At 40.7% G+C, this 144179-nt stretch overlaps 1 protein-coding gene and 2 long non-coding RNA genes across 3 annotated transcripts; 2 read left to right on the top strand and 1 right to left on the bottom strand.

The window, feature by feature from the left end:
* Window positions 1-32420: 32420 nt before the first annotated feature.
* SH3BGRL2 (SH3 domain binding glutamate rich protein like 2) lies at window positions 32421-110335 on the bottom strand. Its single transcript, XM_086708398.1, has 5 exons — window positions 110228-110335; window positions 93538-94257; window positions 57341-57526; window positions 40505-40585; window positions 32421-37549 (listed from the first exon to the last, which is right to left on the bottom strand). The coding sequence occupies exons 1-5, from the start codon at window positions 110333-110335 to the stop codon at window positions 37538-37540; spliced, it is 1107 nt and encodes a 368-aa protein (XP_086564524.1). The 3' UTR covers window positions 32421-37537.
* Window positions 70514-84332, top strand: LOC147581047 (uncharacterized). Its single transcript, XR_015251342.1, has 5 exons — window positions 70514-70606; window positions 70700-70769; window positions 76397-76510; window positions 81430-81718; window positions 83399-84332. It is a non-coding gene; the product is annotated as an uncharacterized LOC147581047 (long non-coding RNA).
* Window positions 110336-116399: 6064 nt separating the features above from the next.
* Window positions 116400-126688, top strand: LOC147581045 (uncharacterized). Its single transcript, XR_015251341.1, has 3 exons — window positions 116400-116733; window positions 123486-123650; window positions 126383-126688. It is a non-coding gene; the product is annotated as an uncharacterized LOC147581045 (long non-coding RNA).
* The last annotated feature ends 17491 nt before the right edge of the window (window positions 126689-144179 follow it).

The raw sequence follows: 144179 nt of genomic DNA, 5'->3' as shown, positions 1-144179 counted from the left end.
CTTGAGGGGCAGTGGGGTCTGGTTCTGTGACACAGAGCAAGGAGGATCAGTGGAGTATTCCAATTTAGCTTGGGGCTCCTTGTCTCCTAAACTATGTAAACTGAAACACATCACACTGTGAGATATAATTTATTCCTGCCCCACTCTCCAGATCTCCATCTGGCCCATGAATGTGATTCATATTCCTTGTATTTAAATATTGTTACCCTTATTATGTGCCAACTAATACTCCTGACTTCAATTTATTGAGTGCATTCACACCTTCCCTTCTCTGTGATGCATTCTTAAGCATTCTCTCATTGACTAGCAGTGAGGGGATCATGCCCAAATCATGGCCCACTTCTCCTTTTCTTTCTCTCATGGCTATAGAAGAGGCTTCGATACAATTCTGTTTCATCCATTTTACCCTATTACAGAAATTCTTTATCTAGTGGCCAGAATATTAATATTTGCATAAAAACATATTTTTCTTCTAACAGTATGGGACAGTATGGACAGTATGGGAAAACACTCGTAAGTTCCTTTGTAATGTGCATCCCAACACAGATAAGAAGAAACCTGGCTAAGGTCTCTTCTTAAACATAATCACCGATCATTTTAAAATAAAGATTTTGTTATTATTCAGGTATGGCAAAACCAAAAGATCAGGGGAAAAGTGCCATAGAAAAAAGTTTGTATACTCACAGTTCCCAAGAGGAGGGGGCATACCATGCCATGGGGGGCCACGTAGGGAGGCACCAGATTTGGTCAGAAGGTGAAGGGGTCAAGGGGAAAATGTGGGGAGTAGCCTTTGTTGTGATTTCCATGGAAAGGAAACAGGATAAATAGCTTTAGGGTTGACAAGTTTTAAAATTATCAGGCTCTAGGGGGTGCATAGAGGGGTGTTCCTGGTTGTCTGTTATTTGACTGTGGGGTGATTAGGGCAGAGGATAGTGGCCCCGAGTGTGAGAGCCCAGTAAAAGATACGGTTGAGGGCTGTGGGCACTAAATTGGCTGGTTTGCATGTGAAGTGTTTGCTCACAGGCAAGTTGTTTGCTATATCTAGGAATTATCTCCCTCTGGGGTCAGCAAGGTCCCAAGATGTCAAACTATCAGAAAATAGACGGCATGGTTAACATGCCAACTGAGTGAGGTCAATCTGATACAGACATTAATACTTCTAGAGTATTAATTAGAGGAGTCCATTAATCCAACCCTTAATAAAGACCACAAAAGAAGTAACTGAGGGGAACCTGGGTGGTCCAGTTGGTTGAGCATCTGACTTCGGCTCAGATCATGATCTCGCAGTTTGTGAGTTCAAGCCCCACATCGGCTCGCTGCTGTCAGCCTGTCAGGGCAGAGCTCGCTTCAGATCATCTGTCTTCCTCTATCTGCCCCTCCCCTTACGTTCTTCCTGCCAAAAAAGAAGAGATGGTAATGATCATTAAAGGCATTGTTAAAAAAAAAAAGAAGTAATTGAGAATAACTTAATGAAGACCATATTAAATAAGAACTGTAAACAAATTACTGTAAATTAGCTTGGACATAGTTCTTCACTACAAACTATGAACACTATGTTCTGTGGTATTTATACTAATTTCCACTGTTATTTCACTGGGAATCCCTAGAACCCTTAGCAGCATGGCTAAAGGAAGCTTTTGGATTTGGTCTTCTCTCCTTCAGTCCTGATATCTCCTCATCTGCTGGCCCTCTCTTTTAGGATTCCTTTCAATCTGTTGGAATGGCCATTCCATTATATTTCTTATAACTAATTTCAAATTTTTTAATTCTCTTGATCTATAACCATTGGAAACTTAGATTTTAGGAAAACATGTGTTCTCCAATTGTACTTCTACACCTTTGTAGAAGGTAATCTATTAACTTTTTTTTAATTTCAAAAGTTTTTTTTGTGTGTGTGAAAAATCCCATTAACAATTTCCTACCTGAGAATCTTGCTGAAAGGCAGAGTGACAGAATCCCTCTGGTTTGTGTTCTAAGAATTTTTTTATCTAATACTTGGTCATGAAATAAATAACATTTTCTTCGATTAGCCTTCAAGTTTTACCTTTCATCTTTAGGATTAATCCCCTTGGAGTCCACCTTGTATGATCTGCTTCCCTATGATCCATGTAGACTCACTCCACCTGTGCTGAGCTGTGCTAATACGTGGAGGGTTGAGTGTGCTTTCACAGGGTGACAGGCTTTTGTTGGAACATTATTGTGTTCTCCCAAGTCAAACTCCATATTCCAATTCCATTTCTGCTATTTACCAAATGTCTGACATTCACCAAGTTAACTTAATCTCCGTAAGCCTGTTTATTCCTCCATAAAGTGAGTTCATAATAATACCTTATAAGGTTGTTGTGAGGATAAATGAAATAGTGCATATAATGCACTTACTACAACACCTGATACATCATAAATGGTCAATAATGGTTATAATTACTATCACAGATATCCTAACTTGTCTCTTCCTGGAAGCTTCCTGCATTTTAAGTAACTTCTATAAATTACTGTTCTCATTCACTGTTGATTTACTAGTTTAACTCTCAATTGTAACTTTATTTCTATGTGTCACCACTAAGTACCAACTACTGAACCTAGAATGAAAAGGCCCTTATAGGCTTTCCTAAGTTTTACCTATTTGGAAGTATTATAAATTCCTATACATCAGAATCTATAATGGACAGGGCTGCATTACAACCATGAGCCCTTTCAATTCTTTTAAACAAAAAATTAAAATTATATTTTATGACAGAATTGGTATGAAAACTATAATCCAAAAACAAATCAAACAAGTTATTATTATAACTCATCATTATTTTGTTCATGTTTTATTCTGATTTTAAAAGAAATTAAAGCTGAAACATTTTAGTTTTAAAACATTTTCATGAGCCCTAAAGGTGTTATGAACCCTAGTGTCTATTATGTGTAAAAGATGAGTCAGCCCTGATTTAACTGTGGACTCAGACCACAGTGAAAGTCAAGGAATCCCAGTGATACTGTTTCCTCAAATGCAGCTAAAGATAGGGCTACAGCTGTTTTGTTAATAGGGTTGATAAAGCTATTACTAAAACCATTCTTGTAGTGAAATATTATAGAATGACAAAGTGTCATACTGCCTTGAGACCACCTGCTTAAAGACCCATTGTTCATAAATGAAAATTAAGACTCAGTGTCCAAGTGTTCAGTTTGGATCCAGAGTTGGAGCTAGAACCCAGTTCTCCTGATTACCAGACAGTATTTTTTCTACCACACTATCCATTGCTCTTTAAGGCTTTATTTGAGCTTGGTTTTTAATTTAAGGTCATGTTTCCTAGAACCTTTCCTATAAGAATTTTTGTGTTCTGGGTTTATAATACTTATGGTAGAGAGGAATACCATTTCCTATTGCTTGTGACCTTGTTTGAAACAGTTTGGTTAGAGCCATTTCTCATCTCTGTCCTGTCTCACAATCCCTCCAGGGCACCTCTACTCCCGGGAGGTGAAATTTCTGGTCACAGCAGCCTTGGGAGAAGGCTCCTTTAGATAATCACCTCCCTGGGAACTAAAGTCTCAAAGGCCGGGGAGCAAAGTAGGGGAAAGGGGAACTAAGATTTGTCAGGTGCTTATTATAAGACAACATCCTAACTGTGTATTGTATATCTACTCTATCTTTTAATGTGGAATGTAGTTATCAATATCTTGTATCTTGAGCCCTACCAATTGCTAAGTGACTCAAACAACTAGGGAAGGCTAAATATAACTGGTCTCCTGAATATGCTGGCCCTCTTAGATTATGTCTTATTTTGAGCCATACTTTTAGAGTGAATTCCAACACTAACTCAGTCTTTGGGGCTGTAGATCCAAGCTTCTTCAAGATCTACATGTATCTGAATATTATACTCTCTGGCAGAATGTTGCAAGTGACCTCATAACTATGACTCCAGCTTTGCTATAATGCACAGGTTAATTATATCTTTGTGACCATGCCAAAAGTGTGGCTTCATTGCCCAAGGGATTGTTTATCTCTGGTGATTAAATTAAGTATCCATCTACATTTCTGAGAAATGCTCCAGCACTATTTTGAGCCTTCCTAATCTAGCTAGATTAATCCTCTTTTGTACAAACCATCAGTATTTCCATAGGATAGTTTCCATATGGATCGTTCCCATGTTAACATATTAAAACAGTATTTAGGATGAAATATTTAGCCTAAATGGAGAGGCATTAAAAACAAAGACCAGCTGTTGTGTCTATGTACTTGGTAAAAAAAAAAAAACAAAAAAAACCCAGCTGGAATCAATATAGCATTTGGACACATGGCTGAAGATGTGTTTTGTGTGAGGAATGTGCCCTTGAGGGAAATGAACCTTTGCATTTGTGTGCAACTGAAGTGGAAAATAGGGGAGAACCTTGAAAGCCAGGGACTATCTTCAGTGACATTACATGAGTGAAGAGCGAAAGCTTTAAACATTATTGATTATAAGACAGCTATGATAAAACATAGCATTTTAATTAAATCCTGCATGCTGGCAGTGAAGGCCCAGTCCCAACTATGTGCTAAATTTTAGGAACTGAGTATTAGTAGAACCTCTTAGGGTATCTAAGTGGCCTGCACATATTAGATCTGTGCTATCCAAGATGGTAGCACTAGCCATTCATGACTATTTAAATTTAAATTAATTTCAATAAAATACAGTTTCATATTCAGTTCCTGGTCTCACTAGGCACATTTCAAGAGCACAGTAGTCACATGTGATTAGATGCCACTGTATTGAATAGTGCAGATATAGAACATTTCCATTGTTGCAGAAAGTTTCTTTAGACAACACTGTAGTACACCTTCAATAAATACATGTTGAATGAATGAACGAATGAATGGCCAAAATTTGAAAGGGGAGAAAATATACTGCTCTTGTAAAAAGTTGAACCAGTCCTCTTTAAAGAAGACATTATATGGGGTGCCTAGGTGCCTCAGTCGATTAAGCATCCAGCTTGGGCTCAGGTCATGATCTCACTGTTCGTGAGTTCGAGCTCCACATCCAGCTGTCTTCTGTCAGCACTTTGGATCTTCTGTCTTCCCCTCTCCCTCCTCTTCTCCCTCCCCCTCCCATATGCAGACTCTCTCTGTCTCTCAAAAATAAGTATTTTTTATAAAGCATAAGGCTTTAAGAAAAAAGACATAGTATTTATTTGGGGATAGTGGGGAGTGATAAAGGGATAGAATGACCTTTTAAGAATTGCAATGTCCAATTCCATTGGCATAACTTAGATTTCTGTGACAAACTCCTCCTCTAAAACCTTCAGTAAAGTCTATTTTGTTCATGAAGACTTGTGTGGGTGGAGATTTTTGAGGAGCTCAGCAAAGGGGCTTTATTTCCTAGGGAGGTCAGCATGGTATATAACAGAGACCAGACATAAGGAAGAAGGAACAAGAAGTAGAGGATATCGTATGTCCATCAAGAACAGACAGGACCCTTAGGGACAGATCTGAAATTCCATAGGCCAGGAAACCAGGCTCAAGTCAATTTTACCTCTAATTAAAGTAACCTGGCTGATGATGTCTAGGTTGCACTTTAATATACTCTACCGATACTGTGTCAGGAGTTGGCAGGCCAACTCTGGCCTGCCATCTGTATTTGTAAAGCCTACCAGCTAAGAATGGTTTGTACACTTTTCAGTGATTGTTAAAAAAAAATCAAAAGAATAATACGAACACATGACACATGAAAATTGTATCTAATTCAAATTTCAGCATTCATGAAAAATTTTGTTAGAACACAGCCACCTCATTCATTTACGTATCGTCTATTGCTGATCTTGTGCTACAATGGCAGAGTTGAGTGTTTGCAACAGATACCAAATGGTCTGCAAAGCTAAAAATATTTATGCTCTGGCTTTTTATAGAAAAAGTTTGCCAATCCCTGTACTATATCATCAGTATAGTGAGAGAAGGGATCTACATATCAGATATTACAAAACATTCAGGCCAGGAATGGGTTTCACTGAAACATGGCTGCCTCATGGGGAACCATAACAAAAGAGGTTTTAGAAAATTAGGGATAATGAGAGGAGTAGAGAATTACTTAACAGGAAGAAAACCTCTACATCAAATATAAACCACTACATTTTTATTGCTGATGATAGCAGGAAATTGGGCAGATAAAAAGAAAACTGTTCGACCTAAGGCAATCAGTCATCTAACCTTTCTGAGGATCAGTTCACCATCAGGCAAGTGTCCATCTGTGATACAGAATAGTCCAGCACCAGATGGTTCAACAAATGCCTATTTAGTGCCTCCTATAGGAAGACCCTGTGCTAAAGTAAATGTGGAGTAAGGATGGGAACCCTAAATTTTGGCCCTTATTCTCCAAAAAATACATAATATCCTAGGGGAGATAAGGAAAGATATTGGATCATTGATTATAAATGTGGCAAATGAGAAATTTTGGAAATTAGTTTTAGAACCATTCAGAAAGAGATGAGCTAAAATCATCAGAAGTCAAGAAAGACATCCTAAGAAGGAAGGAAGGAATTGGGTTGGAGCTTGAAGGCTGAGGGGGAGAGGAGGGAAGAAAGGGATTTCCAGATAGGGAAATGGACAAGCCATGGCTGGGCATTAGGTGGGAGAAAGATGACCTCTTTTGATTTCTCCAAAAGAGAAGAGATCAGCTAGGCTGAAGCAGGTGAATATGTTGAGAAGCTGGAGATAAAGAGAGTAGGGAAAGGACAGGGATCTGGGAGGTTTTTGAAAGCCAGGATACGGGGTTTCCCAGATTGACAATGAGAAACACAGTGTGTTTGTATAAAGAAAAGGGGTAAGAATTTGGTATTTGTCAAAGCAACAGCACAGGAAAAAGTTATGTGAGCACAAAGAAATCAGACAAGTTGGATGACATTCCAGTAAGAAAGAGAAGAGCAGTAAGAAAAAGTATACACCTTAGACCTTACAAGATAGGAAAGATATTATCCTAACAGACACATCATCTAGAGCTTCCAAGGACAAAATATAACAAGAGTCCAAGAATAAAGTTGGAAATTGTGCAACCAGCTCTGTGAATTTAGGCACATTATGGAGTAACCAACTGCTGGCCATACAGCTAATGGCTTTATTTGCACAAAGATCTGGTGAACTTCTTTGAAAAGATCTTTGAAAAGGCAATAAGCATTGGCACAGACAACTGGCTCCTTAAAAAGTGCCCTAAACAACTGAGGAAACACAGATGTCCCTTGCTTTTCTGAACAAAGAATCAGAATAAAAAAAAGAAAGTCGTTCAAGAGGTGAGAGATTCAGAGAACATTTGCTAACGCTATAAAGCCTGAATGGGGGAAGAGAGGCATTTTTTTTTTTTTAATTTTTAAATTTTATTTATTTTTATTTTTTTATTTTATTTTTATTTTTTTATTTATATATGAAATTTATTGTCAAATTGGTTTCCATACAACACCCAGTGCTCATCCCAAAAGGTGCCCTCCTCAGTACCCATCACCCACCCTCTCCTCCCTCCCACCCCCCATCAACCTTTAGTTTGTTCTCAGTTCTCAACAGTCTCTTATGCTTTGGCTCTCTCCCACTCTAACCTCTTTTTTTTTTTTTTTTGTTCCCCTCCCCCATGGGTTCCTGTTAAGTTTCTCAGGATCCACATAAGAGTGAAACCATATGGTATCTGTCTTTCTCTGTATGGCTTATTTCACTTAGCATCACACTCTCCAGTTCCATCCACGTTGCTACAAAAGGCCATATTTCATTTTTTCTCATTGCCACGTAGTACTCCATTGTGTATATAAACCACAATTTCTTTATCCATTCATCAGTTGATGGACATTTAGGCTCTTTCCATAGTTTGGCTATTGTTGAGAGTGCTGCTATGAACATTGGGGTACAAGTGCCCCTATGCATCAGTACTCCTGTGTCCCTTGGATAAATTCCTAGCAGTGCTATTGCTGGGTCATAGGGTAGATCTATTTTTAATTTTCTGAGGAACCTCCACACTGCTTTCCAGAGCGGCTGCACCAATTTGCATTCCCACCAACAGTGCAAGAGGGTTCCCGTTTCTCCACATCCTCTCCAGCATCTATAGTCTCCTGATTTGTTCATTTTGGCCACTCTGACTGGCGTGAGGTGATACCTGAGTGTGGTTTTGATTTGTATTTCCCTGATAAGGAGCGACGCTGAACATCTTTTCATGTGCCTGTTGGCCATCCGGATGTCTTCTTTAGAGAAGTGTCTATTCATGTTTTCTGCCCATTTCTTCACTGGGTTATTTGCTTTTCGGGTGTGGAGTTTGGTGAGCTCTTTATAGATTTTGGATACTAGCCCTTTGTCCGATATGTCATTTGCAAATATCTTTTCCCATTCCGTTGGTTGCCTTTTAGTTTTGTTGGTTGTTTCCTTTGCTGTGCAGAAGGTTTTTATCTTCATAAGGTCCCAGTACTTCACTTTTGCTTTTAATTCCCTTGCCTTTGGGGATGTGTCGAGTAAGAGATTGCTACGGCTGAGGTCAGAGAGGTCTTTTCCTGCTTTCTCCTCTAAGGTTTTGATGGTTTCCTGTCTCACATTCAGGTCCTTTATCCATTTTGAGTTTATTTTTGTGAATGGTGTGAGAAAGTGGTCTAGTTTCAACCTTCTGCATGTTGCTGTCCAGTTCTCCCAGCACCATTTGTTAAAGAGACTGTCTTTTTTCCATTGGATGTTCTTTCCTGCTTTGTCAAAGATGAGTTGGCCATACGTTTGTGGGTCTAGTTCTGGGGTTTCTGTTCTATTCCATTGGTCTATGTGTCTGTTTTTGTGCCAATACCATGCTGTCTTGATGATGACAGCTTTGTAGTAGAGGCTAAAGTCTGGGATTGTGATGCCTCCTGCTTTGGTCTTCTTCTTCAAAATTACTTTGACTATTCGGGGCCTTTTGTGGTTCCATATGAATTTTAGGATTGCTTGTTCTAGTTTCGAGAAGAATGCTGGTGCAATTTTGATTGGGATTGCATTGAATGTGTAGATAGCTTTGGGTAGTATTGACATTTTGATAATATTTATTCTTCCAATCCATGAGCAGGGAATGTCTTTCCATTTCTTTAAATCTTCTTCAATTACCTTCATAAGCTTTCTATAGTTTTCAGCATACAGATCCTTTACATCTTTGGTTAGATTTATTCCTAGGTATTTTATGCTTCTTGGTGCAATTGTGAATGGGATCAGTTTCTTTATTTGTCTTTCTGTTGCTTCATTGTTAGTGTATAAGAATGCAACTGATTTCTGCACATTGATTTTGTATCCTGCAACTTTGCTGAATTCATGTATCAGTTCTAGCAGACTTTTGGTGGAGTCTATCGGATTTTCCATGTATAATATCATGTCATCTGCAAAGAGCGAAAGCTTGACTTCATCTTTGCCAATTTTGACGCCTTTGATTTCCTTTTGTTGTCTGATTGCTGATGCTAGAACTTCCAGCACTATGTTAAACAACAGCGGTGAGAGTGGGCATCCCTGTCGTGTTCCTGATCTCAGGGAAAAAGCTCTCAGTTTTTCCCCGTTGAGGATGATGTTAGCTGTGGGCTTTTCATAAATGGCTTTTATGATCTTTAAGTATGTTCCTTCTATCCCGACTTTCTCAAGAGTTTTTATTAAGAAAGGGTGCTGGATTTTGTCAAAGGCCTTTTCTGCATCGATTGACAGGATCATATGGTTCTTCTCTTTTTTTTTGTTAATGTGATGTATCACGTTGATTGATTTGCAAATGTTGAACCAGCCCTGCATCCCAGGAATGAATCCCACTTGATCATGGTGAATAATTCTTTTTATATGCCGTTGAATTCGATTTGCTAGTATCTTATTGAGAATTTTTGCATCCATATTCATCAGGGATATTGGCCTGTAGTTCTCTTTTTTTACTGGGTCTCTGTCTGGTTTAGGAATCAAAGTAATATTGGCTTCATAGAATGAGTCTGGAAGTTTTCCTTCCCTTTCTATTTCTTGGAATAGCTTGAGAAGGATAGGTATTATCTCTGCTTTAAACGTCTGGTAGAACTCCCCTGGGAAGCCATCTGGTCCTGGACTCTTATTTGTTGGGAGATTTTTGATAACCGATTCAATTTCTTCGCTGGTGATGGGTCTGTTCAAGCTTTCTATTTCCTCCTGATTGAGTTTTGGAAGAGTGTGGGTGTTCAGGAATTTGTCCATTTCTTCCAGGTTGTCCAATTTGTTGGCATATAATTTTTCATAGTATTGCCTGATAATTGTTTGTATCTCTGAGGGATTGGTTGTAATAATTCCATTTTCATTCATGATTTTATCTATTTGGGTCATCTCCCTTTTCTTTTTGAGAAGCCTGGCTAGAGGTTTGTCAATTTTGTTTATTTTTTCAAAAAACCAACTCTTGGTTTCATTGATCTGCTCTACAGTTTTTTTAGATTCTATGTTGTTTATTTCTGCTCTGATCTTTATTATTTCTCTTCTTCTGCTGGGTTTAGGCTGCCTTTGCTGTTCGGCTTCTATTTCCTTTAGGTGTGCTGTTAGATTTTGTATTTGGGATTTTTCTTGTTTCTTGAGATAGGCCTGGATTGCAATGTATTTTCCTCTCAGGACTGCCTTTGCTGCGTCCCAAAGCGTTTGGATTGTTGTATTTTCATTTTCGTTTGTTTCCATATATTTTTTAATTTCTTCTCGAATTGCCTGGTTGACCCACTCATTCGTTAGTAGGGTGTTCTTTAACCTCCATGCTTTTGGAGGTTTTCCAGACTTTTTTCTGTGGTTGATTTCAAGCTTCATAGCATTGTGGTCTGAAAGTATGCATGGTATGATTTCAATTCTTGTAAACTTATGAAGGGCTGTTTTGTGACCCAGTATATGATCTATCTTGGAGAATGTTCCATGTGCACTCGAGAAGAAAGTATATTCTGTTGCTTTGGGATGCAGAGTTCTAAATATATCTGTCAAGTCCATCTGATCCAATGTCTCATTCAGGGCCCTTGTTTCTTTATTGACCGTGTGTCTAGATGATCTATCCATTTCTGTAAGTGGGGTGTTAAAGTCCCCTGCAATTACCACATTCTTATCAATAAGGTTGCTAATGTTTATGAGTAATTGTTTTATATATTTGGGCGCTCCGGTATTCGGCGCATAGACATTTATAATTGTTAGCTCTTCCTGATGGATAGACCCTGTCACTGTTATATAATGTCCTTCTTCATCTCTTGTTACAGCCTTTAATTTAAAGTCTAGTTTGTCTGATATAAGGATGGCTACTCCAGCTTTCTTTTGGCTTCCAGTAGCATGATAAATAGTTCTCCATCCCCTCACTCTCAATCTAAAGGTGTCCTCAGGTCTAAAATGAGTCTCTTGTAGACAGCAAATAGATGGGTCTTGTTTTTTTATCCATTCTGATACCCTATGTCTTTTGGTTGGCGCATTTAATCCATTTACATTCAGTGTTATTATAGAAAGATATGGGTTTAGAGTCATTGTGATGTCTGTATGTTTTATGCTTGTAGTGATGTCTCTGGTACTTTGTCTCACAGGGTCCCCCTTAGGATCTCTTGTAGGGCTGGTTTAGTGGTGACAAATTCCTTCAGTTTTTGTTTGTTTGGGAAGACCTTTATCTCTCCTTCTATTCTAAATGAGAGACTTGCTGGATAAAGGATTCTCGGCTGCATATTTTTTCTGTCTAGCACACTGAAAATCTCGTGCCAATTCTTTCTGGCCTGCCAAGTTTCAAAAGAGAGATCAGTCACGAGTCTTATAGGTCTCCCTTTATATGTGAGGGCACGTTTACCCCTTGCTGCTTTCAGAATTTTCTCTTTATCCTTGTATTTTGCCAGTTTCACTATGATATGTCGTGCAGAAGATCGATTCAAGTTACGTCTGAAGGGAGTTCTCTGTGCCTCTTGGATTTCAATGCCTTTTTCCTTCCCCACTTCAGGGAAGTTCTCAGCTATTATTTCTTCAAGTACCCCTTCAGCACCTTTCCCTCTCTCTTCCTCCTCTGGGATACCTATTATGCGTATATTATTTCTTTTTAGTGTATCACTTAGTTCTCTAATTTTCCCCTCATACTCCTGGATTTTTTTATCTCTCTTTTTCTCAGCTTCCTCTTTTTCCATAACTTTATCTTCTAGTTCACCTATTCTCTCCTCTGCCTCTTCAATCCGAGCCGTGGTGGTTTCCATTTTGTTATGCATTTCGTTTAAAGCGTTTTTCAGCTCCTCGTGACTGTTCCTTAGTCTCTTGATCTCTGTAGCAAGAGATTCTCTGGTGTCCGCTATACTGTTTTCAAGCCCAGCGATTAATTTTATGACTATTATTCTAAATTCACTTTCTGTTATATTATTTAAATCCTTTTTGATCAGCTCATTAGCTGTTGTTATTTCCTGGAGATTCTTCTGAGGGGAATTCTTCCGCTTGGTCATTTTGGATAGTCCCTGGCGTGGTGAGGACCTGCAGGGCACTTCCCCTGTGCTGTGGTGTATAACTGGAGTTGGTGGGCGGGGCCGCAGTCAGACCTGATGTCTGCCCCCAGCCCACCACTGGGGCCACAGTCAGACTGGTGCGTGCCTTCTCTTCCCCTCTCCTAGGGGCGGGATTCACTGTGGGGTGGGGTGGCCTGTCTGGGCTACTTGCACACTGCCAGGCTTGTGATGCTGGGGATCTGGCGTCTTAGCTGGGGTGGGTAGGCAAGGTGCACAGGGGCAGGAGGGGCAGGCTTAGCTTGCTTCTCCTTAGGTGATCCACTTCAGGAGGGGCCCTGTGGCAGCAGGAGGGAGTCAGATCCGCTGCCGGAGGTTTGGCTCCGCAGAAGCGCAGAGTTGGGTGTTTGCGCGGAGCAAGCAAGTTCCCTGGCAGGAACTGGTTCTCTTTGGGATTTTGGCTGGGGGATGGGCGGGGGAGATGGCGCTGGCGAGCGCCTTTGTTCCCCACCAAACTGAGCTCTGTCGTCCGGGGGCTCAGCAGCTCTCCTTCCCTTTGTCCTCCAGCCTTCCCGCTTTCTGAGCAGAGCTGCTAACTTATGACCTCCCAGACGCTAAGTTGCGCTTGCTGTCAGAACACAGTCCGTCAGGCCCCTCCGCTTTTTGCAAGCCAGACTGGGGGCTCTGCTTGGCTGGCGAGCCGCCCCTCTGCCCCGGCTCCCTCCCGCCAGTCCGTGGAGCACGCACCGCCTCGCCGCCCTTCCTACCCTCTTCCGTGGGCCTCTCGTCTGTGCTTGGCTCCGGCGACTCCGTTCTCCTAATCCTCTGGTGGTTTTCTGGGTTATTTAGGCAGGTGTAGGTGGAATCTAAGTGATCAGCAGGACGCGCGGTGAGCCCAGCGTCCTCCTACGCCGCCATCTTCCCTCTCTCCGAAGAGAGGCATTTTGAGTAGAGCCCTGAGTAATGTTATTATCTCCTGACACAGACTTTCCAGAACTTCTCTCCAAATTCCTGGAGAGAAGGCAGTAGAAAAAGTGTAATGATCCATAGTGAATCAAATAAAATGTCTTTACTATTGGTGACACTGCTGAAAATACACCACATAGTTACCATCTTTTTTTTTCTTTTTTAATGTTTATTTCTTTTTGAGAGAGAGAGACAGAGACAGAGACAGAGCATGAGTGGAGGAGGGGCAGAGAGTGAGGGGGAAACACAGAATCCAAAGCAGGCTCCAGGCTGTGAGCTGTCAGCACAGAGCCCTATGTGGGGCTCAAACTCACTAACTATGAGATCATGACCTGAGCTGAAGTTGGATGCTTAACCAACTGAGCCACCCAGGTGCCCCCATCTTTTTTTTGTTTTTTCAAACTTCTTTCTTGACCATTTCAGTGTGGCAACAATGAGAGTGAACTAGTGGTCACAACAGTGACCTCTGCAGCTAATAGTGAGCATATCCCCCTTGATAATGCTGAGAAACAATGAACAGAGCCACCGATCTTGGAGAATACCATCATAAGGGATGCTCAGTGCACATATGAAAGTCCATGACCCCTTGTCTGTGCTGATGATAAAAGGAACCAAAGGACTTCCATTGCAGAGACTGCACTAAAATGGCTACTGGCAGTTGCTACTATCTTTATATTGCCCGTAAGTACCAAGATTTTTATAATTTTGATTGGTGACCAACCCTAAAAATCTTGACTCTTACAATAAAATAAAATTATTTTTAATAAACTGAACAATAATAATTTTGTTAGTTTTACAGGTAGCTGTAGCATTGTGTATGTTTTTTTTACTAGGAGTCACTGATTCCCAGTGGTGATGCATTGAAGAAGACTTTTACTGCCACATCAGTGAGCCCTGATCTGAGCAGATTAGATGGGCTTAGAATGAATAACTGAAAGGCAAGGTGTATCTAACCTGGAGGTTCTTGTCAACAGTGAACATAAACATACTTATTGTTTGCATGAGAATAAACTGACTGGAAAAAAATAAATAAGTAAAAACTATTGCATGATTAAGATGGCTTCTTATAGATGTGAAATTGAACATACGTCATTACCAGATTGACCTTGCACACTTGAGAAAGCGTCTTGTTAAAAAACAAAAAGTTAACAAACACTTCAAACCACTATTTCTTGGTAAACAGAATTCATTGTTTCTATGTATAAGTGAATTTAGTGTGGACGGTGAGAAGACATAGACTACATGGTTTTATATTTACACATATCCAATATATTACGGATATCCCAAACATCTAAATCTGTTGTTAGTTAAGTCACAACTACATGAGTGACAAGAATAAACAGGAATTGATGGCACTGAAATTGAAACGTGTTCCTAGACTAACTTCTGTAGAATAGAGTGGTTGCACTACTAAATAAACTAAATTCTATAAAGAATAAGGGTATAATTATCTAATTTCACATTATTTATTTCTGCCAAAGGTGAGGGAAGGTGGATGGATAAACTTAAAAATAAAATGTAACCATGCAACTGGTTTCTTGTAAAAACTCTTCCATTTTCCATAAAAAAAATAACTTCTGGATTAAATTTTTCCCACTACATTTTGATGTAATTCTTAGGCAATTAGAATTAGATTATAAAAACTCTAGGAAACTCTCCCAAAAATAAATAAAAAACAAAACTTCAAAAGAAACCACAAATTGCTAGCTCAGAAAAAATTATCTGTGCATCTTTCTGATGAAAATAAAACACATTTAAATATCCACTTTATTTAAAAGGTTATTTTAAAATCATGAAGTTCAAGGCAGTTCTTGCAGTGAATACTAATAAGTGGTGAATAGTTTTTCTAGTGCTTAATCCAACTCCATAAATTCAACAATGGTGCAATGTCAAAATAAAGGAATATTTTACTTGTCTACTGGGAGCACCACTTCCTGAACCTTAATTAGAGGGTGATGCATAAAACATTTTTTGTTAACTAATCTAACATATTTGGAGTTGAGATACTGTCCAGGGAATATACATTCAAGTGAAAAGAACTTATTTTGGGTAATGATTATTTTTGATAATTAAATGCCTCTCCCTTCTCTGCTTAAAATTGAATTACTTTGAGACAAATGCTCTTTTAAAGCAGAAAATCAGGAAAATGAAGGTAAAGACAGTAAAGTCCACTGTTTGTGGGGTGAAGATATACTTGTAGGTGGAATTTTAACCTAAAACGTATTTAATGCTCACTTTGGCCAGGAAAAACTAAAAAAGAAAAAAGGAGCACCATCTTTCCTTTCAAGTAACAAGTGTTTTGAACACATGTGGCACAATTGCCGAACACACTCTAGATCTGCATAGGACAATGTAGTGATCTGGCCAGCCAGTGTGATGGCCTTCTGCACAGCCTGGGAGCCTCCCCTTCTACGGCTCTGGGAGAGCTGAGTCTGTAAGCCCAGAAGGCGCCATCTTTGAGCATCAGTATGACAGTTATACACCCTAACATAAAGCTTTGTTCTTTTGGGGGAACAAGTTATTTTTATTTAGTTGAACTAATTGAGATTTTCTTCTACTGTTCAGGGGCTGAATCAAATATTATGGAGCCAAGAGCTCATACAAAATTAGGTTTGAAAGTAAACATTGCTTCGAGTAAGGGAAAATACCACATAAAACACAACTTTTTAAAAATTAATACCAACATTCCCAAATCCAAAAGAAAAGCATATTTCTTATCATTAAATGTGTAACACTTACCTGTAATACCTTTTCCTACATTTTTGGTTGTATGTTCTTTGATCACTTCTTTATATGAAAATTATTTTTTTATTTCAACTTTCTGTAGAAAAATTAGAAATAATTCACTCTTTATTCTGGCATCATTCTTTGAACCTTTAAAAAAAATTATAGTTTAGAAAAGCTTTTTCTAACTATACAACCCATTGTTAACGGCCTATATATTTGTAGAAAATTTCTAGCAAATTTCTTCCATATATGTGCTGTGGGATTTCAGGGCATTTCAAATTTTTTTATGCAGTGAGTGACAATCTTAAATATTATTTGAACTGATAACACTCAGTTATTTGGGTCATTTTGTCTGGAACCACCAGACTATGTCAGGACAGCCTGTATCAAAATTGCTAAGACTACATCTGATATGTCAGGATGAGTAAAATATGTAATTCATGTACAGATATCCTCACTAATCTGCTTAGGTTTGTACTTTCGAACATAGGAATTCCATTACCTTTTATTTTGTATAATTCTCATCAAAAAAATGAAAAAAAGTGTGTGTTGCTTTTATAACTATATGTGCTATTTGTTGCCTACATTCCTGACCAGAAAGAACTTTTTTGGCAAGGTATCAGTGAGAACTGAATCCTCTGTATGCCCTGTTACACAGTGATGATAGGAAAAATTTTCCACAGAGTAGCTTATGGCTCTGTATATCACAAACCTTGTTAATTTTTGATTCTGTGCCCATCTGATTCAATGGCATCTGCAGTAGGACATGTTTATAGCATGATTCCACCTCTGGTCCTGCATCATTGTGCTGTGATGCAGTGAATCAGCACAGTGGGAAGTAGGAGTGTTCTCGGGGCCCATCCCACACCAAGCCGGCTAGCAGTAACTTTCCCACACAAAGAAGTGACTGCCAACCACACAAATATTTCTCAAACTAAATGTATCCCCAATTCAGCTTCCCCTTAGCCATATTTTAGCCCCTCACCCACCTGATACGTTTGACACAAGAGAAAGAGTGACAGAGAGTATGTCAGAAGAGAAAGAGACAGCAGTCTTGGCCAGCCATATGGTTATTTTTATACAAATATATGATATGGTAGCACAGTGCTATGGCCCCTACCCATCGCCTTGAAAGAGGGGTGTGCAAATGAAAGGCCATGAAGCTTAACACTTGTGACTAAATTTGCCTCTGCAATTATTGGACGATCCAACCAGAGCCCTCTTGGTTCTCTAGAAAGAGACTTATTAGTCAGTCTCTCTTCAAGCCTGAGTGAAGTTGAGCCTAAATCTGAAGAGCTTTCTCCTAAGGTGTTCTAAGCTAACATCCACTTGAACTTCTATTCAGAGTTAGTGTGGGACCAACCCTGAAAGAGTAAACATCATTTTAGTAACCTGAAATTGAGAATGCCAACTGGGGGGAGGGCAGATAAAGTTAGAGCATTACTGTTCTTGACCAAAGTAGAAAAAGTTGTTGCACTCTATGCTTTTCTCACCAGTTATTTTAGTGTCTCTAGCCTTTCACATGACAGAGAAATAAACTTTCATGTTGTTTAAGCCACTGTAACTAGGGCTTCATCTAGTAGTTGCAGCCCAAACTATTCTTATAAGTACCACACACTAACTGATTGTGCCACTGGAGCCGTGCTAGCCCAGACTATTCTTAACGGAGACAAGGTAGTATCAGGATTACCTAGAGAGATTTCCTGAGTTATTCCTTCCTCCGTTCTGCTGTCTTCCAGTGCAGGACAATTTGCTTAATAATTTACTAATAAACAATTTATTATTTCCAGTGATTCTATGGGATGGATCGGCTCAGCTGGGAGGTTCTGTCCACACAGTGTCATTTGGGATTACAGGGGTGGCTGCATGAGCTGGGTACTCAACTGGGGCTGGAACACCCAGGAACACCCAAGATGCCTTCACTAAGTGTCCCACATCTCAGTCGAGCGCTGGCTGGGTCTCACCAGGTGTTCTGTCATTATTCAGTACTGTAGCCTAAGTTTCTTTTATATAGTATCTAGATCCCATCAGAGCAAAGCAGAAATTTCCAGGCCTCATAGAGCCTATGCCTGGAGCCAGTCCAGCCTTGTTCCCCCCACATTGTGCTAGGCACAGGAAGTCACTAGGCCAGCACAGATGTAAAGGCAGCGGAAACAGATTCTACCTCTTGACAGGACAAGTGGTCTGGAGGTAGAGGGATAGAAAATGTGTTGGTAGCCATTTTTGTAGACAGTCTACATGCAAAGAGATGGATAGAGAAGTAAGATAACTCCTAAAAGGACAAAAGAGTAGGATGGAGTAGGAACTCAGGCGTTTTCTCTTTTGGCACATAGAACGCAATGCCTCTGTCAGGTTTCAGCCAGTCTGTCTATTCAGTCACTTCACCCATTTAATCACTTGACCCCATAGAAAACTGATACTGCTGGGAAGAGGGATGCTCCATGCTTTCTTAGACTGGGAACTCAGGATGGAGCAGCCTGTGGGGGCCATGTTCTAAGATCTAGCTTTCATAGTACAAGTCCCCACACTAAAGTTTTTCAGCATATGCTGAGCTGAGCTGATTCACTGAAACAAACACATTACACACAAATACACGTACCTGTGACAATCGGATTGTTAGTTTATTAATTTGAAATTGGAAATAGCTGCTAAGTATTACAGAATATTGTGTCTTCTGATCTGTACATTTTTTCCTAGAAGTTGGACAATGTCCTTGGAAAGCCAAATCATTTCTGGAGGTTGCATTCTGATTAGAATCAGAATGGAGGAGTTAGATTATCTTAATATAGTGTCCTCTTCTATGAGGCTTGAAGGAAGTGCCTGCTAAGTGGGCAGTTGGCTAGAATGCTGGTCCCCTGGCTAAATCAAATCTGTAATCTGTTTATGCACAACCTTTGAGCTAAGAATGAAAGTGTCATAAAGAAAAACAAAGAAATACACAACAGAGACCATATGTGACCAGCAAAGCTTAAGATATTTACTATCTGGCCTTTTACAGAAAAAGCATACTGAGCCTTGATCTAGATAGTGAATTACTTGGCAGAAGGTATTCTCTATTTCTCCTAGAACAGTGTTTACAAAATGCATGTCACAGTCCAATATGGGGCTGTGAAACTAAGTTACTGGGTAGAAATCTGTATGTTGTGGGCTGAATTGTGTACTCTAAAATTCATTTGCTAAAGTCCTAACCCCCAGTACCTCACAATGTGATTGTATTTGGGGTCAGGACTTTCAAAGAGGTAATTAAGTTAGTATGAGACCAGTAGGGTTGGTCCCAACCCAATATGGTCAGGGTCCTTATAAGAGGAAATTTGGATACAGACACATACAGAGGAAAGACCGTGTGAAGACACAGGGAGAAGATAGTCATCTACAAGCCAGGAGAAAGGCCTCAGAGGAAATCAGCCCTGCTGATGCCTCCATCTGAGACTTTTAGCCTTCAGAGCTGTGAGAAAACAGATTTCTGCTGTTCTAGCCACCAAATCTGTGATACTTTGTTATGGCAGCCCTGGCAAACTAATGCACAGGAATTTTAGAAATATGCAATAGACTGAATGGAAAGTGTCAGGGAGCACTGTATATTGAAAGAGTGAATATTGTTTAATATAGTTTTATTATAATTATATGGTGTGGGGGGTTGTGGGTTGATATGTATTTCTCAATGTAGCACATGGTCAAAAAGTTTGGGAGCTACTGCCTTAGAATATAGTTAGGTACTCAGTGTGTTTGCTAAGCAATAACTTGTATCATCCTACCAGGGTCCTATTTGGGACTCACTGATATTTCTGCTCTTTGTCTTTCTTTTTCTGTGAGGACTTGTCTCTTTCTTTTCTTCTGGTATTGTGTTGTGATCACTTAGGCTATGATCTTTCATGCTGTCACATCCCCTAAGTCTACCTTAAATCACTGCTCTTCACAAGGTCTTATTGCTTCTTGATTTGTGTGGCTTCTGATCATTTTCAGAACATCTCCAAATGGCTAATTTCACTCATTATTTGGGGTATATCAGACATCTGTTTTTTTCATCTGACCAGCATGGCTATTGACAAGTGGCAGTAGGCCCCCAACTTTTCTTTTGGGGAACCATCTCTCCATACTCCACGTGGTTCTGATGGGCTGTTCTGTAGGGTGGATATGTGACCCAGACTGGCCAAGGTCTTCCCTGATATTTGACATATGGTTTTTAGTTGTAAGGATTATGGGGACCCAGAGTTGTTTCTCCTTCAGCAGGGAAGACACTCTGTGAAATGAAGCCAGACACAGACTCAAGCAGAGAGTTGGAGAGAAAGAGGCCTACCATCATGGCTGGAGTCCCAAGACCCAGCCATGCCTAACATGTTAACTTCAGTTCTTCAATCAGTATTCTGTTATCACTGCTTGACTTTAACAAGATGGGTTGGTCCTATTTGCTTCACATCCAGGTTATCCTTGGGCTATAGTTGGCTACAAGCACTGGTTACATGCGCTGATAATAAACACCAGGTTACCCAACGAGGAGCACTGGTGTGACGATAAACGTAGGTTTAAGGAAAGATGATGGAATCTGGATTCAGTACTGAGTGAATTCAATTATGTACACTATGCAAGTGGAAAGGAGACATGTAAACTGGGGAAGATGACCGTAAACAAATAGTGTTAAATGAATGAAGACCACGTATGGGAGGTCCTCCTGCACAGCTAACAACTGGACCAAACCAACTGAAACAAACCGGCACATTAAAAATCTTTCAGATTTATGATGTTTTGGTTATAGGAGGAAATTGTTGTAATAATTGAGTAAAAATAAAGACTCCTTTAATTACTCTCATTTTTAGATTTAATTACTTCTAAAAAAAAACCCCACGAAAATTATGGAAACAAAAGTGTAGCTTCAAAATCAAGTTTTAATGAGCTATTCTAGAATAGAAGGTAAAATTAGATATAGTAGTCACCCATGTGTCTGTAAGGATCTGCCATTCACCTACGTACATGTCTTCCTGTGGGCTTTGATTCCTGAATAGAACAGATCCCCAGAAGCATATATTTTTTGACAACACTAAATAAATTACCATGATAAAAAACATCTCTGTAGCTCATGGACTTTGAAACATTAAGAAAGTACAATAACTTGATGAAACCCACCCCACTTCTAGCGCACTAAAAAATTACACCTAGAGTGAAATACAGAAGAGGAATAGGGGGCCTCACGTATGGAGAGCTTCCAGAATGTTGTATAGCATACCTGGCCAGCTGAGAAGTTATTAGTGATGCAAGACAATAAACAGGCTTAACTCCATACACTTAATGAGAGAGCACAAAATTGCACACGCTTTCATTGACCACAGTTTAAAATAGTCACCCCTGTCTCCATCACTTATTTCCAACTTTCTTCTCTGTTTTCCTTCTGTAAAAATCTCCATAGAGCCTCTAACACCTCTGATCTCCATTTTCTCAATTTTATTTCTTCTTTTTGGGCTCCCTGTGCTTCAGTTGGTTTTTATAAGATTTCTGCTGAAGTATTCTCCTTTTCAAGTGGCTTGCCTGCTCCCGTAAGAGTCCTTAAAATCATACTTACTACTACAAGTCCACTTGCCCCAACTTACGATTTTTTTCTTTAGTAACTCTCTATACTCATTCACTGGTCCTATTCCATTTCTACTATCTCTCAATTTCAGCTATTTTTGCCCACATTTTTTTGGCATATAGATTACTTAAAGAGCTCACCCAAAAACTTCCAGAATGTCAGAGCCAAAGGATGTGTTTTAGTGTTTGTTTGACCTTTCTTTGAGACTATTCTCCCTCTCAGCTTTCCATATAATGTTTTCCACTGTTGTTCCTATTTCTTCGGGTGGTCATTCATTTTCTGTTCTCCAGGACTTCCTGAGCCATCTCATCCCAGCCACTGTGCTGTCCAATGGTGAATTTAATCACCTGGGTGTTTCACCACCTCAAACCCAGTGTCCAAAAGCAGCCTCATTATTTCCCCTATTTCAGTTAATTGCATCCACCAACAAAACCAGAAAATGTGGGTGTTACCCTTCGCTTCCTCTCCTCAACAGCTAATGAGGCCTCTCCATGGCCATGACCCTGGTTCTAGCCCTTATCAACCCTGAATTAACTTTCTAATTGGTCTCCGCCTCTACTCCCCAGATCACCCTTCCCCACAGCCCGTCTCACTGCCAACTCTGTGATTTTAAAATTTTTTTTTTTAAACATTTTTATTTATTTTTGAGACAGAGAGAGACAGAGCATGAATGGGGGAGGGGCAGAGAGAGAAGGAGACACAGAATCGGAAGCAGGCTCCAGGCTCTGAGCCATCAGCCCAGAGCCCGACGCGGGGCTCGAACTCACGGACCGTGAGATCGTGACCTGAGCTGAAGTCGGACGCTCAACCGACTGAGCCACCCAGGCGCCCCTCTGTGATTTTAAAAATGCAAACATGACACTTTGACATTCTTGCTTTAAATCTTTCAGTGCCTTCTAGTATCTACAGCAGTGCTTCTCCAACCTCAGTGTAGCTCTGAATCATGCAGGGGTTTGTTCAAATGGGATTTGGACTGGGGTTGGGGTGCGGCAGGCTCCGTGTATTGCTGCTGCTCCTTGGATCACACTTTGAGTAGCAAGAGTTCTACGTTCGTGTCCAAATCCCATAGCCCCTGATAGTCTGGTCCCTGTTTACCATCACACCTATAATTCCTGACATTGCCAGGAAACACCCATGATGCTGCAGTGACTCCAAACCTTCATTCCACCTTGATCCACTGACCCTCACGGTTTTCTAGCCACATTTCTCATTTCTTTTGTAGGCCAATGAAATAAGCACCAGCTGGGGATTAGTCAATATTCAAAAGATAAAAATCAAATAAAATTTCCATAATAGCAGGGAAATACATGTTTTACAAGCTCTTTAGTGTGAAATGGTTCAATAATATCACATTTGTTTCACATTTTTTAACAATTCACCTTTGGGTCTTTACCATGGTAATCTTTTTTTCTTAATGAAAATCTCACTAAAATTTTCATGAAGCCAGCTGTGAGAGAACAGAACTATATTAAGAGTCTTATGAAAAATATATTATACATCTTACTCTAGATATTGTCTTTTAATATTTTCATCAGATTATCAATTGCTTATCTTCATTCTAGCTTTATAGCTTTTTCTTTTATCATTAGTAGTGGCTAATAAAAAGGTAGATTAAAATACATTTGGCTATTTGATCAGGGTTGAACATAATTTCCTGCACCACAGACACGGGGAAGTAATGTTTGTGTGAGAGAAGATCAACCTCCTCTTTCTTAGAGCCCAGAAAAGGTATTATCGTAGGAAGAAGAATCTCTCATAATGTGGTTGAGCCATTAGGTTCAGCCTCATCTCCTGCCGCTTCCAGCAGCACAGACCGACATCTTATTAATCATGGAAACTGCTGAGCTATCTCGTTTCTGTACTTTTGCATATGCTATTTGCTTTGCTTAAAACTCCCTTTCTCACTCCCATAGCTAAGTCTCCCTTTCAGAATTAGGTCAAATGGCACCTGGATTAGGAAGCCTGAACTGATTACCTCAGCTGAGCTAGCTTCTCATTGAGTTACTTACAATAACCACTTGTTTGTCCTGCTGAAAACTCTGATTTATTTGTGCAACCCCCATCCCCACCCCATTAGAGATGGGGTCCTTATATCTCCTGTACCTGGCTGGCACGTGTTCACCTAGAAGATGCTTGTGGTAGGCAGAATAATACCCTCCTCCTCTCAAAGATGTCCACGTCCCAATCCCCTGAACCTGTGAATGCGTTGCTTTATATTGGCAAAGGGGAATTTGCAAATGAAATTAATGATCATTAAATGGAGAATTTGTTTTAGATTATTATGAGTGGGCCCAATGTAATCACATGGATCCTTTTAAGAAGGAAGAAGGGTCAGAATCAAAGGAGATGTCAAGTGAAAGCAGAGGCAAAGTGATGTAGCCCTGAGCTAAGGCATGCAGGCAGCTTCTAGAAGCTGGAAAAGGCAAGGAAATGGATTTTCGCCTAGAGCCAACAACAGAAAGGAATGCACTCCTACCAACAGCTTGATTTTAGCCTATGATAACCCATTTTGGACTTCCGACCTCCTAAACCCCAAGGTACATTTGTCCTCTTTTAAGACACTAAGTTTGGGTAATTTGCAGTAACAGCAGCAGTAGGAAACTAATACGGTGCTCCGTTAATGTTCTTTTACAGAATGCATGAATTAAAAAGTGCCTCAGGGTCTTCTTCTCTGTCCTTGCATTCTTTCCATCTGCTCTTTCTCCCTGAGAAGGCTGCAGGTAATGGTCCCTAGGAACTAACCAAGGGTCCTTTTACACCCAGGACTTGTGCTGGCCCAGCTGGGTCAGGGGCTCCCTGCTATATCACTCCACCAAAACGCAAAGTCATGCTTAATTACTTTCTACCACCTATTGGTGCAAGATCCTGTGGTTGGTGCTATGCAAAATCTTACTTGGTCTATAGCTTACTTACTTTTAAATTCACTAGAACTCTTGGACAATGAATACTGCTATAAGGTAAATTCAAACACAACACCTCTGGTTATCCGCTTCTGCCCTCCCCCAGGTCTCCCCATGCTCCCTGCCTGCCCTGAAGGTGCAGGAATGCCTACCTCCTTTGAGATAGCATGTTTCCTGACCCACTTAGGTAACTTTCCAAAATATTCCAGTTTCCCCTTCCCCAGGCCTTCATTTCCAATTTAACATATGTAAACATATGCTGAAAAAGGCTTTTTAAAAGGTAAATTTCCTTTTCACCATTATCCTCACAGGTCTTTTTTTTTTTTTTTTTTTTTTTTTACAGCCAAGTTAGTTAGCATATAGTACAACAATGATTTCAGGAGCAGATTCCAGTGATTCATCCCCTATGTATAACACCCAGCTCACAGGTCTTTGTAAACCACTATGGTGACTACTCTCACTATGGTAAAATTCAAGTCTACTCTGTAACTTGTACTCAGCTGTCAGGCCTCTAGGTGTCGCCACCACCCAAGTCCTGCTGAAAGGTTCCTGGCCCTGTATATATACATACTAAGCATGTAGTAGTTTTTCAAGATGATCTAGGGAAAAAACCCCACAAAACATGTGTGTGTGTGTGTGTGTGTGTGTGTGTGTGTGTGTGTCTGTGTGTGTGTCTGTGTGTATGTATGTATATTTCATTCTAGCTCTAGTTTTCTGTGCAGAATTCAAACTAAGAGAATAAATGATACATGTGGCTACTTTTTAATTTTATTCTTTTGCTCTATTTGCCACAGCAGCACTGGAACATGCTGGATTTTGTCTGAATCTCAGGATATTTATTACAGGTGCACCCAGTTCCATAAACACACAAAGAAATTGTTTTTCTTGTACAACATTGTTTTAATGTTTTCCCTTCCTTTAGATTTGCATACAGTTTTGGAGACTCCTGTGACTTGATTTGACTTTCAAAGTGAGTGGAAGGCAGAAAGCACATGGAAGAGTGGATGCATTTAGAGTTCTGGAAATACTCTGAAAGTTGACTAGTCACTAATACTCGGTTCTTCCCCATTCTGAAGTTTTGCAACTTATAAATGTAAATGTATGGTATTTTAAATTTGAAATAAGAATTCTGGGAAGGAGAATTTAGAAGGGTTCAGAAAGATTGAAACCCTGCCCTCCAGTACTGTTTCTTTCTGATTTTATAGTTTTTTTCCCCCATATTGCCAGAATCCAGATTTATCTGTCTTGACAGACTTTTACAGAAATTGTCCGTTCAGTTCTGTGTTTTCTTTTTTTTAAATTTTATTTATTTTTGAGAGAGACAGAATGTGAGCAGGGGAGAGGCAGAGAGAGGGGGAGACACAGAATCTGAAGCAGGCTCCAGGCTCTCAGCTGTCAGCACAGAGCCCAATGTGGGGCTCGAACCCATGGACCGCGACACCATTACATAAGCTGAAGTCAGACGGTTAACCGATTGAGCCACCCAGGGGCCCCCCACATTTCCTCCTTATGCCAGAATCACCTCCTCTGTTCATGTGCCCTTATTTGTGCCATGGGACTGCCACCACTTCTGCTATTCTATTTGTGGCTCTCTCCCTACAATTCTTGTTCCTGACTTTGTAATGATTGCAGCTTACTTTTGATGCCTGCTAGAGGTCACAGTTCATAGGCTAGGCCAAGACTTAAATCGAATCACTGGAAAGAACATTCTGTCTAAAGATACTTCTTGCCTCTTGTTTCTTTAGGCTAAGATTTAGTAGGACTAAAAATTGAGACAAATCTGCACTGAGATATATATGGATGGATGTGTATACATATAAAAAAACCACACACACACACACACACACACACAAAGAAAAGGAGAGGTTTCCAAATCTTGCATTTAATATTTATATAGGCATTTTCTGAAAGCTTTGAATCTAACCGAAGCTACCGGTTAGGCAAAGAACTTTGACTATAATGAACGTTATTGTAAGACAAGAGAACATGCTGTTTTTATCATCCACCCACTTGCTCTCCCCAAGAAAAATACTGAACAGCAGTTAGCTCATTTCAAGGGCTATATCTAGTTACTGCTAAACTGGCAGACTTCTGCCAGGCTTCTAAAAGCAATTCGTATTGATTTCTGACTTTAGGGCTAAAATTAATAAGGAGCCCAGGAAGGCCAGGGTTTTTTCTTGAACAGAGAAACAACCCAAAGGTTATGTTAGTGACTGAATTTGCTGTGCTAGTTAGGGATTTAAAAAAAAAAAAAGTATGTATATAAAAGAACATCAATCACATTGGAAAAATGGGTAGTTATAATAAAAGTGTGTTTTTGGTATGTTTTTATTGCAAGCCAGCAGTGACCCTTCCATTTGCCTATTAGAGAGATTAGAATGTTTTGTTAACTAATGCTTTTGTAAAATAATAGTCCCAAACCTCTCTGGCATATGTATTCATGAATGACAACATCGGGTTTGTGGGGTGAGTGTAATTACTTCCTAGAACTAAGACCAATGTTACTAATGATTTACAGACATTTGTAAATTCTGTACCATACAACCCAATAATTAAAAGGGTTTAGAGTCTCTCTAGTGTGGCTCCTGATCGCTGCAGAAATTCTTTCTACAGGTGGGCTTGGTGGCAATACAATGACATCAACACTGTAAGCTCCTAATATGACAGAGCCACACTGGAAGCTGCTTTTATATTCCCAGCCAAGTCCAGAACGGTGTTGGTACTCTGAATACCTATTCATTATTCTTGATTTAGTATATATGTCTCGACACACAAATCCCTCAAATACTGATGAGAAAATCAACACAGAAAACAGGGGCCAGCCAACATTCCAGCAGCAAGACTGGAGATGCAGGTAAGGAACAGTGTCCTGGACCAGCTGTCTTTTGAAGCCAATTACTTTCTCAGAAAAATTAATTTTTCTTTCACTTCCAGCTCACGTAAAAATTAATAAAGGAAGGATATCTGGCAGGATCATCTATCTCTCCATCTACCCACCCGCTTAATCACTAGCCACCATGAAATGAGTCTGGGAATGTACATAACCATTGGATTTAATTGGACCTGGCATGTACTATTTCCTAATAACCTTCTGCCTTGTCTCCCATTAGAAGTGAGATCTTTTAGGGTGAGTGAATAGGTCAGACCTTACAGAAAAGTTTTTCAATTTTCTGTTTGTCACAGGAGTAAATTAAAAGCAAAAAGAGAAAGAGCCAATAGCTAGCTATGTGCTTTAGGGGAGTACTGGGTTCTGGGTATTTATTGTTGAGGAATTAAAGAGAAATTCTACTTCGAGGCTAAGACCAATGTTCTAAACACAGATTGGTGCATATCCTCTGATAACTGGTTACATCAAGAGTCCTTTCTAGAACGTTTAAGCACATATTTCAGCTTTATGCTTTTTTCTTTAAATAATATTTCATTTTCAGCAGCTGTATAAAACTGAGAGCCACAAAGTAAGGATGACTAGAAGTCATGGTTACATCCTGAGATCTGCATCTTCCTGTAACATTTATATTTGTGACATGACAGCACCTTACTTAACAACTGAGTAGCCAACTTCCCACAATGAAGTTTTGGATACTTGACAGCAAGCCATCAGTATTGCTTGTAATGCAAATTTTCACTTAAACTGCCTAAACTTCACAAAACACTGATAATCCTTTTGCTCTTACTGAACATGGCTAATTCCAGATGGGAAGGCACTACGAGAATTCTTCTATGATACGTGCCAGGTATCAGCTTATCATGCCTTACCTCCAAATTCACCCTCCACCACATGCTAATAGTGGACAGAATTCCTTTAAGCAGGTGTCGCTCACGAGTAGGACGTGAAGCTTTCTCAGTTGGAGGGTGAGGGAGGGACACCACAGGAGGAAGGCGGCTCTCCTGTGCGGTTGCTGCATAGTGGGTCACTGGTGTGGGTCTGATAGTGCTGCCTTAACTCAAGGCACGTGGCCCCAGAGCACATGGCCCCACATCGACCCTGAGCTCTGGCCTGGCAATAACCTCCCTGCAGCCCCCTGACATGGACACGCTCCAGGTCTTCTGTCTGCAGTGGCATCTCCACTCCCTCTGCAAGCACACATGCCTCGCCATAACTCGAGGTAGCTTCCTGTTGTGTGGTGACTGTAGACTTGGGGAAACCAGTGAACCTCTGTGCCCTCTAGTGAGCTGCAAATATAACTTCTCCAAGGAGCTCTGAGGCCCAGCTTCTCTTCCGAGTTTGTCCTTCCTTGGGTATTCTCCCTAAGCCACAGGGTACGATATGCTTTCCTTGTATCTGATAGTCACTCCTTTATCACTGTTTGGTGATTCTTTATATTTAACTTACTGTTTAAATAACCATGTGGTGTTTATCTCCTGGTTGGTAACAGACTGATAAAACACATTTTACTTAGTAACTGGTAACTGTCAGCAGAAAGGACACAAGGAATAGAAGTTACTAGTGATACAATAAGAAAACTAGACTTTTCAGTTCATGGCCATGTTTTTAATTACCAAATAGACTAAACACATACTAAAATAGACTAAAACACATACTAATAAGCCATGTATTTTATTTGACTGAAAGGACAGGTTTTATATAACAAATTTATTTATACAAGTTAAAAAGGACATACACTAATTCCTCTCTCTTTTATAATTCCTCTCTCTTAATAAACCTGACCCAAATCAAATGGTATACAGTAAAAAAACACTGGGGCGTCTGGATGGCTCAGTGGGTTAAGCGTACAACTTCAGCTCAGGTCGCGATCTCACAGTTTGTGAGTTCCAGCCCAGCATCTGACTCTGCTTGTCAGTGCAGAGCCTGCTTTAGATCCTGTGTCTCCTCTCTCTGCCCCTCCCCCACTCATGCTCTCTTTCTCTCTCTCTGAAAAATAAACATTAAAAAAATAAATATAAAAATAAAAATAAATAAAAACACCAAGAAAAGCAACTTCCGAGATACTAAACAGTGAACATTTACAAAGAGTTACAAAGAGTACCACACTTTCATCATCATGCAAACGTAAACACTGAGTCTCATCAAACTCACACACTGGTCTTAATACAGGATTAGAGACAACGGATCTGGTTTTTATAACATCGTATTTGGGCTTAACTGGTGACTGGTGGTTATATCAGTGAGATACCCTCACTGAAACAGGAAAGTGCTATTCTCTCCTTTCTCAGATGTTTACCAGGCGAAAGATACAAGCTGACATACCAATTAAAACAACAACAACAAAAAAATGACTTCCTAGCACACAGAATTCTTGGGCTTTGGCTGGACAGCTTATTTGGTGACTCTTAGTTCAACACAAATCATGCAAAGGATACTCTTCCAATCAGCAAAAAATTAGTTCTAATGTAAATTAGAACTATACTGAAAATATTACCCAATAAAAGGTTATTTGCAATGAGAATGAATAAACAGTTTTCAGCAATGATGAAAACATTGGGGAAAAACAGACCTTCACCAACATTTGAAATCTATTTTCTGCTAAAATTACCCATTTTCAGGAAGACAGTCAATTCTTTAGGTAGACACCACTTCCACCCAAATTCCGCTATCACAACTTGTCATTTTGCCTGCATATCCATCTAATTCCAGTAGTACCTCTGTCCACCCTCCCTGTAGATGTTTACGTTTTGGGGTTCTAGAGGACTGAGTCCTTATGGAATCGTCTCAGAGGTACCCTGGTCCCCAAATGAGTTAATGATAGGGAACAAGTTTCCAGTTGTCATTCAGCAACCACCCACAAGTCTGGATGCTGTAGTCATTTCACCTGCCAAATATGTAACTGTTAAAATTCTGTTTGCCCAGTCACCTCATGATGAGGCTGGGAAATCTGTCAATATTCAGTTTATCATTTATGATTGCCATAGTGTAATAATAAACGCTTACTAGGCATGTAGCATAGTACAGTGAGGGAAGCTGCAGCTGGAGTCCCTCCTGGGGAGTAAAAATATTGCTGTCGTCATCACTTCTGCTACCCATACCAGTTGGCCATATCTGTGGCCAGGAGCAGATTGTTTAAGAGTGGTTTACCACTAAAGATAGGCAGGGAGAGAAAAAACGGTAAGTCTGGTCTAGGATAACAGAATCAATGCCAAATTACTGGTCTTTTTGCCCCAGCTATTGATCTCAGAGTCATCTTTGAATCTAGTTATAGGCTGTCCCAGAGCCCAGAATCTATATTTCAACCTAGTGATGTGATCAGTACATGGAATGAAATGGACTGATGATGGAGAAAAATACTATCCCAATTTAACAGACTTGGGATAATAACATCAATAAGCTAAGTCAAATTAACATGAAAAATGTTCATCTATAATGCATCTCAGACAAATTATGGAGTTATTCCATCCATCCTCAAAGGATAAATCCTACATAGGTATGGTAGTTCAAGAGAATGACAAATAATGAGCCCCAAGGCAACACACAAAGCAGCTACATGAAACACAGTTGGCATCTCTTGACTTGCAAATTCTCCTACTTAACAACTGTCACCATCAATTATTTCAATAACAAATAATACAGGTTTTCTCCAAAAATTATCTTGCTAAGAGTAGAAACAAGAAAATGGTTTCAAACCCTGGGCAAAGAAAGGCAGATCTTTTTCCTTAATACTCCCATTCTGTTTTAACATTTGGCAATGAGCCCAGAAAGAAACTTTCAAAAAGCAGATTATCCATATATTCTTATGAGCTCAAATGAGTTTTACAGATACAGACAGTTAACATTTTAGGTAAACTAGGATAAAATCCTACTGATATTCATCACTGTTTTGCAGATTATAGATGCATCTGTATGGTTCATTAAATTCCCTCTTAAGAAAAAGAAAACACACACACACACAAACCACCATGCCTTTGTTCACAGATGTGAACCAATTCAATATGAGACACCAACTTTGTAAGACAATAAACGAACAAGAGGTTGGATACACAGAGAGATGCCCCCATATTACAACACACACAGATTACTCCTCTTCACTACGAAAGTGCTTTAAGCTAGAAGGGCAAAAAAGCAAAATGAGAAAAACATTTCTCTTGGCAGAAGGATGAGAAAATTCTATTCCAAAAGATGTTCACATTTTCTTTCATTTTACAAACGAAGGAAGGAGATATTTTGCAGATTTTGTAAATTCTATTGTAAATTCAGGTAAAGAGGCTGGTACAGAACAGTACTGTCCAATAGAACTATGACGCAAGCCATACATGTAATTGAACATTTTATAGTGGCCACCTTAAGAAAAAGTGAAATTAATTTTAATATTTAATTTAACCCAAAATATCCAAAATATTATCATTTAAAAATGTAATCAATCTAAAAATATGATAGTTTACATTCTTTTTTTCATACTAAGTCTTCTAGTATGCCCAGGTCCTTAGTCTATTAAAAATGCTATCTACTGGTCAGCAGAAGCCTCAGAAGACAAGACTACATTGTAATTTCTTGTTCTTAATACCCACCAGTTTATACACACAAAAACAAGATATACAGACAACACACTGGGTTATATTCACAGGATACAGATCTATCTCATTCAGCTTAAGGATTATTTAATTATGAGTACAGGTTCGAAAACAATCTCCTGTGACTTAAATAAACCTTTCTAATGTCCTTTTAAGTATAACATCATTTTGGCCTAATGTTAAGTCTCTATATGTTGGTATACCAAGGAACTGTGCATATATAAATATGCAGTCTATATAAAGATTTCCTTTTGATAAAATCTTGTAGCAGAAAACCAAATATGACATTAATTTGCTACCAAATAACTAGAATTGATGAGCCTTAAAATAGCTTCAGAGAAAGAACCCTGCTAGAGCATAATAGTGGTTTCCAAGGTATGTCTTCTCTTGGCTAATATGTTGACAAGCTGAAAATTAGCACACAATCAGAACACACAATATATACATTTAGCTTTATTTTTTCCAAATAGAATAAAATTTCACATGCTTTTCATACTTCTGTAAATAGCTTCAGAAGATTTTTCTACTCTAAATATAGTTTCTCTTTACTTTAATAGTTAAGTAAGTGTTAACTGATAAAAGGTAAGTATAAAGAACTTTTAAAAACAATTAAAAACAGAACATAATAGGAAAAAGGGTAAGAGACATGAAGAAGGATTTCCAAATTCCTACTTAGGAATTACCATAATAAAACATGTTCAACTTATTAGTAATCAAATATGTGCAAAATGAAACCACAATGAGATACCATTTTACACTTTTCGGCTTGTCAAAAATTGGATTCTGATGATCCCAAACACTGGCAATAATCTCGAATACTGAAAATTCTAGGATACCAGTGAAAGTGTAAGTTGGTACCATGACCTTGGCAAACAATTTGGCCTTATCTATTAGAGTTGATAATGTGCTTTATTGTACGACACAGCAATTCTACTCAAGGTAATACATTCACTCTTGGGTATGTGCACCAGAAGTCATAAAAAAGAATGCTCCACTGCCTTTTTCTTTTTCAAAGAAAGATGTAGTTCAATATCCAGCAACAGGAGAAGGAAAAAACTTTGATACAGTCATACAATGAAGTAATACATAGCAGTGAAAATAAACAAGATACTTGTTACAAAATGATAATGCCCAATTGCAATGAACATACAAATGACAGAAGAATACAGTTTAATGCCATTTATTATTATTTAAAGGTATATACATGTAGGTAAAATGATAAAGGACAGAAAGGCTATGATCAACAGAGCTCAGGACAGGGGACCCACTCTCAAAACAGGGATGGGATAGGGCCAGAGAAGAGCACACAGTGCCTCAAAGGAGAGGCAATGAGCTGGTGGCAGGCACACATGGGTTTTTTTTATTACTCTTTATGTTTGTGTGTGTGTGTGTGTGTGTGTGTGTGTGTGTGTGTGTGTATTCTATTGCAGGAAACAATTTTTAAACCGGAAAGCATTCTAACAAAAAAAAATTGCACGTAATATTTCAGAAGACAAACTGTCATCTGGAGCGCCATAAACTGACCTTGACTCTATCATTCACCACTTGTAGTAACTGCTGCTCTTGCTTCTCTGTTTCTCTCCTCCTTCAGGATTGAGACAGATAGTGCCACCCAGATAGTGCCCATTACATTCCAGGGGCTCAGCAAATGCTGATTGAAAGAATGACCAAACTAACCTGACCTGCATTTCTAGAAAGACCAGGGAAACTGAAATGTGGGCTACAAGTGGGCAGTGATTACTTTGGCTTATTTGTTTTCACAATTTAGCACATTTCCTGCAAACTGACAGCCTGTTCTCTTTTATCTTCTCCTTCACCCTCCTTCTGTCTTGGTGTTTAAGGTTTGAAATAGCTCAGAGATGAGATCAGCCTCAGACTTTGCCTTCAGAATGCTTTCTTCTGCTTTCAGAGAGGGCTGTATCAGAGGGGGCCGTGCTATTTAAGGGTTGCAGCAACACTGTACTTGGTTTTTTGCACCCAATTAAGGGAACAAATCCACCAATCCAGCTTCAGTGTATGCAGGAAACCACAGTCATCTGTTGGAACCAACCAAGGGAGCAAGAGATTTAATGCCGTCCTGGGTCACTGTTGGAGATGATTCTGTGATCACCTCCCAACACAAACACACAGAGGACCACAAACATGAATGTCTCCTCGAATGGTCAGATGATCCATCTGCATTTTCCCAAGTAACCCACAGCATTCAGGTATGAGATTCACAAATGGGGGTAGAAATATAGCATCCCAACAAAACAGGAAGTCTTCAACCAAATACAGAACTAAAATTAGAAAAGGTATAAGAAATGGTAGGGAAGGGGTGCCTGGGTGGCTCAGTCGGTGGAGCGTCCAACTTTGGCTCAGGTCATGAACTCGTGGTTCATGAGTTCAAGCTCTGCATCACGTCAGGCTCTGTGCTGACAGCTCAGAGCCTGGAGCCTGCTTCTGTGTCTCCCTCTCTCTCTGCCCTTCCCCCACTCACACTCTCTCTCTCTCTTTCTCTCTCAAAAAATGAATAAACATTAAAAAAATGGTAGGGAATAAACACTCCATTTTCAGAATACATGTTTCCTGGAATTTATTCCTTTTTAATGCTGAATAGAAAATCTGAGATTTCACCAATGCCTTTAGAGACAAACACATACACATTGAAATCTAAAAACAATAATTATGCAGATCAAAGTAGGCCCTGACACTTAAGAAAAGCTGTTAAATGAAAAGCATTTCTAGAAAAAGCAAAATGCTATGTAGCAAAATCAAATTAAAATAAAAAAACAGAAAGAGGCTTTGGTACCTTTAAATAACAGAGGACAAAAATAAGTTTAGTTCATTATTAAATTCATGTAATATAAAAACATCTAGGTGTTTGAAGGAATCTATAAAACAGAAACAAATCTAAAGTGTATCAGAGCCTGAGAGACCAAAAAAAAAATCTTCCTTTTATCCTCTTTGATTTTAATAGAACACCAGAATTTGGAAGAATTTATTTTCCCAACTAAATTTTCTTTTGGTCTGCATATACCTAGCAGGATGGCACTCTGTATTTGATCTAATTTTAAAATGGCATTTTATTTTTAGCAGCACATTTCCTTTGTCCCAATAAGCCTACTACAGGAAATAAAAATTGTCTTGAAATGCCTTTGATACTACATCTATGTCTCCAATATTCCCACCTAGTTCTTTCCTAGGTTTTCAAGACTGTGAATATTCAAATCTAAAGGCAGTTAGTTAAAGAAGGGAACAAGAATCATTACATGTTTGGAATTTAGCTGGTAAAACAGTACAAGTAAAGAAACAATATTCTCTGAATACAATGTGGTCCCAGAAGGCAATATGTCATTACTCTGCAGAGCCCAAGTATTGTGGTAAATGCCATACCGTGTGCTTTTACCTCACTCATAACAAGTACAATACCAGCCAGGACTGGTCTCTCCTAGTTCTGTGCTGATTAAAAAAAAAAAAAAAAAAAAAAAAGGCGGGGTGAGCGTTAGACGACGTGTAACTGGTAGCAATTTAGCACTACTATCCATCTAGTCCGTTCAGGAGAGCCATTCTGGTCCTACTGTGACCACAGTAATTCAAAAGTTTCAAGATGAACAAACGTGAGTAGCTGTCTTAGTCTAGCAAATATCATGTTGATCCCACAACCCCAGAATTTCCCTCAATCTTACCAAGTTGGTTCTTAGCACTCACTGGGAAGAGAAGACTAATGTAAGTTAGCTCACTGTAGCATTAAACTTTGAAAATTGTTGATATCTGAAAATGAAAGTCTAGGTCTTATCAGAAGACTCATTTACTCAAACACAGTATCCAGTTGAAAAAAAAGTTTCCTGGATAGTCCCTGGGATTTAGCAAACGGAATATGACCTGGAACTTATTTAATAATGCCAACTAAACAGTAATACCCATAATTTCACAACAGCTTTCCTTGGAGAGAAAATCGTGGATCATGTATTTGTTCTAGTCAAGTAGAAATCTGTGGCATGCTTTTCTTCTGGTTGTAGTCCTGGGCTGCAAATCTCAGGCTGGGATTTCAGCTTTAGCATTCAACAAGTCCTTTAGAGTAGTCCACATTTAGTTAGTTGGAGGATGAAACAACACATGTGACAGGGCTTTCTTCTATTCTTTCAATTTCTTACATCCTGCTCAGAATCTGACCAACAAGTCCTGCATTGGGATGCTTAGAACAGCAGGATATTTTAGGCAGCCCTCTTGGAATTTATCCTATTTAAGACTGCTCATGTTTGGCAATTAAAAACTCTAAAGACTGTAAGCAGGGATAAGGATGGAGAAAAGCAGCCTCTGCCCTAACGGAGTAGACATGTTCAGCATCCACTCCAAAGGGAGTAGAGACTTTACATGCCAAGTACAATTCAGAGCTACTCTCTGACAGCCTCTTTCTCATATACACTGCTCTGAAAGCCCACTGGAAGCCATATATGGAATGAGAACATGTATCTACATTACTCTGAAAAATCTGGGACCGTACATTGGTCAGATATGTGAGCAAAGCTAGAGGTTCAATGAAAAGCAACACAGGAAAAAAATTAAACTGTACCACAATATTAGTATCTTTTAGTAAACCTCATCAAGGGTTCACAAAATATATCCAACCAAGATCTTCCTTTTCTCAAAAAAATATAATCCATTCACAAAATAGAATAAGCAGCTATTAGTTAGGGAAGCTGCATTTAAAAATATGCTATTTATGCATAAATAAGTTGCTAGAGCTGAAAATCCCTTCAGATAGGAGTCAGGTAATTTCCCTATAAATTTACTATCTAATTAATTTGTACACCTTCTAAAATATACCTTTTAAGCTGTCTTATATATTTAAATGAAATTTTTCTCTTGCAAGAGATAAAGAAGCCTATCTTTTACAAAATAGCAACTATTTTTATCCCTGTAACTTGGTCCCGATCACACATAGTTGCAGCAGTGATTTTTGGAAACATCTGTAGGAATTTGGAGGATTTATGGAAATAAGTGTCCATCACCAAAGGCGGCCAGAACATCTAACTTTTTCTATAGGTGCTATTACAAAGCACCAGAATCGTGACATTTGTGATTTTGCAGCAAATTTTTCAGCTCTTTGTCAACCAGCAAATCTTTCTTTCTGATCAAAAGATTTCTAATAGTCTGGCAAACTAATTTCGAGGATACAATCCAGGCAGCTTAAAGAGAGGCCAGTCTGAACAATACTGGCATCAAATACGGCCCAGGGCAGATCCAACATTTTCTCTCCAGTGGTCCCACCCACTTATTTTTCAGTCATTAAGGAAGCACACCTGTAACAGGTAAAATCTAGTACCTCCAGGTGAATGAGGCAGTTGCAGGCAATTCTGAAAATAACAAAAAACCCACCACAGTCCTGATTTGGTTTTAAGCAATCATGCAATCCCCCATTATACCCATGTCTTCCTAAAACACCTCTCCATGGCAAGCAAAGTTACGATGATGCATGTGGCTTTAGTCACAGTGATGCATTAGGTAAGCAGGTGTGTGCTGAGTACCAGGGGGTGCTCCAAAATGCATCTCCGTCATCTTCCACTTGTCTTCTCTAAGATTCTGTCTATTTATTAAAAAAAAGAAAGAAAAAAGTCAGTTATTGCATTGGGTTGACAAGAAAATTAACCCTGGCAATGACATTTTAAATGTCAGGAATGGCGATGTTGGAAATCATAATAATCACCCCCATGTGACTGAGGAATGCAAATCCTAGGATTCAGGATCAGCACAGATTTATGATATCCCACCGACCTCCCACATATAAAAGTGGAAAGAAGCCACATGTTTCCAGAGACTGCCGAGACTGCTCTCAGAGGCACTGTTCCACTCGTACCCAGGTGAGTGGGGCGTGCATAGGTCCTCCACTCAGGGGGCCTGCAGAGGGTGACCATAGCTGAAGAACAGCACCAGCATGGCCAAAATATGCTGCCGCCCCAACTCCCCAAGTGCCACCTCTGGCCCTCCCCCCGTGACAGCTCCATGTTTCAACCACAACACAGACACCTGGCATAAGGCGGCTTCCGAGACCTGCTCTAGGGAGCTGGGGCTGCTCAGTGCCCAGGATTTAGTAGTTATGACATATTTTGAGGATCACCCCTGAATAGCAGGGATCCCAAAGCAGAAACTTCTCCAGGCCCTGCCTTGAGTCTATTTAAACAAGAACCCTGATGGTGTTCTACCTGAAAATTATTGGTGAAATGGCTTCCTTTTCTCCTAGGTACCATCTTAAGAAGTTGTGACGTTCTTTTCCTATCATCTCTCTTCTCTGTCACTGTGTAAGAGCAATCACAGATGCTAACGGTGTTTTTATACGTTCCTTGGCAGGCTTTCTAGCCCTATTGTTTATGTACATATACTGCAGAGAGGGTAGGGAAGGAAAGGAGAAAAGAGGGCTTCTACCTTTTAGTACATTCTACCTGTGAATGCTCTGTCTAGGCCTTTGAGTGTGGATTGTGGACTGAGTGTGTACTACTATCAAGGAAAAAAAAAGGGCACCTGGGTGGCTTAAGTGTCAGACTTAGGCTCACATCATGATTTTGCAGCTCGTGAGTTCGAGCCCCACGTCGGGCTCTGTGCTGACAGCTCAGAGCCTGGAGCCTGCTTCGGATTCTGTGTCTCCCTCTCTCTCTGCCCCTCCCCTGCTCACACTCTGTCTCTGTCTCTGTCTCTCTCTGTCAAAAATAAATAAACATTAAAAAAAATTTTTTTAAATAAGTAGGAAGGGGGAAAAGGTTGAATTACTCTTAAAGATGTTTTTCTTTCTCCCCTCTGCAGATAAAGTGTGAGTTGCTATTAACCATTAAGGCCCTGAACGATTCACAAGACAGGGTGGTACAAACAATGCACCATGGACTTATACTCTACTTCCATGTGCTCCTGCTCATAGGACTGATTTGGGGGCCTGAATAGGTGGGCTGAATGGGTGGAGTTGCCCAGGGCCTTTGGAATGATCTACTGAAATCAAGTAAATGTCAATGGCATCAAGACCAAGTTTAATACTATGACCACAAGTCATGTGAAAACGCATGTTTTATAGATCATGGGCTTTCTGAGAAATTCATGAGAGAATAAATATTTTTAAAGAGTAAAAAAGTCAGCCCTCAAGTCTCCAAGGAATTTACATCTTCAGGAAAAATGAGAACAAAGATGGCAAACACACAGTATTTTTTTTAAAGGTTTTTGCATAGATAATAATGTCCACTAGATTTATGTGTCCATTAGATTACTCCCACCCCAGTTTTTTCCAGTTCTTTGAAGATAAATCTGGATTGTTTAATATCTTTGGATGAGATATGTTATAAAAATACTACAATTTTCCTAACAAGTATTCCAATGTTCCATCTTTATAAAAATAGTTTTAAGAACCTTTAAATATTACATGTGTGGGTTTTGCCACTGTTTAAAACATATGCATGGAAACCACCCACAACCATCTGTGGACTTACTAATGTAAAAACAAAGCAAGATTTCACATTGGCTCTGAACTGCAGGTGCTGGTGTATAATTTATATTATTCATGGTCTCTGCTTTCCTTCCATAGGTGTTCTAGAAAGGGTACAAATCCTGGGTAGCCTCAAAAGACCTATTACTTACAGACATCAAAGTACCCAGTAATGTACTCTCATTTCAATTCAGTGTTAAAAATAGACGTTTTAGAATTCAGTCTCACTTGAAATACAGTCAAAACCTCAACTGCTTTGTATATAAAGATTGCAAGGAAAAACACACACAAAAAGTTAACATGCTGATCTCTGGGTGACGGAATAATGGGTGATTTTTATTTTCTACTCTAGACTTGTATATTTTCCTAATCTTTCTAAATGAACCTAGGCTACTTTCATGATCAGAAAAAAACCCAGTATTTTTTAAAGGGGGGAATAATCAAAATATTATCTTATTTCATAAAGAAATACTATTTCTTATTTTGAAAGTGAATCTCTGTGCTTCACAAAGTTGTAATAATACATATAAATAACTTCTGGTCTAAACATTAGAAAAGCTTGAGCCTTTTATGTTCCATAAAAGACACAGGACATAATAAAGTAGCTTTAAAAAACATGTTGATTAGTTTAGGAACTGTAGCGTTTTTTTTTTTCAAGTTGACCATTTGTTATTACAGACCATCTCCTTTCCAGTGTAAATGAGTTAAATGTGCAGAAAACCTTAAAAATATGGCTTTGATTCTGTTGTTTCAAAAAATGTAAATCTGCACTTTGAAACAGAAAGCACTTACTCCCTTAAATTCTTCTTGGAAAAAAGGGGTATAGATTATAAATAAAATAAATTATAAACAAAAATAAACTCTAATGTACAACAACAGTTGAAAATTGGAGGAAAAAAACAAAAAACCTGGGCTTGTTTGTGCGTGTTTACACTGGGCAGTCCCTAATGTGCATTTGAGAAAGTGAAACCTACAACTTTAGGAGACTACACGTGCATTCCCCTAACACCTTCAGTCTCAACCCCTAAGGACAATTCAAGAGAGATGAATTTTAAAACAAGAGAAGATTTTACCTACCTTTGATGCCAATCGTGATTTCAGGCCTAAGAACGAATAGACTGTGTTGCTTTCCTTTGATTCAAAAAAACTGTCATAATCCTAGAAAAAAGAGGAAGAGACAACAAACAAAAGCAAATAATTATTGGTATGTGGTGCTTTTGAAAAATTCTTTATGGAAACAAAAAAAATGTACCATTGCTTCATCCAGGCCAGGGAAGAGCTACATAAATCTACTGGATTTGCTCTGCTTGAGCATAAAACTTCTCTGAGTATGATGATGAGGTAAGCATGTTGTTAATGCAAGGCCTGTGATAGGACTGAAATGTAAAACACTGACAACACAAGGGAAACCGGAACATGTTCCCTTTCTCTCATGTGCTAAACTAACATTTGTGTAAAATCACTCTAAGATTTTACTCTAGTGCATCAATAGGAAAGGCTGACTCCCAATTCCATTCTTGATATTTTGTTATCTAGGGCTTTAAAAAAAATCACTGGGTAAACACAAAGCCATAAAGGTCTCCATGTGTCAATGCAAGTGCTTCTATTCTGCTTTTGAAGTCTGCCACATTCTTTCAGACTATGTCTTCAGAGAGAATAAAAAGATCAAATAAAAACTAAAGGAAAGCAGATTCTCTATAACATTTATCTTTGCTTCAGACCTGGAATCATTTTTCTCTTTCTACTTTCACAAGAGAAGCCATCAAGAAATTCTGACCAATATGTTCATCAATTGTTTCTTTTCAAAAGTTTGCATATGTGTTATTGTATGGTTTCTGAGTTAGTGTAAAGCAGTCTTAAAATCTGTAAAAGTCCCTTTGATAACTTGACCCTAAGGATAAATATTGCAAGCAGAGCATGATCAGAATCATTTTTAGCCATCTGCTATATAACAGGTGCCTTACAATCAATACTTCATTTAATCCCACCACAGACCACCAGGTTGGAGGCTGGCTCAAAGCAAAGAAATATTGTACCCAAGTTTGATAGGCAATCTGTGAAAAAGCTGAGATTTGGGGCCAATTCTCCCTGACACTGAAATCGATGCTTTTTGTCTTCTGTGATGCTTCTTGGCCAAGAGGAAGCCAGCTATGGGGCACCCTGTATACCAGAGTCATTAAGCCCTAATGAATCCACTGCTGAGCCAAGCCAATGGCATCACAAGTCCTCCTGAAATCTGTCTAGCAATCTAAATGAGAGACCATGACTTACAGAATAAAGATCTGCTTCTTGCAAAGGATGCCTCAGTGGTGAACAATCTTTTAATTATTTCACTCTGTATAGAGGCTCTCTTGTTCAAATGCTTTAGCAGGTTGAGTCTCATGTGGTTTTGAAGGTAGCTTCATTTTCATTCATGATCATCTCAACCTCGGGCCTTACACTCGATGTTCCTTCTGAAGATCTTCAGGTGGTAGCTCCCTCTGCCATTTAGGATCTGGCCCAATACAGTTCACCTCTAAGACAGGCCTTCCTTGACATGCTAAGAAGGAGCAATCCATCTGAAGAGGGACACTCAGCAAAAACCTACTTCAAAAATGGCATTTTAAGTTGAAATCTGAAGGATATGTACAGGTGACCAAGTAAAGCACTGGAACAGGGGATTCAGGACAGGGAACAGCACTGATGAAGAGCAAAGCTGGCAGGTCTGACAGGAATAAGCACAGGTCAGACTATGTAAAACCAAGAAAAAGATTTTGAATTTTATCTTAAGTATAAAAGGAAATCACGTGTGGGTTCCAAGTAAGGGAGCAGAATGATCTAGTTTCCTTTAAGAAAATAGAGAATTTAGGGGCGCATGGGTGGCTCAGTCGGTTGAGCGTCTGACTTCAGCTCAGGTCATGATCTCACGGTTTGTGAGTTCAAGCCCCGCATTGGGGTCTGTGCTGACAGCTCAGAGCCTGAAGCCTGCTTCGGACTCTGTGTCTCCCTCTGTCTTTGCCCCCTCCCATGCTCATGCTCTGTCTCTCTCTGTCTCTCAATAATAAATAAACATTAGAAAGAAAGAAAGAAAGAAAGAAAGAAAGAAAGAAAGAAAGAAAGAAAGGGAGGGAGGGAGGGAGGGAGGGAGGAAGGATGAAAGAGAGAGAAAGAAAGAAAGGAAAGAAAGAAAGAAAGAAAGAAAGAAAGAAAGAAAGAAAGAAAGAAAGAAAGAAAGAAAGAAAGAAAGAAAAAGAAAGGAAGGAAGGAAGAAAGAAAGAAAATAGAGAATTTGGGGTGCCTGGGTGGCTCAGTTGGTTATGCATCCAACTTTGGCTCAGGCATGATCTCACAGTTCATGAGTATGAGCCCCACATTAGGCTCTGTGCTGACAGCTCAGAGCCTGGAGCCTGCTTTGGATTCTGTGTCTCCCTCTCTCTTTGCCCCTCCCCTGCTCTCACCCTGTCTCTCTCTCTCAAAAATAAATAAATATTAAAAAAAAAATTAAGAAAATAGTGATTTTAACTGTGTGGAGAATGGCTCAGACAGGCCAGCAAGAAGGAAAATGGGGAAAAGTCAGAAGAGTACTGTGGTAAATCCAGGTAAGATGGTGGCAGCCTGAACCAGACCAATGATGGTGAAGAGAGAGAGAGAGAAATGCAGACAGACTGGAGACATATTCTATATTCTGGAGGAAGAATTTTTCGTCTATGTGCTGCTGAAGCGAGTAGAAGGAGGAAGAATTGATCATACTCGACTCTGGAATTGGGGGACAGAGCTAGGGAGAATTAAGACTTGGAGCAGCTCTAAGTTTTGTAACTTGATGGGAAAGACCAGAGAAAAACCAGATGTAAGAGTAAGGTTGAAGTGGAGTTTCAAAATGTTAAGTTTGAAAAACTATATGAGACAGACAATCAAGTAAAGAAGACACCAACGGGGCAGTTGGAGGTTATGAGAGTTTCTAGTGGCTCTAGGATATTACAGATTTCATAGAATTTTACAGAAAATTTTACAATTTTTTGTAAGAAAAACCACATCACAATTAATACAGGTCTAGCAGAACTTCTGCAAAATCCTATGAACCAAAAATGTTATAAGCATTCTTTGCAACAATGGTATTTTCGAACAATTGAGTACCATTTCACTGATCAGGGTTCAAGAAATTATCCTGTTTGGTGCATCCTTTCTCTGCCTTTAACATCACTATGGCAAGCAGGTTTCTTACCTGAATATTGAATTGGATCCTCCCAACAGTTTACAAATTATCATTAAGGTAATTAACTCCTTCCAAAGACACAAATATAAGATTTGGTAATTAACTTTAAAAGCAGAAAAACTGAGGGGTGCCTGGGTAGCTCAGTCAGTTAAGCATCTATTTGTCTCAGCTCAGGTCATGATCTCTTGGTTTGTGAGTTCAAGCCCCACATTGGGCTCCATGCTGACAGTGTGGAGCCTGCCTGGGATTCCCTCTCTCTCCCTGCCCCTCTCTCTGCCCCTCCCCTGCTCACTCTGTCTCTCTCTCAAAAATAAATAAATTTTTTTTTTAAAAAATAAAATAAAAGCAGAATAATTGAAAGGAAGTAATTTTTCTTTATTTAAAAAAAATATTTTTTAACATTTATTTATTATTAAGAGACAGAGCCAGAGCATGAGCAGGGGAGGGGCAGAGAGAGGAGGAGACACAGACTCTGAAGCATAGAGCCCGACCCGGGGCTTGAACTCACAAACTGCGAGATCATGACCTGAGCTGAAGACAGACGCTTAACCGACTGAGCCACCCAGGCTCCCCGAAAGGAAGTAATTTTTAGAGTGAATGTTGGGACAGTGCCTGACACACACCAGGTTAAGCAGATGAATGAGTTGTGTTTGCTAATTAATGACTGATGTTACATGTTTTAGGTAATCTCATATGAGTAACATAATTTGAGTAAACCCTATTTCTACTCTATTATGGGTTTTTAAAAATTATGTAAATTTGTTTTCTGATATTTAAAAGTCTGATGAATCTCAAAGTGTAAAAGGTTTAATAAATTATTTTTTGTCATATTTAGGCAGAGTAGGTGATGGATAATTTAAAATCTAGTATTTTTTAATTGTTAATACCTCCTTTCAGAGACAATACATTAAACAGTATGACTGAAATAATTTAAGAGTAAAATAGTATTAGAAATTTTAAAATCATGTCCTATTAAAGCTGTAAGTTCTTATGCCCTTAGGCATTCCCCAATATAAGAGAAAGATCCACTTTCTTATCAAATCCATTTCACTTATCAGGCTTCTATTTTTAAAAAATATATTAAGACTCTGTACTGCAAAGTTAAAAGCATTGTATTTTAAAAACCCAATATAAAGTTTCTAAATAGGTTTGCTGAATTCCTTATAGTTAAAGATGCTTTCTCTAAAGTGTTTGTAAATACACCTGCAAATTACACAATCAACCTTCTATAACTATAAAATATAAAGATCAGTTAAAATCATCTTTGGAAAAGGGTACAAACATACAAAGCATATTCAAGATAAAATCGCCCAGTTTTAGAAGCTGGAACATTTTTATCACACATAAGACAAAAGATGAAAAACTCACGTTGTTTTTAGTGCTAACTGCCTATGAAAAGAGAAATTTCTGGACTATATAGGTATGTTATCAACATAACTGAGCACTGGTACTAACAGACCATCTATCTAAATGCTGCAATTTTAAGAAAAATACGGCAAGCTAAACAGCTGTTAAGAAGTGGGAGGCGGGGGGAGTTTCTGTTACCTATACTTCTGTTTGCATTCCAGGAAAAACCAATGTTAAGAGAATTTATGAGCTCATGATAAAATTTACAACAGGTAAAAATGCACAATGGTCTCATTCTTCCACAGAGCTTACTTAAGTACATTACCCGTACACCATGATTAGACTATTATGGACTAGACAAGCATTTGAGACAAAGACCTTAAAGTTCTTTGCCCTTTTAGTGTTCCCTAAGAGAACAGTGAGGAAACCCACAGCGGCCACGCTGTAAAGCTGTACTGCTTCCCACGCTTAGTCAATGACAAGTGACAGACTCATATTATTTCCACATGCCAAGGGCATATCCAAACAGGAGGCTGTGGGGAAAAAAAACAATACAAGGCCTACAAGGAAACGGCAGCAATCAGTTCTAAATGAGCGAAAGCAAATCTGGTTTACCCAAAAGAAGAAAAAAAAATTTTAATTTTTTTTTAAGACTACAAGAATTACTGCTGCTGCTGCTAAAAATGGGCAGAGGCTCATTCTTCCTAAAATTTGTTTCAAGCCTGAGGGTAGCCTCTGAGCAGAATGTCTTGATTTAGTGGGTAAGGACTATTAATGCTATGTTCTATTTTATAAAATCTTGACATAGAAGGAAAAAATAGTTGACAGTTGCAATCCTGGTACAGTATGTAAGATGTATTGTCTGAAACAGCTTCATTCAGCAATTTCTGTGCCAAACACCAAATATGGGTAAGCCCAAAGCAGAGGATTTTAAATTTCTTTTTTTTTTTTTTTAAATGTTTATTTATTTTTGAGAGAGACAGAGACAGAATGTGAGTGGGTTAGGGGCAGAGAGACAGGGAGACGCAGAAGCAGGCTCCAGGCTCTGAGCTGTCAGCACAGAGCCCAACACAGGGCTTGAACTCACGAGCTGTGAGATCATGACCTGAGCCGAAGTCAGACGCTCAACTGACTGAGCCACCCACGCGCCCCAAGGATTTTAAATTTCTAATTCATGTTTAACATTTCTTTTATTTCCTTTTTAATTTTTTTTAACGTTTATTTATTTTTGAGAGAGACAGAGTGCAAGCAGGGAAGGTACAGAAAAAGAGGGAGACACGGAATCCAAAGCAGGCTCCAGGCTCTGAGCTGTCAGCACAGAGCCTGACAAGGGGCTCAAACCCACGAACTGAGAGATCACAGCCTGAGCAGAAGTCAGACACCCAACCGACTGAGCCACCAGGTGCCCCCGATGTTTAACATTTCTGACCATACTAGTACAAGATAGCAGGGCAAGAGGATACATCTAGCCAGGCACCAACTGAAACTGGATGGGGAAAAAACTTTGTACTAAACATAGGAAAAGGAACCAGCAATAACATTTAAAAAAATACCCAGAGGAGTTAAGTGAAAAGGCTAAAATTAATTAAGAGAATCTCTTGGCTATTGACATTTATGTCATTCTCCTTTAAGCCACAGGGATTTGGTAAAGTAGATACATACCCTCCTCTATGCTCACACAACTAAACAGCTCAATAGAGATACTAATATCTTTAAAACAAAATAAATATTAAGTATGTTTATATATTTTATAATAGTTATTACGGTCACAGAGGAGAATGTGGCTGCTATAATCTTTGCATGGGGGAGAAATGAAGAAGCTGTAAGAATGCAAATTTCTCTTCATCTTTCAAGGAAACAAATGCAGTCTAATTTTTACATCAAGGAATATAGGTACAATGTGTATTCACACAGAGTGGTGGTAACTCAGAGAACTACAAAGAAGAACCTCACAAGAGAGGCTATATCTCATGGGAATCAGGGGAGGGCGCATATAAAGAAAGGGCAGAGGAAAAGTGTCTTTGCACTTTTGACCCTCTTTACTGTTGTAACACTGAGAGTATTAACATGCCCTTGGTGTCTTAATAGTTTTGTTTTCTTTTCATTAAGTCTAACTGCATACACTCAGAAAGAGAAACATTTTAACAGAGAGAAAACCGCCCATGTGGACACTATTTAAGATCTCCTATTAAACATGCAACTGGGGCAGCCTCAACCTGTCTGGATGAAGGTCTTCAATATTCACAGCACAAGCCATCGTTTTCATGAAAGACGTGTCCCAGGGATTCATCACTGTAGAATACTGCGGCAAACATCTCAGTGAGGTGAAAATGGGAGATTAAACATTTATAGACAGAAGAATAAAAACTACAGCTATACAAAAGAGATAAAACCGCAAAGAATATCTAATTAAATTGTTATGCTTCTGGGCATACAGCTGATCAGCAAGTGATAAAGAAGAATTTATATCACCCCTTTCCCCACCACCCAACCTTCTTCCTTTCCTAGTATCTGTGAGGATGTCATATAAGATTATTTACAGTAAAACATTTGAAGATTCTCCTTGATTAGATATCTTTTAGAAAGAAGGCTTTGAATAGAGATCTTCAAATTCAGATTATTTTTTTTTTTTTTTTTTTTTTACTGTTTATTTTTGAGAGAGAGAGAGACAGAGAGAGAGAGAGAAATAGCAGGGGAGGGGCAGAGAAAGAGGGGAACAGAGGATCAGAAGCAGGCTCTGCACTGACAGCACAGAGCCCCACATGGGGCTCAAACTCACGAACTGTGAGATCATGACCTTACACTTAACTGACTGAGCCACCCAGGCACCCCTCAGATTAAGTTCCTAAGAAAATTCTACCTGTGAGATAGGTGAGTTTCTAATTGAGGTGATTTTCCAAATAGATTTCATTGTAAAATTTAGAAGAAGGTTCAATAAGATTCCCTTTGAGACATTTGCCTTTGACTTTTATTAATAAAATGGAAATGCAAATGCTCAGAACTGACAAGGCGGGGCTGAACAGAACAGGTTAGCTACCTGCTCCGCTGAAAACATCTGTGCAGCCATTCACCCATTCACATGACTAATTCTGGTAAGTATGTTCTGGGTTCCTAACACTATGCAGATACTAAGATAGACATGCCTGCTGAGGTGAGCACAAGGAAGCTTGGAGACTGGCTGAGGGGAAAGACATGAAAAAAAAATTTATGACATAAAGGTCATAATAGGAATGAGGCACAGGTTTGCTGGACCTGGGGGAGGAGCAGTGATAACCAGAGCCCTAGTTAATTAGAGAAAGCTCAATAAGAAGGCCCATTTGAATTGAGTTCTGAGAGAGAAATAGGGCAGAATTAGATAGGAAATAAAAGTCACAGGATTTAGTAACCAAGTGGGTATTGAGGCAAAGAAAAGTGAGTTTGGGGTACCTTTCAGGGCCTTCCCTTAAATATCATGTAGATGATGTAGTCATTAAGCCTACATAAATAGCATTCACATTTTAAATGTTTATTTTTGAGAGAGAAAGAGACAGAGAGTGCGGGGAAGAGACAGAGAGAGAGAGAGAGAGACAGAGGATGTGAAGCGGGCTCTGTGCTAACAGCAGACAGCCCAATGGGGGCTTGAACTCACAAACTGCAAGATCATGAGCTGAGCCAAAGTTGGACGTTTAACTGACTGAGCCACCCAGGCACCCCAAAACACCCATATTTTATAAACAGAGCACAATCTCCTGTGAATAACAATGAAAATTTTAAACTTTAGCGTCTTTTTTTTTTTTTTTTTTTTCCTTTTCCTTATTAACTCCAAGCAGAGTTCTAGTAACACAAGTCACTGCCAGTCAGGCTTCCACATAGGCCAAAATTCTCACTATGTTCCACTCCATATATCCATCCTGCCAGATAATATACTTGATTTTCACAGAGATTTGGAAAACAGCTAATCCTATGTTTCTCAAATGTGACCACTAAAGAACCCCAGGAGGTGGAGGAACTATGAAGGGACTATCTAGAACAGGGGTAAACTATGGAGGGGCTTCTGTGCTGAGTGTGGTTTGACATTTTTAAATGGTTAGAAAATAAAACAAAGACCACCAAACCAAAAAAGAAGATGCGGCATAGAACTGGTGGCCTGAAAAGCCTAACGTATTTACCAGGGGGCCAATCCCTGATCTAGAATATTGGAGAATATATTTTGAGGCAGCTTCTATGAAAGCGAAATTCTTTGAAGTCTTGTTCCATCTTAAAATTCATGGAAACCCAGCATCCTGCCCCATAATATATCAGTGTTTCTTCTGCTATTAAAAAATATGCTTTTGGGAAGTGCCCGGGTGGCTCAGTACGTTAAACATCTGACTCTTGATTTCTGCTCAGGTCAATCTCATAGTTTGTGAGTTCGAGCCACTGACAGTGTAGAGCCTGCTTGGGATTCTCTCTCTCCCTCTTTCTCTCTGCACCTCCCCTGCTCATGCTCGCTCACACACTCTCTCTCTCTCTCTCTCTCTCAAAATAAATAAACATTCTTTAAAAAATATGCTTTGGCAAAGTACTCAAAATCTTCAAGCCAAATGCTGCTCTGGGCAGATAGGCAATCTTTATTCTAGAACCTTGGGCACCCCTAAGAAACTTAACTTTGGTTTTACTATCAATACATATAATAATCATCTTGTTTTGACTTTTACTAGTTTTCATTTCACCAAGTGACTTTTTCTCTACTTTGAACCCAGCTTCTGGGTTCAACAATAACCCTTCACATCTTGATAATAGTATACCCCCAAATATTTTTGCTGTTTGACTGATGACTCTAAGGGAAGAGAGAAAAGTGACTATAAGGAAAGGAAAAAGAGTAGAATAGCTTAAATGAGAATGTACTTTATAAAATAACATTCTTCAGAACAGCTTGCCAGTTGCAAACAATTATTTCAAGTGACTGGAAACAACTAAATAGTCCACAGTGAGGGAATGATTAAGTTAATTATAATTATCCAACCCAGAGAATAATATGTAACCTCTAAATATATGCTTACAATGACAGGGAAACTATTTTTTTTAGAGAACAAAGCAGGGCACAAAATGGTATATATAGTATGATCAAAAATAGGATTTTAAAAGTTTTAATCAATTTGTAAGAAAAGAGAAGTTGCATTGACCAAATGTTTGCAGTTGTATTCAAAAGGCAGTATTCATTGTCCCCCCTTCCTTATTCTCATTTTCCTAATTTTCTCTACTTCCATACTCATTTTAGTGCTAAGAAAAAAAGAAAAAACAACAATAACGTTGGATAACCAACTCAATATGAAAATCTCTTTAAATATCTCTTTCCAACAACTTCTTAGGAGACTTTTGCTGAAAGTCATTTCTTATATTTATGTGTGGAGATGTGTGTGTGTGTGTGTGTGTGTGTGTGTGTGTGCATGTGTTCAAATTCAATATATTCAGATATAGACATATATGTGTGTGTTCAAATTCAATATATTCAAATTCAAATATATTATTAAAAAATATATAATCATATGTATGAATCAGGGATTTGAAAACTGACAATTAAGGGACTTGGTTCTGCATGCTTCAAAAAGATGTCCAAACACACTTAAAATATATTATCCCAAGACAATCTTCTCAGAAGTCTTACATAACATTGCATTTGGAAACAATACAACTACATACATTTAGGTGCTCTGTGGTTCTTTTAAGCTTCCACCAATGGTAAGAAGCCACTAACACATCTCCTTGTCTCCTTTCACGGGAAAGAAAAAGATGCCACAAGGAACCACTGCTGTTCATTTAGACTTTCTGAAACTCCTTAAGAGTAATCTAACCCATCTCTAGTCTACTTTCAGGCTCCAATTAACCAAGGTAATATGAGGAAAGGCAGTCAGAGTTGGCCCACAAATCATTACTTAACCAAACTAGTCAACAGCTTTAATGTAAACGTTATTTGATTAGCAGTAGACCCAATGCTTAGGTACAAATTTAACATCTTACAAGTATCATCTAAAAGTACCAAAAGAGTAATTCAATAGTTTTAAAATATAAACAATCTTATAAGTTGCCCCAAGGAAAATGATCAAAATGGTTATTTTTCTATAAAAATATTCTTCCATTGGGGTGCCTGGGTGGCTCAATCAGTTAAGCATCCAACTCTGGATTTCGGCGCAGGTCAGGATATCACATTTCGTGCTGCAACATGGAGACTGCTTGGTATTCTGTCTCTTCTCTCTGCCCCTCCACTGTGAGTGCATATGCATTTTCACATGCTCTCTCAAAATAAACAAACATTTAAAAAAAAAAACCCTCAACAACAAAAAATCAAATAGCCTAATTAAAAAATGGGCAAAGAACCTGAATAGATATTTCTTCAAAAATGATATACAAGTGGGCAATAAGTGTATGAAATGCTCAACATCACTAATCATCAGAGAAATGCAAACCAAAATCACAATGAGGTATCACCTCACACCTAAAACATGACGAAACAAACAAAATAACAAGTATTGTTGGGGATATAGAGAAGTCAGAATCCTTGTGCACTGCTGACGGGACTGTAAAATGGCACAACCACTATGGAAAACAGTATGACGGTTCTTCAAAAAATTAAAAGTAGAACTACCATATGATGCATATATATACACGTATATATTGTGTATGTGTACACACATATATATTGGGATATAGATTGTGTATATCTACACACATATACATTGGGATTGTTGCATTTTATATACACACACACACACACACACACCTGAAAGCAGAATGTCAAGGAGTTATTTCCAAACCTATGTTCAAAGCAGTACTGTTCACAATAGCCAGGAGACAGAAGCAACCCAATTCATCAACAAATGAATGGACAAAAAAATATGGAATATACACACAATGGAAGACTTAAAAAGAATTGAAATCTTCTCACATGCTTCAATGCTATAGGAGAAATGTTTGTATCTTCCCCCAAAATTCACATGTTGAAATCTTCATGCCCAAAGGCCTTTAGGAGGTGATCAGGTCATGCGGGTGGAGCCTTCAAGGATAGGAGTAATGCCCTATAAAAGAGCTCCCTTGTCCCCTTTCACCATGGAAGGAAGTTGGCAGGAAGTTGGCAGTCTACAATCCAGAAGAGTGTCTTTGCCAGAACCCAACCCTTCTGTCACCCTGATCTTAGACTTGCAGCTTCCAGAACCATGAGAAATACATTTCTTATTTGCAAGATACCCAATCTGTATGTATAACCCAATTTTTGTTAGAGCAGCCTTAATGGGCTAAGACATACAACATGGATGAACCTTGAAGACATTATGCTAAGTGAAGTGACTAGTCACAAAAGGACAAATATTGCATGATTTCACTTCTTTTTTATTATAAAAAAAAATTTTTTTAATGTTTATTTTTGAGAAAGAGACAAAGCATGAGTGGAGGATGGTCAGAGAGAGAGGGAGACACAGAATCCAAAGCAGGCTCCAGTCTCTGAGCTGTCAGCACAGAGCCCAACGCGGGGCTTGAGGTCATGAATCTCGAGATCATGACCTGAGCCAAAGTCGGATGCTTAACCTACTGAGCCATCCTGGCACCCCTGTATGATTTCACTTCTGTGAGGTGTCTAATGTAGTCAAATTCACAGATAGAAAGCAGAATGATTGTTATCAAGGTCTGGGGGGGAGGGGACAAACAGGAGTTATTTAATGGGTATAGAGTTTCAGTTCTGCAAGATGAAAAAGTTCTGGATATCTGTTTTACAACAATGAATATATTTAACACTACTAAACTGGACACTTAAAAGTAAGACACTAAGTATTACAATATATGTTTTTCCACAATAAACGTTATTAATAAAAAATAAAATAAAAATATATTTTAAAAATCCAAAACTTTTTTTTTTTTCTGAATAGGAAGGAAGGAAAGAAATGAACGGGTAGTAAACATTTTCCTTCCGTGCAGATGTGTGTATTTCATTTCTGGTGCACTCCACACAGGCAAGTTCCACAGAGAGAGAACAAAGTTTAAACCCTAGACATGAGGACCTGAGCTTTCCAAAATCCAAATCAGACACTAAAGCCCATCAGAAAAGTCTAGGTGCTAGGATGTTTACCTTTAGGTTACCCATTTCCAGAGAAGACTCTTGCTTATGGTACGGCTACTCCCAGAAAATAGCAAGAACAACCAGTCTGTGCAATTTGGATTCCTGACCACAAACAACCGAAATGGACATTAGCAACTTAACAGGAAAAGAATTTATGGCAGTACAGTGGGAAGTTCTAAACCCACATTAAAGCTGGAGAACCAGCTTATAAGAAGAATTTCTATGTCTGGGTAGCCAAGAACACACCCAGGCCACACCCCAGGGTCGGCCCCATTAGCACACTAGCCATGGCTATCCCTGACCCCAAGACCCCTGTCCAACTGATCCTGTGTTTCTACATTATACCCTCAATGTTCAAATTCTGGGGTGGGAAGAACTGACTGGGCATGCCCACCAGCTTCCATTCAGTGGGGAATTCTTACAACAGACGGATATTCAAATACTAAAGGGCAGAGAAAAGGAAATTACCTACACTGATTACCAAGTAGCTTGGCAAATGTTTATGTCTCACATGCCTAGCTCACCCAGTTTAAAATACTACAAAGTAGTAAGTTTCCAGCCAATTCCAGGAAATAGGAGAATCTTCATGCTCACTGGATCCTGTCACTTGCAATGCGGCAGGTTTCCACGAGTTATCCAACCAGATCAGACCACTCATAAACTATCACTGGGTAAAGCAAGGTGCACAGGGGCGGGTAGGATGAATGTGACCATGGTTAGTTGCTCTCTAATGCTTTTGCTTTTGTCAAAGTCGAATTTACTTGACCGTGATAAGAGCAGACACTGTCTTCAAAACTCCTGCTAGAACAGACTATAAAGACAGAGCGTGGACTGGTGTTGCTGTCACTGTCACCATAGGACTAACATTGCTCAAGCTGAGAAGATGCCATTTATCCAGCACAGTTTAATCAATGTGTAAGCCTCTAGTCGGCTCCCAGACAGTCTATCTGAAAAAATTTCCATAGACTCTGTAGAGCAAAGATACACAGAGATTTAGAAAGTCGTAGAGAAGTGAAAGCAAGGTTAAGCAATTAACTTTACTTCACACTACAGTCTTTTATTCATTCATACATTCCTCTATCCAAAGGGCTCTCAAGACTTCTACTTTCACAATGATAGAGCAAAGATGTCTCTTCCTTTATCTTGAAAAATCAACAAGAGTTTTTTTAAAAACCAGAAACACAATTTTTAAAAAATAAAACAGGAGACATCTTATAGCTCTGAACCACAACATACACAGGAAGTGGGGAGAGAGACAGTGAGGGGCATCAGAGAGCAGAAGATGGGTCAAACCTCAGTGTTTGCAAAGCAGCATCAACAAGACACAAGCTGCAGGGCCCCAAAGACATCAGGAGCTGGAGGCATCAGCTACTGTGAGGGTGGGGTGAGTGGGCAAAGATAAGAAAACAGGGAGATGGTTTGAAAGTCTACATAAGCAGCAGTTAGATCCCAGGGTGCCTCACTCTCCCCCAAAGGAGCTAGAAGGTACACCCTTAATAAGCATGGCTTCTGGAAGCAACAAACTTAGAAACGCCAGAATGGAAGACAGTGGGGTTTCAACAGGGATATGAAGAGAAACTGTGCATGGCAGAGAGGGAGAGCCTCCAGTGTCTCACCTACAGGTCAAGAACTCCACTAGCCAGGCTGATATCCCCAAAGCAAGAGACTGAAGGGCCATTCTCTGGAAAAGCTAATCTATCATCTGAGAAAAGACCCACAGATTTTATTATCAGTATCTGCAATGAGAATGCTAACAGGCTACCCAGTCATCCCTACAGGGAAGTGGGGGAAGGGAGAAACAAGCCCACATGGGTATATAAGGACACCTGCAGCTTCTAACTTGCTTTCTAGTGCCTCACCTCTTAAACAAAAGACCAAGATCACCAGAGATCTGAGGAAAGCCTACCACACTTGAGAGAAAAGACCAAAATAAAGTGAAAACAAGGGAATTAGTAGGACAGGGACAGTACTGGTAAGAGAAGACCGCAAAGAAATCATATTTAATATCTCACTGAGCTAAGATCTGGTATTCATCTCATAAAGGTGCATTATTAAAAAGAGAAAACCAGAATGTAAGGAAGGGAAAAAAAAAGATGACATAAAAATTCAATGAAAACATTCAGAGGTAAGCTAAAGAAATCTCCCAGAAGTAGAAACAAAGAGGACAATAAAAAATATATATATATTAGAAATTCACTGTAAGAAGTCCACTATTTAAATTAATGTGTATTCCAGATAAAGAGAACAAGGAGAAAAAGCAGGGGAAATTTTTTCAAAAAAAAAATGCTACAAAAACATTTAATAATCATGTAGTTCTTGGAGAAGGACCTACTGAGCACTCAGCGCTGTGAATGAAAAATAGAAAATAAAATTTTAGGATACCCATATGATAAGAGATTAAAAATCTGCATAGAAGAAACTGGCAAAAACATACAAATGATCAAGAAAAATGTCACCAGACTTCTCAACTGCAGCACTAGAAACGAGATGATAATGATGCAAAACCACCAGAATTCTTTCCAACCTAAAATTCTGTAATGAGCCAAATTACCACTCATCTACAAGACCACAATAAAGGAATTCTCACACCTGCGAAGGCTGAGGAAAATAAAGCTGTGAGATTTTTGTTTTAAGCCTTCTAGCCCTATTTGACTCACAGTTCTGCGTTGTTCTGAACTGTACAGTTCACACACATTCTCAACTATGCCTCATTTTGGTTTGCAGGTACAAGAGTACATTTTCTGGGCCTTGTAATCATGAATGGGATACACCCTCAGTTACCACATACTTCCCCTAATAAAATACGAGATCACAATACTAAAAAATTCCATAAAAATAGTAATCTTTATTCTTATATAATGTACTTAAAAAGTATTTTATAGCCACAAATATCATGTGAAGTAAAATAGATATTATCATCCTTTGCTTCAAGATGAGAAAACTGAGGGACTCCTGGGTGGCTCAGTCAGTTGAGCATCCAACTCTTAATTTTGGCTCAGGTCATGATCTCACGGTTCGTGGGATCGAGCCCCACGTCAGCCTCTGCGCTGACAGCATGGATTCTCTCTCTCCCTCTTTCTCTGCCCCCACACCTACTCAGTCTCTCTCTCTCAAATTAAAATTTCAAAAAAAAAAAAAAAAGATGAGAAAATTGATTCTTTAAGAGAAAAATGACTTTTCAAAGGTGTCAAAGCCAACATAAAGCACTAGAACTCAAATCTAAGTCTAGTGCCATGTTTGGGATTCTCCTCTGACATGAATGTAGGAACTCTGTGCACAATCTTTATCTCCTTCTCTCTTATGTACATGGGAATGGTTTCATCTCAAGGTATGATAAGCACGATTGTCCCTTTTCTCCACTCTTCTACAACCCAGCTATTTATTTCACCGTAAGCACCTCAGCACTGTTGGCCCTTCCCCTTCTCCAAGCCATCCTTAAAGAACTGGAGTACAGGTCCCAAAGTAAATACTTACATATATACTGAGAGTATAACAAAAGGCAAACCTTACCTACTCATTAGAAAGAAATTTCTCAACTTTTTTTCTTAACCCAGTGAGAAGGAAAAGAGATAATCAGACAAAAGTGACTTCATCTTCTCATATGCTACATACAGGAAAAAGGCACCTAATAATGTATTTTTGATGTCCATAATGATCCATCTGGCTCATTATCATAAAAAAAAAAAGAAACTCTGGTTTATAATCAGTTATTAACAGTTTTTTATACCATAGAGGGATAAAGATTCAAGGATAATTATCCCGTCCACTCTGCTCCCAAAATGTATTAATCAAGAAATATGCTTCGAGGGGCACCTGGGTGGCTCAGTCAGTTAAGCGTGCGACTCTTGATTTTGGCTCAAGTCATGATCTCACGGTTCATGAGTTCGAGCCCTGAATATGGCTCTGCATTGACAGTGCAAAGCCTGCTTGGGATCCTCTCTCTCCCCCTCTCTCTTTGCCCCTTCCCTGCCACTCTGTCTCTCTCTTTCAAAAATAAACCTAAAAAATCTACATGCTTTAAAATTTAGAGCACAATAAACACACACACACACACACACACACACACCCCTTCCCTTCTCACCACTTTACCACTTTCCCCAAACAGACAGGAACACTAAGACATGTATGTATTCACATTCACACACAGTCTGCAACCTTGGACTCATATACCCTTCTATTAGACTGTGGGCCTGAATGGCCCAGGGTGAAGAAGGCACAGTCCTCACTGAGAAAACCCAACTTCACTCTGGTTAACTGTGTTTTCAATCAAGCAAAGAAATAGTGTGGTAACAATCCAGCTACTTACTCCACAGTATCGGTCACCATTAAATATCTGAGGTGGCAGAGGATTGCCCTGAGCAGGCTTCTTTTCTGGGGGGATGTTTTTGTACATCCATTGTCTTTGTTCTTCTGACATTGTGATATCCACCTCCTCAAATTCTATCTTGTTGGCTTCCAGAAATCTAACCACATCCTGCTGTTTCTTCTTTATCTAAGGAGAGAAGACAGACAAATGAGAAATGCTTATCTGAAACAATATGCAGATATTTCCAAATTGAACTAGACTTGATTTCTCATGGTCAGAGGTCACCAATGCAAAACCAAGAGGCAATTTTCACAGGCACCAGGCACCGTCCACTCACTGGGTATCCAGCAGAAGTCTAGACAAGTCCTGACACGATGATTTCTTCACCTAGACTCCCCAGAACACTGGGGCACAGCCCTGATCACCTGGAAGGATCAGATTATGCATGAGGTGAGGGACTTCGTTCTCAGAGGGACACAACCACTGCCCCTCCCAGTTACAGAAGCTGACATTTACAGTCATGAAAACTCCCTCTGCAGAAACCATTTGAAAACCAGGGAGAGCCCATATGAGATGTCGACATTTCACTGATTCCCGGGAGCAGCAACATTTCTATTCCCCTCAGCAGTCTCTTTCAGGTATTCCACAGCGGTAGCCACTGTCATGAAAGCATCCTTTCATCAATTCAAAAGAGAAAAATGTTCTCCACTTCTAAGGTGAGAGTAAACAACAAGCATCAGCTGACTTTGAACTCTGTATTCCTTAACTCTCTTTGTTCCTCTCACCTTCATGTTTCCTTCTTCAGTCACTAGGGGTCAGGTGTGCTCCTGAAGAGCTGCAAACACATCTGTAGGTTTTCAAAATCTTATCGGTTTTATTTCAGGGTACGTATTAAATAATTCAGATGGGGCAACAATATTCAATATCTTAAACACAGCATGTAAAACAGGAGACCACACGCCTGCTTTTTCTAAATGATTCTAGGAAATGTACACAGAGACTTAACACAACCTAAGTGGTGAAGTAAATTTTATAAGGGCCAAAGAAAAGAATCATTTTGAGAGGGCAAGCCGCCAGAAAGACCTCTCATCTAGAAAATGAAATGCTTGAAGAACAAACTTTCACATACTGATTGCCTCCACCAATTTCCTCCAACTTCCTCTCAAAAGCCTCAATGACATGTGCTTCTGAGATGGAAATTTGTTGTAGGTCATGAGCAAAGAGATTCTGATCACTGGGTTGAAGTCTATGAATGAGTAACAAGATTGTACAGTTAGCATGGACAGAAATACAAAGCTAGCAAAATAGAGTATCTTTACCCTCGATGATATGAGAAAACAAGAGACCTAGTGTATGGTTATAAATCAAAATGGATACATTATCTTGTTTCTTGAACCAAGCTATTTCTCATTTCTGAAAAAGTTAACTTTTTTCCCCTGATACACAATTTTCAGAAATGTAGTTATGTTATTTCGAAACTTTGGCTTGCAGAAAAAGTATTATCCATACTACTTAGTTTCCCCTTACAACCCTACAAGGCAGATAAACAAGGTTGATGCTGACGTCAAAACTGGTCACCTATTTTGATGGAGGTCTTAGTACGTATTCTTGTCAAGATAATCATGTCATTCTCCTATTTAAAATCCTTCTTTAATGAGTCCCCATTGCCCTTGGAAGAATACATACATTTCTTAGCATAGCACAATGTCCTTCATGATCCACCTCCTTTGATTATAAGAGCAAATGTATTTGCATTTTTAAAAGTCTAGAAATTGTAAAACAAGCAAACTGTCAACATTTAATTAGAGGAAAGGGTCAAAAATTAATTAGAGGAACGGGTTTGGATTTAATGTCCATAGGTAGAGCTTTACATATCCAACATATTTCAAATGTTCATGAGTGATCAAAAGTGAACCTGACACAGTCAAACCTTAGTTTTCCATATGATGTATGTACACATAATATCCACCCCACCTCCACGTCTACCTCGAAAGGTGAATACCCTAAAACTCACATACTCTTAATACTAGGCTATATCAAAGACACACAGTTTCTCTACATCCTAGCCCCCTAGCCCTACACATACACACACACACACACACACACACACACACACACACACACACACACACACACAGCATTTATTGCTTAACTATAATCCCCTACTGCTCATTGGTCATTCCTTTCATACGATCACACTCGATAAAAAGAGCTGGGTCTTGCCCCTTTCATTCAAGAATGTACCCTGTGTACTGTCGTGTCATTACAAATTTTTCAAGGGCACTTAGGTGGCTCAGTCAGTTAAGCCTCCAACTCTTGATTTCAGCTCATGTCATGTCTCACGGTTCCTGGGATTGAGCCCCTGAGCACACTCTCTCTCCCTCTTTCTACCCCTCCCCAGCTCACATACACACTCACTCTCACTCACTCTGTCAAAATGAACATTGTTTTTTTTCAAAAGCATGAATTTTTATATCTGCCTAGCAACCTATCATGTAGATGTTTTCAGTCAACTACTATTCAATTATTGGTATTTAGCATATTTGTAACTTTCAGCACCAGAAATATCACGTAGTGAACATCTTTACTTAAAAATCTTTGACAGTATCTCTCAATACTATTTTAGGACAAAACCCTATGAATGAAACTCAGATCAAAGGGCAGAGACGTTTTTCAGGCTCCTGGTGGACCCATGCTAACCTGCTTTTCAACAAGTCCTTGTCAATATGTTCCCATTAGCAATGTATGAAAGTGTCCATGTCTCAACACCCCTCCCTCCTTACAGCCAATATCTGAAAGATGTATCACAGAATATTAAAATCCAAACAATGGGAGGTGACAGATGTGTTAATTAAACTAACTGTGGTAATCATTTCACAATATATACAAATATCGAATCATTATGTTATATACCTTATACTTATAGAGTATTATATGTCAATTATATCTCCAAAAAATTGAGGTGGTGGAAAACAAATTGGTTGCTGTTAAAAAAAAAAAATTCAAGGGGCTCCTGTGCGGCTCAGTCAGTGGAGCGTCGTCGTGCTCTTGATTTCAGCTGAGGGCAGGATCGCAGGGTCACGGGATTGAGCCCCATGTCGGGCTCTGCACTGCACATGGAGCCTCCTTAGGATTCTCTCTCTCTCTCTCTCTCTCTCTCTCTCTCTGCCCCTCCCTGACTCATACATGGGCTCCTGCACTCTCTCTCTCTAAAGTAAAAAAAAAAAAAAAAAAAAAAAATGCATCATTACACACTAACACTGCTCAAGAAGCAAAGGACAGTTACTAACAAAGGTGAGAATTGACAGCAGCATATGGAGTAAAATGTAAATAATTGTATCTCTGTTTTAAAAGAGGAAAGCAGGGGAGGCACCACGAGGTTTGGGCTTCAAAGAGATCACTTCAATACTATGCAACTTAAAAAGAAAGAAGGAGGAGTTCTGTACATACTCTTAACACTGCTATGAAAAGATCTCCAAGACAGATTAGTAAGTGAAAACACAAGGAACAGAACTGTGCATAGACTAGGAACATTTTTTAAAAATAGAGAAAATAAAAGAACACATTTGTACTTAACGTTAAAATAAGCTCTAGAAGGTTATATAAAAAACCAACAGAAATAGTTGTCTGGGAGCTAGGAAAGTAGGGACTGGGGGGGACGGAGGAAAAATGGGAGCAAAAGTCTTAGCTCTCTACGTGTGTAAACTAAACTTTTTTGCACAGTGTGAATATGTTAGTATCCAAAAGATTAAATACAAGAAAATTATGTAGCAAAAGAGAGCTTCACATAGAAGGGAACAGGAGTATGTAGCCATAGAGATGTAGTATTTTATATAAATTGGGTTTTCCAACAGGAGATGGAAGCCCCACAACTCAGAGCACGTTGTTACTCGTGGGCCTTCATGTTTACTCACACTTCTTCTAAGAAAGGCCAGATGATGAAAAATCTTTTTTTTTTTTTTTAAAAAGAGCTAAGGCCACACCACAGAAAACTAACCAATACTACAGCAAATCACTCAAATAAACAAAGGACAAAATTTAACCCAGGGAAGGAAGTTTTCAAGTGGATATCTGTGGCATTAGCATGAGGAAGGAAGAAAAGTCATGAACAGATACCACGAGCTATTTTGAGATCTGCAGAGGCGAACGTGGCCTGGAACTGTGGGAGCCCAGGCGTCCGTGGCAGGGGGACAGGCCACCTCAGGTGGCAGGGACTTGGGTGAAGAGATGGGACTGCTGGGTGGGACCCCAGGTAATAGGCTTCCCATGTGGCAACAGGAAGCTGCCAGGGATGCTGCATGTGCTGGCATAAACCCAGAGTTCAAGTAGCAATAACATATACCATCATTTCCTTGACTCCAAGGGCTTTTCCTCCCCACATTTCAAGTATCCTGAAACAAAATGTACCTTAAATCAATATCAAAAGCCATCTGAGGAGCAAATGGGAAAGAAGTTAATTGTGGGACAACAGTAGCTGCCTTCACCCATGTCAATTTAGCTATGAGTGCAAGGTACCTATAACTCAGGGGGTGTTTGTTGTTGTTTCTTTCTTTTTCTTTTTTTTTTTTAACACACTTAGAAGCCATGGAAGATAATGCTAGGTTTTTACCCAGTAGCCAATTTCCCTTTCTTTTTTTTTTTTTTTTTAACGTTTTTATTTATTTTTTGAGAGACAGAGACAGAGCACGAGTGTGGGAGGGGCAAGGAAAGAGGGAGACACAGAATCTGAAGCAGGCTCCAGGCCCTGAGCTGTCAGCACAGAGCCCAACGCGGGGCTCGAACCCACAAACTGTGAGATCGTGACCTGAGCAGAAGTAGGCGCTTAACCAACTGAGCCACCCAGGCGCCCCAATCTCCCTTTCGTTCTTAATAATAGAAGGCTGGTATTGTTTAGGAAAGCAATGTGCTCTGCTACAAAAACTTGTTTTACCCAGACTCCTCTGCAGCCAGGGGTCATGACACAGAATGAGACAGAAGGCAGATGTTCTCGGGAAGGCTCTACTTGATGAATAAAACCACAAAGCCCAATTTGTCCTCTCTCCTCTTGCAGAAATGCAGAAGTAGTGCCTGGAGGTGCAGAAACCATTGTACAAATGTGAAAACAAACGCCATATGCTAAGGATGGTCAAGCAGAAAGACAGGAGCTTGGGTCCTTGATATTTTATAGCTGCCACACCAGTCTTGCGCAGCCCACTCTAAATCTTTCTGTATTAGACAAATAAACATTTAATTGCTTAAGCCACTCGATCAAAGTTTTTCTATAGCCTGCACTCAAACACAATGCTACCTGAAGAAATTCTTAACTGCTACTTAAAATGTCTTCAGAAATACTATAGTATGATGGATTGAAAATAAAAGCTATTACTGCCTAGCAGAGCCTAGAAATAAATGCTGTAAGACATAAATTTAAGTGAAATGAATATTTGTCACTGAATAAACATGAATTTTCATTATTTTCTTCATAAAACAACCACAGGAAAAAAAAGAAAAAAGAAAAGAAGTCGTTGGACCCAAAACAGGACGATATCTACAAAAGCATTAGAGTTAGATTTTATTATGTTATTCACACACACACACACCATTACACATCATCCAAAGCAACTAAAGGGAACAAGTGCTTCAAAATCTCTTAGGCTAGATCATGGGAAGGCAAACTATGGCCCACAGGCTAAATCTAGCTCACAACAGGTTTTGTATGGACCATGGCCCCAAATGGGATACTTTTAAATGTGGCTGAAAAGAAAATAAAAATAATAGTATCACATGACATGTAAAAAATACATTAAATGCAAATTTCAGTGTCCACAGATAAAGCTGTATCGGAAGATAGCCACATCCACTCATTTCCATACTAACTGTGGCTGCTTTGGCCCTGACAATGACAGGGTTGAGTGCTGCAACAGAGGCCTCATGGTTCCCAAAGCCTAAAGAAAAAGTCTGTCCTTTACAAAGTGTGCCAACCCTGGGCTAGACCACAGATCTCCATTTCCGGCTCAAAGTTCAATTCCTCAGTGAGGCCTTCCCCAACAACCAGATTTTACATTTTTACCAGTGGCACTCCATACACACACCCCCTCTCCAACTCCCTACTTCCCTTCAAGGCTTCATTTTTCACCATAGCACTTAGTATCTGATATACTAGTGGTGTTTTCAGTGTTTTCTTTCTTTTCAGTATTTCCTTCTCTACCTGCCCTAATAGAATATAAATTCCATAGGGTGAGGGATGTTGTCTGCTGTTTTGTTCATTGCTGTACCTCCAGGGCCTAGGATGGTGTCTAGCATATAGCAAACACTCACCAAACAGTTGTTAATACACAGGAACTTCACACATGGAAGGGCTGGCGTGACAGGAAGGCTTCATCCTGACTCAGCAATGTTGGTTCTCTCATCGTTTACCTTACATATCACCTCCTTGGAGAGTCCTCTCCAACCACCTTAGCTGAAGTTTTATTGTCTAAATCTATTACAATTTTATTTACTTATCTGTGTACTTGATTTTATGCTCATCTCTCTCCCCACAATGTCACTTCTGTAAGCAAGAGACTGGCAACGCAAGAGGCGTTCAGTAAATATTAACTGAATGGATGATTAAAGAATTATCACCCCAGCCCCGACATCAAAGATTTCCAGGTGATGTTCAAGAGATCAAACTGAGTTGGTAATTTAATTTAGGAACAAATGTAACTGAAGTTTAGCCAAAAAGGAATGTAGATCAAATGCCAGTATTTCTCAATTAATGCTAAAGCTGTATGATTTTAAAAAGCAGTGTCTCTAGGACGCTACATGTAACTGTAAATTGCCTAAATAATTCAGAACAATCTGTAGACCCTGAATGTGAAAAAAGCTTTCCTTTAACATTGACAATGATATTGAAGAAGAAAGCTGTATGTGACTATACGTTTAAATAAATGCTGTTGTCAGTTCATTTCAAAAATTGCAAGTGCATAATGTAGTGTTTTGTTTGGCCCAAATGTTTTAATTAAACTGCTGATATATTTGCAAATTGACGGCAATTGCGAACTAAGCAAATAGGTCAGTGTTTCCCTGACTCTGCTTCCAACTGCCACGATAGGATTCTATCACCCCCACCCACTTCCCCCAGTATCTCCAGCAGCTCTGTAGCAAGCTTCGAGGCAGCCATCTTGGTCCAGCTGCTTCAATAAATGGTCTGAATGTGTTCCCCTCAAAATTTATATGTTGAAACCTGACCTCCAAGATGATAGTATTACAAGGTGGGGGCTATGGAAGGTGATTAGTTTACTAGGACAGGACCCTCATGAATGGGGTTAGTGTCCTTATAAAAGAGACCCGAGAACATCCCTGCCACTTTCTGCCACTGAGGACACAGCAAGGAATCCCGCAGTCTGCAACCAGAAGAGGGCTTTCACCAGAACCCAACTGTGCTGGCAACCTGATCTTGGACTTCCAGCCTTCAGAACTATAAGAAATAAATTTATGTTGCTTGTAAGCTACCCAATCAATTTTGTTACAGCAGCCCAAACAAAGACAATGAACCTTTACCCTTTCCACTCCAAATCCTGCGCCTGCTGAGGACCCCAAAGCCTGCATCCACGCCTTGGTAACCTACCCCCACAGGCGCCTGGGTGATAAACTGTCTGGGCTGGTGCTGCTGAATTGGCTGACCTGGCATGAACACTCAGTGACCCGTGAAAATCTTAGTGAAGATGTTTGTAGCTCTTTCACTGGCAACCTCCTGGCTCCAGGAATCCCTAGGGACTGGATCTGCGGCCAGGCTAAGTAAATTACATTGTACTTCAGTTACATTTACCCCTACTCTGTGGCACTTTTAAGTAAACTTGCACTCCTTCACTCTCTCTTCTTGTCGGATTAGTTCTTTCCCAGACGGCTGACAATTTATGTAATTAAGTAGCCCTTCCAGAAGAATCCTTCCATGTGCTTCTAGGCATGCCTGGTCATGTTTGAATTCTGGGGTATACACAGCTGTTGCTGCACCTTGGGACCTTGAGAGTCACTAGCAAATAACGAGAAATAATCAATTTGAATAAGATAGTTGTTTTTTTAATTGAGATTTAATGTGCACAATTGTGGGAAATCAAGTTTAAAGACAACTAATTGTGGGAAAAAGTTTAAAGACAACTGAAGTACAGGCGGATGACAGCAAGGAAAACTGGAGGCGAGAGGGGAGTGTGTATTTTTGAGTTAGACTGTCTGGGTTTTAATCCTGGCCCTATCTGTTGGGTAGCCTTGGAGAAATTACAAAGCTTCTCTCAGCATTAGTTGCCAAATCTGTGAAATGGACCCAGTATCTTTTTGCATAGGTTCATTGGGAGGATCAGATACAAAAAGAGCTAAGCAATCGCAGGCACTTGCTCAATTGTTCCATTCATTCAAACACACGAGCTTTTCTTTCGTGGCCCTAGATGGGGCCCTCTGCCAAAAACATGAAATGACTTCTGGGTACTTTCAAAGGTTTTAGGTATTCAATGTAACAGTTCTTTATTTCACTTACTTTCACACTTCAAATACACATTTTTCTTTTTTCTGACTTACAGCAGATGTAGGACTCATTAGGACCTTTTATGTATCTCACATGGAAAAAGTCGAAGGCAGAGGAAGAAAACCAAAAAGTAAAAATTTTCTTAGAACAACACAACTTACAATGGAGAGACTGGACTAAGGGGAAGTAGAGGGAGGGCTCTAAGACAACCCCTTTCCACTACGGAGGGAGAAAAGGACTGATGACCTTTCCCTTGTAAGAAGACCCTTGCTACTTCTAGCAATTAAGCAGAGTATCTCAAAGATACATAATTTCATGGCAAATTCTTTAACAGTTCACTGTTGGACTCACTAGGCATTCTACTGTCATAAAGAGGATGCAAATGGCAGAAAGTATTATGGCAGACACTGGACCAGTTACCCCTTTTCTGTGAAGGCCAAAGTTCCAGAGGGAGACACAGAATCTGAAACAGGCTCCAAACTCTGAGCTGTCAGCACAGAGCCCGACGCGGGGCTCGAACTCATGGACCGCGAGATCATGACCTGAGCCGAAGTTGGACGCTCAACCGACTGAGCCACCCAGGCGCCCCCCAGCCACTCTTGTAGCTGGGCAGCTCTGTGACCCAGATCTAGCCCCTGAGGTGTGAGCCAAAGTCTGCTGGGTAAAGCTTCTGGTCAAGGTTTTGCTCTCCTGCTCAAGCATATGGATTCAGGTGCTAGGCCCTTTGTCCCTGCCCTTCCACCTCCTTTCTGCTTGGAACCTCAGTGTGAGGGCTAGAGACGTGCTGGCAGCTTTTCCGCCATGAGCCAGTAAGCATCAGGAAAAGGCCAAGAGAATGCTAGCATCAGGAAAAGGCCAAGGGAATGCTAGAAACACAAGCCCTGAACAAATCAGCCTCCAGAATTACAAAGAGAGAAAACTTCCGTTCTTTTGAGATCTCATTGGCCATGTTCTCCCTTACCTGCAGGTGAACACATTCCTAACGAGAACGCTCACCGCTAAGGTTTCATTGTTGGGGAGTAGGGCAGGGTGTAGAATAAACCCCAATAAGCCATCTGCTAACCGTCAACATTCTAACACTGTTTAACTAAACAGGAAGTTACACATAAAGTACTGTGTGTCTGGTGTCTATTGCAGTTTATCTTACTAGAAAGCAAATACCAGGTTACCAAGCCAAAGATAGCAGTGTGAGAGGCTGTCTAGCAAGAGATTGAAACCGGAGTTTTAAGGAATCAGAGTGTCAGAAAGAGATGGATTATGCAACACAGGACAATTTTTGAAACAACCAGTATTATATGTTGTATTTTAAGGCAATAAAATTTTAATGATGGAAAAACTTGTGCTTTTTCACCTATGTACCATTAGCACAATCCATGCTACTCAACAGGCACTCAGTGTGTTTATATTAAACACAGAAACATTACTGAGTTTGAATAAATACCTTTAACATATTTGCTTTTGAATCAGTCAACATTTTCCGTGCTGTTTTCTTAACCAATTTGCATTAGTTTCTTTTTCCTGTTTTTGTAAGTCATCTTTGCAATGTATTTTTTTATTAAAAAAAAAAACCCACCATAATCTCATCATCCTGAAGTAATTATTTCTTATAGTACCTTCCAAGGACACAACAGTTAGAAATATACTTCATAGGGGCGCCTGGGTGGCTCAGTCGGTTGAGCGTCCAACTTCGGCTCAGGTCGTGATCTCACAGCTCATGAGTTCGAGCCCCATGTGGGGCCCTGTGCTGACAGCTCAGAGCCTGGAGCCTGCTTCGGATTCTGTGTCTCCCTCTCTCTCTGCCCCTCCTGCACTCATGCTCTCTTTCTCTCTCAAAACTAAACATTAAAAAAAAAAAAAAGAAATATACTTTATATAGTTGCCATAATAACATACACATTTGCGGTAGGATGTTTCAGTTTTATTACAAATATTTTGTTTTTATAATCTCCATAGTTATCTTATTGCGTGCATACATTCTATTAAGTACTTTAATGTTTAGAACATTATCCTACCATTGGAAATTTAAGTGTGTTCCAAGGATTTTTTTTTTAATTAAAGAAGAAAACTTGGGGCACCTGGGTGGCTCTGTCAGTTACACATCTGACTCTTAGTTTCAGATCAGGTCACAATCTCATGGTTCATGGGTTCAAGCCCTGCATCAGCACAGAGCCTGCTGGGGATCCTCTCTCCCTCTCTCTTTCTGCCCCTCCCCTGTTTGTGCTCTCTCTCTCTCTCTCAAAATAAATAAATAAACTTAAAAAAAATTAACAACTTTTGCATGACCGATGAATGGAATCAGAAAAATGATTACCGCTGTTCTTTAATTATAATGGTGCTCGTTCTCCATCTGCATCTATGTATTTTTGGGTAGTTACCTTTTCAACAATGACAACCGTTACAGCAGACCTGCAAATTGTAGTATTGATTGTTAGCTCACATTGTTCTCAGTAACAAAAACTGTTTCTGATGGGAGAAAAATAATTTTTTATCATTAAAAAATAAAATTAAGGGGCGCCTGGGTGGCGCAGTCGGTTAAGCGACCGACTTCAGCCAGGTCGCGATCTCACGGTCCGTGAGTTCGAGCCCCGCGTCGGGCTCTGGGCTGATGGCTCAGAGCCTGGAGCCTGTTTCCGATTCTGTGTCTCCCTCTCTCTCTGCCCCTCCCCCGTTCATCCTCTGTCTCTCTCTGTCCCAAAAATAAATAAATGTTGAAAAAAAAAAAATTAAAAAAAAAAATAAATAAAATAAAATTAATAATATTGCTTGAACTGTGCCCATGATATTTATTGCTATTTTGTGGACACTTTATGATTTACATCTTTTATTGGCATAGGAGCATATACACAGCATGCATTTAAAATACACACACATGGGGATATGTACTCAAAGAATTTTTAAATTTTTTTTAATGTTTACTTTTGAGAGGGAGAGAGCAAGAGCGAGCAAGCACAAGTGGGGGAGGGACAGAGAAACACACAGATTCCGAAGCAGGCTCCAGGCTCTGAGCTGTCAGCACACAGCCCAACGTGGGTCTTGAACTCACGAACCCTAAGATCGTGACCTGAGCCAAAGTCAGACATTCAACTGACTGAGCCACGTAGGTGCCCCTCAAAGAATTTTTAAGTTATTATTGGGGTATGTGATCAAAAACCTTTACGGACTACTTCACTTAAAAAAAACCGTTGGCGGGGGAGGTGCCTGGGTGGCTCAGTCGGTTAAGCGTCTGACTCTTGAAAGTTACCAGACTGATAAAGAAATTGTAAAAATCTAACCTGAGCTTCACTGTAAATATGGCAGCACACTATACTGCTAATATATTTTCTATGGGTTAACATAAATAAGACATGGTGCTAAATCTAGACTCAGAAAAGACAGGAATATAAGCATCTACAATTGAATCAGGCGAGGGAGAGAAATCTTAACATCTGGGCAATATCCTTTATAATCTGTTTTTTCTTCATACTAGTCCTTTTGCCCTTGAAGACATCACATACTTCCATGACTTCAAATCTCACCTGTAAGACTTAGAAATATATATCTAAACTATATCTAAAACTTGCATTTCAAAATTGGCATCTTTCACAAGGGTCAATCCCCCAGTTCCAGAGCCTTTCTGGAAATGTATGCTTAAATGTCCCACCATCACCTCAAACTTGATGGCGAAAACAGAACAAAAACAATGTTGTCACAAAGTCAACCCACCAATCCACCCTTTTCCCTGAACTTTCCGGTTTCTATCAACAAAACAACACTTTGTTGATGACTCATCCTGACAGAAGAACTGCCTATACAAGTCCACAACTTAACGTCATTACAAAAATAACCTACCTAAATGAAAACCACACACTCTGTTATTAGACGAGATGAAGGGAGCCTCTCTTGTGCTCAGTTGGGTAGCACTAAAAATGGGACAGTGTAAAGAATAAAGAAGGTGGGTGGTAAGTACGGCCAAAGCAAGCTTGGCTCTGAGGTCTGTGAGGGGCCCTGGTCCATCTGGGACTTTGCTCATGATGCTTAGAACACTGTGATAAAGATGCCAAGGGCAGTGGCCTGATCCTCATTTGGGCCACTTAGTTCTGAGTCATGAGCTAGTCCTGGACAGACAGAAATGGATGGATCGGTATCACCTTGGACAAGTTCCTTATTCTATCAAAGCCTTAGTTTCCTCATCTGTGAAATGCAGATCATAATTCATCTCAGAGGATAGCGATGAAAATTAAATGGCATAATGCTCACAGAGTTGTACACGGCCCACTGAAAGAACTCAGTACATGTTTTAGTTATTATTATAACTTTTATTCTAGGGCCACAAACCTCATTCTCTATTCTGTTCTTTAGCAAGTATATTCTGCTAGTCAACTGGGGATACCTGGACCCAGTACAACTCCACAGCCACCTGGCTTCTCTTTCTCCATTCGTTCTTTGATTCACTTGTGTTCATTCTGCAGGGATATTTTGAAGGTCTAGGAGGTGTCAGGCCTGTACCAGGCCTGCCTCTGCCTTACTTCAGCTCATTTACAAGTGAGCTGTGAGTTACAGGAAGTCAATATCCAAACTATAAAACTTGATTCAAATGGATGATCCACTCTTTAGGATTGTACATTTTAGTAAAAATGGGTTTCCCTTTAAATATGAACATGCTTTCTCACCAGTAGAACATGCTCTTTGAGGGTTTATTTTCCACACAGGTTCATGTTCATGCACATGCTCCCATCCTTGCCTGGGCAGCAGGCTACAGCGGACTGAGAGGGATGAGCACAGAGGAGACCCTTGCACAGGGGCTTGTGGTGAGCAGAACAGAGTTCCACAAATAGATGCTATTCACTGTTGTGTGCTCACAAGAGTAACCTTTTTGATTTTCCCATCTCTGTTGCATACAGGAACTGAGAGGAGGAATGGGAAAGTTAAAATGACAAAGTGGAACAGGGAGAACAGGAGATTTCAGCCAAGGTAAGAATTGACAGATGTCCCCACACTATACTCTCAGACTTAAAGTCAGTACCGGTGTATTTGTTTTTAAACTGGTGGTCAATGTCAATTTAAACACCTTTTTATTGTGAGTCATAGTTGTCTCTCTTTTGGAATCACAGATTAAGATCAAGAAGTTTATGTGTAATTAAATCCAATCACTTCATTTAGTTCCCTAACTGAAACTTAGGAAGGGTGTCAGAGTGCATGGTCTACTGTCCTTGAGTTGAAATAATTCAGAACAGATGAGAGAGAGGTTGCCACTGCCCTGCCACTGGCAGAACAATTGTTTCCACGAACTTGGCTCTAACCACCATTAACGAAAACGTCACCCGTACGTATTTCCTGATTGGAAACAAATATTTTCAGAATAGCTTAGTCAACTCCTTTCACATTCCGGATCATGGGCTGGTGAGACATTATTTGCTTCTAATTCTTGGCATAATTTTAAAAGATAGCTGAGTAGGACAATACTAGGACTGAATTAAAATTTAAAAGATAAGTCTGTAAAATCTGCCACCTTAAGCTTAGTCGTTTCATTTTTCAAAACCATGCTTACATGTTTAATCCCACACGATTACTTGTTCATGTTAAGAAACTAAACCAGTATCTTTCCCAGCCCCCCTCCCTCTCTATGACTGCTCCATCAGGAGCTCCAACAGCCAGACCTTCCTCCAGTTTCCTACTAACCATGAAGTCATCACCTCCCTTCTTTCCTTCAGCTGCTAAGTCTTTCAAATTCTCCTCCTCCTCCTATCTTTCCTATTTCTCCCCATTTCTAAAGGGCCTATTCTGCTGCTGGCCAGACAGTAAAATTCTGGGAGTCTCCCAGAAATTTACTGTCCTACCCACTCCTACCCTTCTAAAGGCAGACAAGAGTGTTCTTCTCAAGCACATATCACTATCTTTTCAGAACTTTAGAATTCCTCATTGGCTCTTGATAAACACTGTAGAAAGACAGCTACACAGCGTCACACTCTTAGATCTCCAGGCCTCTCACCTTCAGAATCCTGGAATCTTGAAGTATACTGGATCACACATGATGCCTTCCAGCCAGAGAACCTCAGCTCACACCCTAGACCCTTTGAGAACTGAATACAGCCTGTAATCTCTTCTCTTACCATCTCTTTTCCCTAAATTAGGCAAGTTTACCTTGTTTGGCAAGACTTCTACACACATCTGAGTCCAAACACCTTGCTTACATCTTTATTTTCTATCTTCTCAGACATTTTATACTTTTTGTAGAGCTACACACACATTAACACATACTGATGTCACTTACGGTATTAGCTGTGTGTAGCACATCTCCCAAGAGAATTATCCACATAGCATATACTCAAATATCATCTGATATGTTGTCTCTGGGGCTTGTGGGAAAGAACAGATTCTAAGGGGAGGACTGGGTGCTTAAGATTTACTCACATTTCAGAAAACCAGAAAATTCAGAAGATCTTAGTGATGGTACCACTACCCACTTACCTGCCCAACACAGAAACCTGGACTTCATCTTTGATTCTCCCTGATGATGCAATTAATCAAGTCATGGCCTTTCTTCTTTCAAATTTTTTCTTGAACCCATCCACGCTTCTCCATTTTCACTCCTACTAGCTCATACCAAGTCATCGTCTCTCATCTACAGCTTCCTGTGTCTTCTCGTAGCCAGATTTCCTTAGCCAAACCGCTTTTCGCAAAGAAGCTAGTATTTTTATTAAAGTATAAACCTAATGGTTTCATATCTCTGTTTAAATTTTTTTTTTCAACATTTATTTATTTTTGGGACAGAGAGAGACAGAGCATGAACGGGGGAGGGGCAGAGAGAGAGGGAGACACAGAATCGGAAACAGGGTCCAGGCTCCGAGCCATCAGCCCAGAGCCTGACGCGGGGCTCGAACTCACGGACCGCGAGATCGTGACTTGGCTGAAGTCGGACACTCAACCGACTGCGCCACCCAGGCGCCCCTCATATCTCTGTTTAAAAACCTCTCAGGAACTTCCCATTAACCTTGAGATGAAAGGAAACTTCCATGCCCAGGCCCACAAGGCCCACCTCTCTGGCCTCATGCCCCTCCTCCCTCCCCCTGCAGCAATGGCTCTCGACCCATAGGTACATCTAGATCACCTGGAGCGCTTGTCAAAACAGATTGTGGGGGTTCCTGGGTGGATCAGTCGGTTAAGCGTCCAACTTCGGCTCAGGTCATGATCTCGCGGTTTGTGGGTTTGAGCCCTACACTGGGCTCTCTGTCTGTGTGACAGTTCAAAGCCTGGAGCCTGCTTCGGATTCTGCATCTCCCTCTCTTTCTCTACCCCTCCCTGTCTCATGCTGTCTTTGTCTGTCTGTCAAAAATAAATACACATTAAAAAAATTAGAAAAAAAAAAACTTGTATTACTTAGCAAGGTGAGGCCATAATAAAACATTATCAAATGGAATGAAAGATGTGGTTGGTTTGATTTTATTGTTTTTACATTCTCTATCAAGATTACATGTTTAGTTCCTTAAAGAAAAAAGTCAGTCAAGTATAAAATATGAATTCAGAATGCCACTATTTTATAAGACTATGAAAATTACACACAATTGCTCATACACGTGCCTCCTATTAATTAGAGGATACTACATAGAAGAGCTAGTCTAGCAAAACTTGCTATAATAGTCAAAATCCTCTGTAGTAAGGAGGAAATCCTGCTGAGGACAGTATTTTCCACAGGCAAGAATCACCAGCCTTCAGCCAAAAGCCATGCTGTTATCGATGGCCAGAGATACTACTCCATACACACTGTGTTGTTGTTTTTTTTAATGTTTTTATTTATTTTTGAGAGAGAGAGAGAGCGTGCACACACAAGTAGGGGAGGGGCAGAGAAAGAGGGAGACACAGAATCAGAAGCAGGCTCCAGGCTCTGAGCTGTCAGCACAGAGCCTAATGTGGGGCTCGAACTCATAAACCACGAGATCATGACCTAAAGTCAGAAGCTTAACCGACTGAGCCACCCAGGTGCGCCCACACTGTGTTTTTGGATATGTTATTCTTGTTTCCACATCAGTTAATCCTCAATTGTGTAGAAAGTGATCCTAAGAGATGATCGAGAAACTACTGCCACTTAGGTTTGAAAAGCAATTTGGGGGACACCAGATCGTTTTCACAATTACATTTTATACGGCATCATATAATTAGTCCACATTTCCTTTGTAGGCACAAACTCATACCTCTATGAGAAAGTCTGGATGCTCTTACCTACATTCTGTGCACCTGTCCTATGTTGGGTTGACCATGTCATCAGCTCAATCCTCCCTCTTTGGGCTACCGAGGAAAGCTATGTGCCATTTCTGCTAAAAACTCCAACCATCTAGCTTCAGCCACACATTTGATTCAGTTTCAGTCCCACACAACTGCCACTGGGAGCTCTTATAGCTTTCTCAGATCTCCACAGGCATGCACCTTTCCCACAGATGACCCTAAGTCCTGCATCAGGTAAGATGAAGTCTTAAAGAGTACTTCCAAATTGTGGTGTTTCCACCTCAAATTTCTCTGTATCTTCACCCATATAATTCTCCATTCCATCTTGACTCAAGAGAGTAAGTGGTGAAATTAACAAAGGAGAATAAGAGAGAAAGAGAATCTTGGGGGGTGGGGGAGAAACAGAGAGGGAGCGCGCCATCCACAGAGAGCCAGAAAAAAGAAAAACCAAAGTCTCCTTAAAAGGTAAAAGAGTCTTTGTTAACTCACAGATGTTTATGAGACCTTGTGGAGACCTTGCAATGTGCTAGGCTGCCCTAGTAACTAAAGGAATATAGGTGACAAAACCAGGTCTCTAATTTGCTGCAGTGCATAGTCTAATGGGGGAGGGGGGGTGGAGGAAGATAGGGCTTGCTAATAACTAACTTTCATACGAAACTGGCAGTCATGGAGGGGTGCCTAAAGAGCCAGGGCAGTACTACATGGGAAATGAAGGGGGCAAGGCCATGAAGCTCAGGGATACGTATGCACAGAACAAAAGCCCAGTATCAGAAATCTAAAAAGGAGGAATATACGGGGCGCCTGGGTGGCTCAGTCGATTCAGCGTCCAACTTCAGCTCAGGTCATGATCTCACAGTTCGTGAGTTGGAGCCCTGCGTCCGGCTCTGTGCTGACAGCTCAGAGCCTGGAGCCTGTGTCGGACTCTCTGTCTCCCTCTCTCTCTCTGCCCCTCCCCCACTTGTTCACGCACGCGTGTTCTCTCTCAGATAAACATTAAAAAACAAATTTAAAAAGACTTAAAAAATAAAATAAATAATAAACAATAAAAAGAAGGACTATAAATTAAATGGCTCCTAGGATGATAGGGGGAAGGAGCCTCCAGGTGGGTATTCTATGGGAAGGTAGAGAGAAAGGAAATGGAAGGCAAAAGATGGGGGCAACAAGGGGACAGAGGTAGGAGCAAATAAGCTACTTTCTCCTGGAATTAGAGACTGTGGTTTTCTGGATAATTGAAAGCTCATCCCTTCAAACACAAATTTATTTTGACTTTATTTTAAACTATTTTTAGTTTAGAAATCTTTCTAAAAGGCACCACATGGGTTCCTGCATTGTTTAGCAGAATACATCAAAGCAAAACATGCCAAACCTGATTTAATCTGTTCTGGATGAAGAATCATCATTATAATCCATTTTTCGTACTTTGATGTGGTGCACTGACATTCTCAGGGCCCACTTATGTGTAAAAGTCTGTTATTTTACTCTATACCAACTAGAGCCTGCAACTGTGCTTCTGGAATTCTCCAGTTCTGCCTCCAGGAGGCAGCTGTCACTTCTCAGAGCTTCCCTTGGTGACTCCTCAATGGAGCTGAGAACACTGCTGTGGCCTCTGTCACTCAGTTGTCTGAGGTGAGGCTCTGAAGGGCAGACCCCTGGGGCCACAGCCCAGCCCCAGCCCCAGAGTATTTGGAAGAGGCCCCTCTGCTTCCTGCCAGGGCTCCAGCTTCATTCCACATGGGAGTTCTAGAATTCTGATACGTGCATAAGGGAAGTAATACTATAATAAAATTATCTCTAATAACATCGATTCTTCATGCCACTATTTAAGAAGCAGTGAAATACAGGTATCCCCAGTTTTTGAAAGTTCACACTATGCCACTTCACTTCTTTTTTTTTTCAACGTTTATTTATTTTTGGGACAGAGAGAGACAGAGCATGAACGGGGGAGGGTCAGAGAGAGAGGGAGACACAGAATCGGAAACAGGCTCCAGGCTCTGAGCCATCAGCCCAGAGCCTGACGCGGGGCTCGAACTCACGGACTGCGAGATCGTGACCTGGCTGAAGTCGGACGCTTAACCGACTGCGCCACCCAGGCGCCCTTTTTTTTTTTTTTTTTTTTTTAATTTTTTTTTTCAACGTTTATTTATTTTTGGGACAGAGAGAGACAGAGCATGAACGGGGGAGGGTCAGAGAGAGAGGGAGACACAGAATCGGAAACAGGCTCCAGGCTCTGAGCCATCAGCCCAGAGCCTATGCCACTTCACTTCTATGAAAGACCTACATTAGTACCTCTTTTCACTAACTGAAAGGAATCCAAAGGCGATTTTCACCTTTATGAAAAAGGCAAACAGCGAAAACAGCATTCAGCAGTTGTTTTGCAGGAAGCCTTTACAGAAGCAGAAGGCACCCCAGCAGCGAGACCAGCACCCCCAAGCTCCTTCCCCGGAACTACATACACTCAGCAGCTCAGCATCAGGCCGCCACAGCTTTGAACCGTGAGCATCTGTGCTTTAATCTCTATTTATTTTGTGCATCTGTTAGCAAGATGTGTCATAAGGTATCAAAAAAGCCTAAGAGAGGTTACTTTTTAGGGTTTGGGAACACTCAAAACTTTTTTCACATAACTTAATGGTAATTAATTAATTGCTTCTTCGCTGTATGCCATTTCAGCTTATGAAAAGTTTCATAGGAATGCTCTACTTTGGGAGAGCCGGAGAAACCTATAAATCCTGTCCCTCACAGCCTTTTGTTTTCCAAAGCAGACTTCCAAGTACATGTTCCATACCAATCCCACTCCCACATGGTCCTGAACTCTTGATAAGCTTGATATTTGATGCAGAAGCTACAGAAACAATATTTCTTTTTCATTCATTCAATAAATGCTACATGCCAAGTTTTCTAATAGGAAACCATTGAGGTATAAAAAGATGAACAGAACAGCCCTGACCTCCAAGAACTTAGAACTTGTAGTTCAAAGAACCTGGGTACAAGATAATTCTAACCGAGGGTGGAAACGTGTTGAGGCCCCAGGACAGCAGTTCCACAGGCTGCACCGTGGAGGGCTGCTTCTACAGCCAAACTGGAGGGAGGAGAAAGGGAGGCCAGGGGAAGACTTCACCGGGAAATGGGAGGGCTTCAAAGAAAGGAGGGGGATCTGGTCACAATGCAGGGTGAGCACAGGCAGAGCAAATGTTATGAAAAAAGGCACAGAAGGCAGAAGGTAAAAAAGCCTAGTGTATTTATATAGTAGTCAAAGGAACAGAGAGAGAAAATGCTGCAAAGGTAGGTGAGAATCACATCACAGAGGGCCCAAAACGCCAGGCCAAAAAGCTAAGTCTTGAAGCTGTAAGCTGAAAGGAGCCAAGAAGATTTTTAGAAGCTCTCTGCACCTAACACACAGACTTAATCTTGTTAAAAGGATGAAGCCTATTTCTCCCCTTTAATGGAAAAGGAATTCAAAAAGTGAATTATTAATCATCTCACCCCTGTTAATTATTTCTTAAAACCAAGCTTGCTAATAAAACAGTTCTGTGGAATTAAGTACAGTGCTTCTGTCTGTCTTGATCTCACACTATAGGAAATACATACAGGTGGAAAAGGAGTCGTCTAGTCTAAAACAAAGGGCAGCACAGATATACAAATCAAATTCACTCTTTTGACAAAAAAGAACAGAGAGGGTAACATCTATTCCAGTTCACAAGCTTATACAAAATATTTTAGGGGAAAAAAACTTAATTTTCCACTTTATTTATTTAAGTGAAATTTTATTTTAGTGAATAAAAATAAATGAATTTTATTTCTTTTTATTTAAGTGAAATTTTCTAGAATCTTAAAAACAGCCACCTTCCCAACTCAAAAGAGGATGCTATTTTTCTGCCTAGCACTGATATGACTTTCTTTGTCCTCATCCAAATAAATAGACATGCCCTTGAGACTTACCTACAAGATAGATAATTTCAGCATTATATTCCATATGACTCTGTGTTGCCTCTGTTTTCCATGTTCATCTTATCTCCCCAGTCAGATTAGTTGTTATCTGGGATGGGAAAGGACCATGCCATATACTCATTCTGCATCCTGAATATGATCAAACACTGTGCAATATAAGGTACTCATAAATATATGGGAACTGATTAACCAAATTAATTTCTAAAATATATATCCTTAAAGGCTCAATTCCGTATTATTCATATTGGTTCATATGTGGAATACAAGAAAAAAATTAAAAATTCAAAGCTAGAAGAGCTCTTCAACAGAAGGATCTAAACCAGTTCTTAATAAGTATCAACATTAGTTATTAGAGAGATGCAAATCAAAACCACACTGAGATAACACCACACACCCACTAAAATGGTTATAATAAAAAATGCAGACAATAACAAGTGTCGGTGAGGATGCAGAGAAACTGGAACCCTCATACATTGCTAGTAGGAATACAAGATGAATAGCCACTTGGGAAAACAGCTTTGCAATTCCTCACAAGGTTAAACTTAGAGTTACCATATGAACCACCGATTCTTCTCCTAGGTATATGTCCAACAGAATTAAAAACATGATTACACAAATGTTCACAGCAGCATTATTCATAATAGGACAAAAGTGGAAACAACCCAAATGTCCATCAACGGATGAATGAATGAACAAAATGTGGCATATTCAGACAATGGAATATTATTCAGCCATAAAAGGAAATGAAGTATTGATACATAGTATGACATACATGGACTTTGAAAACATTAAGTGAAAGAAGCTAGGCATAAAAGGCAACATATTGTGAGATTCCATTTATATGAAATGTCCATAATAAGAAAATCCACAGAGACAGAAAGGAGATTAGCAGCTGCCAGGGGCTGGGGGAAGGAAGGAATGGAGTGACTGCTAATGGTCATGGGTTTCCTTCTGGGGTGAGGAAAGGTTCTGGAATTAGACAGTGGTGATAACATAGGAAATATACTAAAACCCACTGAAACGTAGACTTGAAAAGGGTGAATTTTATGGTATGTGATTATATCTCTTTTTTTTTTTTAATTTTTTTTTCAACGTTTATTTATTTTTTGGGACAGAGAGAGACAGAGCATGAATGGGGGAGGGGCAGAGAGAGAGGGAGACACAGAATCAGAAACAGGGTCCAGGCTCCGAGCCATCAGCCCAGAGCCTGACGCGGGGCTCGAACTCACGGACCGTGAGATCGTGACCTGGCTGAAGTCGGACGCTTAACCGACTGCGCCACCCAGGTGCCCCAAATTATATCTCAATTAAAAACAACAATAACAGCCTGATGAGAAACCTGAAGCTCAGAGAAGCTAAGTTTCTTGTCTAAAAACACAAAGCTGATTAAATGGCATCACTGGGGCGGAGGGGGGGTAAAAAAAAAAAAAGAAAAAAAAAAAAAAAGAAGCCTGGCTGGCTCAGTCGGTAGAGCATGTGATTCTTGACCTCGGGGTTGTGAGTTCAAGCTCCATGTTGGACACAGAGCTTACAAAAACAAAAAAACAAAAAACAAAAACACACACAACTATATCAAACAAACAAACAAACGTGCCATCACCAGAACCAGATTCAGTCTCCCAACTCCCAGTGCAGTATTCTAGGTCCATGTTGCACTGTTCTAGAAATATTAGGACAAGCAGTGGAGACTTGAACAAGTAATTTAATGGCTCATACCACATCAGAAGAGAACGATGAATGAAATGACCTCTTCAGTTCCTCCTAGTTTTAAAGCAATGTGAGTCTTCTCTTTGTAACCATTTCCTCTCTGCTACTATAGATTAGAGCAGAGGTTCTCAACCAGGTATGATTTTGCCCCCAGGAGATATTTGGGAATACATGGAGACATTTTTCATTGTCACAACTGCAGATAGAGGATACTCCTAGCACCCAGCGGGTAGAGACCAGGCATGCTGTTCTGTGTCTGCAAGGCACAGGATGACCCCACAATAAAGAATTACCTAGACCTAAATGTCAACAGGGACACTGGTGATAAAACCTGGCATAGGGTGTGACCAACTTCATTTTTAAGCTTTTCCAGGAAGTTCTGTCCTAGAGTTTAATGACTTCAAGCAGCAGTTCTGAGATTAGAGTGACTGAGAGGTCATCACCAAGTACAGACAGGAGGAAATAGACACTTTTTACTTCCTGGAATAATTAGGTTACATAGAGTCAAACATTCAAATGCCACAGTAGTCAGGTAGTCAACATAAAGGAATAGAGTCAACAAGCACCAAATAACCATTTAGGACTATTATTTCCTTTTTTCCAAAAAGAAAAAAAAAAAGAAAGCAAAAACAAAAACCTTTCACTGACTTCCATTCTTCATGAAACAAATAACCCTCTCAGTATAATCTTGTGGTTTCCCACTTTTGATAAACATACATGCCAAAAAATACTTCCTACTACAGGCAAAAGAACAGCACAAGCTCAATAACAAATGGCTCAGAGTTGGGAGGAGAGGGAGAATGGTAGGGGGTGTGGAGAACCCCAAGGCCACGTCATGATGAAGGGGCAACTCTGATGGATCCATGCCATGATGGAGTGAGGCAATGGGTGAAGAAATCTTCAGATGTCTCAAGAAGAGTAGGAATTCTAGATTGTGTATGTGGAAGAAAGACATCACCCAGTATTTAAAATCTTTGGCTCAAAACCACTTTAAAATACTGTGTTAACTCAAAAAAGAAGGGGTTCTAGCCTCTGCAACTAGACTGTGACCTCTAGCCTACACTAACCCTAATAAACAATGTCAGTTTCAGGTCTTCCTACAGATGTGTTCCATCTAACTCAGAACCTATTGTCTAACTATAACAATAATCTTTTTCCTTAATTAAATCTTAATAGCTTATTCAGAGTTGAAGACTCACAAAAGACCAGAGAATTACTATAGACTTAAATGTAAATGAAATCCATAATATTATTAACGGCTGCCTTGTCATTAAGCTCCGACAACTTTACAAGTGGGGATACTGAGATCCAGAGAAGTTAAAAGACCTGCTAAGCCACCTTGCCACTTAGGAGCCATTATCTGAACCCAGGTCTTTCTACTTATAAAATTCACATTCTTACCACTTATCATCTTGCTTGTATCACACAAATTTCTTCTACCAACTATGCTTATGAGGTTCCCTCAGTAAACTGCATGTACAGAATCTGATCTTAGAAAGAGGGATGGCTGATAATAAGCAAAGCACAAAGATTAGAATTATTAAACTGGGCAGATGAGGTGTATGAATGTACTCCCACTCCCGTGGGCCCCTCCTGCCTTCCCATGCATGGTGACTGCATCCCCACAGGCCCTCCTTCCCTCCCCTATAACCACCAACAGCCCTGCCTTTGGCCTCCTGCTTTCTACCCACTCTTTGCCTTGAACTCCGACCGTAGGCTGCAATATACTGATAAACTCTTTCCACCCAATTATTTACAGGGAAGAAAACAAGGAATGATCAGCCTGTGGAGAAAATGTCTCCCAAGAACCGAGAATCCCAAGCAGAAAGAATGAGAGCACACACTTGCACCACCACCATTTGTTCCAGTACATCTCATGTTGCCCAAAAGGTCCCAAGAAATTAAATATCTCTGCCCTCGACCCCATCCCGGCCAACCTTTCCTTCTCCCACATCAGCCCATTACCTTCCCACCCATCCTGCTCCCTCCAGCTCAACACATCAAGTCAGCTCAACTCAATCACACAAAGCAAGAGAACTGCATTTGAGGTAAATCATGCAGTTGGTTTCAGGACATTCAGTGAAATATTCAACTGTGTCTTCGGAGCACTGTCTGTTCCAATTTCTCTTTAACCTCTGACTCCTTCCTCTGGGACATGACCATTAGGAAAATGGATGGCACAAATCTAGTGTCTGGACTTTCTGGATTCTATGACAAGGCAAGTTATTTGAAATTTCTGAGCTTCAGTTTCCTATTCTACTAGAGAGAGTGAAGGGGGCTAGGGGATGAATATGAATGGCTACCAATGCCAAGTTACTTTGAGGAATACAAATTAACAAACATAAAGCCTTGAGTACTTCCTGCACATGGTGTGAATGGTAGTTGTTGTTCTTGTTACTATTAAAATTATTATGGGGGTGCCTGGGTGGCTCAGTCGATTGAGAGTCTGACATCGGCTCAGGTCATGATCTCACGGCTTGTGAGTTCGAGCTCCGTGTTGAGCTCTGTGCTGAACAGCTCAGACCCTGGAGCCTGCTTCGGATTCTGGTGTTTCCCTCTCTCTCTACCCCTCCCCCGCTCATGCTCTGTCTCTCTCTCTTTCTCAAAAATAAACATTCAAAAAAAATTTTTAATTATGAAATATTAGCTTTCCATTCCAACCATATTCCTTATATCTTTTTTTTTTAATATTTATTTATTTTTGAGAGAGACAAGAGACAGAGCTTGAGTGGGGGAGGGGCAGAGAGAGAGGGAGACACAGAATCCGAAGCAGGTTCCAGGCTCCAAGCTGTCTGCACAGAGCCCAATGTGGGGCTCGAACCCATGGACAGTGAGATCATGATCTGAGCCGAAGTCAGACGCCCAACTGACTGAGCCACCCAGGCGCCCCTATATTCCTTATAGCTTTTATCAGTCTCTGCAGAAGCAAAGCCATTGCTTTCACGTGCCGAGGACACTATGGCTACATTTACCTGCTCAACAGCTGAGTGGGTACCCCTGGAACTGCTCCTTAGCAGTCCTGCCCTTTCTCCTTTCTTTAGCTTGAGCTTCCGCACTGTTATCCTAGCCTGTTTCTGGGTGTCCAAGGCACAGGTTCTCAGTGGCCTCCAAGCAAGCGCTTTTCTTGTGGGTAATGTGGGATAAAAGTACTGGACAAAAACTCTTATGACAGGGAGGGGTTCAAATCTGGATTCACTGAACCAAAAGATCCTAGGCATGTTAATCGCCCTCAATATTCTCAGCTGAAAAATGGGTATAGGAAACACAGTTTGTAGGGCCATTATAAGGATTAAATAACCTGTAGGAAAAATCCTACCACATTCTGGGCACAGGTAAACACTAACTTGTTCACCTGACCTTCCAGTGCTCCAAGGCTCAGCAAGGTGGACAGGCATATCTGAGGGTCCACCTATCCAGTGTCTTTCTCCCTTTCTGTCTCCACCAACTGTTCTCACAAACCCCCCCCCCTCGCCACCTCTTTTACCGCCACCTACCTGCCCATCTGCCACAGAGGGAAGCTCCCCACAAACATTTCACTAGCATCAAGATTCAGTGTTCAGTTTCACAGTCATGATAATCACTGTCTTCACTTACTTTTATTAAACAGAGAGATCCTGGCCCTTCTCTACCACCCTCCCCCTAGATTTGGGGTGAGATGTTTGCAGAGAATATTATCTATCCATCAATTCAACTTGGTGTCTCATATTTCTTTTCCCTTTTACTCACAGACTCAAAACACTCTCCATTCAGTTATGCATGGAAGAGCCGAAGATAGCACTGGCAAATACGTGGCATAAGCCCTGGTCCTCCCTCCTCTGGTGCCAGATCAGACATCAACAATCAATCACACTGTTTTCCAGCTGATCCCAGACAAAGCTCCAAAACCCCTCTCCCAGCTCTCCAGGCAGCCACCATCCATCAGTCAAAGCTGTCAGTTGAGATAAGATCTACTTGCTAAGTATAGGAAGACTTAAGTCAAACCAGGACTCTATATTCATGTATTAGGTACAGCAAAGAATAATGACCAACTGCACAGTAGTAAGCACTCTGTAGGCAATGAATAAATATGTTCTAGTGACTTATGCACAACCTGCCATGCACCTATAAAATGTTCAAAAATTACAGAAGAACTCTAATAGGGTGATTTGTTTGGGGAATGACCTCAAATTATAACTCTTTTATTTAAATTTACTAAAAACTCTAAAATTATGGAAATGCAAACTGGTGGAGCCACTCTGGAAAACAGTATGGAGGTTCCTCAAAAAATTAAAAATAGAACTGCCCTACGACCCAGCAATTGCACTACTGGGATACAGGAGTGCTATTTCAAAGGGGCAGGCACATGCACCCCAATGTTTATAGCAGTGCTATTGACAATAGCCAAAGTACGTAAAGAGCCCAAATGTCTACTGACTAATGAATGGATAAAGAAGATGTGATATATATCAATGGAATATTACCAATGGTTAAAAAGAATGAAATCTTGCCATTTGCAACAACGTGGATGGAATTGGAATGTATTATGCTACGTGAAATAAGCCAGTCAGAGAAAGACAAATATGATTTCACTCAAATGTGGAATTTAAGATACAAAACACATGAACATAAAGGAAGGGAAGAAAAACAATATAAAAACAGGGAGGGAGACACTCTTACTAAAGACAGAGAACAAATTGAGGGTTGTTGGTGGGATGTTGGGTATGGGGATGGGCTAAATGGGCAAGGGGCATTAAGGAGGACACTTGTTGGGATGAGCACTGGGTGTTATATGTAAGTGATGAATCATTAAATTCTATTCCTGAAATCATTATTATACTATATGTTAACTAACTTGGATGTAAATTAAAAATAATAAAAAAATAAGAATCAAAAATAAGTAAATACTCTAAAATTATAGCAGCATGCATCCTTGGCTTAGTAGGTACTATGTACTATATATAATTATTTGATGATTAAAGATCCAAGGTTATAATTTAAAGTTTTTTTATTTTATTATAGTAATTAAATTTTTTTTTTTATTAAGCCCTGCCTTACCCATGAAACTATACTGACTCCCAATGATAGCTAATCCTTGGATGGGGCAGAAGGAGGTGCTTGGCTTGAATATTAGCTAACTAACTCCAGAATTAAATAAATCAGCAAATATTCAATCCAAATAGTTACTTTGACTAGTAAGTAGTTTATTTACCATAAAAGGTCAGCACAACCCAAAACTTCTGTCAGCTGGGGACCCAGGCTGATGGAGTGGCCAATTCCCATTCAAGGAACTATCATAACGAATATAATTAGGAAAGAGAACTAGTAAGCTTCAAATCACATAGGAATGCCATGAAGACCATACTCCCACTCCTTGTGTAACTCCAAAAAGAAAACAAACTCAAAAAAAGCTCAAAAGCTACATTGGTTGTGTTGCTTTAGGGTTTTTTGTTTTGTTTTGTTTTGCTTTGTTTTGTTTTTTATATAGGATTGGTCTGCTGACTTTAACTGTATTTGCATTTACCAAACACCATTGAACTGACCTGTCAGCAAGTCACTTAATTGGGTCTCTCTTCTTCCCAGCCCTCCACTCCAAAAGCCACTAGGTCCAAGATGACAAAAAGCCAATTCCAGATCTGAGTCATCGCTGGTAGGATATGGAAGCACGTCCTGAAGTACCTAAAACCCTCTGCCCTCAGTCCCAGCCAACATTCCATTTCCGGCTTCAGGAGTGCTGAAGCAATGCTGGCAGAGAGCCACAAGGGTCCCACAACAAGAGACACACCCTGATGTACACCGCGCCCTGCCCTTCTAGTTTCAGGGGTCAGTTCCAGGAAACCCCCTTTGGGGTTGTTCCAGGCACTGACCCAGCCCAAAAGAGTTCAGTACCTTTTAGGAATGAATAAGCTGTCAACGGTAACAAAGGGAACCAGACCCAGTTCTAGTTTCCAGGGGCTGCACCAGCCTAAAAGGACCTGGGCTTGTTGGTAGGGGGACCCCTATCTGGCAGCAAGCATCTAGCAGAGCTTCGAGTCCTACAGCAAAGCAGTCAGGAGCCCAGAAGGTGCTTTTCCTAGGTCGGCTGATTGTTTAGAGTCTGGAAAAATTAATCAAACATGAAAGAAAGAACAACACTAACTTTTAGTTGCCATAGTTCCTGAGCAATTAGTCCGTGCTGGCAGATAAAACTCAGATAAGCCTATTTTTGAAAGAGGACAGAAGGGAAGCTGCACTGGCTCAGACCACACAGCTGGGTTACAGCCGCTCCAAGGCTCCCAGTCCCCAAGCGCCACCTCTCACAGCCGCCCTAGCCACCTCCATGCCAGGCAACGGTCTGTACTGGTCATTGCTGGTCTAAACAATCACTCAACAGAAAGGTTCCATGACATGTTTTTAAACTACCACTAAAAAGAGGACCCAAAGAAGACAACTGTATATGATTAGAAGTGGAAAATCTCCCTCAAATATTAATAAGCGTTTGCCAGTTCACAGGGAAAAAAGTTGTTTTCACTAAATTTCTCATTTAGAAAGCTAGGTCCTTTTTCTTTGTAGCAGTGTAACAAAGCTAATCACAGAAAAATAATGTACCTAGGAATGTAATTTAAATGAGAATAACACGTTTCTAACTCACTCTGCAGCAAGGTAGCAGCCACTAAAGCAGCTCCTACTGAAAATTTGGGTCTCCTTTTAAGTTTAGAGTTTGGAGGGTGACTTTTTAAAAAAATGGACATTCAGCAATTAAAGCAATAATTTATTGGTCCCATTTTTTAAATCTGCATTTCAAAACAAAGTATTTTAAACTTTCATATATAATGATCCATAAATCATGCTAATTTCTGTTTTGGGAAAAATGAAACATTCACTAAGAATCTAGACCTTTTCTATTCTGTCACCCATTTCTAACTGTACTGGGGGGGAACATGATTCATTTCAACATTTTTATAAATTAAACATGAAAAACATCTAAAGAAGAAATATTTCTTAATTTGGTATCTCACACTGCTTCTTATAGAACTGGCTTTTCCCCCCCACTACAGTTGTTTTCCTTTCCTGTTTTTTTTATTTTTTATTTTTTATTTATTTATTTATTTTTGAGAGAAAGAGAGAGAGCACGAGCAGGGAAGGGGTAGAGAAAGAGGGAGGCACAGAGTCTGAAGCAGGATCCAGGCTCTGGGCTGTTGGCACAGAGCCAGACATGGGGCTCGAACCCACAGACCAAGAGATCATGACCTGAGCCGAAGTCAGATGCTTAACTGACTGAGGCACACAGGTGCCCCTTTCCTTTTCTGTTTTTGACCAAAAAAACTGAAAAACACACAAAAGACAAGACTCAAATGTTCTTAAATTCCCACAATATGGAAACCACCTCAAATTTCATATTATAAATATTTGTCAAAATTTCATTTCCTCAAATAAATAGAAATGTTTTCTGAAAGTATTCCAATACAAATGGATAAAAAGCCCCTAATTTCATACAAGTCCATGCCCTTGATTATACTTCTATTTCCAAGTTTAAAATATTATTGTAGAATGGGAAAATATCAAATTTGAGAAAGAGTAAAATGTACTAGAAAACCTGAGGTCAGGTCTTCATCTGGGATATTGATAAACATCCCTTTTTAGCAAGAGACCTTACACACAACTACAATTCCATACAATTCCACATCCAGCTGCTAACATGAAGATTCAAGAAATTTGCCTTCAGTCTTTCCAATTAAAGGGAGAAAATTCCATTAATTAGTCTATTTCAACACTCATATTCCATGCTGTTATGGGTTGAATTGTGTTCCCTGAAAAATGCTGAAATCCTAACCACCGGTGCCTGTGAATGTAACTTTATTTGTAAACAGGACCTTTGCAGATGATCAATAAAGATGAAGTCATTAGGGCAGGCTCTATTCAATATGAACGTGTCCTTATAAAAAGGAGAAAGTTGCACATCATGACAGACACACACACACACACGCACGGAGACCATGTGAAGGCAGATACCAAAAAGATACATCTACAAGCCAAAGAATGTCAGAGATTGTCAGCAAACCATGAGAAGTTAGGAGAGAGGCATGGGGCAGTTTCCCTCACAGCCCTAACAAGGAGGCACCCCTGCCCATACCCTGATCTAGCTTCCAGAACTGGGAGACCAATTTCTGTTGTTTAAATCCTTGATTTTGATACTTTGTTAATGGCAGCCCTTAGGAAATTAACACACTTGCCTTCCCAGCCTGACCTTCCCTTAAATCACATCCTCCTCCTTGCTCCCCCAACTCATTCCTGCTTCTCCTGGTCATTTCTCATATGCTCCCATCTCCCTAACCTCACTCCACACCCTCACTCACCAATGCTCTTTGGCACTGTTTTCTCAAGGATACCCCTGGCATTTTGCATGGGCAGTTCTTATGGGGGACTATCCAGCCCACTGTAGGATGTCAGGCATCCCTGGTACTCTCATTGCCCCAGGGTGCCACCGTGCCCACAAGGGAGAACTGCTCTAGAAACTTCAGAACTACCTGCCAGGTGGAGTTCAACTCAGGATCCCACCATCTACTGTGTATGATCTCATCAGGGCATTTAACTTCAGCTTCTTCATCTGTAAAATGAGAATAAATAACTACCTTGCCCTGTGACTCTGAGGATTCAATGAGTTAAAGAGGCTAATGAGCCCAGGCTTACCCTCACTAGCTTCTTCTGGCTTAGAATCACTTAGGAATTACTGCCCAGTCTTAGGCTGTTCTACATGGTCATATCCTGACTTTAACTGCTTGGAACTCCTTTGCGGGGCCTCCTCACAGTAAAGCTTCACTGAATACATTCAGTGCTTCACTGCTTACTGCATGCTTAAAAGTTAAGTCATACAAACCAAAGGGTATGCCTTCTACAGCTGCAAAGATCAAAACAACTCTGAGCATAGTTTCTATGTGTTCCCCACCGCCACTCTCAATCCTACTTGAAAATATAATGGCAGCCCTGGGCAAAGCGCTGTATTTTCCAACTTTGTTTCCAATTTCTTTATCTCTTTTGCTCCCAGTGATGGTCCCTCTCCAACATCCATGCATATACTGTTCATTTCACCCAGCTTCTCAGAAACACTGCCCAAGCCCGCATTAATCTCCTTATTTAAATGGTTTGCATCCCAAGGCTCTGAGGCTGAAAAGTGAGCATTGACTTGTGCCCTAAGGCCAGAGTTTAAGTCTGTTCTTCTGACTTCACATACACCTAGCACCTAATAGCACCTTACACAGAGCCTGGTACTTGGTAGGTTTTCAATGATTATTTGATGAATTCAAGGGTCAATGGATGCATCAATGAATGCATTGCTGAATGAACACAAGAATGAATACATTCAGGAGTCAGGAGACCTAGTTTCCGTTTAACCCTTGGATCTGCGTTGAGTGACACAAATGACCTCAGGATAAGCCACTGAATTTCCAAGCCCAAATTTCCTTCTCTGTGATTTTAGGTGGTTGGACTTCACTAGAAAATTCCTTTAGGTTTTCTTCCAGCTCTAACAACTGAGCCCAGAAACTTTAACGAAGAGTGAAAGATTTTATTTCTTTTTTAGAGACATTTTACTCAAGACAAGCAGAGGGGTAAAGATTTTTTTTTAAATCACATACCAGGGGCGCCTGGGTGGCTCAGTCGGTTAAGCGGCGGACTTCAGCTCAGGTCATGATCTCGCAGCCCGTGAGTTCCAGCCCCGCATCGGGCTCTGTGCTGACAGCTCAGAGCCTGGAGCCTGTTTCAGATTTTGTGTCTCCCTCTCTCTGACCCTCCCCCATTCATGCTCTGTCTCTCTCTGTCTCAAAAATGAATACATGTTAAAAAAAAAAAAAATTAAAAATCACATACCAGAGGTCCCTCCTTGCCAGAGAGCCCCTTGTTACCTGGGGACAAAAGACGTGGGACAACACACAAGCTGCAGATACTGAAGACGTCTCTGAAATGCCGAGCACTACAGAGTTTGTTATCAAGGGCTTCCTGCAGGAACTTAAAGTCTACCCTGTCCTCAAAAGAAGTCCACAGGGACATCTGCTGTCTGCCTTCTTCTACCAAAAGCTCCTCCCTTTCCAGCCTGAACAAGGTGGACCCTGCACTCTCTCCCTGGCTCCAAATCTAACTCAATTCCTCTCCCTGCCATCTGCCTAAGGCTCCCACATGCATATTTTATGATTTCTGGCACATTTCCTCCTTATCTGACATCCTGCAATGTATCCCTCAGCCCCTATATTATTTCTATCTCTGATAATGTGTTCTGAAAGAGGCAAGTGTCCTTGGGCTATACTTTATTACTGGTGGTTTTCGCTATCCTATCTTATCTCCCCACCCAGTCCCCACCTAAATTCCTTGAGGACAAAGACTACATCCTCTTCCAATTGCCCACAAGACCAAGGACAGAGAGAGGCAAGGAGCAGACCCTTAGAAAATACTTGTTGAATGAATAAAATAATGAATGAATGAATGAATGAATGAATGAATGAATGAAATAATTGACTGATGCCAGTATTTTTAAATTAAAAAGCCATATCAATGTATTTCCTGAATAAAGTTACCAGGACCCCCGCCACCCCCACCTTTTGGGTACACAACCAGAATAAATTAAATTTTAAAATGGCACTTTTAGAATATACTGTTTTCTTAGGACTAATTAAATGCCCTTCACAACAATATGAATGACAGCAACGTTATCACCTGCATGTGAAATCTGATTTTTAGGTATTCATGGCATAATAATGTGGCATCTCTTTCATTTCCTAGAAAAAGCATGTTTTACCTGGAGCTGGAGAGGATAAAAGGGCAACCACCCCTTGGTGTTAATTATTACAAATACCACTGTTACGCATTGACGCTGGAGAATTCAGAGAAGTCAGAACAAGATGAGGATATTTTCTAAATAGATTGTTTAAATCTATTGCTGATTGGGGCAGAAAACCTTTCTGGAAATAACAGGAACCTACTTAGCAAAGTCAACTTCTAGTTACATTCCTTCCTTGTGGTTTAATAAACTTCAGCTAGAACTAAACCGACTTGGAAGTCAAATTATTTGTTCTCCCATGCATTTGCTAGTCACAGTTGGTCACCAAATAAACAGGGCCAACGGTCAACATAACACTGCTGGAAGGAAAACATTACGGCTATGCCATCAAAGCTTAATATAGCTTAATGCCATAAGCCCTATTAGCCTCCCCAGGCCAAGAGTTAACCTAAACAATTTCATTATCTCTTAGAAATCATTATTCTTGCATAGAAGCATAAACTTATCATCACCAAAAGTATAAATATTAAATAATTACAAAAAAGCTGTATTAATATACGAGATGATATTATAATTGGGAATTACTCAATGACTAAGGATCATCTGAGACCTAAAAAAGTTAGGTCCATTGAGATAGAGAATTACTGTTTATGGGCTGTATATATAACAGATTATGTCTTCTAGCTCAAATCAAATCATGTCAGAACACATACTACTAGGCGGGGCAGTGAGGGGACCTGAGACATCACAGTAGAACACCAAAGGAAAAGAATAGACTCACTTTGGGGTGGGGGGAGGGGAAAATGGGTGATGGGCATTGAGGAGGGCACTTGTTGAGATGAGCACTGGGTGTTGTACATCAGCGATGAACCACGGGAATCTACCCCAAAAACTAAGAGCACGCTTTACACACTGTTAGCCAATTTGACAATACATTACATTAAAAATTAAAAAAAGGAAAACAAAAAGAATAAACTCACTTTGAGGCATTTAAAGTGCATTTAAAATAAAAGACACTGTTACAAGGGTTTATCCACATTTACCCAACTGATGAAGTCGAAGCAGTTTAAAGCTAGAATGTAATTCTGAGCAATTCATCACCATCCTTCATTCTAACTCAGGAAGAGATGAAGCACCTTATCCAAGCTTACACCACCAGCCAGATTCTGCATTAAAACTTAGGTCTCTTGGGGCGCCTGGGTGGCGCAGTCGGTTAAGCGTCCGACTTCAGCCAGGTCACGATCTCGCGGTCCGTGAGTTCGAGCCCCGCATCGGGCTCTGGGCTGATGGCTCAGAGCCTGGAGCCTGTTTCCGATTCTGTGCCTCCCTCTCTCTCTGCCCCTAACCCCGTTCATGCTCTGTCTCTCTGTCCCAAAAATAAATAAACGTTCAAAAACAAAAATTTATGCTAATTAAATATTTAAAAAAAAAAAAAAAAAAAAAACTTAGGTCTCTTAAATCTAGCTTCATGGACAAAACACATAACAGTAAATATAAAAGTATTTATATTTTATATTTAAATATAAATGTTATATTTATGCATAGCAGGCAGGCAATAAATGTTAATGGATTTGAGGAAACAGAGATGCAAAATTCCAGAGCTATCTTGTATATTACCTGCTGATAGGCTAAGCCAAGTAACTGCCTGAAGTTTTGACTTTGACTTGTCCAAACTAACGTAGGCTTCTTAATACTATAGATCAGCATTTCCATAATCAAAAAATGCTACTGGAACAATTACTGAGCATGCTAATTGGTGGTGAAACCAAAAAGTCTATAGCATTCTTATGACGAAGTGCATTTGAAAAACAAAATCTATGCACAAAACAATATGGGTTTCCAAACACATGAAGTGTAGTTCAGTAGAGAAATCTGTAAAAGACAGGAATGACTAAGCAACCATAATTAACTAGAAATACCAAAACTATCAGGAGTATGGGGACCACCACATGCCTGCATGTAAAGATAAGTTGGAGTTTCCCATCTATTCCTAATGAAAAGGGGTCTTTTTTTGGTACTACAGTGTTGCTTTCTTTTTAAATAAAAAGTCTCCGTCGTTTATAAGGATTTACAAACAATATTTTATTCCATCCTCCATCCCACCTGCTTCAGAAACAAATTTTGGGACAATCTGGTTGTTGCTGGGCAGACAAGTGACCAAATTTTAAGCAACCAATACTGCAGTTTTGATGTTTTTGATTATATATCTCACCAAGGAACCTCGTAACAGCTTAACTCTTACTAAGGAAACCAAGTTTTAATAATCATGTAAAACATCCTGCTACATGTGTTATTACCCAGTGAGCTCTATCAAGTATACGACTGCATTTTTTCTTTGCAGTCTGACATCTATTTGTCTCTTCTTCCCAAAAACTTCTTCCTAAAAAAATTAAAAAGCCAAAATATCGACCAAACACAACTTAAAATAATTAGAGAAACCACACTTTATACATCCTCAAGATGAAATTGACCACTGCACTACAAGGGGAAAGAAACCAAGCACACACATTTACATAAAGAAAATATTCATAGCATCCTAAGGGAAAAAAAAAGACAAAACAAATAAGAAAACCCTGGCACGACAGGACAAACCTAGTTTACAGTTCTCTTTGCTCAGGTTTAAACTATTGAACTGGGTGGAAAGGAAGGGAGGGTGAAGAGCAATTACTACTTAAACTTGTTTCATTCAGGAGCTAAGTTAGCAAACCAAGCAGCCTACATAAAAGCTGCTTATATAAAATATAACCAGGCCGAAGGTCCCACATCGGGAAGAACTAACACGAAGGGAAGCGGGACCCCCGAAGCTCTCAGAGTACCCCTTCCCCAAATTCCCAAATCACACAACTGGAGCTGGGGGTTTCCCGCAGACTCCATTTTCTCCGCTGCGCTGTCTCCCTCTCAGGCCGAGTTGAGTGGGCCTGTGGGCGAGCTGGGGTCCCCCACCCACCTTTGCTCCCCGCCCTTTTCATTGTTGTGCAAGTGTGATGGATCACCTGCCCGGCGCGGGCTCCCGCGTCCGGACGCGCAGCGCACCGAGACGCGCAGGGGCGTGCGCCGCGCACCTCCCGCAGGACCCGCGCTCTGCGCTCAAGAGCCCCCCAGACCCGACCCCCGCCCTCTGCCAGTCCCCACGGTGCTCACCGCCACGAAACCCGAGGAGGAGGCAATGAACACGCGGATCACCATCCTCTCGCACGCGCGGACGGACCGTCTGCCCCCGCGGGTTCGGGGCTGGCGGGGGCACGGAGGCAAAACCCGGCTAAGAGCCGCCGCCGCCGCTGGGCAGATCGCTCGGGTCGGGGAAGATCGCGGGGACCTGACTCCCTCCCGCCGGTCAGCGGATAAAAGCCCAGAGCCTCCCGGCCGCTGGCCGAGGGAGGAGGGGGGAGGGAAGGAGGAGGAGGGAACAGGCTGTGGGGCGTGATGGGAGTTGTAGTTTCGGTCTCTCCCTGGAGTGCCTGGTGGGCTGAGCGCCTCGCAGCCCCTCCTTACTGCGTGACAATAGCGTACACGCGCAGGTGGCTGCAGAGGACCCCGAGGCTGGGGCGAGGCTGTGACGAGGCTGTGACGAGGGGTGGTGAGGATTCTGGCGAAACGGGGAAAGAGAAAACTAGGCAAAAGGGCTTGGTTCAGAGTCCAAGCTTGGGTTCTGTGTTGTGGTTTAGTGATTTGGAGCATCCCCACGCAGAACCGCCCGACAGACTGGTTCGAGCCGCGGAGACCCACGGTCTTAGGGCGGCTAGCGCGCTGGGCAAGCCCAGACGACCTGCGGCGGCGGGTGGAGCGGGCTGGGCTTTCAGGAGGTGGCCGCGGTGGGGGCGGTGGGGTGGGGCTGGGCGCTCCTCCGTTTTCCCCGAGGCTCTGGAGATTGCGGAAAGGTGATTCTTTTAGCTAAATGAGACGTTGTCTTTTTCTGTAGGCACTGCAAATTAGAAGCCTGATGAGAGCACAACTGATATTTTATTTTTCTTAGCAAAACTGTAATTGTAGTAGAAAAATGAATACCAAGCGAAATTGGAGTCCTTCTATCAACATTGGGAATCAGGACCCCACCCTCCCCACCCCCTACTCTGCACAATGGCTTCGCCTCTTTGCACCTAATATTTACAATTGAGCCAAATCTGTGCCGTTTTCAGACCCGCTGCACATTCCAACGCAGTCTCCCAGGAGGATGGTGTTAAATAAAAAGCTTTTATGTAGTTTGCTAATAGTTTAGGAATAGTTATTTAACAAGTGTTTTCTGTTTCAGAAAAGCGCAAGCCTTGCAACCGTTTCGTGGATGTGAACCAGTTTTCCCTGCAGTTACTGTATTTACTTTATTCCTTTCAGCAGGGGATTTTAGCACAGTTCTGGGAACAATGTTAATTAATAGTTCTAGAAAGAAAGAAATTAGATGATGAGATCTCTGGCTCTTTGGTAAATTTCTTGCACGAGTACTAATCATTTTGGAGCATTTGCGTTTTAGAGCAGTTTTTAATATTTCAAGTTTATAACCTTTCCTATTCTCTTAAGTTATTTCTGTAGTATTTTTTTTTAATATTTATTTATTTTTGAGAGACAGTGCAAGCGAAGGAGGTTCGGAGAGAGAGAGACAGAATCTGAAGCAGGCTCCAGGCTCTGAGCTGTCAGCACAGAGCCCAACACGGGGCTGGAACTCACGGACCACAAGATCATGACCTGAGCTGAAATCTGAGCTTAAAGCTCTGAGCCACCCCGGTGCCCCTACAGTATTCCTTTTTAATTTAGTACATTAACAGATGATACAATCCTAATGGGACTTTATTTCTTCTTAGTATATAATAACATTCAATGTAAGTTTTGCTGTAATTAATATCTCTCTGCATATGTACTTTAATTTAGCTACCAAAAATTTGGAAATGCATACTTTTAAGTTTCTAAATAATTTCCTTAAAAGTAGATACTATGTTTCCTGTATCACTGCCACTCTTGAAAGTCAACATTTTCTTTAGTTTGGAATTATTCAGCTTTGAAGGTATAGTTAAACTCAACCAATAGGAACTCAGAGGCTATTCTCTGAAAGGTACCGAAGTGGATAAAAAGTTAAATAAGTCATTTCCCCAGCAGAGCACCTATTGTCTGCAAAACAAAAAGGTACAGAAATAGCAGCAGAACAAGACCAATAGGTTGTTGTGTGGATTTAAAGGAAAGGGTGGCTTTTTAGAAGAGACTTTGAAGACGAGTAGAAGAATATCTACTGGCAGATAGGGGGAATGCAGGGTGAGAATATGCAGAATTTATGAGATCGACAAGGAGTTGGTTGTACTTCAGAAAGGGATAGGAGAGGTCTAGTAGGGATAATGTTGAAAATGTAGGTTTGAATGAATGCAACAGAAGGCTCTCACTGGGTTGTCTTCCCAGCTTCTTGCTCTTTTCTGAAACCTGTCCCTCAGCTCTGACCTAAGACATTGTAGGGGTGGCTCCCAAAGCCCTGTTCATACAGCAAGACCCAGACCGCTGGCCACAGCTAATTGGTCTAGGCCCCAAACTAGGCCAGACAATATCCCTACCCTAAGGACTTGGAATTAGCACCGGCAAAGAAAGAGAGAGCTTAAACTTTAACTTGTGACACAGAAGCTCAGAGCTTTCAGAAGCCACGTTCTAACATGGGAACCAGAGAAGCTGAAGAAGCTAGTCAGTAGGAAGAGAACAAAGCAGACTTGTGGATAGTGATGGAAATGAGTTTCAGCGAGTGCTGATAATGTTTTAGTCCAGGGGTCCTAAAATTATGAGCTGTGTGGCAAATTGTGTGTTTTATAAATAAAGTTTTATTGGAACTCATTTCTTTTCATATTGCCTATGCCACAGTGACAGAAACCATATGGCCTGCAAAGCCTAATACATTTACTATTTGGCCCTTTACAGAAAAAGTTTGCCAGTCCTTGTTTATGGCTCAACTTGTTCCTATACCCCTACTCATAATGTCTGCATAATATCCCTGTATCCATATCATATATTTCTCATCTTAGTTAAGCCCCCTCAAATAGGTTTCAGTTTTGGGCAATCAAAATTACCCTCACTGAGAAGTTTATACTGAACTTGTAAGCATTCAGAGGAAGGAAAGGATATGATCAGAGCTATACTTCAAGAACATTACTCTGGTAATAGTTCTGGTTTATTCCACACTGATGAAAAAGTTTATATGCAGGACAAAGTGTTAGCAGTCCAGGGATCCACAACAGCTAGTGTGGAGTTGAGACCCGGAGTTAGTAAACAAAATGTAAGAATGAGTGAGAGTAGAAAGCAATCTGGGATATAAACTAGAGGCCCAAGATCAACACAAGGGTATCATACCACAGGGAGGATTAGGTGCCCATCTGACAAGTAAAGTCTGCAGATAAAGCAGGCAGCCAAAGCTTAAAGACAGAACTCAGAAAACTGAGTAGGTCATTAGGCTTTAAGGAAGCTGCCTCTGCATTGCCTAAGACTTGAACCTGTTTATAAGTCATGATAGGACATCTGGCTAGCGTGGGTTTTTTCTTCACTTTATTGACATATAATGTTGTGTAAGTTCAAGGTGTACAACGTGATGATTTGACATACATTTACATTGTGAAATTATCACCGTAATAAGGTTTGTTAACAGCCTAGAGTGTTTTAAAACAGGAGTTTTTAACCTTTAGTAGTCTGGCAAAGTCTATGAACCCTTTCTCAAATAAGTTTCTAAATACAGAAAATAAAGGGGACAGGATTAGTGATATCGCAAAAACAGTTATCAAAATAAAGGAGTGCAGTATTTTTGTTATTTTTTGAATTTATTTCAGTTTAATTTGTTTTAACGTACGGTGCTCTATTAGTTTCAGGTGTACAATACAGTGAATCAGCACTTCCATACATCACCCAGTGCTCCTCATAACAAGTGCACTCCTTAATCCCCATCACCTGTTTCACCCATCTCCCCCACCCACCTCCCCTCTGGTAAGCATCAGTTTGTTGTCAATAGTTAAGGGTCTGTTTCTTGGATTGTCTCTCTCTCTTTTTCTCTTTCTCTCTTTCCTCTTTTTCCCCTGGCTCATTTGTTTCATTTCTTAAATTTCATATATGAGTGAAGTCATATGGTATTTGTCTTTCTCTGACATTTCACTTAGCATTATACTCTCTAGCTCCATCCATGTCATTGCAAATGGCAAGATTTCTTTCTTTTTATGGTTAAATAATATTCCATCGTGTGTATATACCACATCTTCTTTATCAATTCATCTGTCGATGGACACTTGGGCCGCTTCCATACCTGGCTATTGTAAATAACACTCCTGTAAATATAGGGTTGCACATGCCTTTGAATTAGTGTTTTTGTATTTTGGGGGTAAATACCAAGGAGCGTGATTACTGGATCATAGAGTAGTTCTATTTTTAACTTTTTGAGGAATCTTCATAGTCTTTTCCACAGCTTGGAAACACCAGTGGCATTCCCACCAACAGTGCAAAAGGGTTCCTTTTTCTCCACATCCTTACCAACACTTGTTGTTTCTTGTGTTTTTTATTTTAAACATTCTAATAGGTGTGAGGTGAACCACTGTGATTTTGAAGTATAATGAGAAGAAATAAAATTTTAAGATATTTGCAACAGTTGGAAAATATTAAAATACCTATGATTTCTGTTGGTAACAAAGTCACAGATGTTTGCTGCTATTACAGTGGTTTGTTGATACATTCATAATTGAAGGGATTAGTAAATTTCTGTTGGAGTCTGGTGAAAATATAAAGATGTTATTTTTTTTCTCATTCAAGTTCATGAACTCCCTAAATTCTATCCACAAGTCTCTTGGGTGGGGTGGGGGACATGTGTGTCTAAGAACCCCAGTTGAGGAAACCATAGTGTCTAAGTGTATTCAAATCTGTAAAAACCTATGAATTTGCCTAAAAAGCACATACAGAAAGAAAGAAGAAGGAGCCATGAAGAGTCCTTTGGAGAACTCCTACATGTAAGAACTGGAAGGAGAACAAGGAATTAAAGGGAGTGGAGGAGCCATCAGAAAAACACAAAACTGAATGAATACAGTAAACCTAACAGTAGAGTTCTAAGTTTAAGGAAGTAGAGAATAGCAAGAATGTTACTCAGCCTGAAAGTCAAGAAAGAAAATAAAAATAGAGGCTCTGAGTTTGTTAGCTGGGCAGGCTGTGTTCACATTTCAGCTTTGCCACTTAATTTCTTGGACAAATTATTTTGTACCTCTCTAAGCTTCAATTTTCATGTCTATAAAATAAGCATAAGTAATGGCTTTTATTCAATATTTTTATGAAGGTTAATTATGCTCAGGATATTCTCCAAATGATGGCCTATGGTATCTGTTTGAAGGGTATTCCCACTCTACCTGGTTACTGATGTTTGGACCATATCTGTGTACTTCCCTCAGTGTGACCTATATTGCAGCTTGAAAGTAATTTATGACATATGTGACCAGGCTTGGAAATACATAATGGGGATTTTCCAGGAATTTACAGTTGGAAAATCAAAAGACTAAGGCAATTGGTAGTAGGAACATAAAGGCAAATGCTGCAAGGGGGTGGAGTGGGGATAAGGAGCTTTGAGCAAGTTAAGGAATGAGGGAACAGAATGAAGAATAAGAGGAAGTTGGTCTGTAACAGGAGAATGGAGCCCCTGTGGAATGAAAAGTAGAAACACTAATGAAGAGCTGGCCGCTGTCTTCTAGTCTCAGCTTCCATGAATCCAGGTGTACCACAGTTCCTGCCCTTGGATTGCTGTTTTATAACCTCCATCTTTTATCTTGAGCTAGTTTAAGTGGAGGGGTCTTTTCCTGACTACTGTAAATCCTAACCAGAATATCCATGTAAAGTATGGACAGTAAATCACTTGCCTGAGGGGCGCTTGGGGGAATCAATCGGTGAAGCATCTGACTTTGGCTCAGGTCATGATGTCACAGTTCAAGAGTTCAAGCCCCGCCTCAGGCTCTGTGCTGACAGCTCGGAGCCTGGAGCCTGCTTCAGGTTCTGTGTCTCCCTCTCTCTCTGCCTCTCCCCCCACTTGTTCTCTCTCTCTCTCTCTCTCTCTCAAAAATAAAAAAATCAAGATAATAATAATAATTTGCCTGAGGAGGGTCCAAGTGCAAAAGATTCATCATACGGATTGTAGCAAACAGCACAGCACATCTCAAAACTGGATTTTTGTCTGAAGTATTCTGATATTTCCATGTCAAGTTAATTTTTAAAAAACTGAGTTAACTAAGCCAAAATCTCCCCAAGACCTGTGCAATCCTCCTGTTCTCCAGGTTTCTCCCTCCAATGTAAATAAAACCTTGAGCCCAGTGTTTGGTGCCCAATAAATCCACAAGAAGCACTAGGTGTTATTATAATAATCATTTGTTATTATTGCTGACCTTTGCGAGAGCACTGCCAGTGGAAAAATGGAAGCATTAGCCAGACTGCAGCAGCTTGAGGACTGATGAGCCAATAGAAACCAGGGTATCGTCTTTTCTAATTGGAAGTTGGGGACTGATGAGAGGGGACAAGCAAGGACAGAAACTTGAAGGGGAATCAGGGACATTCTTCAGTAAGGTTTATCTACAGATTAAAGAGCTCTTCTAAACAGTCTGGAGTCTCAACTGTCCAGATTGTATTTTTAGAATGGAATTGAATCTGATTGATAATTCTGTTCTGTCAAAGCTGTCCTGTTTTTAACAGCATTTAATTCAATACTATCCAGCTCCCCAAGGATTTAACTTGAGGCACTCCAGTCACTACACCATGCCTGTCACAAATCCCTGCCCGGCTCCAGGCAGTTGTTCCTCTGAGAGCTGAGTTGGCACATTTGGCTGCTGATGGGTGAAGGATTTGTGGGAGAGGAGGTTATAAGCTAGAGGGCAGGGGTAGGTCAGAGTGGTTAAGGGACAGGTCTCTGAGCCAGACCTGAATTAATGTCACAGATGTATGACCTTCCTTAGGCACTTCACTTAGCCTGGGACACCCCACCTTCCTCGTTGTTGTTGGGGGCTTTATGGAGAAGATGCGTGTAAGGTGCTTTTATACACAGTGCCGTAAACGTAGTTAGGACTCAATGAGTATTAGCTACTACTAATCACATAAAGTAAATCAGAGAATGGCCTTCATTTGCATAAAGCACATAAATTTCATAAATATTTCTGTTTCATGTCTGTGAGTTTAACTTTCTAAATAACAAGGATCTGGTTTGTATAAGCGTCTTTGTACAGTGCCATGTTCAGTTAAAGTACTTAACAAAAACTTTTTGATGTTAATGAAGTTTAGAGAAGGCCATACTTAAGATAAAAGGAATATCAGTGAAATGAAGCAGTAATGAAGTCAAATAATGGCAGCTTGAATTCCATAAGAGAATTCATCTGATGCTTTTATGTTGCTTCATCAGGCTCATTCTATTTTTAATAAAATAAAGGCTTAACAGGAACACGCTAATAGTCCCTGAACTGGATGGAACTTTCAGCGCTCATGTTTAAGAAATGAAGGGAAATCATAAAGTAGGGAATAAGCCTTGAAACCAATATTCAGGACATATTTTTGAATCTGTACATATTCAACCTAACCCAGAGGGCTCCCTATCCTCTCTGACAAGAGAAAACACTTTCATTTCTTCCATGCCTTATTCCCCCCAGAAACTGAAAAAAGGTATACGGGAAGAAAATTGGATGGCATAAGCCACCATCTTGGAACTATAACAAGGAGGTTTTGAGATCTGCTGGTCCGCTTGGAGGACTAAAAACCTTGTGTGCAGTTGATTTCTTTCAGCTATATTCATTCAGTATGTGCCAGATGCTATGCTAAGTGCTGGGAATTCAGCAGTAAATCAAACACAGCCCCTATCCTCACAGAGATTATGGCTAAACTGGAGGATGAAACGTGAACAATATGCTTGAAGGAAATGACTAGATTGTGGTGCTTTTTAAATTTTCTTAATCTGGAAGGACTCTCCTAATCAACTATTTTTGGAGACAGCGATATATAAAATTCTCCCCACCCCCCCCCCCAACTCCCAAGATTACATTCCAGGTCAGAAGATGATATCACCATAACAAAATAAAGATTAAAAGTTGATATTACTTACATAGTTGTAGGCAACACAAGTTAGGAGAACTTCCAGTACTCTACAATGTTTTGGTTATTAGTTCACTGCCTTTATATAAGTGATTACCATATTGTAATAAACAAAAATTTACATTTAGGTTATTGTTGAAACTGAAATTATTTTGATTCCTCATGAATACATTGCTAATGAGTTTTCAGTTTGGTATAATTTCCTATTATGCTAGGCATAAAGGCCATTTAGAATAATTGCAACAGAGGAAGTATAAGAAAATGTTTATATATAGCTACAATTAAAGAAAATGGAAAACTAAGGTTAAACAAACAAAGTGTTATTGTTGTAACAATTATTTTTATTATTTTTTCCTGTGATTTTCAAGGGCTTACTGAATGGAAATTGTGAACATTTGCTTTTAGTATATTTTAGTACCTTGAACCATAATGATTTCAACAAGAACAATGAGGTCTTTATGTTTATTTCTTGACTCTTTCCTTAAAAAAAAAAAAAAAAAAAAGGATGAGAAAAAAATATAGAACACTTTAACATTAGGTTATCACTTCTTTTCCTCAGTTCTTTGCATCCATCCCTTTCCAATTCATTCGGGGCAACTTTCATTGTGGAAATCACTACTTCAGTCTCCACTGCAGTAAGTGCCTTTAGGTTTAAATACAGTCTTTCCAGAGGGAAGTCATTTTTGCATTAAGTGGAATTCCACTTAACAGTGATGTCAGAGGGGTGCCTGGGTGGCTCAGTAGGTTGAGCGTCCGACTTTGGCTCAGGCCATGATCTCACAGTTTGTGAGTTCAAGCCCCACATTGGGCTCTCTGCTGTAGGCACTTAGCCCACTTCAGAACCTCCATCTCCCTCTCATTCTACCCCTCCCCCGCTTGTTCTCTTTCCCTCCTTCTCTCTCTCTCTCACTTTCAAATTTAAACATTTAAAAAAATCTAAAAAAAAAACAAAACACTGATGTCAGGGAGCGAGACTTCCCTATTAATTCAACTCACCAGACCCAGAAGCCATGATCTGGCCAGATAATCACTAAGTTTATAACAAAATGAAGCACTTAATAATGGAATTCTAGTCCTTCTTTGCCCCCTAGTTGTAAACCAGACATATTTGAAAAATTCATTAAAATTTTCTTGCCCCAAGAACAGTGTAGTGGAAAAGTCTTATTTTACTTTAACCGCAGTTTACATTTCCCCAAAACATACAGCTTTTTAAGAGAGTTTTATTTATTTATTTATTTTAATTTGAGAAAGAGAGAGAGACAGAGAGAACAAGCAGAGGAGAGGCAGAGGGAAAGAGAGAGAGAATCCCAAGCAGGTTGCAGGACTCAATCTCATAACCGTGAGATAACTGTGAGATCATGACCTGAGCTGAAATCAGGTGTCAGACACGTAACTTGCTGAACCACCCAGGTGCTCCCTTTTTTTAAAGACAATTTTAGGGGTGCCTGGGTGGCTCAGTCGGGTAAGCATCGACTCTTGATTTGGGCTCAGGTCATGGCCTCATGGTTCATGGGCCCAAGCCCTGCATCAGGCTCTGTGTTGACAGTGTGGAATCTGCTTGGGATTCTCTCGTGCTCTCTCTCTGCTCATCTCCCCATCTTGTGTTCTCTCTCTCAAAATAAATAAACATAAAAAAAAAAGAATTTTACTTATTTATTTATTTATTTAAATTGGGGGGGAGGGGCAGAGGGAGAGAGAGAGAATAACATACAGCTTTTTAAAAGCCCAATCCAGGGGCGCCTGGGTGGCGCAGTCGGTTAAGCGTCCGACTTCAGCCAGGTCACGATCTCGCGGTCCGTGAGTTCGAGCCCCGCGTCGGGCTCTGGGCTGATGGCTCAGAGCCTGGAGCCTGTTTCCGATTCTGTCTCTCCCTCTCTCTCTGCCCCTCGCCCGTTCATGCTCTGTCTCTCTCTGTCCCAAAAATAAATAAACGTTGGAAAAAAAAAAAAAAAAAAAGCCCAATCCATTCAATTCAATGTATTTGTTGAACACCTGCTCTCTATGAGTAACTTATTAAACTTCCTCTCTTCAGCAATTTGCATATCTTTAAAATTTAATAGTGATTAAGAAATCATCTGTCAAGATCAGAAAAATATTAATATGTCCTCATAATTTTTGAAAGCTTATGATTTTGATAGTTGTTCAATAGGAGGGATATTAAGCAATTTTAATTCCATACCATGACCGTTTATCAAGTTCCTACTAGGCAGTAGGCACTCTTTTGGATGTGGAGAATATCAAGATTCAGAAAACTGTGTGTTGGGGGTGGGGTGAAATGTTTTGCCCAAAGTAAAGTCCTGGGTAGAAGCACAAAGGTCAGTGAGTGAGTGAGTGGTTGTGTGAGAACAATGCAGAGAATCCCCATGGGATATGGGTCCTTTGAAAGGAATCTTTGTAGTGGATCTGAAGTTTACTTGCAGTATGTGTCTTTATTGTTTCTGTTTTAGCTAGTAGATTAATATTTTAGGTAGTTAAAAATCTCATCAGCTTCTATTTCCCTGTGACTTGTTACAGTTTGCCTTTGTTCCTGGGTTAAGAGTAACAACTGTATACTCAGGGTCAAGGTTGAAGGTGGAAGATGCTGGAAGAAACAACTCTGCAGTACTGAGTAGCAACCTATGAGCCTGAAACAAAGACAAGCGTCCTGTGTCTGAAATGTACTTCTGTTCCCGTATCAGTGGATATATATGCAGCTGCATGTTTGGCCAAACCTGACAAATTTTCAGGAGCCATAGTGACCTTTGATTATTTCACATAATGAGAAGAGTGCAAGGAGCTGAATCCAGGTTTATTGTAGCAGTCCTACAATGTCCTCAAAGTCCCCGACACTTCCCACTTTTCCTTTTGCCATCCTTAGCATGACGACATTCTTCCTTGGGTTTGTTGCTTCGTGGGTGCCAGGTGGCTGCTACAGCCACAAGTATAGAATCTTCATTTCATACCCTCATCAAGTCGTTAGAAGAAGGCAAGCAGAAAATATGCTTTCCTCTTATCACAGAGGAAAAGCTTTCCCAGAAGTTCCCTAGTGGACTTCTTAAACCTCATTGGTCACAACTTGGTCGCATAGCCACCTGCAAAGGAAGCTGGGAAAATGTATAACAGTAAGGAGAATGTGAGAGCCAAGATGGGTTTAGGTCTGTTGTCGTTCAACCAGTGGGGCTAGGATGCAGGGTAGGCATATCACAACCCAGACTACTGAGATTCTGCTAGCAAGGGAGGCACTGGGTGGGGGAGAGAGATGAATGAAGCAGTGACTACGTGACTACTACAGTCATTTGCTTAGTGTGACCTTGAGTAAATTATTTAGCATCCGTGCCTCAGTTTCCACATCAGTAAAATGGAGATAAAACCTAAGTCCTTGCCTTGCAGTGGGGATTAAATGACATAATCCATGCCAAGTGCTTTTATTATTTTTTTAAGATTTTTTTCTTTTTAACTTAAATTGTAGTTAACAAATTTGCTTCAGAAGTAGAATTCAGTGATTCACTTACATACAACACCCACTATTCATCACAGCAAGTGCCCTCCTTAGCACCCATCACCCATCTAGCCCATATCTCACCCACCTCCCTCCATCAACCCTCAGTTTGTTCTCTTCTCTGTCATTAAGAGTCTCCCTTTCTTCTCTTCCCCACCTTCCCATATGCTAAATTCCACATATGAGTGAAATCGTATGACATTTGTCTTTCTCAGATGGACTCATTTCGCTTAGTATAATACATTCTAGTGCTTTTAAATAAGTGCCCAGAACATGGTAAGCACTCATAAGTATTGGTTACTAACAAAATGAGGCACTGTATTTTCCAAGGTGCTTGATTTTCAACCAAATTCCTCAAATTCTCTGGCACCGTGTGCAGAAGATATAGAACTAGAAAACATGACTTTCAACCCTCAGAGGAGAGTTCTTTCCACAAGCCTATGTTTGTTAAGATCTTATTGTTTTTTTAAGTAATCTCTATACCCAACGTGGAGCCCGAACTCACAACGCTGAGATCAAGAGTCACATAGTCCTCCGACTCAGCCAGCCAGGTGCCCCACAAGATATAATTTGGGCGCTTTCTATTCTTCCCCTGCAATATCCCCTCATTCTTCTCCCTTTCTTCCATTCTCTTCCCTCCCTTTCCTCCCTTTTTCTCACGTTTACTCTTCCATCTCTTCTTCCCATACATGTTCCTTTTCTCTCTCCTGATCCCCTCCCCTTCCTTTCAGACCAGGAAATAATCACTGCTCCACCCTGCTTGTGACTTCAAGGCTAAAAAGAATGCTGGCCGTCACACAGGACTCTTGTGAGTCCTATGAGACAGTTATCCTCCAAAGACTAATAGGTGATATATTCAGAGCTAAGTTAATTTATTCTGCATGTGCTGAAGCATAAGTAACTCACAGGCCAGCGGATAGTCATGCACTTAGCATGGGTGTATTCAAAGATAAACTCACCTCATTGCATTGGTTTCCTTTTGTCATATCATACTCATACAGGCCAGAAGGAAATCATTTTAGGAAAAGGCAAAACCTTTTTAATTTAACCAAATTGGTTTACCCACCTTTTTTTCTAAAAGAGTAGGGCAGAAATAGGACAAATAACTTAAGAGGTGAACTTGCAAGGAATATATTTGCAAAAGAATTACCCAGCAAGGAAAAGTGTTTGTTTCTCATTCCAAAAAAAAAAAAAAAAAAGAAAGAAAGAAAGAAAGAAGGAAAAGAAAAAGAAAAAAAAAGGCAGACCCTGATTCCTGTGAGATTGATGAGTGTAATACAGAGTAGAAAAGGAAAACTAGCAAATGTATGTGGTATGAGCTTTGGAGATGAGCAGGGGGAAAAGTCAGCATAAAGCTGTCTACTTGAGGCTGTTCTGAGATTTCAGAAACATTCATTTTTGAAAATGGGAGCTCCAGCTTCATTGTGCAATACAATGCTTCTTCAACTGAATGATATGACTTCTGAATGTTAGTAAAATCCTGCGTTTCTTTGCTTTTTAATTGCCTTTAAATTAGCACAAGAGGGAGATGATCCTAGAGGCATTTGTGCCTTCTAGAGAAGAGAAAGTTAAAACCAAACTGTGCTAAAGCCACTCCTTTTCCTCATTCATCACTCCCCAGCTCTCCATCTAAACAGGATGAAGCCCAGGGTGTCTGCGGCAGGATCTGTGGGAAAATAGCTGCTGTTCAGTTCCTATTTACCCTCATCTCCAGCAAAGCAAGTGGATCGAGGTGATGAATCTTCTGGGAATCTGCTGTACCTGGCCTTCCCTGCCTCCACCCAGCTGGAAAGCCTTCGCAGAGGTCAAAACTTCAAATGCCTATGAGGACTGGAAGGGTATAAACAAAGGCAAAAAGGGCCACAAGTAAGATAATACACACTAAGCTGCTTGTTTTTGGACTAAATAGCAACAACAACAGCATAGGACTGCTGAACAAAGCATGCAGTAATATAAAAAGAATGAGGAAGACATTACATACTTCTATGGATTCTCCGGGATACATGTTAATATTGTGAGGGAGGAAAAAAACAAAGCACAGATCAGTGAATATAATTTACTTTCTTTTATATAAGAAGGGAGAGGAAATTACACACCCAGACATAAAATATCAGACTAACAGAAATAAAATAACTGGTTACCGAAAGAGGCCAGGCAGTGTGGAGGAAAGGGGCAAGGTAAAAGGGATATGGATGAATATAGGTGATTTCTCTATGTTTTATATAATTTTAATTTGAGCCATATAAGTGCTCAAACATGTTTTACCTGTTTAAATATATATATATATATAATTTATACAATATATAATATTTTTAATATAATTTATTGTCAAATTGGCTTACATACAACATATATATATATATATATATATATATATATATATATATATTTTTTTTTTTTTTTTTTTCTTTTAAAGTAGGCTTCATAGCCAGCGGGGAGCCCAGCATGGGGCTTGAATTCACAACCCTGAAATCAAGACCTGAGCTGAGATCAAGAGTCAGATGCTTAACAGACTGAGGAACCCCCAAAATAAAATTTAATTATAAAGAAAAATAAAAGCAAACCAAATTTGAAATCAAACTGAAACAAATTAATTATATATCATATGAGTGACATACACAGGAAATTCTTTCAGATGACTTTGGAACACATCTTGCTGTTTATCTGTAATTGAATATACTCTAAGGACAAAAAAGAAATTCCCCTCCAAAAAATGTCTAAAATTCACCAAGTAATTTTCTGGTGTTTCTACTTTAAATCTACTTTATATATAGATTATAGACTATGGCAAATAAGTAAATATGTTAGGTTATTAGTAACTGAAATTTTCTATATAAGAGAAAAGAGGTACAAATATAAAATCAAAAAAAATTAAGAAAAACCGTGTAATATTAAATTTGAATTGGAGTAGCAATGTGAATTAAATAGATATATTTAAATAAATACATTTCTTAGCTTTAGCCACTGAAACAGTTTAGAAGCAAAGACACTCCAATGGCAATGAGCCCACCAAGTAGAGAAATCTTGGTTTTTAAATGCTCTCCTCCAATAAAAGATTCCAGGGCTCCTTAGAGAAATGGCTGATTCTTGGTCTGGAGCGTGGAAAGTACAAGATGAGCCCAGAACATTTTCTTGTGCCATAGTGCAGGGCAGTGCTCAAAGAATGATGGGGACATCTCAAAGGACACAGGAGCCAGCTAGCTTGAAAGAGCTCCCTCTCGGGGCGCCTGGGTGGCTCAGTCGGTTGAGCGTCCGACTTCGCTCAGGTCACGATCTCACGGTCCGTGAGTTCGAGCCCCGCGTCGGGCTCTGTGCTGACAGCTCAGAGCCTGGAGCCTGCTTCAGATTCTGTGTCTCCCTCTCTCTCTGGCCCTCCCCCTGTTCATGCTCTGTCTCTCTCTGTCTCAAAAATAAATAAATGTTTAAAAAAAAAAAAAAAAAGAAAGAGCTCCCTCTGTCCAAGTTTGAGGCAATTTGAGCACCCAAAATGACAGCAACTGATTATAAGGTTGAATAAATAAAAAGTCGCAAGTCCACAGAACTGCTCAAAGAAGAGGGAAAAATTAATCTGCCACCATTGACAGCAACTTGCAGCAATTCCTTACTCTGAAAGTCAGCAATAAAAAAAAGAGGCACTCACCCGGCCTTTTTAGAGGAATGATAATTCATTCTAATAGGTAAAGAAAAGCTCTTGTTTACAAAGGTATGCCTATAAATAAATGAAAAATAAATGATAATTTAGAAAATCACCATGTGGCAACCATCAATTAAATAATATATACAATTAAATAACTATCAATGATGCTTATGCCTTAAGTACAAGGATGTTGTGGAACATAATATCCATGGCTTGTCAAACAGATTTTCAAGGCATTCCCATACCTTTGCAATGGAAGGACCTGTGGACTGTCACTTTAGGCAAGTGACAGTTTTTGGTATCACTATTGTTGGACAACCTGGCATTCTGTGTCTCCTAATTGAAGTGATATGAAATACAAATCACCTATGAAGTATTTGGGTTAAAAATGTTTAGCCAAATTCCAATCCAGGCTTTAGACCCAACTTCTAGTTTACAGGAAAAATGGGGGAGGAGGGTTACATAACACCACAAGGAAAACAATCAGACAAGTCCAGAATATGGGTTATTCCACCAAACTTTGGTCTGGACTCATCTTAAAATCAATGTTATGAAATAAAACAAACATACCAAAGTTTAAGGGATTGTTTTTGTTTGCTTTGCTTAACCAAATACAATGAGTGAAACTTGATTAGATCTTGGTTCCAAAAAAAAAAAAAAAAACCCCAAAAACTATAAAAGCTTTCGGAGGTAAGGAAATTTTAATCTGGACTGGCTGTTAATCTAAGGTATAAATAGGGAACTATTGTTAATTTTCTTAAGTATGATCGTGGTTTGTGGTTATGCAAGAAAATGTCCTTATTCTTAGGAGATGCAAGTCTAAATATTTAGGGGTGAAATCTCAAGATGACCACTACTTAATTTCAAAAATTCAGATAGATGGTATAAAGATAGATACAGAGAAAGACATGGAAGAATCAAATATGGTAACATTTTGGTAACTGTTGAATCAAGGTTTTTGGTATTTTTCGTAATCAAAAGTTGGCTGAGGGTTGCCTGGCTGGCTCAGTCAGTAGAGCATACCACTCTTGATCTCAGGGTTATAAGCTTGAGCCCCACGTTGGGTATAGAGATTACTTAAAAATAAAATCGTAAAAAGAAAGTTGGCTGAAAATTAAAAAGTGAACTAAATAGAGTAAGAGAAAATATCTGGCAGTTAGTAAATAGGTACTCCATGCATTTGTACTGAGCAGAGATTCTCAAAGTGACAGGAACAGCATGAGAGAGGTGGAAAGGACGATGGAGGTCATCAGTCCACCCCCCTCATGTAACCATAGAAAGATGACGTCTGGCCTCTGAACATGGTGGTTGGAGCAGATTCAGGACTAGCCTCCTTGAGGCTATGTGGTTTTTCCCAGGAAGAGAATGTGCTCTGAAATCAGGAAGACAGGCATACAAAGCACCTGTGTTACCTCAGGTACGTCACTTAGCATGGCTGAGATGTATCTTCTCTCTCTATCCTCTTAACAGGATAATAAGCCATCTCATACATAGTCACTATGAGAATGAAATGGGAAAAATGTGTATGAAGAGCCTAGCACAGAACTACCACACAGCCAAGAATCCCTGTAAATGTTAGTTCTTGTTACTTCTGCCTACAGCTCTTCACCATGCTGGAGTTTTCTGCTTCCCCCAGGTTTTCCCATGGTTGCCCCCTTCAGCAGCCAGCTCACCTGGGCTTTCAGGAGAAAGGCTGGGTGCAGGATCCTAATGCAAATGAGCTCCTGCTTCTCCTTGTGGATATTCCACCGGCCACCTGATGGCCATCTGATGTGAGACATGCTGTGTCATTATGCTAAGGAACATCCTTCACAGCTGCTCCAGGACCTTCTGCCTCCCCAGCAGGACAAAAGAAGGTGATTTCAGCCGACATTCTTACAAGCTAAAAACCCCGAAGAAATCAGGGGTGGCTTAAAGCAGATTTTTAAAGGAGAAATACAAAATATTAATAAAAATATAAACACAGAAATCATGTGACATTTAGATTGGTACAGTTAAATGTGTGCTACAACTCATATACACAGGAGGAGCTAACAGCTCCTGAAAGATAAATAACCATAACCGTGGAGGGTTAAATAAATATCAGGTTCGGCATTAGGCACTCTACAGGCACGATCATACTCCATCGTCACAGCAACTCTTTGAAGGAGCTACTCCTCCCCTTTCACAGACAAGGATGCCAAGTCTCAGAGAGGTGAAGGGATTTGTCTAGTAAGTGACAGAGCCACATTTGCATATGGGTCTCACTCTAAAGCCTGCACTTTTATGAACCCATAAAGTGCACCAGGCTGTGAAGTTACCTGCAAAGAAGTGGTCTCACAGAGGTCACTTGGTAATAAAGGTCTATTCATTCTGACTCTAACTGCTATTTTTCCATCCACATCAGCCAGGGAGTACAGTCAAGGTGTAGCCTGCTGACTGGCTGAAACCCAAGCTCCTTTTGAGCCCCTGGCTTTCACTCCTGCAGCATGTGATCCCTGCAGTGGGGCTTCCAAACTTAAAGCAACCATGGGGCCTCATGGGCTCTGGAGCAGAGAAATGACCCTAACCAATGCAAGAGCGTCAGAGTGTTGGTGCTGAGGCCCTGTCTACTGCAGATGTTAATAAGGACTCCTCAGAGCTGCCTCTGGAAATGCCTACATCAGTCCTTCATGGAAACAGCCTATGGGCTGAGCCCTGAGAGGGGACCCAGGAGTGGCTTACTTGGAGCAGAATCCCCTCCCAAGGAATAACCTCTCAGGCCATTTTGGGCCACTTCTGTGTGTGGGGAATAAGCTTAGGAATTCCCTGAGCTTGCACCAGTGGGTTAACAAGGCGTAAAGAATTACAAAGCCATAGGATGCTCACACCCAAGTTCGGGTAAACAAGGTTAGGCAAATAAGGATACAGAAGGGAGGTAAAGGCCCCTAGGATAGAGGTGCTGGCAAAGGCCCCCAGAATGGGGGGGGGGGCAAAGTCCCCAATACAAAGGTATATGAGGTAAGCAAGATTAGGTATTCAGGGTGAAAATGCCCCCCAATTTAGTACTATAGCAGAAAGCTGCTTTCACAGGAAGGAAGGACCAAATTAGGTAAACAGGTAAATAGGGCTATAGACTGCTGGCTTGAAGTTGTCCAGAGCTGAGCTGATTAACAAATGAAAGGTGCCTTTGTTGACCCTGAGGTTACTTGCTCTGTCTTTCTGGTCCCCAAGATCAGTTTAGGTAAACAGAGGTGGTGCCTCATGTCTGCTGTAAACAACCTTCTACCTGGCCTCCTGGTGCCAGAGTTTTGTTTCGTATTAACCCAAACCCCTAACCCCAGATATCTTCAAGACCTCCTTTCCCTCATGTCCATGAGTTAATGATCATATCATTGTCCCTTTGTACACGTTCATCACCATGCTTGTAAGCCTTCTGATCCTAATGAAAATGGAGCAAGGACCCTTAATCGGGACTCTTATCCTCTCCCGGACATTAGCCATCTCTTGCATTTTAATCCTGCATCGTGCTTTCTTGCTAGACAAGAAACAACTCTAGACACAGAGTCTATGACATCTATGGTTCTTTTTGTTTCTACTCCCAGAGTCCCACCAAATCAGAAAGTGGCTTTCAGCCCTCCCTGTGTACTGGCTGCTGTCTCTCCTGGGTTATAGTCCCAGTGCTTCCTAAAACTACCCTTTTCCTCTCCTGGGGCCACTGACCTCCATGACCCACAAAATGCATACTTTGTTTCCACCAAAAGACCTGATTCAGGGTTAGTCTGTTTAAATCAGAGCCTTTTCTACACAATGTGCCAAATATGTACTCATAAGCACTCCTGAATCCTTCCTGGAACTAGTCTGGTAAGTGAATAAATGTGTATCAGCTATGTACAAAGCTTTGTTCTTGAGGGAGGGATGCCTCAACTGCAGCAGAGGGTAAGACAAGGGTGGTTGCAGTATGAGGCCCAATGCAAATGCTGTCAGAATAATAGCAAACAAAATGCTATTTGGGTTTAAAAAAAGGAAAATCTCTGGCTGTAAGGGATAAAGAAGGGTTTCAAGAGGCCATGGCATTTTACAACATTTTTGAGCCCTGAGTATTGTGTCCAGGGAAAAAGATGAACAAATTCCTATCTTCCCCACCTTATCTCTTGCCATCCTTAAATATGCATTCTAGATTCCAACCAGGCTCAATCATTTTATCATACCCATGATGTTCTTTACCATTTTTCCTTATAATCATACCCATAATGTTCTTTACCATTTTTTGCCAACTCAGCTCTTTTCTACCTGAATCAACCCACCATCTCCAATTGCCTAAATCTGAATTACCTCCCAAGACTCATGCCGGGAGTAACCTTCTCCCGAATACTCTCTATTAGGCACCCCCTAACGGACTTTCATAGCAGCATGTGTCTGTCTTTATCCTTGATGGTATGGGGTGGTTATTGGCAAGGCTTCTGGAGCCAGAATGTCTGGCTGTGAATCCTGGATCCAACATCTATCAGCTAAATTATCTTTACTTGTCAAGAGGGCTGAGTTCATCCCTGCAAAGTAGTTAGAATGGTGTCTGGTTATAGAAAGCACCAAAAAGATACTACTGTTACTACTGCTATTAGTGCCACCACCAACACGTAGCACAAATCAGTCTGGATTGAATTCTTATTTGTCTATTTGACACCTTGGCAAGATCTTCTTGAGCACAAGGACTATGTTGTAAACAACTGGGTATCTTCCACTCTTCATACATTCTCTAGCACATAGTAGCATTTAACATATACTTGCTGGAATTGGGAGTTGGTGGGTAGAGAGGGGAATGACTATGGGCAGGTCCACAGAATAAGACCAGAAAATAGTCTCCAGCACTTGCCATCCTTAAGTATGCATGGTCTAAGGCGTAGCCTTGTTTCAAGTGATGAAGGTAGGATGGAGGTCATCAGAGACAAGGAAGCATAGACCTGTGAATCCTGATGTTAGAGGCATCATTCAGATAGGCTTTTAGATCAGCAAGGTTGGAATTAGGGATATCCTGGGAAGACAGGAAATCCAAGGATGAGATGCTTGCATCAGATGGGAATGTGTGCAAGAGTTGGAAGATGTTGCTGCAAAGGAGGAGAGTAAATATGGCATTGAGAAAAGGAGAGATTGCTTCTCCCCTGTTCTCCACTCCCATTATATCCTTTATGAAGAAAACACACTTTGTTGGTTAGCTGCCTATTTGGAATCGTTCTCTGGCTTCCATAGCTTGTAGTTTGTACATGTGAGCATGCGTATGTGTATTAGCATACAGAGAGCTTCGTGTTTTGGAGTTACTGACCTCACTACCTTCACTCCCCCATCTCTGCCTACCTCAACTATATCCTATTTCAGTCCTCCTTGCCTTGCAATTTGCTGTTCTGTATAAGTATTTGCTACATGACCTTGGAAAAGTCACTTCATCTTTCTGGTTTTTTGCATTTTCTGATGTAACATGGAAAAGTAGAACTATAATTTCTATGTCAGTATTTTTTTTAGTTTATTTATTTTGTTGAGAGAGAGAGAGAGAGAGAGAGCATGAGCAGGGGAGGGGCAGAGAGAGGAAGAGAGAGAATCTCAAGCAGGCTCCACACTGTCAGTGCAGAGCCTGATGCAGGGCTCGACCCCACAAACTGCGAGATCATGAGCTGAGCCGAAATCAAGAGTTGGATGCCCAACCAACTGAGCCACCCAGGCTCCCCTCTATGGAAATGTTTTTAAAACTTCAATTCAAAACTTACTAATGGCTCAAGAAACTAATTTAGTGAGTCAAACATCAAACTATCAAATAGAACAATAACAAACAATAATATGAAATAGAATATATATTAGATAGAATGTGTGTGTGTGTGTGTGTGTGTGTGTGTGTACTGGGTCATATGTAAATATATTTCTTACTATGGATCATGGTCAGAAAAGATTGAAAACTCTTCTCTTTATATCCCTTCATTCTGGCTCTAAAATTCAAGATGTGTAAAATAGTTACAACTTTTCTTTGAAACTTTAAGGGTGGAAATGAGCAGAAAAAAAAATGTATTTTTTAGGAAGAATTACTCATGCCAACAGCCAGCAACTTCAGGTTGTGCTGACAAGGCAGTTATCCCGTTTCTTCAATTCAAGAAATTATTCATGATAGTGCAATGACAGGTGCCAGGTTTCTGGAGTAACACAGTATCTAGCTCAAAATTTCACAGTGAGGGGTAGGGGGAGCTCTCTGGAGCCTTCAGAGTCAGCCTCTCCTTTGGCTGAACATAGTTGACACCGTGTATCTGACAAAGGATGCGAGGGAGAAGGAAGAGCCAAAAAGAAAAGGAAGAGGAAGAGAAGTTAATACAGCACTTCCTTCTCCCAAATCATAGGACAATTATGTAGTGTTTCCCTCCTGATGCATAAAATTCCACCATGACCAATCTAGTGCTGCGTGTGTGTTAATCATGATTCCTTCTAAAGATTGCGAGAGGTTTGCACACTAATAATGTGACATATGAGAGTGAGCTCTATAGTGAAGTGTGAGAGCCTGGAATTTTGTTGAAGTCCTGAGTTTGATTCACAGGGAACACAAGTTCAAGTCCCAGCTCTAAAGTTTAAGGTCTGGGTCAGCTTTCAATGAGTGTTTTTTGAGCACCTATTAATTTAGCCTCATAAGTCTGTTTTTCATTTTTCTTTTTTTTTTTTTTTTAATTTTTTTTTCAACTTTTATTTATTTTTGGGACAGAGAGAGACAGAGCATGAACGGGGGAGGGGCAGAGAGAGAGGGAGACACGGAATCGGAAACAGGCTCCAGGCTCTGAGCCATCAGCCCAGAGCCCGACGCGGGGCTCGAACTCAGGGACCGCGAGATCGCGACCTGGCTGAAGTCGGACGCTTAACCGACTGCACCACCCAGGCGCCCCTGTTTTTCATTTTTCAAAGCAAAGAGGATTGATTAGAACTTCGCCAAGTTGCCTTTCATATATACCACTCAACTGAGTAGATCCCACTGTGATACATTTATAAACTTTTTATTTTTTTCTTTCAATAACCCCATGACAGATTTCTATTCCTAGTTTTTGGATGTGGTGTGGAGAGTTAAGTGACAGGTCCCAAGTCATGTGACTAGAAACTAACTATGGTCTCTGCCTCTAGAGCCTTTTATACTAGTGGTTTTTAAACACTGGTCCTCTTAGGCCTGTTTGGGGACAGTGGCCCTGGCCTTACCCAGGCTTACTGATGCATAAGAAGATGGACAGCTTCTCAGGTGATTCTGGTTAGTCCCAAAGTTTGAGGACCACAGCATTGAACAAAGAGGTAAAAGAGCTTAGGACCCCCTCCACACTCCCCAAAAAAGTACACCACACTTTACTCAGGAAGAGTTGATGAGATGGCTTTCCTGAGTGACCACAGTAGCACCTAAGACTTACAGGGCACGCACTGTGCTAGGTTCCTTATGGGAACTCTTACTTAATTGCAGTCACATTATGAAGTGAGTGCTATCCACACTTGAAAGTGAGAAGTCTCAGTTGAGGAACTTGCCGTGGTCACATAGCGAGTAAGTGTCAGTGCCATCACCCAGGCCATGTGTCTCTACTGTCCCCACTTGGAACAACCACAGCAACATGTCTCTGAGGGCAATAAAGGACGCTGAAGCAGCACAAGAGAACAGGGAAGTGTGAAGACTGGGCAAAAAGCAATAAGTGAACTGAGAAGGAAGTCTAAAGATCCTGAATGCAAATATTCTTCATTTTAGTGTTTTCTATCATTAACCTTAGTGAGAGAGTTAGAGGAACCAGACACATTACGTGGCTTCTGTTAGAAGGCAAAATGAGGAAAACGATACACTTCCAATTTTTAAAAAAAATTTTTTTTAATGTTTATTTATTTTTGAGAGAGAGAGAGAGAGAGATAGAATGCGACCAGGGGAGGAACAGAGAGTGAGTTAGACAGAGAATCTGAAGCAGGCTCCGGGCTCTGAGTTGTCAGCACAGAGCCCAACATGGGGCTCAAATCTGCAAACAGTGAGGTCATGACGACCTGAGCCAAAGTCAGGCACTTAACCGACTGAGCCACCAAGGAGCCCTGATATATTTTCACTTTCTTATTTAAAAATCTTGCTTTGTCATCAAGGAAAGAGTCAGGACTTAGAGTGTGAAGACAGGGGCTAAAATCTGCTCTGTGTCAACCTGGAAACAACCCAGACTTGGATGGAGCTTCTGCCATTTGACAGGTAATGAGCTGGACACCTTCACCTTGACCGCCTCTTTTAGTTCTCTGGATTTCCTTATCTACAAGAGGGGCATAACAATACCTACTTCATAGAGTTGCTGAAAGTATCAAATCATATTAAATATTTGGGCTGCCTTGTGAACCATAAGACACTTCACATGTGTCCAGGGACATTATTATCAATGTGCAGTTTCTTCATCATCATTTGTTTGCCCAGTACCCACTGTTCACCAGCATTGCCTAGACATGGGTAAAAATGCAAATGCATGGGCAACACAACCATGAAGACCAAAGATGGAACCGTCAGAGATGGAGTATCAATACCTTGTCTTGTGAATAGCTCCTGTGGATTTGGTAAGCGCCTTCTCAATATTGCGGCTGAAAACTGCAGGTTAGGATGGTTAAATAAACTGCCCGCCCTCATATCTGTGTCTTTCTAAAGGCAGAACAAAAAGCAGAAAAGCAGTCTTTTTGGTGCCTATTTCACTGGCTCCAGATGAATGTGACTTTTTTTTTTTTTTTTTTTTGCAAAACACAAAAGATGGAGAAGTGTCCTGTCTATTATTACCTCTGAACAGTGAATTATCTGACAGGTAGGAGATCCAAATTTCATCTACTGTTTCCAACATTTACAGAGAGCCTTATCTCTAAGTACAAATGTTATCAGGTGTTGAGAAAGAATAGAACCCTTTCTCTACACTATTTTCCCAAAATGTCTCCAGAAACCATAGATTATAATATGGTATACTATAAACTGGAAAAAATGTTCAAAAATTAGTTTATTTCACTCACTTAAGTGAATATCACCCTTTCATTCCCTAGGTTGCAGATTATTTTCATTTCTGATTCTGAAAAAGACAGGCTGGTTGATTTTTTTATTAGCTGTGGTCTAAACAGAGTGCTGTTTGTCTTTGGGGTTCACAGAGTCCCCCAGAGGGATCTCCACACCTGCCCCTCAGGTCATGAAAGTCCCAATAAGACTCAGGTAATAGGGGTGCCTGGGTGTCTCAGTTGGTTAGGCATCCGACTTTGGCTCATGTCATGATCTCACAGTTGGTGAGTTCGAGCCCTGCATCAGGCTCTGTACTGACAGCTATGAGCCTGGAGACTGCTTCAGATTCTGTGCCTCCCTCTCTCTCTCTGCACCTCCCCTACTCACACTCTTTCTCTCTTTCTCTCTCAAATAAATAAATAAACCTTAAAAAAATTTAAAAATAAAAAAAAAAGACTCAGGCAATAAAAGTTTCAGTAAGACTGTCTTTCCTCAGCCTGAGGTCCCCTGGACAAAGCCACTGACAGTAGGGTCAGCAGTCGGATGTCCTCGTGGGCAGCCCCCAGGCCCTTAGATGGCTGGGAAGGACACAGATGCATGAGAGTGGAACTGGCTCATGTCTACTGAATTCATAGAATCCACTCACATTCCCAGCTTGATGAGTAGGCAATTTTTGGTTTTATGGGTTTTGTGGATTGCTAGAGGAGTTCTGCAACAAATATTGAACATTGAGCAAGTTGGGCTTCTCTGGAACCAAGCGGGTTTCTGAGCTCCTCTTCCTGCTTTCAGCTGATGTGAGCTCAGGAAATGGGAATTGATTTTATCCTAGGTAGAACTTAATTAGAGAGGACGTTTGTTGCCGCAACATCCCAAGCTTCATTTCAAAGTCAAATCAAAATTATTTTTATATTATTCAGTGGTTTGGATTACTTAGATATTCCCAGCTTGTGCTTGAGCAGCACTGAAACAGAGAGTAGGTTGCAGAACTATCCTTATTGTTGAAACCAGTTACATTTTTTTCACTCACTTATTATCAGATCCTTGATAATCTGGAAGTTCCTAGATAAAGTGGGGTTAGGGGAACAAAACAATCGTGGGGAATGCTGGCAGGAACCATAGGCTGCACCTGGGAGAATGGAACTTGTAATCGACTGCACATACCTGTTCTCTTCCATGGATGGTGAAGTTATAAAAAATCCAGAGCCCAGCCTTGCTTAACATCATGGACTTGCTGATAGCCGGTATTTGGGGGGCCATGCTAATGCCAGATTCTTTACAAATAACCCTCCCAGAAAATCAGCAAAAGCGGCAAAATGATTCATATTTTACAGATGAAGAGACCAAGGTTCTGAGTGGTTGAGTGACTAATCTGAGGTTACACAGCTAGTAACTGGCTCAGCTATTATTAAAGACTGAATTTGCCCAACACTCGAATCCATGACTGAATATTTTAAAACTAGAGACTTGAATTATATACTGTAGTTAATTTAAGGCCAATTGATTTAGCAAAGCTCTATTAGCTAAAAGAGTAGGAAAAAAAGCTGTTATTTGATAACAAAACAGCAACAACTACCATTTGTTGGGCACCTTCTATGTGTCAGGAATATTTCCAGGCATCTCATATCTCTTATTTTCTTTAAGCCACAAAATAGTCCTAGGATTGTTGCTCACCTTTATAAATACTTTACAGAGGACAGTGATACTTAGAGGGGTTACCTAGCATGCTTTCAAGGATCAGTTCAGAGGCTCTCAGGCTCCATACAAGAGGATTAGGCTATGGATCCAAGCTGTGGGTAAAGCAAGGATATAAAATTATAAAATCGTAGATTCTTAGAGCTGAAAAGGATAGTCAAGGTGACTTAGTCTAACTTCTTTATCTTTTTTTTAATTTTTTGAATGTTTATTTGCTTTTCAGAGAGAGAGAGAGAGAGCGTGCACAAGTGGGAAAGGGACAGAGAAAGAGAGGGAGACACAGTATCTGAAGCAGGCTCCAGGCTCCGAGCTGTCAGCACAGAGCTTGACACAGGGCTTGAACCCATGAACCATGAGATCATGAATTGAGCCAAAGTCTGACGCACAACTGACTGAGTCACCCAGACTCCCCTAGCTCCTTTATTTTCATATGGGAAAACCTAGGTTTAAAACTTTAGCAAAAAAAAAAATCACACATCACGTAGTTATAAATCAAAGACTAGTAAACAGACTCAATTCAGTTACTTAATTTTTATCTGGGTGCTTACTGTGTGCCTCTCATGACCAGGTCTCCTATCTCTCGGATCAAGGACTTTTTCTGTCAGACTTTGTGTAGAAGGCAAGACGGGGCCTGAAATCATTCAGCTTACCCCTAGTCCTGCAGAGGATAAGCCTGGGGCCTGAAGAGTGAAGAAAACAGGTGTGACAGGGCTTGAAGAGGGTGTTGTATCCATCCATTCACTCGTCGCCCATTCATACAATACACCTCTATTGAGTGTCTGCTCGTGTGCCAGGCACCACTCTTTTCTTGAACTGGGAAATATGACAGGTGTCTATGAAATTCCTGAACACTGTCAGGCCTCTTGTTAGAAGGCAGGACATGTCAGACCTTGTAGAGAAGGTCATGTGCCCAAGACATAAGATCTAAGTCATGGGAATGACAACAATTAATGAGAAAAATTTTCAACCTGCCCTGAAGCCAGAGGGGAGGGATCAGAGCTGAAGCATTAGTCACAGCTTGATCTTAAATGAGAAGATCAAAAAATAGCATTCTGGGGACACCTGGGTGGCTCAGTTGGTTGAGCCTCCAACTTTGGCTCAGGTCATGATCTCATGGTTCATGAGTTCAAGCCCCACATCAAGCTTGCTGCTGTCAGTTCAGAGACTGCTTCAGATCCTCTGTCCCCCCTCTATACCCCTCCCCCACTGTCTCACACACGCTCTCTCTCTCTCTCTCTCTCTCTCTCTCTCTCAAAAATAAATACACATTAAAAAAATATCATTCTGAGTTACTTTCAGAATGATTTGTCTTGCATAAAATTAAGTCCAAGCCTTTTGATTAGATCCTCACTGGATGATTTCTTTTAACACAGTTAATAAGAATTATGAAAAACATCTGTTTCTGTAACAAAGGGCCATATTCATAAAGTTCACAGCTTGTGAACTGTGGGGGCATTTATGAAGATAAGAGTGCCTCTACTATGCATAAGGCAATACAGAGCTCAGTTTCTTCATTAGCTTCCAGGTCATGAGATCTTCTCTGTCTCTCTAAGCTGAAAGCATAAACTCCTGAAGCACTTTATTTGTGAGTCTCTTTCATATTTACATATAAATATTTACATATGAATGCATATTTACATATAATTTACATATAATATTTACATATAATTTAAGAAATGTATGTTGAATGAAAAAACGCATGACTGAAAAAAGTGAACTCAATGAATTAAGTGACAATCCAAGGTTATATAACTAATTAACAGCGATCTTGGACTTGAAGCCTCCATCTAATTTGTATTTCACTCTCCCAATTTGCTTCTTTGGAATCTTTCAACACCATTAAAAAAAAAAAGAATGGTAATATTGCGCCTTCCTTTCTCCAGAATAAGAATGTCAGCAAAGTGTCTTGTAATCTTTGAACAAGCAAATGTAAAGTCAATGTATGGGAAGGCAGACATTATCTCAGGCAGCATATCTCTCAACCTGCAACAGGTGGCATAATGACATTTCTAAAATTCTCCAATCTGACACTGAAGATGTGCCTTCCACGTGCATAAATGTAATAATAATTCCGTCTACTGGGATACATGAGAAATGAGATTTGAATAGCTTGCCTTCTTTGTTTGGATAAATGGATGAGAATAGTCTAGCCAATCTCTTCTAACTTTTTGTCCACAGGCATATTTGCTGCCTTAGTGGAAAATAAGACTGACTTTATTATAAAGGCAGACAGGCTGAAACATCACTGATTCAATGTTTTGGAATCCTGAAAACTAATGGAAATATAGTTAGGTGACTGCTTGGGTCAATATGGCTATTGGATCAACCGTGTGTGAACAAATTTTTAATAATCGCCATAGAAAAAAGGATTGTGCCAATTCAGATGGCTCTGTTGACTTAACCATGCTGGAGGGCTGGGAAGCAATGAGGAATGAAAGGGACTCCTCTATTGGAAAAGCTGTCTGTCACTGATGGGAGGCAGGAGTGTTGCAGGTGGAACCCTGAACCTGGAAAGGCAGGGCACATTCTTGAAGCAAAGCCAGTATCGGGTATGGCCATTCCTTCCCAACTAGTCAAACTTGTCTGGGTATGTATAAGCAATGTCCTTGGTAGGCAAATAGAGATTCTTCAAATAATGCAAACTTTCTGCCCTTTACATACATTTTCCTCCTATAGAACTTACATTTGGCAGCCAGTGCTACCTCATTACTATCAGCACACCAGACTCAAACATATCCCAATTTACAAAGTCCTGAATTGCAAAGGAGCTTATCACATAAGGGAAAATCCCATTGGTAGCCAATAAGAAGCCATCTCTCACACCAACACTGAATGTATGTTTAGTGTAAATGATCAACTTGAATCTCCACCCCTCCCTGTTCCAGCCCCGATAGGAAGCAGAGTGTTAGGACCATGGAATGCTGCACCCTCAATCTCCCCAGCAATTGTGCAGGGTGTAGAAGATTGTGTCTTAGCACAGGGTTCTGCATTTCAGCATTCTCTGGGAGTAGTGTAACAAAACTTTGCCAGGCATCAGAAAATCACCTAGGCAACTTAAAATAAATGCATATTTTCCAATTGTATCCATATCTGATGAATCAAAATTAATGCTGAGGAGAGTGGGGGTGCGGGTAGGATATCTGTAATTTCAGCAAGCACTCCAGGTGGCTCTGATATAGGTGATCTCAGCTCCTATAGCTGAGATAGGAAGCCAGATTCCTAGGTTGAATTTGGGGCTGGATGAGAGATTTTGTAGGTTGTAGACAGAATTTTCCCACTGAATACGCTCGATTATGCAAGACACTGTCAGAATCTTTATAAAACCATTGTCGTAGTGCCCCATGTTACTATGTTAGTGCCCTTGGTTTGAATTATAATTTTTTGGAGGAGGCTCTGGATCCTATTAGGTCAGAACTTCTTAAACAGTTACCACGTGCCAAGACCTTTGGGCAACAAAACGCGTTAAACGTGTTTCCGGCCTATAGGAAGCTAACACTGAATCTAGACTGGGGAGAATAAGTCTCTCATACAGGAATAATCAGAGGATAGTCTAGAGACTAGAAGAGCAAGACATGTTGAAGGTATGAGTCTGGTACACCTTGATTCAGGTGATGTTGGAAACTGGCCTCTTAAGAGGCCATAGGGAGCCTTTTCCAGTCTCTCGTTACTTTTCTTGTGATTGATGAATCACTCATGTTTGCGGTGCCTCTGTGCTGGCACAGCTGTAGTAGGTTTAGGATCAGGCAGTAGAGGAGCACCTCCAGGCTCTGAGGGAAGAATTGAAGAAAGGCTGGAATAGCCAGGCCTGGGGGGTAAGTACTCAACAGGACTGTGGGTTTAAAGAAGGGAGGGAGGGAGGGGCGCTTGGGTGGCTCCCTCGATTGAACATCTGACGTCAGCTCAGGTCATGATCTCATGGTTCGTGAGTTCGAGCCCCACGTTGGGCTCTGTGCTGACTGCTTGAAGCCTGGAGTTTTCTTCGGATTCTGTGTCTCCCTCGCTCTCTGCCCCTCCTCCGCTGGTGCTTTGTCTCTCTTTCTCTTTCAAAAATAAGTAAACATTAAAAAAAGTTTTCAAAAAAAAAACAAGGGAGGGAAATGATGAGGAATAAGAGAAAAAGAGATAAGTAGAGCCAGGAACTCTGCCTTCTGCCGTGTGCATTGGGATCCCAGCATGTGCTATTTGTCCAGCTGTGCATTCTGACCCTAATACTCCAGTACTCTGCGCTCCATCTCTGGATCGGTCCACCAGACTGCAGGCTTTCTCAGTTACGCATGCTCTCTTGCAAGGTTACGGTTCCCCTGCTGTGATTCAGAAGCTACAGGGAATCAGCCTGAGTTGGGGCGGGGCAGAGGAAGCTCCAGGCTGCAGAAAGCTTTAAGACCAGCTGAACCGAACATCATCAACAGAGATCACAATGAGGCTGGGAGCAACCAAGACCTATGTGCAAAAAGGTGTGTTGTGAAACAAGGTTATTTACATTCTTATAAAAAGAGTCTTGGGGGGAAACGGTGGGTGGAGTTCTGGTAGTAAAGTCAGCAGTGAAGTCCTTTTTAAAGGTCTGAAAAATTCTAAATATACACTGTAGAGGGGGTGTTTATCTCTCTCTAGTCCAATAAAAAAGCAAAGTGTGTTTTCCTTTTAAACAACTAGGAAAAAAATATTTATGTCTATCTCAGTACTGGAGCCCAAAGTTTAATTTTGAAAATAATGAACATCCAAAACCAAAATAGTTTTCTTAAAAAAAAAAAAGTGTGGTGGTAGGTGACAGCAGCATTACTCATACAATGTGTACTACTGGCAGAACTTTCCATCCAGATTTTATTGTGTGAATAAATGATAAAACTTGTAGGGGGTGCCTGGGTGGCTAAGCTGGTTAAGTGTCCGACTTCAGCTCAGATCATGATCTCACAGTCTGTGAGTTCGAGCCCCACATCGGGCTCTGTGCTGACAGCTCAGAGCCTGGAGCCTGCCTTGGGTTCTGTGTCTCCCTTGCTCTCTGCCCCCCCACCCCACGCTCTCTCTTTCTCTCTCAAAAAATAACATTTAAAAAATGATAAAAATTGTTAATTTATATAAAATCAACTGAATAAGGAAATTGTCCTGAGTTTAAATGACAAAAAATACAGTATTTAGTAAAAAGAAGGAGGAATATAGATTTCTGATATCTAAAAAGCCAAAAATGTGATTTCCTTGCCATAATAAACTGTGACAATTTAACCAGAAAGCAAATGGTTTCTAAAATTCTGCAAGAAAAAGAAAGAAAGAAAGAAAGAAAGAAAGAAAGAAAGAAAGAAAGAAAGAAAGAAAGAAGAATTAAAAGAAAAATGGAGCACCTGGGTGGCTTAGTGGGTTAAAGTCCAACCCTTGATTTCGGCTCAGGTCATGATCCCAGGGTCGTGGGATCAAGCCCCATGTCACACTCCATGCTGAGAATGGAGCCTGCTTAAGATTCTCTCTCTCTCACTCTGCCCCCTCTCCCCTGATCACACTCTGTCTCTCTCTCTCTAAAAAAGAAAAAAAGGGGGGACAAAGAATTTTAAAGGGTCTGCCAACCAGCCAGGCACTAAGGGTCAGACTGTTTTTGTGATGCACCGGTGACAGTTCCAGTCATCGCCATTCAGCAGTGCTCAGCATGGTAGGGAAAATGCAATGTAACCAGAATTGTGAGAGCAAAAACGTCTGAACTCTTCCAGCAAGGGTATCTAATGCCCAACATGGAAAAAAGTTTTCGGGGCCCTGTGAATACAAAGATAGCTCTAGATGTGTATATGACTAGGAAGAGTTAGGAAAAACAAAATACACACCCCACCACCTAAAACCTAAACATTTTGTGTAAGGATTGTCCCAAGGCCTCAAGCACATCCGGAGATGTAAGCAGGGCAGACTCCTCCGAAGGACGCCTCACAATCCCCAACTGGGATCAGAAGGACACCAGGTGGTGTGTGAGTTTCCTGCAGCCACCCCTCTCCCTGACCACTTCTGACCCCTGGAAAGGCCCTTTCTAGCCTTCGGCATCAGTTTTACAATTCGGATGACGAATGCAACAGCACTTTAAAATTTCATTACATTATTGGTTATTTTAAATTAGTAGCCTCTGGATTCTTCCACTGGGGATTCATATGATTAAGACGGTAATCTTATGTCCAGGAGAACTAACTGAGGTAAAAAGTGTCTGCCACGATTCTATTTCCAGATGAAATTTGCCTCCTAGTGACCAACTCTGCCATCATGCTTGCAGACACTGTTTTCATTTTCTGATTTAGTCTGCTGGAATGATTTCTCTTTTGAATGTGTTTAAACAAACTGACTATCATAACCACACATGTTCCAAGTTCTCTTCACAAAACTTGCGTTTTGACTCTCACGTGTTGAATGCTGCAACAGCCATCAATGGGTAATAACGCTTGTCCAGCTGCTTGAATTTCTGTGCCACACATTTCATATTGGCACTTAACACTTGAACTGGGGTACTCATTGAACTAATTTCCCACATTTTAAAATTGTGAATATTATAGCTTTACCACAACATCAAGAATTCAAGGTGGTTTGTGAAGTTGTGATCTTAATATTTGTCTGAAGAATTCTTCACGCAACTTCAAGGGCAGAGAGTAGGAAATTAAACTGTAATGGAAGACTGGAACAAGATTATGAAGTTATTCATTCATATGATTAGTAGTTCAACAATTTATTTATTTCTCACAATTCTGTGGGTTGCCTGAATGACTGTTCTGCTGATCTGTCCTGGCTTCATTCATGTGGAAATGCACCCATGCGGCAGATTGGCTGCGGGTGGGCTCAGCTGGGGGCTGTGGGCCACAGCATCTTGATCTTACCCCGTGTAGGCTCTCTGTAGAGCCACCTTGAGCTTTCTTACAGTGTGCTGGTCTCAAAGCAGACTTCTCAGGGGGAACATTCGAAGAGTGTGAAGAGAGAACTAGAAAACCTTTTAAACAAAAGCGGTAAGACCTGTGTTACTTTTGCCACATTTTACCGATCAAAACAAGTCACAAAGCCAGCCCAGATCCAAGAGAAGAGAAAATAGGCTCCACCTCCTCAGGAGAGAAGTGGAAGAGCCACATTGCGAAAAGCTTGTGGGATGGGAGATACTGATGCAAGCCATTTTTGCAAACCATTACTACGCCCCATGTAACTAAAACAATGCACATTCCTTCTGCATGCAAAGGATACTGATCACCACCACCCCCTGGCTCCTCCCATTATGGCACCTGCTTCAAGTTTGGGATTCAGTCATCTCAAATGTCTCAGATTCAAATGCAGAAGGATGACTTCCCTATGCCCTTGTGTGCAGCTGCTCAGATGTGCTTTTCTCCATCTGGAAACTTGTGAACAAAAGATAAGTTTGTGCTCTCCACACACCCAACATGCAATGATGACACATGGACAGGAAAACTGCAACAGACAAATGATTATATGTGGTGCACTGTGGGGGTCCTGAAGAGAGCAGAAAGTAAGCACGGAAAAAGTGGGAAGTTCCTGTTATGCCCAGAATTCATGATCCCCAAAGACCACTAGGGAGCCGAGTCCGATGCAAAAGCAAAGAGCCTTTATTCGAGCTAGCTCGAGCTCAATCCCCTACCTGCACCGACGCAGCAGTGAGATACCAGGGAGAGAGAGCGAGTTTCAAAAGGACAAAGGTTTTATTGGGGCCTGGGGGCAGTTGGTGAGGTAATGGCTATGGCCTCAGCCGATTGGCTGGGGAAGGGTCCGAGTCCTGTTAGGCAGGTGAGGGGGGGGGTTACTCAAGGGGAGGGGGTGTGGTCAAGGTGAAGGACACAGAACAAGATGGAGTCAGCCGGCGTAGGCCCGCCTTTTCATTCCCCCCCTGTCATGTAGCTTAGGGACCCAATCATGGGACCTGCTGCATTTATGGTGACAAGGGGAACAGAGTTTGGAGGTTTACACAAAGTTCTGGGAACCAAGTGTCCCTGGGGTGGCTCTGGGACGTCTGATTAAGTATTGTCCCCGAGCTGGTGTCTATGATCTGCCAGGTGATGTTTTGGGGGGCGTGGGGACTCCCGGCAGCATGAGCAATGACAAGCAGAGTTAACAGAGTTACCAATATTAGGTAGGTCGAATGCGCTGTAGCTTGAGCTTGAGCGGGTTGTGTTGGTCCCGACTGATGGCCCATCGCGTGATGACGTCCTTCCGGATCGAGGAGGGGTACGCTGGCCTAACATGGGTGTGATGGACCCAGGTGGCGATGCCGTCTACCTTGAGAGCGGTGGAGGTTGTCAACACCACGATGTAGGGTCCCTTCCAGCGCGGCTCGAGAGTCTCTCGGTGGTGCCTCTTGATGTAGACCCAGTCTCCCGGCCTGTACTGATGAGGTGTCGGGATCGGGCCAGCCTCGTAGATGGCACGGAGGCGCGGCCAAATGTCTTCGTGCGCCCTCTGGAGCCCACTCAAGGAAAGAAAAAGTTCTTGATCTTTAAACTCAGCAATAAGTTCAGCTCGAAGGCTGGGAATAACAGGGGGTGGCCTGCCAAACATGATCTCGTAGGGAGTAAAACCCAGAGTGTAAGGAGTGTTTCTAACCCGGTAAAGGGCGTATGGTAGGAGAGTCACCCAGTCCCCGCCAGTCTCCATGGTTAATTTGGTAAGGGTCTCTTTTAGGGTTCTATTCATTCTTTCTACCTGTCCTGAGCTCTGGGGCCTATAAGCACAATGTAATTTCCAGTTTGCCCCCACCGCCTTGGCTACTGCCTGTGTTACCTGCGAGATAAAAGCTGGTCCATTGTCTGATCCTACCATGGCAGGAAAACCATACCTGGGTAAGATGTCTTCTAGTAGCTTCTTAGCCACCGTCTGAGCCGTTTCATGCTTGGTTGGGTAGGCCTCCACCCAGCCAGAGAAGGTGTCTGTAACTACCAGGTCCTCGTGTAGTGCCTCGTCAAAGATGGTGGGTGAATTTTTGAATCCCTGAGGTAGCCGTGTCCAGGTGAGTTGCCCACTGTAGCCCTCCTCCGGATCATGCCACTCAAAGGCGAACAAGGGTTGGCTCTGGGATGCCAGCGGCAGACTGAAGAAGGCGTCCTTTAAATCTAGTACAGTATACCAGACCCTGGAGGGCGCCAAGGAGCTCAAGAGAGTATATGGGTTGGGAACAGTTGGGTGTATGTCCGCCACCCTCTTATTTACTTCCCGGAGGTCTTGTACTGGTCGGTAGTCATTTGTGTGAGGCTTTTTGACCAGCAGTAAGGGGGTGTTCCAGGCAGACTGGCAAGGAACTAGTACCCCTAGGCTTCATAGTCTCCGGATGTGTGGCTGGATCCCCTTCCAGGCCTCCTGAGACATGGGGTATTGTTTGATCCTTACCGGACTCTCTCCTGGCTTGAGCTCTACCAGGACTGGGGTCCTGTGAGCGGCTAGTCCCAGACCCCCTGTCTCTGCCCAAACGGAGGGGAATTCTTGTAGCCATCTGTCTATATTATTCTCTCTCGGGAGCGCCTCCTGGTGGAGGAGGTATTCATCCTCCAGTTTCATGGTCAGGACCTGGATGGGGTGGCCCTTGCCATCGGTGACCTGAGGCCCCCCTTGTCTGAAAGTTATCTGAGCTCCAATCTTGGTCAGTAAGTCCCGTCCTAACAGCGGGTAGGGGCATTCTGGTATTACCATAAAGGAGTGGGATACCCGGCCCGTTCCCAAATCTACTGTTCTTCCGGTAGTCCATGAATACTGGCTCATACCAGTTGCCCCTTGTACCCAGGACTTCTTGCTAGCTAGTTTTCCTTGTGGTGTGCGGAGGACCAAATGTTGTGCTCCGGTGTCGACAAGGAAGTCAATAGGGGTCCCCTCCACTTTAAGAGTTACCCTGGGTTTGGGGAGAGGGTCCGAACCCTGACTCCCCTAATCACTTAGTTCATCCAGCTCTAGGACTTTTACTCGATCAGTCTTGCTTCCCTTCCCACCAGCTCTTTTTGGACAATCTCGGGCCCAATGCCCTATCTCCTTGCAGTATGCGCACTGATCCTTCTGCAGCCTCTGCTTCCCCCCCTTGGTGGTGCTTTTACCTTTTCTTGTGTCGTCTGCCAGCTGCCGGAGATGGCGGTCTAGTTCCTCGGGGAAGTCAGCAGTGGTAGCTAGTAGTATTCTGGCCAGGTCTCGAGTCTGCTTACTGCTGGCAGCCGCCATGGCGCGAGCCTGCTTGTCCTCAGGAGGCTCCCGGTTATTATATAACTTTTCGGCTACCACCAGTAAGTCCTGCAGACTTTTTTCTCCTAGTCTAGTCTATCTATTTTCTGTAATTTTCTCCTAATGTCTTTGGCCGATTGGTTTACAAAGGCCATGATAACGGCTGCCTTGCCTTCCAGAGCCTCTGGATCCATGGGGGTATAGGTACGGAATGCCTCCATGATCCATTCTAAAAAGGCAGCCGGAGATTCATCTTTTCCCTGTTGTACATTTCCTACCTTGGCCAAATTGGTTGGCTTTCTAGCAGCCATTCGGAGACCCCCCATTAGAGTCTGGCGGTAGACCCGGAGCCTCTCCTTACCTTCTGCCATGTTGAAATCCCACTGGGGCCGAGTTAAGGGGAAGGAGGCATCTATCTGAGCCTGGTTGGTGGTGGGATTCCCATCTGCATCCGGAACTAGTTTTCGGGCCCCATTGAGGATTCTTTCTCTTTCTTCAGTCGTGAACAGGACCTGCAAAAGCTGCTGGCAATCGTCCCACGTGGGCTGATGGGTAAAAAGAACAGAGTCTAATAAATCAATAAGCCCTGCCAGTTTCTCGGAAAACTTAGGATTCTGGGCTTTCCAATTGTAGAGGTCACTAGTGGTGAAAGCCCAATAGTGATGGGGCTGATTCCCCTCCGCGTCTGGGGGTCCGGTGGCTCGCAGGGGCAGAATAGTGGAGTCGGCGGCGGAGGCGGATTGCTCCCTCTGAGCCCTTTGTCTGGTAAAGGGCGGGCTTCCCCCTGGAGCGTTTCCACTTCCCGCTCTCGGAACAGCATCTGCCTCCCCCAGAGGGGGAGGATGGTGTTCTTCCAGCATCCTAGAGGGGTTATACGGGGGAGGAAAAATTAATTCTTCTTCAGTACCCCCCTGTAGGACAGGGTAGAGGGGTGCTGAAGGCTGGGTAAGACTTTTCCTCTTCTCTGTCTCCTGCAAAGCAAGAATGGGTTTTGGCTCCGGAGGGAGCAGGGTTAGGAAGGGCTTAAGCCAAGAGGGTGGGTCTTCTACAAGGTCCTGCCAAGTGATAATGTAAGGGAGCTGATCAAGATGGCCCATCGTAGGCTGAGAGATGATACTCCTGACTTGGTGGATGGTAGGGAGGTCGAAGGTCCCCTCTGGTGGGCATCCGACATTGAAAGTTGGCCACTCGCTAGAACAAAAAAACTGCAACCGACCCTTTCGGACTTCCACACTGAGGTTGTTAGCTCTTCCCCTCACATCCTTAAAGTGATCAATCATAATACTTAGAGGAGTAGTCTGAGTCTGTCCCATAACGTCCGTCCAGTAAGTCCACAGAACAAAACAGAGAAACACAAAAACAGACAAACAGAGGGCCCCTAGAAAGTCTTCCAACTCCATGGAAGCAAAACTGCAAGCTAGCTTAGACCTTTGAGGGGATTCCATGTCCCTCCAAAACCGGTGAGGGGATTCCACGTCCCTCCAAACATGACAGCCTCACGCCGACCAGTGGGAGCAACCCGCCTCGTCTCAGACCTTTGAGGGGATTCCACGTCCCTCCAGAAGGGAGAATCGGAATGTCTTCCGAAACTCCCGGCCCGTGGTCCTCCAGTGCGTCCACTTAGACCGCGTCGGGCACTACCAGAATTCCAGAAATGAGCTCACACAGAAAAGACAGAACAAACAGACAGTAACCGTGGCCAGTCAGGCTCTCCGGGTCGGGGGTCCCTCGGGGGTCTTGGGGATCCCGGACGAGCCCCCAAATGTTATGCGCAGAATTCGTGATCCCCAAAGACCACTAGGGAGCCGAGTCCGATGCAAAAGCAAAGAGCCTTTATTCGAGCTAGCTCGAGCTCAATCCCCTACCTGCACCGACGCAGCGGTGAGATACCAGGGAGAGAGAGCGAGTTTCAAAAGGACAAAGGTTTTATTGGGGCCTGGGGGCAGTTGGTGAGGTAATGGCTATGGCCTCAGCTGATTGGCTGGGGAAGGGTCCTGGGGAAGGGTCCGAGTCCTGTTAGGCAGGTGAGGGGGGTGTTACTCAAGGGGAGGAGGTGTGGTCAAGGTGAAGGACACAGAACAAGATGGAGTCGGCCGGCGTAGGCCCGCCTTTTCAGTTCCCATCCTCAGGTACATGGATTAGGAGTCCTCAAGTCATCCGGTGAGGGATAATTATGGAACCACCACCATTTCCTGAGCATTTACTATGCCAGGCACTGTTCTGAGCATTCTCCACATACTTTCTCATTTAACCTTCATCGCTAACTTGAGAAGAGAGGAACCTATTTGGCAACTGAGGAAAACCCAGGCTCAGACACAATAAGTGAACTAATTCATCTAAGCCCCATGGCTAACGTAGTTGGAGGTGGGAAAGTTGAAAATAGCTTTGAACTTTCTAGCTTGGATATTCACTGGGATAGGGAAATAGAACAAGTGATAGGAAGTGGGAAAGTTGAGTTAACCTTTGGACGTGTGAATTTTGAGGTACCTGCAAGATATCTATGGGGAAGAACTAAGGGCTAGAAATATACATTGGCCTTCTTTAGAGATTTTTCAGTCTTTGAATTATTCAAACCTTAAATATGAGTCTGAATTACAATGTTTCCATCATAAAACTGCATTTTTTACTTGTCTCTCTTTTACTTAAATAAAGAAGTTGGAAAGGAAAGCAATTTGGGGATGAAATTGGCAAAATCCAAGACCTGCTCAATTTCAGCTTGTCTTGGTTAAAAGTGGCTTATTTGTGGCTGGCATTTCTCATAAATCATTCTGTGGGCCATGGGTAGGTGGGGTGGCTCAGGGCTGGTTTTTCTGCAGTACAATTCTCGCCACAGTTCCCTTGAACTTGCACAAGAAAGCTCTAATTCTAGTGAGGGACGGATTTAGAATATTCATTTCTTTGCTGGGGAGAGTATACTCTTTGCATTGCGCCACATTGGAGGAATATTGGCTCTTTGGTCAATGGAGAGTCTCATTTCCTTGTAGAGGATAGTTCTTGTGTTTGAGTCTACCTTTGGTTTCTTTGTAAATCAATTGCAATTGAAAACATAGAAATGTCTCAACTGCTGTGCCATTGCCTAATTGTAAGCTTAATAGAAACAACGGCCTCTCAAGGATTGAAAATCAAGGCCATTGCAGTACTTCTGATATTTCTTGATACCCGCAAGGGGGATTGTACTGGCATCCTAGAGGGCTTCATGTGGAAGGAGACGTAAGAACAGTAGCGTGGTGCTGCAGTTTGATTTAGAATCACTCTCGTAAAAAATGACAAAAATAACTGGTGTCCCTGTTGAGTCCATTTTAATATTTAGCTGGCTGCCAGGTTCTATCACCCTTTGGTGTCTGGTAGGCAAGAACACAGATGGTCCAGTAACCACAGCAGCAACACTTTGACTTGTTTTCTGCCTGTCAGCTTTTTTCAACATCATATGCCTTTCAAAGCAGAGGTTTTCTCTTGCGCTCATGCTCACTTCGTCTCTTTCGTCCTGTTTCTTCCTCCTTCTCCCCTCTCTCCTTGCATTCTCAGCAGACTAAAAAAGAACAAAGAAGTTTTATATAACTTCCTCCTGTTTTTTTCAGTTTCTAAATCATTCAACCTTAAATACGATAACGTTTCTATCATAAACAACATTTCTTACTTGTCTTTCTTTTACTTAAATAGGAGATATGGAAGAGAAAGCAATTACATGGCTACAGATTACTAAAATAAGTTCATTCTTTAAAAAAAAGTTTATTTATTTATTTTGAGAGAGCAAGCACGAGTGGGGGAGGGGCAGAGAGGGGGGCGGAGAGACAGAATCCCAAGCAGGCTCCGTGCTGACTAACATGGGGCTCCATCTCACAAACTGTGAGATCAGGACCTGAGTCGAAATCAAGAGTCAGATGATTACTGAATGAGCCACCCAGATGCCCCAAGATAAGGCCATTCTTAAACCTTTGCATTTAGGCAGGATCCCATAAGCCCAAGTAGGTAAGCATGCATCCTTAAGGACTCTTGAAGGCAGATTCTGCTACCTCTTCCACCCTCACATTAAAAGTCTTGCTTGATGGGGCACCTGGGTGGCTCAGTCAGTTAAGTTCTGACTTTGGCTCACGTCATGATCTCACAGTCTGTAGGTTTGAGCCCCACACTGGGCTCTCTTCTGTCAGCACGGAGCCTGCTTCGGATCCTCTGTCCTGTCTGCATGGCCCCTGCTCACATTCTCTCTCTCAAAAATAAATAATTAAACAAAAGAAAATTTAAAAAAAAGTCTTTCTTGACACTTTCCCCAGGGCCTCACTCTTAGGTACATTTATTAAAAATCTGCTGCCTGTATTCCAATTTCCCCTCTGTAACATTGCTAAGCAGGATATCTGACAGATATTTTTGAGTTTCTGCACCTCAAAAATCAACTTTTTTGTAGGATTACTTCAGGACTCTAAACTTCCCTGAAACATCTGTAGGCAGACATGACATTTTATCTCTTTTTGTTTTTTAAATGTCACCCCCTCAGGGAGTCCTTCCTGAAATTTGGTTATTTTCCTAGTCTCTGTATGTGTCTTTAATTGTGATTTATATATTTATTTGTTTGATTTGTTGTTTATTGTCTGTATCTCACAACAGACTCTAAACTCTGTGAGGGCAGAGACCATTTTTGAAATGTTTAATGTTGTATTCCCAGTATGTTATACAGGATTTGTTTCTTTGTAAGTATTAAATAATTTTCAAATGAATGAATGAACATTTCCTATTTGATAAACTCCTTTTAGATTTGATTGCAGAACAAAACCAAACCCAGTTTTTGAATTTAAATTGTTGGTATGGTTTCTGTTTCCCCTTTTACTTTGGCTGCTAAGGAAGCTCAGGTTAATGCTCAATCAGTATAGCTTTATTTGCTAATGAGCATAGTTGATTCCTTTCTTTTGCATGGCTTTTATTTTCTACTATTATAGTTATATTATTTTTGTTTTTTATTATAAGCCACCTCAAATATTTCTTGAAGGCAAGAACCATATGATAATAATAGTTAAAGTAAATATAAGATACTTTATAGTAAAATGATTTTTCAAGAACCTCCTGGAGACAATAGTGTGTGCTATGAATGGTTAAGGCTATTAAATAATGAAGTGAACAGTAACCAAAGAAACTTTAAATTGAAAAGGCCTTTTTACTCTTCAGTTATAAGGTATTAGGTGAAAATAAGTAAGCATTACATATAAAACTGATCATATTCATCAGGAAAATAGTTAAACTTTCAAAAGGTAAAATCCACTTGAGTTGCTGGAACATTACTACATTATTTATATATCATATTTATATATATTTTTGATATATCTATACACACAAGAATGTATATATACATGTATATGTTCTTGCAGACGCACTTAAAACTCCTTCCCTCTGTGACCTATAAGATGCCCTGCTGCCTTTTTCTAGAGAGAAAAATCCTGTCTAAAAACCATAATTCACAGATTTTACCACCTTAGGTAAGTGGTGTTGGCAGTTGATCCCGGTTTGCAGTTCAGGACATGAAATCCTTCAGCTGACACTGAGATTTGTTTACAGCTGGGGGAGGTAGGGGGGAGGGAGCCTTCGGAGGGACTCTTGTGATGCTTTTAATAATCCGTGGCCAGAAGAAGAAGCAGTGGTGAGGGAGCAAATCAATGACATCAGTGTCACCTGGGAAGATGGTATGACAACTGATGATTTATTAATAGACAGGACAAGTATGGGAAAATGTCACACTTAGAAAATAAATGATTAGTGGCAAGAGAAGCTGGGAACCCATTTCAGATGAAAGAAGGAAGTACTTTTCCCAGCAACAAGACAGTATCTACTTTTGTGCCTCAGGGGGCAGGAATGAAAACAAGGATAGGTTTGGTTTTCTCCCTGGGTAGAGAGTGAAGGAATGGGTAATGTGTATAATGCAGTTTTTTTTTTAATGTTTTATTTATTTTGGGGAGAGAGCACATGAGCTGGGGAGGGGCAGAGAGAGAAGAAAAAGGACCCCAAGTGTGAGCCCCATGTGGGGTTCAAACTCACAAACTGTGAGATCATGATCTGAGCCAAAGTCGGACTTTCAACCGACTGAGTCACCCAGGTGCCTTGGATAATGCAGGTTTTGAACCCAGTAAGGAATGGAGGGTCCACTGGCTTCCTCAGTTCCTGTTCCTGATTCTCTGGGGTGGGGGGATATAGCCAGGGGACAAATGGAGAGTGATTTGCCTTCTCCTTACTGTTACTTTTCCTCTATGCATAGCTAGGAATAGTGTCCATCACCCAGAGTCCCATCTTGCACCTGGGAAAACATTTAGTTGCCAAGCGCCTGTTTTCTCAACCCTCATATCATTTCCTTCTAGGATTCCACATTCATGCTGGGCTAATAATAAGGTGCGTTGCTCTCCAGTTGTGTGAGGGAGGTATATAATCACACCCACATTCCTTTGGGGTTCTGAACCAACTGGAAAAAACCAAACAACCCTGGCATGTAGATAGTATTTGTTTTGTGATGTTGGTTGTGGTTTTTGGCCATTTCCTCTTCCTAGTAGCACCCAATTTCCTTGTATAGAATGTCCTCTCCTCCACTGTGGCCGGTTCCCGTGGGACAATTGATAAACTGCCTGCCCTGTCCTGGTCAGTTCAATCCACCCTACAGTCGCACATTTGGGCCGCACCAGTCTTTTGTTCTCAGGACAGAAGCTTCTATAAACATACTTGCACATGTCTCCTGGTGTTTGTGTGAAAAGAGCGGCTTTGCTAGGTCATAGGGTATGTATATGTTACTGCCAAAGTGGTTTCTGAAGTGGTGCTTCTAACTTGCACTCCCATAAGTAGCAGATGACAATTCTCACTGTTCTGTGACCATGATAACACTTGACACTTTCCAAAACTTACATTTTCCCCACTTGTTTTGAATAAAATATCATTGTGGTTTAATTTGCATCTATCTGATGTTGAAGAGGTTGAACATTTTTTATTTTTTTTGTAACTCTACTGAAATGTAATTCATATACCTTACAATTCACTTATTTAAAGTGTACAATTCAAAACCTTTTTGTTTATTTACGGAGTTGTACGGCCATCACCACAAGCAACTTCAGAACATTTTCATCATCTCCCAGAGCAGTCCTATAGCCACTAGCAGTCATTTCTCACCCTTCCCCCGCCCCAACCCCAAATCCATCAGTCCTGGTAACTTTCTGTCTCTATAGATTTATCTACTCTGGACATTTCCCATAAATGAAATCATGTAATGTGGTTCTTTGTGAGCAGATTCTTCTACTGAGCACAATGCTTTTAAGCCTCATCCATGTTTTTTTTTAAATTTTTTTTTTAACGTTTATTTATTTTTGAGACAGAGAGAGACAGAGCACGAACGGGGGAGGGTCAGAGAGAGGGAGACACAGAATCTGAAACAGGCTCCAGGCTCTGAGCTGTCAGCACAGAGCCCGACGCGGGGCTCAAACTCACGGACCGCGAGATCATGACCTGAGCCGAAGTCAGCCGCTTAACCGACTGAGCCACCCAGGCGACCTGAAGCTTCATCCATGTTGAGAGTGTGCCATGATCAGTACTTCATTACTTTTTATTGCCAAATAATAGTCTGTTCTGTGGACATGCAACACATTATCCATTCATCAGTTGAATGATATATAGAAATCCAACATGCATTGTTTCCACTTTTTTTTAACTTGTTTTCTTTTTTATTTTTTTTAATTTACATCCAAAATAGTTATCATATAGTGAAACAATGATTTCAGGGGTAGATTCCTTAGTGCCCCTTACCCATTTATCCCATCCCCCCTCCCACCACCCCTCCAGCAACCGTCAGTTTGTTCTCCATAATTATGAGTCTCTGCTATTTTGTCCCCCTCCCTGTTTTTATATTATTTTTGTTTCCCTTCCCTTATGTTCATCTGTTTTGTATCTTAAAGTCCTCATATGAGTGAAGTTATATGATATTTGTTTTTCTCTGACTAATTTTGCTTAGCATAATACCCTCCAGTTCCATCCATATAGTTGCAAATGGCAAGATTTCATTCTTTTTGATTACTGAGTAATACTCCTTTATACACACACACACACACACACACACACACACACACACACACACACACACCACATCTTCTTTATCCATTCATCCATCGATGGACATTTGGGCTCTTTCCACACTTTGGCTATTGTTGATGGTGCTGCTATAAACATGGGGGTGCATGTGTGCCTTCAAAACAGCACACCTGTATCCCATGGATAAATGCCTAGTAGTGCAACTGCTGGGTTGCAGGGTAGTTCTATTTTTAGTTTTTTGAGGAACCTCCGTACTGTTTTCTAGAGTGGCTGCACTAGCTTACATTCTCAGAGTTGTTTCCACTTAAAAACATTGTGTACAAATTTTCATGTGGATATATATTTTCCTTTCTCTTGCATATATACTAGGAGTGGAATTGCTAGCTCATATGGTTAATTTTATTGTTAACCTTTTGAGGAACTGCCAGTGGCTACAGTTCCACGGTGGCTGTGCCATTTTACTTTCCCATCAGTAGTGTCGGAGGTTTCCAGTTTCTCCATATATTCTCCCATATAGTATCTGTCTTTTGATTGTAGTCATCCTAGTGTATGACAAGTGGTATCTCAGTTTGGTTTTGATTTATATTTCCCTGATAGCTGGTGATGTTGAGCATCTCTTCATATGCTTACAAACCATTTGTATATGTGTCTTCTTTGGAGAAATGTCTATTCAGATCATTTGCCTATTTTAAAAATTGGTTTCTCTTTTTATTATTGAATAGTAAGAATTTGTTACATATTCTATTTAAAATGTCCCTTACTATATAATAGAATTACCAAAAATCTTCTACCATTTGTTAGGGTGTCTTTTCATTTTCATTTTCTTATTTATTTTTAGTTTTAGTTTTTAGTTTTAAATTTATACCCAAGTTAGCATATACTGCAACAATGATGTCAGGAGTAGAGTCCTTAATGCCCCTTACCTTTTTAGCCTATCCCCCTCCCACAACCTCCCCAGCAACCCTCTGTTTGTTCTCTATATTTAAGTCTCTTATGTTTTGTCTCCCTCCTTGTTTTTATATTTGTTTTGCTTCCCTTCCCTTATGTTCATCTGTTTTGTATCTTAAATTCCTCTTGTGAGTGAAGTCATATGATATTTGTCTTTCTCTGAATGACTAATTTCACTTAGCATAATACCTTCCAGTTCAATCCATGTAGTTGCAAATGGCAAGATTTCATTCTTTTTGATAGCCGAGTAATACTCCATTGTGTGTGTGTGTGTGTGTGTGTGTGTGTGTGTGTATACACATATATATATGCATATATATATACACATATATATGTATATATATGTGTATATATATATATATATACACATATGTGTGTATATATATATGTGTATATATATATATATATATATACCACATCCACATCTTCTTTATCCATTAATCCATCGATGGACGTTTAGGCTCTTTCCATACTTTGGCTATTGTCAATAGCACTGCTATAGAAATTGGTATCCATGTGCCCCTTCAAAACAGCACACCTGTATCCCTTGGATAAATACCTAGTAGTGCAATTGCTGGGTTGTAGGGTAGTTCTATTTTTAATTTTTTCAGGAGCCTCAATACTGTTTTCCAGAGTGGCTGTACCAGTTTGCATTCCTACCAGCAGTGAAAAAGAGATCCTCCTTCTCCACATCCTCACCAACATCTGTTGTTGCCTGAGTTGTTAATGTTAGCCATTCTGACAGGTGTGGTTTTGATTTGTATTTCCCTAATGATGAATGATGTTGAGCATTTTTCCATGTGTAGGTTGGCCATCTGGATGTCTTCTTTGGAGAAGTGTCTATTCATGTCTCTTGCCCATTTCTTCACTGGACTATTTGTTTTTTGGGTGTTGAGTTTGATAAGTTCTTTATAGATTTTGGATACTAACCCTTTATCTGATATATCATTTGCAAATATCTTCTCCCATTCTGTCAGTTGCCTTTTAGTTTTGCTGATTGTTTCCTCTGCTGTGCAGAAGCTTTTTATTTTGATGAGGTCCCAATAGTTTATTTTTGCTTTTGTTTCCCTTGCTTCCGGAGACATGTTGAGTAAGAAGTTGCTGTGGCCAAGGTCAAAGAGGTTATTGCCTGCTTTCTCCTCTAGGATTTTGATGGCTTCACCTGTCTTATGTTTAGGTCTTTCATCCATTTTGAGTTTATTTTTGTGTATGGTGTAAGAAAGTGGTCCAGGTTCATTCTTCTGCATGTCGCTGTCCAGTTTCCCCAGCACCATTTGCTGAAGAGACTGTCTTTATTCCATTGGATATTTTTTCCTGTTTTGTCAAAGATTAGTTGGCCATACGTTTGTGGGTCCACTTCTGGGTTCTCCATTCTGTTCCACTGATCTGAGTGTCTGTTTTTGTGCCAGTACCTTACTTTCTTCATGATTACAGCTTTATAACATACCTTGAAGTCCAGGATTGTGGTGCCTCCAGCTTCGGTTTTCTTTTTCAGGATTGCTTTGGCTATTTGGGGTCTTCTCTGGTTCCATACAAATTTTAGAATTGTTTGTTCTAGCTCTGTGAAAAATGCTGGTGTTATTTTGATAGGGATTGCATTAAATATGTAGATTGCTTTGGGTAGTGTCAACATTTTAACAATATTTGTTCTTCCAGCCCATGAGCACGGAATATTTTTTCCCTTTTTTTTTTTGTGCCTTCTTCAATTTCCTCATTAGCTTTCTATAGTTTTTTCCCTTTTTTTTTTTTTTTTTTGTGCCTTCTTCAATTTCCTCATTAGCTTTCTATAGTTTTCGGTGTATAGCTTTTTCACCTCTTTGGTTGGGTTTATTCCTAGATATTTTATGGTTTTTTTGTGCAATTATAAATGAGATCAATTCCTTGATTTCTCTTTCTGTTGCTTCATTATTGGTATATAGGAATACAACCAATTTCTGTGCAGTGATTTTATATCCTGCAACTTTGCTGAATTCATGGATCAGTTCTAGCAGTTTTTGGTAGCATCTTTCAGGTTTTCCATACAGAGTATTGTGTCGTCTGTGAAGAGTGAAAGTTTGACTTCCTCCTTGCTGATTTGGATGCATTTCATTCATTTGTGTTGTGTGATTGCAGAGGCTAAGACTTCCAATACTATGCTGAATAACAGTGGTGAGAGTGGACATCCCTGTCATGTTCCTGACCTTAGGGGGAAATCTCTCAGTTTTTCCCCATTGACGATGATACTAGTGGTGGGTCTTTCATATATGGCTTTTATGGTTTTGAGGTATGCTCCTTCTACCCCTACTTTCTTGAGGGTTTTTATCAAGAAAGGATGCTATAATTTGTTAAATGCTTTGTTTGCATCTATTGAGAGGATCATGTGGTTGTTATTCTTTCTTTTATTAATGTGATATATCACAGTGATTGATTTGCAGATATTAAACCAGCCCTGCATTCCAGGAATAAATCCCACTTGGTCATGGTGAATAATCCTTTTAATGTATTGTTGGATCCAGTTGGTTAGTGTCTTGTTGAGAATTTTTGTACCCATGTTCATTAGGAGATTGGTCTGTACTTCTTTTTAGTGGGGTCTTTGTCTGGCTTTGGAATCAAGGTAGTGCTGGTCTCCTAGAATGAGTTTGGAAGTTTTTCTTCCATTTCTATTTTTTTGGGAACAGTTTCAAGAGAATAGGTGTTAACTCTTCATCAAATGTTTGGTAGAATTCCCCCTGGAAAGCCATCTGGCCCTGGACTCTTGTTTTTTGGCAGATTTTTGATTACTGATTCAATTTCTTTGCTGGTTATGAGTCTGTTCAAATTTTCTATTTCTTCCTGTTTCAGTTTTGGTAGTTTATATGTTTCTATGAATTTGTCCATTTCTTCCAGATTGCCCAATTTGTTGGCATAAAATTGCTCATAATATTCTCTTATTATTGTTTGTACTTCTGCTGTGTTGGTTGCAATCTCCCCTCTTTCATTTGTGATTTTATTTATTTGGATCCTTTCCTTTTTCTTGTGATAAAACTGACTAGAGGTTTATAGATTTTGTTAATTCTTTTAAAGAACAAGCTCCTGGGTTCATTGATCTGTTCTACTGTTTTTTGTTTTTTGTTTTGTTTTTTGTTTTTTTGGTTTTGATAGCATTGATTTCTGCTCTAATCTTTATTATTTCCTGTATTCTGCTGGTTTGGGGTTTTATTTGCTGTTCTTTTTCCAGCTCTTTTAGGTGTAAGGTTAGGTTGTGTATCTGAGACCTTTTTCCTTCTTTAGGAAGGCCTGGATTGCTATATTCTTCCCTCTTATGACTGCCTTAGCTGCGTCCCAGAGGTTTTGGGCTGTGGTGTTATCATTTTCATTGGCTTTCATGTACTTTTAAATTTCCTCTTTGACTTCTTGGTCAGCCCATTCATTCATTAGTAGGGTGTTCTTTAGTCTCCAAGTATTTGTTAGCTTTCCAAATTTTTTCTTGTGGTCAATTATGAGTTTCATAGAGCTGTGGTCTGAATATATGCAAGGTATGATCTTGATCTTTTTGTACTTTTTGAGGGTTGACTTGTGTCTCTGGAGAATGTTCCATGTGCACTGGAAAAGAATGTGCATTTTGCTGCTTTAGTACAAAATGTTCTGAATATATCTGTTAAGTCCATCCAGTCTGGTGTGTCATTCAAAGCCATTGTTCCCTCGTTGATTTTCTGTTTACATGATTTGTCCATTGTTGTAAGTGGGGTGTTAAAGTTCCCTACTATTATGGTATTATTATCAATGAGTTTCTTTATGTTTGTGATTAATTGATTTATATATTCAGGTGTGCCATATTTGGAGCATAAATGTTTACAATTTTTAGATCTTCTTGGTGGATAGACCACTTAGTTATGATATAGTACCCTTCTTCATCTCTCGTTACAGTCCTTATCTTAAAATCTTGATTTTCTGGGGTGTCTGCATGGCTTAGTCACTTAAATGTCTGACTTCGGCTCAGGTCATGATCTCATGGTTCACAAGTTCGAGCCCTGTGTTGGACTCTATGCTGACAGTTCAGAGCCTATAGTCTGCTTCAGATTCTGTGTCTCCCCCTCTCTGTGCCCTTCTGGTACTCATTCTTTGTCTGTCTATCTCTGTCTCAAAAATAAATAAAACATTTAAAAAAAATCTAGATTGTCTGATAAGTATGGCTACTCTGGCTTTCTTTTGGTGCCCATGAGCATGTTTGATGGTTCTCCATCCACTTAATTTCAATATGAAGGTGTCTTTAGGTCTAAAATGGGTCTCTTGTAAACAGCATAGAGATGGATCTTGTTTTCTTATCCATTCTGATACACTATGTCTTTTGATTGGAGCGTTTAGTCCATTGATGTTTAGAATGAGTACTGAAAGATATGAATTTATTGCCATTGTGTTGCCTGTAGAGTTGGGAGTTTCTGGTGGTGTTCTCTGGTCCTTTCTAGTCTTTGTTGCTTTTGGTCTTTTTTTTTTTTTTTTTTTCATCTTTTATCCTCTGAGAGAGTCCCCCTTAAATTTCTTGCAAGGCTGGTTTAGTGGTCACAAACTCCTTTAATTTTTGTTTATCTGGGAAACTTTTTATCTCTCCTATTTTTTTTTTTCAACGTTTATTTATTTTTGGGATAGAGAGAGACAGAGCATGAACGGGGGAGGGGCAGAGAGAGAGGGAGACACAGAATCGGAAACAGGCTCCAGGCTCTGAGCCATCAGCCCAGAGCCTGACGCGGGGCTCGAACTCACGGACTGCGAGATCGTGACCTGGCTGAAGTCGGACGCTTAACCGACTGCGCCACCCAGGCGCCCCTTATCTCTCCTATTTTGAATGACAGGCTTGTGGATAAGGAATTCTTAGCTGCATATTTTTCTGATTCAGCACATTGATTATATCCTGCCACTCCTTTCTAGCCTGCAGAGTTTCTGTGGATAAGTCTGCTGTGAACCTGATCTGTCTTCTCTTGTAGGATAAGGACTTTTTGTCCTTGCTGCTTTCATCATTCTTTCCTTGCCTGAGTATTTTGTGAATTTGACTATGATATGCCTTGTTGATGGTTGGTTTTTGTTTAATCTAATGAGAGTTCTCTATGCTCCTGGATTTTGATGTCTGTTCCCAGGTTGGGAAGTTTTCTGCTAGGATTTGCTCATATAAGCCTTATACCCCTTTTTCTCTCTCTTCATCTTCTGGGACTTCTATGATTCTGATGTTATACCTTTTTAATGAGTCACTAAGTTCTCTAATTCTTATATCATACTCCTTTGCCTTAGTTTCCCTCTTTTTTTTCCTGCTTCATTATTCTCCTAGTTTGTCCTCTATATCACTGATTCATTGCTCTGCTTCATCCATCTTTGCCACCGTAGCATCTATTTGAGATTGCAGCTCAGTTATAGCATTTTTTTATTTCATCCTGACTAGATTTCACTTCTTATATCTCTGCAGAAATGGATTCTAATCTATTTTCAACCCCAGCTAGTATTCTTATTATCATGATTCTAAATTCTGGTTCAGACATCTGTTTTGATTAAGTCCCTGGCTGTCATTTCTTCCTGTTCTTTCTTTTGGGGTGAATTCTTTTGTCATTTGAACGAGGAAAAGGAATTAATAAAGTAAAACCAATAAAAATTTAAAAATTTAAAACCACACCAAAAAAATCAAATAAATGAAGCTAGATCCTAGGTGTATTTTGGTCTGGTTGTTGAAAGAAGATTGATAGATTAGAGAAAAAAGAGAAAGATAAGAAAAGAAAAAAAAGGAAAATGTTTGAAAATTTGAAAAAAATGATTACAATAAAATAGAATAAAATGAAATAATGAAAGTGAAAGTGAATTTCAAAAAATTACAAAAAGTAAAAAATACAGTA

The sequence above is a fragment of the Puma concolor genome, chromosome B2 (assembly GCF_028749965.1).
Source record: "Puma concolor isolate L17-30 chromosome B2, mPumCon1.1.hap2, whole genome shotgun sequence".
In the NCBI taxonomy this organism is placed as follows: domain Eukaryota; kingdom Metazoa; phylum Chordata; class Mammalia; order Carnivora; family Felidae; genus Puma; species Puma concolor.
This window is presented reverse-complemented; position numbering and strand designations above follow the sequence as displayed.

What these genes read in the sequence shown, in the direction of transcription:
- SH3BGRL2 (XM_086708398.1), bottom strand. Translation starts at nt 110,335, where the DNA reads ATGTCTCACATCAGATGGCCATCAGGTGGCCGGTGGAATATCCACAAG. An exon ending in CCTTTCTCCTGAAAGCCCAG is followed by an intron (nt 94,258 to 110,227) that starts GTGAGCTGGCTG and finishes CGCAATCTCCAG; the next exon opens with AGCCTCGGGGAAAACGGAGG. An exon ending in CCTCCTCGGGTTTCGTGGCG is followed by an intron (nt 57,527 to 93,537) that starts GTGAGCACCGTG and finishes TTCTCTCCTTAG; the next exon opens with ATAAAGAAGAAACAGCAGGA.